Source organism: Nyctibius grandis, chromosome 9, assembly GCF_013368605.1.
Source record: "Nyctibius grandis isolate bNycGra1 chromosome 9, bNycGra1.pri, whole genome shotgun sequence".
NCBI classification, from domain to species: domain Eukaryota; kingdom Metazoa; phylum Chordata; class Aves; order Nyctibiiformes; family Nyctibiidae; genus Nyctibius; species Nyctibius grandis.
Genome location: NC_090666.1, coordinates 3828866 through 3959665, shown reverse-complemented (window position 1 = coordinate 3959665; position 130800 = coordinate 3828866). Strand labels below are relative to the sequence as shown.

General features: G+C 39.4%; 6 protein-coding genes across 8 annotated transcripts; 3 read left to right on the top strand and 3 right to left on the bottom strand.

Moving 5' to 3' along the window:
• The first annotated feature begins 1300 nt into the window (after positions 1 to 1300).
• On the top strand, positions 1301 to 8789 carry MSTN (myostatin). The gene is made up of 3 exons (XM_068407836.1): positions 1301 to 1787; positions 3961 to 4334; positions 6652 to 8789. Exons 1-3 carry the CDS (start codon positions 1415 to 1417, stop codon positions 7030 to 7032), a joined length of 1128 nt encoding a protein of 375 aa, XP_068263937.1. The 5' UTR covers positions 1301 to 1414; the 3' UTR covers positions 7033 to 8789.
• A 35901-nt stretch (positions 8790 to 44690) lies between these two features.
• On the bottom strand, positions 44691 to 95158 carry PMS1 (PMS1 homolog 1, mismatch repair system component). 2 transcript variants are annotated; one of them, XM_068408293.1, is made up of 13 exons: positions 95106 to 95158; positions 92025 to 92178; positions 86951 to 87133; positions 83795 to 83897; positions 81523 to 81686; positions 71136 to 71252; positions 67201 to 67323; positions 64932 to 65075; positions 62734 to 63632; positions 56993 to 57448; positions 56333 to 56463; positions 47772 to 47932; positions 44691 to 45071 (listed from the first exon to the last, which is right to left on the bottom strand). In XM_068408293.1, the coding sequence occupies exons 2-13, from the start codon at positions 92154 to 92156 to the stop codon at positions 44880 to 44882; spliced, it is 2805 nt and encodes a 934-aa protein (XP_068264394.1). In that variant the 5' UTR covers positions 92157 to 92178; positions 95106 to 95158; the 3' UTR covers positions 44691 to 44879. The 2 variants fall into 2 exon arrangements, with proteins under 2 accessions (XP_068264394.1, XP_068264395.1); XM_068408294.1 differs by lacking the exon at positions 64932 to 65075.
• On the top strand, positions 95145 to 102577 carry ORMDL1 (ORMDL sphingolipid biosynthesis regulator 1). Of its 2 annotated transcripts, none has more exons than XM_068408297.1 (4): positions 95145 to 95309; positions 96896 to 97076; positions 99486 to 99637; positions 101141 to 102577. In XM_068408297.1, the coding sequence occupies exons 2-4, from the start codon at positions 96903 to 96905 to the stop codon at positions 101274 to 101276; spliced, it is 462 nt and encodes a 153-aa protein (XP_068264398.1). In that variant the 5' UTR covers positions 95145 to 95309; positions 96896 to 96902; the 3' UTR covers positions 101277 to 102577. The 2 variants fall into 2 exon arrangements, with proteins under 2 accessions (XP_068264398.1, XP_068264397.1); XM_068408296.1 differs by having other exon boundaries at positions 95225 to 95309; positions 96883 to 97076.
• Positions 102578 to 103058: 481 nt separating this feature from the next.
• OSGEPL1 (O-sialoglycoprotein endopeptidase like 1) lies at positions 103059 to 108385 on the top strand. The gene is made up of 8 exons (XM_068408295.1): positions 103059 to 103351; positions 103702 to 103952; positions 104586 to 104973; positions 105661 to 105865; positions 105949 to 106097; positions 106594 to 106724; positions 106874 to 106945; positions 108040 to 108385. Exons 2-8 carry the CDS (start codon positions 103741 to 103743, stop codon positions 108131 to 108133), a joined length of 1251 nt encoding a protein of 416 aa, XP_068264396.1. The 5' UTR covers positions 103059 to 103351; positions 103702 to 103740; the 3' UTR covers positions 108134 to 108385.
• Positions 108386 to 116065: 7680 nt separating this feature from the next.
• ASNSD1 (asparagine synthetase domain containing 1) lies at positions 116066 to 120882 on the bottom strand. The gene is made up of 3 exons (XM_068407712.1): positions 119401 to 120882; positions 117538 to 117719; positions 116066 to 116394 (listed from the first exon to the last, which is right to left on the bottom strand). The coding sequence occupies exons 1-3, from the start codon at positions 120880 to 120882 to the stop codon at positions 116133 to 116135; spliced, it is 1926 nt and encodes a 641-aa protein (XP_068263813.1). The 3' UTR covers positions 116066 to 116132.
• Positions 120792 to 125304, bottom strand: ASDURF (ASNSD1 upstream open reading frame). Its single transcript, XM_068407713.1, has 4 exons — positions 125138 to 125304; positions 122495 to 122548; positions 121869 to 121944; positions 120792 to 120975 (listed from the first exon to the last, which is right to left on the bottom strand). The coding sequence occupies exons 1-4, from the start codon at positions 125213 to 125215 to the stop codon at positions 120905 to 120907; spliced, it is 279 nt and encodes a 92-aa protein (XP_068263814.1). The 5' UTR covers positions 125216 to 125304; the 3' UTR covers positions 120792 to 120904.
• Between the last annotated feature and the right edge of the window lie 5496 nt (positions 125305 to 130800).

Genomic DNA, 130800 nt, shown 5'->3' with positions numbered 1-130800 from the left:
AACTGACAGTTCAGTCCTAACTTAGATGGGCAAACTTTGGCATATTTCATGAAATTCCAGGATTTCCGTGTTCTGTGATACACAGCTTACACATATACACAACATATATAAACCCCCAGATTTCTGCTTGCTGCAATGTACAGCCTATGCTGAACAGTAACCCCCAGCCCCCCCACCTCAGCGTGGATTCCCTAATTCTTGCTAAGAGCACATCAAATGTGAACTACGTTGCCGTAAGATTTTTATAAGCCATAGCCTGTAAGTATCTCTCTCATGCAGAAAGCATATTAAAACTGTAATGTATATAAAGAACTTACAAATATTTGAGTAGAAAGCAAAGGAAAGCACAGAAAGGCATCACTTAAACTGGCATAATACAGAGATATTTTGAACAGAAATAAAAGATGACATGGAAAAAGAAGATATACTCACAGTAGAGATTTAAGTGTTTTAACACTTTCACTACTAATGGAAAAAGCAAGCCTTATTATTTCTGTATAAATACTAGAGTGAATAGCTGACGATATTCCTTAAAAATACTTTTGCTACTAAAAATCTCTCAATATTTAAGTTACTCCCCAGGATTCTGCTGACCTAGTGACAGCATGAAGAGAGGGAACAGACTCAGTTTTCATAACTGACTGTTAATTCAGTAAAGGATTTGTTCTGTTGCTTTTGACATATACTGAAGTGACAAACAGGTAAGATATGCATGTACATAGAGCCATATATGCACAAAATCTTTATTACTGCTTTAGCTAGTACCTAGCAGGAAAGCCCACTAAGGCTTTCTGAAACATGAGCCGCTCTATATATTTCAGTTGTTGAACAACGTAAGTCAGCACTGTTTGCAATGCATTTCTGAAGTGTTTTTTCCTGCCTGCTAACAGTAATCCCCTGGGATTTTCTTTTAAACAGCACAAACTTTCAAGTCAAAAAGCTGGTAGAAGCCTAAAGCAAGTTTAGAGAGAGGTCTGTCTTGATTCACAGTGCAAGTACACGGCTGGTATATATTTAAGAATGACAGTGCTGTCTTTCAGTACTGCTGCCCACAATACTTGGAAATATATCCTTTGAGTATGCGAAGACATATCCTCAACGAAGTGCCCAGATAAATCAGTTCACCCTTGGCTGTAACTAAACGCTGTCTAGTGACTTGTGATCGACAGGGCTTTACCCTCTGACAGCCAGATTCATTGTTGGGACAGCAACCAATCGTCGGGTTTGACGACATGAGCCTAATCAAAGTTGGAGTATAAAAAGCCCCCTTGGAATATATAAGGTACACCAGTGTGGCAAGCTGTCTCTCAGATTGCATTTGCTTTCACGGATCTGTTTAGTACTAAAAGGAACAGGGAAAGGGAAAGCGGGGGGAAAAAAAGAAAGAGAAAAAAGCTGCACTGGATGTGAGATCATGCAAAAGCTAGCGATCTATGTTTATATTTACCTGTTCATGCTGATTTCAGTTGATCCGGTGGCTCTTGATGACGGCAGTCAGCCCACAGAGAACGCCGAAAAAGATGGACCGTGCAATGCTTGTATGTGGAGACAGAATACAAAATCCTCCAGAATAGAAGCCATAAAAATTCAGATCCTCAGCAAACTGCGCCTGGAACAAGCTCCCAACATTAGCAGGGATGTTATTAAACAACTTTTACCCAAAGCTCCTCCGCTACAGGAACTGATTGATCAGTACGACGTCCAGAGAGACGACAGTAGCGATGGCTCTTTGGAAGACGATGACTATCATGCCACCACCGAAACGATCATCACAATGCCGACGGAGTGTAAGTAACCCTGCTGCTTTCGCCTCCCGCTGCTCCTCTGAGAGAGTTGTCTCCCTGCTGTAGAGCCACGCAACTCCTCCTCGGGCTCTCCCAACAGGCTGCTGGCTGAAGTCTGCTACAGGGAGGGAGAGGAGCGTTATTGCTAAAGAATTGCAGCCAGGTTCAGATGACCGTGTTGCGATCCTTTGTTTTACGGTTCGGTTTTCGGCTCCTTATAACGTGTATGCCCTGTAGCACTCAGGATTTGCCCATTGCCTTAGAAAGCAAAGGGAGATCTGCAGTTTAGTTGACTTCGTTATCTGCAGCACTCGGGGCATTTCCTATCACAAATATAAAGTACAAGTGCAGATAACGAGATAACTATATTTTTCTGAGGGAGGTTTCACTGGCCAGTATTTTTAGAAGCAATAGAAATCAGCAGAAATATAGCTTAGAGCACTAGACCTACCTAACTGCAACATGCTATAGCAAGTGCAAGTATAGAGTTAAATTCTTGCTTCTTTGCTGATCCCATAAACTAGCACCACCCACCTCTGAGTTAAAACTATATATTTAAAGCAAATATGTGTGTAACAGATTTAAATGTTAAAATGTCCATGCTACAGCAATCAGCTCTAGTAGTCGTGCCAAGGAAGAATGAAGGCATTTACTGAATGAGCAGATTCTGAGTTATCTTCTGAGTGCTAAACATCTGCTATAGCTCCTATCAAGTATCTTTTGCACAGCTAATACTATAGTATCTTATGTTCTTCATCAGCTAAAGTATTTGGCTATGGCAGCTGGTTTTTTAAATAACACTTACGAATATGATGTCAAAAAGGAAAAAATATGACAGGACACGTAAGGCATGTTAGCAGTTACACATATCATTACAATACACACACTAGAATAATACATCAGCTGCTCTAGGCAGCTAAAAATGTACACATCGATGAAAAAGTAACTTCATCTGTAAAATTTTTTAACTCATTAATTTATAAGTTGTGTACTTCATAGCAATATATTACCGCAGCCTTATCACAAAGTTGAGGTCTGCCAGCAGTTTTATTTCAGCCTATTATGTCCAAGGCTTTACAACTATTTTTAATTAAACTGTTACATAATTACAGTGACTGAAGAAAAGTCATTGTACTTCGTTGATCTGAATTAATTTCCTACTTTTTTGTAAAAAGCCCTTGAACTATTTTAAATGCACTAAAGAGACAGGCATCTTAAGTGGTGAGATTTATGAACGTCAAATCCCTGCACCATTTAAGATTAGTATTACCCATTTTATCCTGGCGTGGAAAGATATTGCCATGACTAGGTATGACAGCTGCATCGTAGGCTACAGGAAGGAGGAACACAGCACTGCACGTGACTTTCCTATAATACTGTTCAAATTAAAAGAAAACAAAATGATCCTTAGATTAACACTCTTTCAATTATTTTTTCCCGTTGAGAAAAGAAATCAAGTGTTTGTGTAGTTTGCCCATGGCTGCCTCTGTTTGTATGATGTGTAGCACACTAAGGCTATTTAGTAAATCAGAAAAAGCTACATCACCACACACATGTTGAGTCAGCCTCTGCAAAGTTGCTATTCTGCATGCTTTATGAAGGTCCTCAGGAGATGACTAGCAGAAGTGAGTTGGTAGTAGTCACTGTGAAGTGGAATAGGCTGTGCCCTCTCCCCAGGTAGGTTTTGTTTGGGAAAGAGGCTTTTTTGCAGCTATACAGGTCAGCCCACAGCACTGGTACCACTGGTCAGAGCCCCAGGCACGCTGAGGACCGCAAGGGTCCTCCACAGCATGCATCTTCCCATGACTGCCCATCATTTCCGAGTTTCAGCCTGAACACACCTCCGCTCTGCTTAGCCTACAGAGCACCAGGCACCAACTAGAGCTAGTTAGAAAACAATTAGCCAAACCTCATTTCAGCCTGTTTACAAAATGATCATCAGTTCCTTGTCACATGATGTTACTTTTAGGTGATAGCATGATTTTGTTGACATCCATTAAATTTGCTGTAGAGCGTAAACCACAGAAAATGAGTTAAGTTAAATGCACTTTGTTACTGGTACTTTTTAGAACATATTGTAAGACTTCCTACATGGTCTGGAAAAAAAAAAGGGTTTATATGTGCATATTTTTTTTTGTTCCCTGTTCAGTAATCTGTTCTTTCCATTCATTTATAGCTGATTTTCTTGTACAAATGGAGGGAAAACCAAAATGTTGCTTCTTCAAGTTTAGCTCTAAAATACAATATAACAAAGTAGTAAAGGCACAATTGTGGATATACTTGAGACAAGTCCAAAAACCTACAACAGTGTTTGTGCAGATCCTGAGACTTATTAAACCCATGAAAGACGGTACAAGATACACTGGAATTCGATCTTTGAAACTTGACATGAGCCCAGGCACTGGTATTTGGCAGAGTATCGATGTGAAGACAGTGTTGCAAAATTGGCTCAAACAGCCTGAATCCAATTTAGGCATCGAAATAAAAGCTTTTGATGAGAATGGACAAGACCTTGCTGTAACTTTCCCAGGACCGGGTGAAGATGGACTGGTAAGTTTATTTAGAAAAATCCCATTTAAATATCTTGCATTTTATTGGAAGGTATTTCAGTTGTGTTTTAAGGATAAAATCGAAGCATTGTTTAGGGAATGGAAGATAAAAGTTCTCTATATCCAGTTCTTTCGTTCTTTGCTCTGTGATCACGTCAAAGTCAATAGCAACCCTGTGCCTCCATTTCCCTATTTGAAAAATTAAGACAAATTGCAGTACTTCAGAGGGATGTTGAGAGGCATTAACTAGAAAATGTTTTGGTAATTACTGATGGATGGTACTATCAAAGTAATGTTGTTTTCAAATTTGAGAGCGAATACTGCTTAATAAGCAGTTATTTTACATAAAGCTAAAAGAATAGTCGTTAGATTCTTGCATTGATAGGAAAGTTGCCTCCGATATTGCTGACAAAGCAAAGGAGTTTCTCCCTGCTCTGTATGCATATGTTTTCTATTAACAACAGCAAGAATGATCTATGTTTATGAAGGTGAGAACAGATCTTCTTCATAATGTTAAGTTCTGTACCTTTCAGTATGTGATAGAGTGCATCATTCCACCTATTAGAAATGTTTGAATAGAGAAATTGTGCTTGATACAATAAATGAGTCATAATGATGAGAAAGACCTGGTTTCTTTTTGTAAGCATAGACGAACAGATTAAACCTGAAGTGTACCAGTTAAACTACAGCATTTTCCTTGTTATTTGTTTCTGCAAATCACTAATCATCTACAGCCTATAAAAATTCCTGAACCTATCACAACTGAAAAAATCACAACCAAGAAATCCCTCCTTTTGATTAAAGTATAAAAAACATTATTTTACCTTTACTTCTATGCAGTAGATCAATCTTTTTATCACAGAATCATAGAATCATTTAGGTTGGAAAAGACCTTTAAGATCATCAAGTCCAACCGTATTTATGTAGCTATGTAACGTTTAACTTCATAGCAGTATAATGCAGTTAAAAGAACTTAAAGGGAAAATGCTGTGATATCTTAACTGTGGATCCAGTACGGATGTGGATCTCCCATAGCTGAAACATGCCAGCTGGATATCATTATAAGGAACGTCCTCACCACCTCCATCCATTCAAATACCCAGCGCTGTGTTCTCACCCGTGGTTACCATAATCTGTAAAAACAAGCCCGGCAGGGTTAAATGCACGGCTGATAATGGAAGAGGAGTTTTCTCTTCCCCCTGGCTCCTCCCCGGTACAGGGATGCTCCTCTCACCAAGCCCCTCCCCATATCATATACCTTTGGGAGGAGCGTCTCCAGCAGCTGGACAACTTGCAGACGTAAAAGCAGGTATCTTGGAAGGGACAAACCTGCGTAACAAAGTTAGCTGGGCTCTTATTTACTCCTAGGGAGCTGTCTTCCTTCATGGGACAGCCCGGTCAGTGCCAAACCAACACACAGGGCTGAAATCAGTGCATAGAAGGGAGGAAACTTCAGGAACTTTTTTAAACTCGTGATCGAAAAGGTTGCAATTTCTTTCTATTCTCAGTTGGTGACCATGGAAACACACCTTGGGTAGGAAGCACGTGGCTCGGATATCTGCCAAAAGTACATTCCTGGCTGCAGGGCTCTTTCGGGAGTCAAAATATTAGCTGCCCCTCCAAATTCAGTAGGGTAAATTCAGCCCTCTGGCAGAGGGGAAAGCTGTGAAGTATAAGTAACCTGCACTAGCAGGTGAAACACTCATTTCTACTGCCATTGCAGTCATTGAAGAACAGTAGCAATGATGGAGTGATTTTTCTCCTCCTTGGTCTGGACAAGAAGCCTTCCTTGATATCCAGAAAGAACTGAATACGATTTTAACGGAGGGAATTTCAGAAGGACTCACAAAAGGAAGACCAACACCAGTCATCCTGCCCTTGAAAAGTATTTGGAGTTCTTTGTTTCCTTTTGGGAGTTCTTCTATAGAAAAAAAAGTAGCTCTTATTTTGGGGTTTAAAACAAAAAACCAAAACCCACAGCAAAAGTAAAAATCAAAATTTCTGAAATCTTTTAGCATTTAGTAGAAACGATGCTAGTACTGAGATGATGGTGATTTCAGGAAGAGATACTCAGAAATTAAAGCTCTTTATAGAGAAATAGCATGGAAATACTGGTCCTCAGCATGAAAAAGAGGAATAATCCTTGAGCAGAGATCAAACGTAGCAGAGATTTGCAGGAGGGCAAAGTCTCGATTGCAAACGTTATTTGAGGATATTAATTTGATACATCTATGTCTGAAATATTATATATTAGCATGTTTTTACTGAACTTAGGCTTACCTCAGTAATGCTTCCGATCCCTTCTCCTCTCCTCACAGAACCCATTTTTAGAGGTCAGAGTTACAGACACACCGAAACGGTCCCGCAGAGATTTTGGCCTCGACTGCGATGAGCACTCGACAGAATCCCGATGTTGTCGCTACCCACTGACAGTGGATTTTGAAGCTTTTGGATGGGACTGGATTATCGCACCTAAAAGATACAAAGCCAATTACTGCTCTGGAGAATGCGAATTTGTATTTTTACAAAAATACCCGCACACTCACCTCGTACACCAAGCAAACCCCAGAGGTTCAGCAGGCCCTTGCTGCACGCCCACCAAGATGTCCCCCATAAACATGCTGTACTTCAACGGGAAAGAACAAATAATATACGGCAAGATACCAGCCATGGTTGTAGATCGCTGCGGGTGCTCATGAGATCATCATCAGATCCACCACTTCATAAATTGTGGAAGCTACCAAAAGGAAAAAAAAAAAGTTATACCCCCTCACCAGTCTTTGAAACTGTGAAGTTACGTACACTAGGCATTGCCAACATCCCACGTGCTGCGTGATAGGCTATGGCACAGATTCAGTGCGGCACCAGCTACAGAACGTGAACTAAAGGACAATATAGTTACCTAACGGCTGGCTCGGAGCCAGCAAAAAAGAAAAGCTACAATCAAAATCACCGGATTTAACACATGAAGTTCTTACATTGAGAGGGAACCAATATTCAGTCATTCAGACGCAAATTTATATGCGGGTTTCAATACACGTTGGTAACCAAAAGCAAGCTCCTTCTCACCTGAAGACGGAAGGAGCGGGCTTTTAAGTCCATTTCTTCACAGCTTCACTTAATATCGTATTTACAGGAAAATATATACTGGTTAACATATACACCACTACACAATACCACCAGAATCATCCTTAAACACTTGAATATATAGTGCAGAATTGTGAAATGTATCAGATGAAATTCCATATTAATGGACAAATCCTGAAATTAGGGGTGGCGTAGTGTATTTAGCGTGTTTCCATTCCTTTTTCTCATTAGTATGTTAGTACTCAATGGCAATGGTGCTACGTAAGCAGGCTGAGTAAATAGATAGTTATCTAAGTGAAAGAATTTAGACTAATAATGAATTTGCCCTATCCTCAGGTACACTATTCAACATTCGCAAGAAATAGGTGTTTTTTAAATGAAAGGGAATAGTTTTCTAGATGTAGTAAAAACAAAAGGCAGCAGAGAAGTCTTAACGTTCAAATCGTAATCCCACATTATTACCTGCCTTTGCAACATTACCGTTTGCACTATGATAAACCAATGCAAATAGTTGGTTGCTACAGATACTGTTTAAAAAACCACTTTGATATAACTGACTTGTGTAATATGTATGCATCAATATTTTGTACATAAATGTTTATTTTTTAATCACTGTTGGTATATGTTCTTTGAAGAAAAGAATGACTTTAACCTGTACTTTAGTGTAATAAACAAAAACCAATATTCTCTTCATAATATAATTTCCTGGATTTTAACACAAATGATAGGTAGGAACAATGCAACAAAGTAAACCATATGTTGAGAATGATACTGCATTTTATATGTTTTTTACATTGGTATGAGCCATCTGTGATAAATGATGGGTGTTGACTTGTTTATAAGGTTCTTTGAGTTATTGTTTTTATGGTCATTTTGATCCACAACTGAATTTCCATACTTTGAATGTTATGTCCATAAGTAATGATGATACCACAAAAGATTGCTAGTAAATGCATTTTATTATATTTAAAAGTTTGCAGCAAAGTATTATCTTATTTGAGTAAATACATGGATTTCCACACAAATTCTGTACATTTTCTTATGATAAAAAATTAATTGAAATTAAAAAAATCTATTTACTATAAAGTCCATTTCATTTTACATGTGAAATACAACTGATAAAACAGGCATTTGTTAGGCCAATCCAATCGCTGTTAAAACATCTTCATGTTAGTATGATACACATTTTTGTTATATTCCAGAATTCAGTTTCCTTTGTTCCCTAAAACTGCAAAAATGCTTGATTTTCTTTTCCTTCTATACATTTCCTTCTCCTTTCATACATTTTCTGCCTAGGTGGTAGAGATTTTGTACTGAGTTTTCTACCTTTTTCTATTTGTACGTAAGGACATTAAAATTTAAAGTTTGAGCGATGAGGTTTGAAACTTAAAAGCAAACAGATTTTGTACGATTTCTTTTGAACTATTAGGAGTTCTGCTAAAGCTGCGTCCGAGCATCAAGCAGATGTTCAGCTTCTCCTGATGTAGTTCATCAGAGCAGGTCTCTGGGGCCCTTAAATACACTTTCAATTTAGTTTCCCACAAAACACAATCAGAGCGAATAGAAGATAATTTAAAAATGCTTAGAATAGGGAGTCCTGGTGAAACCGCAAGAAGTAAAAGCACAGCGCAACTCCTTCTCCAAAACCAAGCTGACAGAATTAAGGGAGAAGTCCTAGGTCTGTTGACATTAACAGCAAAACTTGTGCTGGCTTTAAGGGAGACCAACGTTTTGCCCTTTGACTTTTAACTCGTGACATTCAGGCACCAGACAGTCCCTGCTCATGTGAACTATCAATAGTATCTCTCTGCACAAGGCATACCAAAAGCCTCACAAACTGTTCAGAGACTTCAAATGAACTTCCGTACTACACCAGGTAGTTAGACCTTCACTAGCTTCAATTGGGTCAGTTCACATAGCAACAGCCACAGAGATGCAGCAGCATGGATTTTGGAGCTGACAGCAAACAGGATATATCCCCAAGTCCTGAGACAACACCTGCATGATTATTTTTCCTCACAATAGCTAAACTAAAGCAAATTCAGTCACCCACATATAGGTGACATCATTGGCTGCCTAGTAATAACTCTACCCTGCACAAATGCAGTGCACAAGGAATGGAATGTTTTTTGCTGGCATCAGCGAAAACAAAAACAAACCAAAACCAAGAAAAGAAATAATACAAATTTCTAAGAGCATCTACTCCAACCAGCATTCCATCTAGGCATTCAGATAAATTTTGTTCCATGGAAATTTTATGCAGTATGTGCGCTTCATATTTTGCCAAACTTGAAACTGTGGTCGAGCAGTCCTGGCTCCCATGTTTTTAATATTGACCTCACATACACATGGCTCCTCAAGGAACATGCACTGTGTTTTGATCTTGTTGATTTTAGCTGCTGAATGATTCATAATTAGTGTGTTTATTGACAATCAAATTGAGATGTCAATGATTCATTCAGCTCTTATGGTTACATTCTCATATTTCCAAGGCCCAGGTCCTAGAGACTTCATCAGTATCCACGAGTGCTTTGTGTGTCAAGATCTCAAATCTTGCACTTCTGTGTACCCAGAAAACCAGAAATATGCAACAAAGGATAATTTCTGAGAAATCAACAGCCTGATTTCCTTGCCTGGCTTGGCAAGGGGTTCTTAAGAACCCCATAGGAACGACACAGGTCTCCAGCTTTCCAAGGCAGTGTTCAAAGTGGCCCAAGATGCACGCGCACACCTGCAACAGAGCGGTCCCTCATCTCAGTTTTGCTTCAGCTCTTCCTCTTGGCTCTGTCGCCCAGCTCCTCCCCTCCCAACGCGAGCCAGGCTCTTTGCCAGTGCTATTTTACCCCTACCTCTTACCCAGTTCCAGTACACTGTGGTTCAAGTAGTGCTTCCCCTCCCATTTTTTGCAGCATCTACCATCCCACCCCAGTCCAGCCCAGCCCAGGTCCATCCCCAGCTCACAGCACACTCCACGCTCTGCCCCACGGCCTCTTTCACAGGGGGAACAGCCCCCTGCCCGTTAACCAGATCCAACACAACCTGCTTCTGCTGAATGCTGTTTTTTTTTTGGGGGGGCGGGGAGGAACCTACCAATACGCTCAAAGGGAGCCTTTGGGGAACTTAACAGCTGACACAGAAGTCATCACCACTAAGCATATGTGAACTGCAATTTTTCCCAGATGTACTGTTTTGCTAAATATGAGCAGATTTGAAAGGAACAACTAAAGGCCAAATCCATTCATAGCTTGAGGTAGCTTTTCCTCAATTCTGTAGGGTCTAGGTTTGGGTTTTGTGGTTGTTCATTGGTGTTTTGTGGGTTTTTTTGTAGGTTTTGTTGGGTAGTTTCTTTTTTAATCAGGAAGATTATTGAATTGACTCATTCTTGGATACAAATGAGCTCTTTTGGCTAAATATCTTAAAAAAGAAATCAGCCTGAGACTAGGCTTGGACTATTCAGTCCAGGCAGTTATGTTTTGTTAAAGTTATAATACCCTGCTTTGTCTTGCTGTAATGTGAAACACTGGATGGACAAACTTCATAACCAAATGATCCCACCTCCGCTTATAAAGTTAGTGAATAATAATTTAAAAAAAAAAGTTAGGAAACAGTAGGTTGCAGAAGGCACTACCTAGAAGCTTTACATGACAAGTTTATTTCAAAACAACACTGTTCTTATGTAATCCAGCAAAAACGTCATGAAGAACCTTAGTTATCTGTTTTAACTGACCCAAGTTAGCTGTGTGCTTGCATTTTAGCTTCATCCCAGCACTGTTATCTACAGCAAGTAGATGTCTACGCATTGATTTAATACCAGGAGACATGGCAAAGAACCACTCAGTAAATTACTGATGTGACTGCATCTGCTTCTCTATGCAGTCTTTCCCTGCAAGCAGTAAGACCATAACTCTCCCGTGAAATGCACATGTAGCATGTTTGACTCCATAAAACTAAGATGTTAACGAGCTCTGGAAACACTAAAGTGCCAATTCTCTCTCCTGTTTAGTTTATAAAAACCCTGATGAAAAGTTGGAGCTACAGGCCAACTTCTGAATTTGAAGAGGCAAGAAGTACAGCTCTGTTCACTCTTGGCTATTTCTAAATAATCACAAAATAAGTGATAGTGCCAGCATCTGCTGGAGCAGTCTTGTGGGGAAAAAAGCAATGGAGAAGTCAGATGTACTGTTCATTCAACAGTAAACTACTGCTACTAATTACTACGTGTATTGATAAATTAAGCAGAATCATTCTCTTTGGTGGCTGGACAGGGTGAACTTGAGGTATGAACTACTACAGTGGATATTCTACTGTCTGTTTTTCAGTACTCCAGAAGTATAGAAGACAACAAGCCTCGAACCTCTCTGTAGATGAGGTGTCAAGATCAGCAATGAGCTTTGCTGCATTTTGGGTGTAAATCTGGCTGACTTTCACCAGCTTTGACCGCTAGGGCTTTCTGAGGCTACAGGACAGACTGTTCCTTTTCTTCAGAAGTGGACAGAGTTCATACCAAGCATGCTTTCAAAATAGTTTCTGGAGAAAATAAAATAGCTTAGTGTCCACAAGACAACCTGTGATGTAGTTCTTAACCTAGAGGCTATTTGCACTCTAAAGCTAATTATGCATCCAAAGTAACCAGTGACCCTAAAAGCTATTACTTTTTCTCCTCATAGAAACGTCTTTCACTACAAGTCAAAAACCAAATTTAATTTCAAACCTGTAGCTTTTCCATTGTATTTACCATACTACCTTGAGTCCTTCATAGCACAGCCATTCCCTTTTCAAGAGCTGAAAGGATTCTGCTCGAATGAATCTTGCCTGTGGACAGGCAGAGGGACAAGCCCTGGCTCAGCACTGTCTTTTCTGTTACTTCTGATGAATGCCGTATGACCTTTGGGTGAGATCTGGTTAGGAACTCTGGTTCAGAAAGCATAATAATGCTTGGTTTTGGCAGGAAATGCACCTTATGTTCCATGTTGCACCGGTAAAATTAACAAGAGCCCTTAAAGATTATGGTGGTATGGGAAGAATATCCAGGAAAGCATTGTGGAGGCATTACTCGGTAGACAGCTTCCACAAAACTTTAAAAAGGCAGTTTGGGAGAGTTCATTGCAAAGCAGTCATGTGCAAAGGCTGGTCTCCTATGTATTTCAAGGAACTGAGCATAATAAAAAAACCCTGAAATTTAAAGGAGTTAAATAATTTGATGGGATGTAACCAAGACAGCGAGAAAGATTTTATCTTCCCACGTCCAGGATGATACTGAAGGCATTTGCTAAGCTTTGACTTCTTCTACCATAAGAATGCTTAAACTGAAAAGGTCTGTTCTTTGCCAAGATTAAAAGATGTTTTAAAGCAAATCTAATTTAATCATAATCTGTTGCCTCATAATCTTAATATGTAGCAATCCAAAATATAATTACTCATGACTTGGATAATAGCTTGCAGTTAAGATTATTCAGTTCATGAACTTCTTCCTGTAGAAATACAGTCAAAAGTCTTATTTTCCTCACTAGTTTTTCACCTAGCAGAGGAGGAATTGCCTTCCCAACCAAGCAATAGTATTAGAGAGATAGCACTGCAAATTCAATGCCATAAAGCACTCTGAACTAATACTCTTTCTTAAGCATCATACGCAATAGCACGCAAAGACTGTCTTTGTGCTTCAGCATCTGCACCTTTGAATTAGAGGTTTATTCTGATTTTAGTCAAACAGCACTCTGCTCTCCTACTAACATTTTTGCCATCATTTTTCGTGTTGTTATTCATCCAGTTTGGCAGCGCTGACATATAAAACAGCAAAACTGAACACCTGGCTGTCACGCTTATAGCGTCAGGTTGCAGCTTCGCCTTGCGCGTGGTGCCAGGTGGTCGCAGCAGCGGAGGAGCGGGAGGCACGTCAAACACATGCCTTCAGGCTGAGCTCAGCTGACTACGGTATGCTGCTGTCATGTGGCACGGTGCAGCCTAGGTGCTAGTCCAGGGGAGAAAACCCCTGCTGCTTCCCTGCTACAGGTGACATCTCCCACTGTACGCTGAAGCTTCACCTGACTAGTTGGCCAGAGGTTTCTCTCCAGTTGCTCTGCTCAGCCATCGCAGCGCGGGACAACAAATCCCATAGCATTCCAGTGATGATCATTGCATGCCCAGCGGTACCAAAGAGCACAGGTTACTCCAACTAACAGCAGCATAACTTCATCATAATTGAAGTACATTAAAACTGGGCTTTTCCCCGATGCAGCAGCATTCCTCTAAAATCACATCACAATATGCAGCCACAGCATCAGGATTTCGTTCACTCGCCTGCAGTCAGGTCTCACGGATCCGAGTCCTCACAAAGCTAAGGGTCAACAGTTGCCAACAAACTCGATAAATCAAACTAATAAAGTTTATTTAATCTGGTTTTGTTTGCTTGTTTTTTTCTCCAGGGGAAGTTGTTACCTGGCACGCATTCAGACAGAACATCCCATTTATAGTTATGTCATTTTCCTAGGGAGATAGAGGAGGCAGTTGCCCAAAATATTCTCTTTTGAGGCCACTGTGTTGTCTCTGAAACACTCTCAGGCTACTTGCCTCACCTTTTGTTTGTTAGCTTTTATAACTAGTGGCTTACTCATTTATTAATCTACTCTTTTGTACCGATGCCTTTTAATTTCACTTTTTCAGTATCTTATGAAAACTGGAAATACTGTTAAAGCATCCTCACAGATTTCTCTTCCAATTTCTATAAGCATCTTACCCTTCTTGTTCCCAAACAACTCCTTATCAACCAACTCAGATCTAGACTCAAGCTCTGGTTGCCACACAATGATGATAAGCCCAAAGCTAACTGTCATCTTAGGTTTCTTTGCTTGTCAAAATTTTTATCTGCTATTAAAATTATCCTTTTCCATATTTTCTTTTAAAGCTCCTTCTTCATTCATGAAAACATTAATAGTAAAGTTAAAAAAGCGCATAGTGATTTTCAGATTCCAAGGAAAAAGTATCCAGAAAAAAGGCCTAGATTTTTGCTACTTTATCCTCATTAAAAACTTCTGAAGGGATTAATTTACTTATTTATATTTTAAAACAGCAGTCTCAGGAACATTTTAAAAAATTTTTTAAAAAAAGCTGTTTTTCAGTAAAAGATCTTTTCCACCTTAACCATTAGTGAACAAGGTATTTACTGGTGACTTTTCTTACATATTCTTTCATCACATGCAATGAACAATAGTGAATTACTTTTTACGGGTTCTTATTTTGGAGCACAAATTTTAGGCAGCAAGGTATTGGTCTAGTAAGAGATCCTACACAGACCTGCACCTTTTACCACGTTTTTCTTCTGGCAACAGCGATACTCCTGTTGTCTTATTTTTATCTGTGCACTCATGTGAAGACCACTGGCCTCTACAAAATGCTTCAGAAACCTGTAGCTATCCATGACTGCCCACTTCTTTAAATCTCCCACCCCACTCGTACGTGATCTCATTTGACTAGATCTGTGTTGTTACTATCACATAATCATATACAACAGTCCTTTTTTTCTGTTGTTGAGTGGATCTCAAAACAAATTGCATCTACAGAAGGTACAATGCAATCCTCAGTATCTGTTGTTTGGATTAGATTTGGCTAAACTTCAGATCTTTAGCTGAAAAAGAACCAAAAATTGGTTCCACAAATTTCTTTCAACTGTGATTAAGAAGGAGCTTAGTTAGAACAAAACGTGATTACTCGGTTTTGGCCACGCAGCCTTCATGAGGCTTTTCCAGATCCGCTCCCACGGACCCTAATTCTGTTTCAGAAGCCAATTGTTCCTTGGCAGTGTTGCCACGGATCTCACTCAGAGATTTAGCAACACCTTCTCCACCAGCTCACAGCAAACACCAACGTCTCCAGTACACCCACAGCTTGCTTATACCACAATTTGCAAGTTATCCATATTAGGTCCTGCCCCTTACAATGACAGGAAGGGTGGGATGCTGTGTCAGTTGAGATTGAGCTCTTCTAACCGTACCTGATACTGTATTTTTACAATAAAAAGTTAAAGCTTCTTGTAAGTCGAATATGCAGTTACAGACTAGACATATCTGAGCTAGGCATAATCTACTTGATGCAAGAACAACAGCCAAGATGAGCTGCAAAGAGCTGGATGTATGCCTGCAAGTCAGCTGCCCAGGACTGAGCACTTGAGCTTCTCTTGCTAGAGCTGGTGAGGTTGAATCAGACTGGGCTGATCCAACACCTCTCCACAAGCATCACAGTTTGTTCTTTCTACTCATTCCCAGAGAGACAAAACTATCCCTCTTGTATAAGGCACACATCAGAGGCAAGACAACGTGGTTAGTACTTCAGCAGCAACGAAGCCAGGTCTCAAGAGCCACCTTCACTCCCAAATGTGCCACCACATGCAGACAAGGACTTGACTTCCCCATACATACTTGACCTACATAGTTTCTGTGCAGTTCTAGAAGTGACACCAACTCATACATGGTTTATTAAACAAAAGTATTCAAGTTTAATTTAAACAGTTAAAGACAATTGTATTTGTATGAGGCTTATACAGGTAGAACAAGGCTCTCTTCTGACAGGGAGAAGTAGCAAGAGTGCTGCTGTAAATGCCTCCTTTGCTATTGTGGAGGCTCAGCAGCTGGCTGCACGGCTGGTTGCAAGCAGGGCTTTGGTTTCTGTGATGACAGGACCCTCTTTGAGGGTGAGCACTGCTGGGGAGAGGTGGGATCTATCTGACAAAGTGGCCAAGAGCATCTTTGCCAGAAGACTCGCAAACTAGTGAGCAGAGTTTTAAACAGCGTATTTGAGGGGTGGAGTCCAAGCCCCTAGTGAGTGCGGGAATAAGAGAAGTACGCATGGACAGAGGGGTGCTACTGCCCCCAAGCAAGCTGCAAAACCATCAGGTCCACCTCCAGTGCCCCCACACAACATCATACATAGTAGGAAACAAGCAGGAGGAATTAGGATTCTTTGCAGAGCCATTGGAATCAAAGAGATGTCTCCCAAGAAGGGAGAGATCATGGTGTGTGTTTGTTATGGAACATGTAATCAAGAAATGAGGAAGCCTCCTTTAAAGAACTAGATGAAACTCCATGGTCACAGGTTAAAGTGGGGACTTTAACCACCCCAGCACCTGCTGAAAGGGCAACACAGCAGGGGACCAGCAATCCTAGAGATTTCTGGAGGATGTTGTAGATGGGTGTGGGAAGGGCTGCACGAGAGAGACTTTCTGCTGGCTCTGCTACTCACATCTGGATAGGAATGTGATGACTGGGGGTAACTGTTGTAGCGACTATGAGATGGTAGGGCAAGGGAAATGAGGGAGGCAAAATAACAGGACGGCAGCCCTGGGCCTATGGCTTGTTTCAACAGTCAGCAGGTGGGATCATGGTGGAAAGCAGCCCTGAAAGGCAAAGGGGCCCAGAAGAACTCGCTGATCCCTGAGGACAACCTCCACACAACCCAGGAACGGTCCCACCTGGTGGGCAGAAAGGGACATTTCTGTTAGATAAGAGATAATACTGTCAGTGCGGACAGCAAAAAAAGAAAATAACCACATAATTCACAAGTCAACTCAATATTTTGACAGCTGTTTCTTTAGCTGCAACATTTCTGGGTCCTTTTTGCAAACTCAAGGAGGCAGAACTGATGTTTCAAGTCAGTGAAATGATTTAAAACCTTTTCTTTCAGAGTATTGTTTTCTATGTGCTTCGCCTGTTCAAGAGTGCCAAACAATTTAAAAGAAGCATGAAACTGGAGAATTGAAGTAGAAACAGATAAGCTCAAAGGGAATCATTTCAAGAATGACCTTCTGTCCCTTTCTTGAGCCAAAGCATCAAGTTTTCAAGTCTCAAACAGGTCCCATCCATTCATCCATGCAAGTATGACGTGACGGTAACAGCAAGCCAACCAGACAGCTGTCATTCTGTGAAATCACCTCTCGCACTTCGCTGTATCGCCTCTGTAACCTTTACCACTACCAGACCTTTTATTTCACATTCGGTCTGTAACCACACTATCATTAGATACACATCACTTAACAGAATTTCAGTAAATGTTTCCAGAGTCACTGAAGGACCCCATAGCCAAGGCAAAATTTTCTTCTATAAAAGCTGAATACTTGCTGTAATAAAAAGAAAAAAAAACCCTAAACCCCACACCAAAGCAAAGCACAACTTCATCAACCCTTGCTTTCCTAAAAGCTTGTGAAACTTTGGCAAAAATCAAGGTTGTGTGGCATTAACATGGAAATAAGTCAGGCACCTTGACTTGCCCATGTTTTTGATTACTATTGAAATGATGACAGAAAAATAAGTGTTTACTGGATCTGAGAAGCCCCTATTCCACTGGTCCTCCTACTGCGCTGAGGCATCTGGCTTTAAACTTCTCATATTCAAGAGTTACACATTTTACATGTACACAAAATGTAAGTTTTCAAATATCCTACAGAGAATATCCAGAAGGTCATGTGAAAAAAGTATAATAAATTCCTGAGATAACCGATGTTCATTTTACCCCTAAAATGATTGTTTCTCTAAAATCAGGCAAGTACTATCTCAAACAGGATGATCTTTTGAAGAGTAAGTAACTTGGTAACTTTTCCTCTGGGACTTGAGAAGGTGACGTATTCATGGATCAGCATCTTCAAAAGTCTCCTGGCATTACTATTCTCTCTCTACTGTACATGACACGAGAGGAATACAGTGGATTAATAGTTTCCAAAAGACATCCCTGAAAATTGCCTTTTCAACCTAAACCTTGACAACCTGACCACATTTAAAGAGTAAATTCAAAACAGATATTTTAAATAGTTAAGTCTAACACATAGGTGCCACTCACAAACATCTACATTTCTGTCATGATCCACAACTGCCCAAGTCTCGTTATACCCCACACCAAATCTGTCCTACAAAGGTACAACTGCATAACACAAAATTCTTTTGGTCCTCCTTCCCTTTTACCTAACTGTGTTGTGCTGTTGGTTTTTGGTTTGTTTGTTTGGGGTTTTTTTTTTTGGGGGGGGGGGGGGGGGGGGGGGGTGGTTTTTTTTAGTGGTTTGGTTGTTTTTTTGAGGTTTTGTTTTTTTGTTCTGTGTGGGTATGTGTTTGTTTTTTTTAAACGTATGTGAAGCCTTCTAAATTCTGTGTTTTTTTTTCCTGGATGAATGCACTCTCAAGCTATGGGATAATTCTACTTAAGTACTACTACCTGATGTGGAATAAGCAATTATATATTATGTGTGGCAAGGAGAGAATGGTATAGACTTGTTCACCAGGTAGGAGGAGGAATAATATTTTCATCCTTTATTCCAGTTAATTTTTAAATCTTCTTTCACCACTCATTGGTGGTCCAGGTCATGAGACTTCCAAGAAGCTCCCCACTCTGTGAGCTGCATGGGCTTCAGACAGTGAAGAATGTTTTGTAATTTTTTTTTGAAAAAAAAAAATTTGAAACTCTTTAAGTGAAATTTTTAAAGTCTATGTTCTTTATATTATTTTTCAATTCTTTTTTTTTTTTTAAATATTTGACCTTTTCCAATAATGCTTGGCCAGCACGAATAATTGGAAGAGTTATTGGCATTATTATTAAAAAAAAGTCTCAGAAAGATTCTTTCTTCTGTCTGTCCAGATGGTCATATCTAAGCAAACAGTAAAACAATTAATAAAACCCTCTGGGACTCAATGACAAAATCACAGACTGGAATCTGAATTTCATGACCATTTCTTCATAAGTGAGATGAAAGTCTTCAATTCCAGATTTCAGTTGTGCTAAAATACTCAAGAAGTCTTTATTCTATACAAGTGTAAAGAATGTAAGAGAATATTGCCATTATGGTGGCTTGCTTTGGCACACTACAGAGATTACTATGAATAAATGTATTTCATCCCAGCAATTTAGTTGGGAATACCATGAAAGCTATATGGGCAATTGGGTTGAAATACACAAACATTTATTTGACCAGCTATTCAGAAACCAGGGGTCTAGATTTCTGGTTTGAGTTCTTTGTATAGCTGTTCTTACCCAGCTCACTCTCTCTGTCAGTAAGACAGTGGAATTTGGCCGTCCACAGTTGAAATTTCTAGTTGGATATTTTTAATGCTTTTTTAGATTTCACATATTTGGGATTAAAGGGAAGTCTGACTGCACATAAACCTCTGGGCAGGGAAGTGGCTTTAGCATGGAACTTCAGCGTTATTTCATAGTCTCATTCCTGCTTAAGAGTTCAACCCAGAGTAGGCTATAATTTATATCAAATTATTCTTAGAGTGCAAAATTCTGTCAGTTTTACTCTTGTGTTGTTCAGTGTGCTGTGACCCTATTCTGAGATCATTGACCAAGCACCCCTTGAGGACTACAGAAGATTTTTCTCAGCTGATGCACAGCCTCGCTCAGCGGTGCAGGGCTTGCTCTAAAAATGGAATAATAATGAACTCGTGTTCCCATTACCCTGAATAGTGTTACACAAATTAAAAAAAAATTAGAAAGACTAATCTTACAGTTGAAATAAGTATGGTAAGAAAATTATCATAATGTATGTTTGTCACTCACAACTCACATTTACACTAAAACTGTATATCATATGGTAGAATGATTACTCCTTAATCATAAACATAATTAGTTGCATATTTCAAGGATATATTTTTCATATCATCATGAGCATGAACGCCCATTGCCACAGACTGGGTTACACGTGCACTCTGACCCTGCCATCTTCTGTGCCACTGTTCAAAAACTCCTGACTATTGCCAGATGCTAAAAGCAGACTTCGTGCTTTGTACTAGTGATAGTAGAGCCACATGAAGCACTGTACAAAGAAACAGAGACATAATTTCAAATCATTCACAGATGACTTAACAGCATTATTCTCTTTACCAGCAATTAATCTAATAATTTCCCTGTTGAAAACTAAAACCACTGGATACCTAGATTTTGATTCATATATAGAATATTTGTACATTACTTATTTAGAAAGTCCATCCTTTCTAAATGTATCATGTAGATACAAATATGTATCGTCATCACAAGATAGCACTAATGAAAATAACCTCAATGAAAAAGTGAAGTGTAAAAGAGCTGCTCTTTCCAACTGAAGATTTCCCAGTGAAATTATGACAATCCTATAGCAACGGCACAGTCACTGAAATAGTCTTATTGAGTATTTTCTATTCCTCTTATGAGGACACCCTGCATGAAATGCTGAGGTCTGGAAACGTACCTCTGGTACAGTAGCTGTTCTTAACCCCATCAGTAGCATTAAGAAATCAGAAGCAGCATCCTTTGCATTACTCTAATTCACACTTTGATTCCCAGCTAACTTTTAAAACAAAACTACGCAGAAGTTTACCTTCAAGAGTAAATTGTATAAACACTTGAAACTATCATGACCACAGGATGGTGAAAGGTAGGTTAAAAGCTAATACATGCTCCAGACTTGATTTTTTGGGGGATGACATGATTTTTTTGGGTGACTGTGACACTCTTGGGGAACGCAGACAGCCTCATCTTCCTGCAGTTTCTGGCAATACATTCAATAGGTTTCCCAGGATAATTGTATCTCCTCTTGCCCTGCAACAGGCAGGTCAGAAATCACTTCTAAAACTAAAGTATTTGTGTATACAGAAGATTTTATCCTAATTAACTACATCCCCAAACATTCCCATTCCTGTTGGTACACAGTAAAATGAAGAAGCAATATAAAGGAAGAGTGAGAAAAGTTACTGTGAACAGATCTGAGAACCATTAAGCAGTGTCAGCAAAATCCCAATACTAGTTAGCTTTCTTACCTTGAAGAGAGTGGAGGACCGGCAACAAAAAAACCATTCTTCCAGAATGTATTAAAATATCGGTACTAAAAAAACCCCATCAAGAAGTGCATACAGCTCTTAAAGCCTGTATGACAGTAGATACATGCACATATGTGAAAATTTCAGAGCAAAGAAGTTGTAAAATACAGCACAGCAACTTAAACATCTTAGGAAGATATCTGCAATACCACATGATATGCAATATAACTTTATAATACCGCAAAATGATGAAAACTCTCAGGAAATAAAAATGAAATAAGTTTTCCACAGAAGTGCACTCTACAGCGTATTTAAGATGCGCTAGCTTTGACTAGTGCTATACTCGTTGACTAACTTTGGTTCCCTACTGAATGTACACAAGGATGTTAGGCCACTGGATGCCTTTGAGAAAAAAAGAAATTCCCTACTGTAGAACTGACTTCTCCTCCCTCCACATCACTATAGTTTACACTAGCGTACCTGTCCTGTAGGGACAACGTCTTGGTGTGCGATGGGGACTCCGTCTGCGGAAGTCCCATTTCAAATCAAGCAACGTGAACTAAGTCCTGACTGGGACAAGCCCAATACTTCATCTCGAAGCAATACATCTACTCTGAGCATACCAGTGCAAAGATTCCCCCAGGATTTTCAGTGTTTCCAAACACTCCTTTGCGATTCAGATAAACACCTGCCAGGGCGTTTTCTCCAAGACTTCACATCACCCCAAGGAATGCTGTAAACACCTAATCTCACAACATGGAGCACCAAACATTTTACTACCTGTCCCTCTTTCTGAAGCTGTTTGTCACCAAGGGATCGCTATCCTATATTCAATTGGAAATTTAATTTCCATCCCTACAGCTAAAAACTATCAAGTGATTAAAAAAACCCACTGCTCCAAGAACATTATCGCAAGAGGCATACTAATAGCAGAGATTTAGCGCTACTTGTCAAGACAGCAAATGGGAAACGCTCCTTCAGAACAAAACGTTACTGAAGGGCTATTCCAGAACGATCTCTGCAGGTGGACACTTGTTTTTAGGACAAAATGCACTTTAATTCCAGAAGAATTACTCCTCTCAAATGCAACATACAGAAGAAAGGGAAAAATATCTAGAAAATATGAATCATTCCTTGACAGGACAAGGATGGATAACACATCATAGTCATCGTCCCCATGACGTACACAAAGAGGAGCCACGCAACACAAGGTATTTTTTGTACTGTTGCCAGCTTCTTCACCTTCCCCCAGGACCTTAACATAGTGTTTGGTAATTCTTGCCTTTCCATAAAGACACCCACAATTTGTTTTATGTTGAGCTCTGATGGACTCTCAAAGTGGTCTGCTGCTTTTAGCTTTTCTTCATTTACTGTCTACCATGGTTGCTCTGGGAGAGCCACAAGCCAGGGAACTCCTCTGCTCTGGGCAGTGCAGGGTTGGGAAACTGAGAGACCCCTACAGCTTCCCTCACGAGGCCACCACCACTATGACACCTCCCAGCATTCATGGACTGGATGGATACAGACATTATTTAAATACAGTTAACTTAGAGGAAATTTGCATGGTTTTATCACTACACCCTGTGCATTAATGAAGAAGTGACAGTAAAAAACAACCAAACAAAACATGGATTTTTAAATTATCACCAAAAAAGCTGCAGTCTCCCAAAATAAAATTACTTGAAAGAGATTGCAGTTTTGCTATTTAAGTACAAAACCCGAGTAAACATGATTTTGCCTCATCTTGCCAAAAGGTTGTTGAAAAAGGATGTAGAGTAGCAGGAAGCAGAGATTTTTCGGATCCTGCAGGCATCCATGTGTTACTCTAAATCCTGTTCCTGTAATGGAAAGCCTTCCTAGTGAAAGGAGACACCTGCTTTTCCGTAGCACACAGTTCCCCTATGGGCCATGAATAATCTGATACACTTCAGCAGTGGTTTTCATCCTTCTGAATCCAGCAGTAATCCAATTTAAAATACAGAATGGATTTTCCAAGGTAATAAATTATATTTGTTATTAACATAAGATTCTTGGATAAATTTGTCTTTACAAAATTAACTAGAGTTTTATAAATACCTGGATAATTGGTCAGTACTGTCTATTTTGGCATCCCGCTTTCTCAATATTGACATTACACTATTCAAGCTGAAATACAACTCAGAAACATAATATACTGCACTAAAAAGACTATGTTTACATTTGATATTTAGAACATTTAGAAAGAGCTGAGAAACTAAAAACATGTTGATGAATAAAAATAGATGTTGTGAATGTAAGGCAGTGACAGCAAGAAGGTAAGTCAATGTTATGATCGCATTAAAATTGAACATGTTTCTGGACACCTGTAGCATGAACCTAGTGAATCCAAGAAATGCAGTTTGGAAACAAATTGCTGCTAATTTTCTAATTAGCATTAGTCCAGCAACTGTCACTAATTGTCCCAGATGAAGGATTACAGTTCTGCTGCAAGTTTATGCAGCATCTACAACACAGTCCTAGTGCTATAACAAAAATACTGGAAAACAATCACAAGCTGATACTGGACTGTCCCAGTGAGTGGTCCATTTTCAAAGGCCACCTGCCACATCAGAGAGCAGCAGTAGTGCCAAGTTCAGGGGTAAGGCCTTTTATAGCTGTAGCTCAGCACTTGGAAGTGATACAGGTTTAAAAAAATCACCTGAAAACTCAATCAGCAGCCCAGAGCTCTTTCGAAGGGTTTCCACAAATGAATACTCATTTATAAAAAAAAAAATTCTTTTTTTTGTAAAGCTTTTTGCAAAGTCTATTTGATGAGTTTATTTTAGCATCATTTCACATGGCTATGTTAATTTCAGCAGCACAGAATGGATAATGAAAATCATTCAATCTCATTGCCTTTCCAGCTGTAGTTCTAGCTGAAATATTAAGCTATCACATAACAGTGGCAGCTCTCCAGGCAGGGGAAAAAAAATGTTTTGCACCTGTTTGCAAATGTATTTAGTCATTATTCATCATTACCTTGACTCTACATCTCATTAAATACATTCATGCCACACTCGCTTTCCTTTACAACTGCTTCAACGCCCTCTTATAGTCAAGCTTAAATCTTTGGGGTTCCCTGTCATATAGAAAGTACAGGCACTTGCCATTTTATTTTCCTGCATCAGTCCAATCTTCTGTGATTTAAAGAAATCCTTATATGTGTTCATTCAACATTTCCTTTAAGATCTTTGAAGCCATCTGTCTGCCAACCTACATCAAACACACTTGGACAACCTTCTCTTAGATGCTCCTTCCCAACAGAAGGATCGTCATTTGCTACTGATCTTACTCCTCAGCTTCAGTGACTTGCACAAGCATCCTTCCAAGTACAACCATGGATGCGAACGGCATATTTATTTACACAAACACTGACCAGTCCCTCTTCCCATTTTTAGTATTACAGTTGCTCTGGGAGTTTGAATCAGGCTTGAATGATTTGGAAGGAGTTACACAACTTTGGAATTGAAATCAAAAGCACAAACCAAACTTGATGACAATATTTAGTTATTTTGAAGCCATAATATGATGTAAGGATCTACTGGGAAAATTTAAAACCTATATAGTTCCTTTGCTGAACTTTGTCCAAGATACTGACATCACTGCTAAAACCAAAAAATATGGGAGGTTATTTGAGGAGCAAACAGGACCATAAGGAAAACGTATGAACTTCACCACGCCAAGACTGATTAATTCCAGTCACCACTTACCAGCTATGGTCAATGTATTTGCCCTTAATTTGTCAGCCTGTCTCCTGTTCTTAAGGAATGTAATAAAAAAAAAAAATATACTTACAGAGAGGAATAGATCTTGAAAATGTTTTGCCCACACAGATCTGCATAAGCTGCATATTTGCTATATGCCTGCAATCATATTTTCTTGGAATAAGTGTTCCTTTAGGTGTGACTGTACTTTGTTTGCCCTCCTTATTGCTTTATAAGGGTAGCAGAGCCTTAACTGCACTTCAGCAGGGTTCGTTGACTGGGTTGGTTGGTTTGATTGGTTTTTTTTTAACCTAGACTTCAGAGTGGTGAATCTATATTTCTTCAGCTAATTGGGATGGGTGGGAGCAGGGTGTCAGAATGATGATCATTGCAACTATACACAAATTTACTTTGAAGGTACATACATGTATATTACATAGATATGTATATACATACCTGCATAAATGAAATTCATTCCCCAAGCAATTGCCCACACAGACTCTCATCTATGGGACTCAAAGGTATTCTACATTGAGCTTCAAGATAGAAAAGTGCTCTTATTTGAAGAGTGAGGAGAGCAGACTACCAATCCTTTCTACAACTCTGCATCAACAGGTAAGGAAATTAATGCATGAATCTAACTCTAAACAGCAATACCTGAAAAAAACAAGGAACTGCTGTAGTTTCTCAAGAAGCAGCAGGGACTGTCTGAGCCTGAGAGGAACAGGGCTTTAATATGTTCCTTTTTATTTGACAGCTAGTCTTAACATAGTTAGAAGAGTCTGAAACAGATGAAGGCTGGCTTTATCAAGACAGGATTGATAACATCTATTACTTTTATGGAGCAGGCACAAAGATATGGAGGGTCTGAAAAAGGTCTTGGAAATAATAAAAACAATTCATTTTTCTCTGCGTTGAGCCACAAAAACCTTTTCACATAGACAGCATGAAATTTAGCATGGTTCAGAATAAAACATGGGCTTGGAAAGGAAAAACAGAAGATAAATCATTTGGTTACATTGAAAGTCTAAAACTACCTTTTACAGAAACTTGAGAACATACCTAAATCTTCTTGCAACATAGGATATGAGAGATTTTCCACAAGATCCTTTCCATGTCATCTCTTCCAGCTGAAGCAATAGCCATACAGAAGACTATATTAATGTAAAAATCCCAGTATTGGGTAGGTGGTTTCTCAGTGTGGGTCCAACAACACAACAGACACGCGAGGCTCCTTACAAGTTCCCAGCCTTTGATGGAGCTGTGGCTTCCCAGAGGGCAGCCATCAGGAGCACAGGACGCTGCGCCATCGTAGCATCCACAAAGGACATGGACAACAGGGACTCTGTCCTACACCTACACTGATCAGAAGGAAAAAAACAAACAAAAAAAAACAACCCAGGCTGAGTGGAAGATGAGAAGCCGTTCAGGGAACATTTCCTTTAGATGCTCCTTGGGACAAAGCCAAGAGAGATAACAGCAGTGGTAAAAAGGGACTTGGTGCCAGGACCGCCCATGAAGGCAAGAACAGGACCATTGAGGAGATGATCAGACCTGAGGGCAAGGCAGCTCATAATATTCTGTGCAGTATTTCACGTTCCTTGCTGGAAAAGTGGGTTGGAGGAGGAGAAGATGATGTGGTTAAAGGTACTTATCTTTAGTTCTTCAGATGCAAAGGTGAAGAGGACACACACAGGGCAGGTGGCAGCAGCATTGTTTGAAATAATCAAACCCTGCACCTGTAGGACTCACTCACAAAATTATATTAGCACATAAACTAACACAAGAAATTTCATATTTCAAGAATGAAGTGCGCATTACTATACATTAATATACAGGTTATCTGCATTTTTTTACTTATTTCAAATTAAACTTTCAGCTCTTGGCGTCCAAGAGCATCACAACACACTCTTTGTTAGTCACACAGACTTCCCACGTCGTCTTGAAGACACACATAAGCTGGAAGCCCAAGCAGATGCAAGGAACAGGGTGGTATTATCCTTCAGATACACACCTCAACAACAAACCACTGTTGTGTTTCAGGAACAAACCAGAGAGCATACAGAGAACACTTCAGTAACCATGTGATTTACCACACATCTACAACCTAAGCTAAGGCAAAATGGACAATTGAGGCATCTGAGAGAAGCAAGTAGAGGATAAATTCCATTTTATTGATGCCTTTAACAAAAAAGATCATTGGGTCATCAGTCAAGGAAAAAAGACAGATACCCTAAAGGAGATAAAGTGCTAGAATAACTTTTGAACAAGATGATGAAACAGTAGGCAAACTTTACTTTATATCACTAAGTTTGTGATGAGTTCTGAAGAGCATGACTTCTCTCCAAGACAAGGCAAAAGATTGGGTTTCTAAGGGAACCAACAAAATTAATTTAAATATGAGAACATTTTGAGGCAGTCACATATGTAACTCATCATCTTTACAAACAATTAAAAGGAAGAAAAAAGAAAAAATAAACAAATCCAACAACACTTCATAGTGTGAGAAGTTAATAGGAAAACAGCATGAGATAACCCTGAATGGTAACATCTCCATATTAGCAATTCTCTTTAGGCAATTTTCTCAGTCCAGCAACTCTGCCAAGGCAAATGGGGAAGATGGTACAATATAAAACAGTTACAGGTGTCTAGTTTTGCTCCTGGGCACACGCAAGCCATACGGATGCAGCTGACACCCCTTCACCAGTCATATGCTTCATTCGATGTCACAGATTGACTCCAGGCTGGCAAAGGGGAGAAAAAAACCTCCCAAACTCGTGCTCCACTGTGCATCAATCAGCACAAGAGCCAGAAAAGCCTCAGAGGGGAGAGGGAGGCTATGGACTTGGCCACGCGAGGAGCCCTGGCCAAGCTGCTGCTCCCACTCCTGCCGTTAAGGGCTTGGCCTGTGGCCGCTGCTTGCCCTCACTGGGAAGTTAAAATGACAGAGTGGGAAGAAACAGGAAGGTTTTGCATTATGCTGTTATTTGCGGTGCCAGCAACAGCCAAAACAGATTAGTCGGTGTCCAAATTCATGAGCACGTGCTGCAGAGCCAGCTTCCCAGTTGTTCACCATTTATCTACCCCTCATCTCCTCCTAAGAGAGCATTAACTGTTTCAAAACTTGAGTAAGTCACCCTCAAATTATTTATCTCAATTTCAGTTAAAATGAGTATTCCCGGTATGGCTGGCTTCCCCAAGAGCACAACGAAATTTTTGTGCAAATATCCACCTGTCTCCACATCAAGTTAACAAAATAGTTGGAAAAAAATGGAATTTAGAGCAGTCATTAAAGACAACATCCCATAATGATGATGAATTTTTGGAGCATGTACAGATACTGCTAGTGTTTCACTCCAATGAATGGCAATAATAACCCACTCTTCTGGGTAGGCGACACAATCTCCTAAACACGAGGAGGTTGGAGCTCTGAGAAAAATTGCTTTAATGGGTTTTTTTGAAATTCCTAAAGTATGTTTCCCACATTGACTAGGATACTGGTACTGAAAATTATTTTTCCCAAAAAAGCTTAATGCAAATCCACTGAACTGAATTTTGTACATATTTTAGAATATTTAATTATCAGACTGTCTTTAACTACATGCAACCACAGAAGGGGATTTTTGAATCTGGAGTGTTAAAGAGACAGGTTGAGAAAGAAGAAAAATTGTATCAGTGAGGAAAAATAAAAGAAGAAATAGGTAGGAAACTGTGTGGAACAGAAAAAACATTTTCTTTCAACCTTAGATATGAAAGCTTCTCCTGGGTCCTATAAAATTGAATCTATAGTGCAACAAAAAGGCCTTTCTAATTAAATTAAAGTTGTTCATGAGAGCAGTGAGTGCTAGAGGGGAAAAAAGCTGTAGATGGAGAGTTTAAAAAAAACAGACAGTTGTGGGTAACCAAAAAGAGCGAGCAAGAGACAGTGAGAAAGCCATGCATGAATAGAAGAAAAGAACACACTCCTCCTTTCCAGAGGGAGGGGATGCAAGAAGCAGCAGCAAAAAACTAACGAAGGAAAGAATTTACTGGAGAAGAATAAAGTCTGACAGTTGGGGGGAACACAAACAGCAGAGACTATATGCTGAAAGAACAGAAAAATCAGAATTAAAAAGAATTCAAAATATAAATTGAATACACTGCTCTTTGATATTAATTTCTGAAAAATTAAATTTGTTACTTACATTAATGGAAAACTGATGCTTAAAAAGTTACACCACAGTTACAGAAAAAAAGATACAAACCAAGAAAAGCTAGAAAGATCATAGATGCACAAAATTACGGGGTATGCACCTTCAAGATATCTAGCTATGAATCATCTTCCATTTCAATAAATCCTTTGCTGCCTCATTCTATCAAATTACCTTTACCTAAAAATATTAGTCAATAAAAGAAATGTTCCTATAGTATTAAAATACATGGGGTTTTTTTTCTGCATAAAGGTTTCCAGGAATTTGCGTCTCATCTTGGAAACAGAAGCTAGTACAAAACACAAAAGGATGCTGATTTGCTAGAGCTCAAACAAATAAAATATATAAACACTTTAGGATGCTTAGAAGCCATGAGTGCATGTGAGAGTTGATGGCAAGAGAGAGTACATTTCTCTTGTGCCTGTTAGAAGACCATCAGTATGAATAAAGCTATTTATATTTACTTACACATAAACCAATTAAAAAGAACACATTTCCTTCTGTAATAGAATTACAAACTAAATGTATTTTTGAACTGTGTTGGTAATGTTAACTACAAATTATCATAATAGAAATGCTTCATAGCACAGCCATATTTTATGCAAATATTTACTATTTATATTGTAATTAAAAAAGCACATTATTAAAGGTTACAGTACTAAAACTATACAAATGGCTTATTTCAATTCTAAATGGCGCACTGTTTTTAAGTAAGAATATGTCTGAATTGATCATAGGCAAGAGAACTGCATTTTCTATTCCAAGTTAAAATCCATTAAAGCCACACTGAGTGGGATTATATAGGTGTAACTCACGTTAACATCTGGCCATGTAGTTACTACAGGCTCCTTTCTAAGCAACAAGCAGTAGAGCACATCGGGCTAAATTTGGTGTCAAATATTTAAGTAAATTTATTTCAGCTTTCATCACAGGTCAAAGAGAAAGACCTCTTCTGTTCATAGTAGTGCAGTTTTTCACTGAAACACAATGAAAGACCTTGCAAGGACATTTTAAGCTTCAAGCTTTCAAAGTTATTGTATCACAGTAGATATATTTTTTTAAACATAAAGAAGAGTTTTTTCAGTTTGTCGATTGGTTGTTTTTGCTTTTTAACCTTCCTCAGAAGCACCAGAGAGCGACTGGCTGACGCAGGGGTCAAGACACCTGGAGATCTGCACTGACTCAGAAAGTAACACTAAGAATCCTCTCAGGAGCTCAGGTCGTGCATCATATTCACTTGTGTAGGGTCATATATTGATTTTTGCCACCTGGGAATGGAAATACATTTCTTGTGCTACCAGACAAGTCACCTGCAAAATCTTCACCTTTCTCTGCAGCACGGTGAGTAGTTCACCTGCTTAGACCACCCTGAAAGATCTCCCTTAATTAGCGAGGACATTATGGCACAGATGAACAGTGATCTTTTGTTTCTGCCTATAGCCCATGTGCTGATGTTCTAGGAGAGAAATATCTGACCTAAAGAAATACTCAAGCTTGACACTAACACCAAGTGAAATGCAATGGCCTGTCATACACAACAGACCAGACTAAGTGATCTCACGAAATAAGAGTTCATTCAGGTTAGCATACAATCTGTACAAAGATTTCCTATCTAGTACAGTTAGGCTTAGTATGAGCCACTCCACGAGTGAAGAGAGAAACTAATGTTAAAATAAACACAAAGATGTCCCCCAGCACTGCTTTATCCTATTGGTATTGCAGATACATGATAGGCAAATCCCATATTTAGAGAACACTGTATTTGAAGTCTGTATATTTGGCACATACAGATATTCCCTTACTATCTTGTTAAACACTGAGTACTAACTCCATACCTGTCTGCTTATAGGCAACATTTGAATTGATACATAATTTGTCTACTTCCAATTAGTATACAATATCTTTAATAAAAATTATAGTGTTTTTATAATAAAAGGCATTTCTAGTATAAGAAGTGGTAGAAAAAGAGTAACTTTTTGAACACAAGTGTTCAGAAGCTGCTCTTAAGGTTACAACAGAATCCCTAAGCAGAAGGAACATTATATATGTGTGTGTAGATATATATACATACTTCAATATGTACTTAAATCGAGGCAAAAATCACACTAGCCTTACTACATAGTTCATATTCTTCCTATTTTGTAATGAACCCTTTAGAAAAGCCTTCCTATATTTTCAGTTTGGTCTGTTACTTCTTCTGTCTAAAAGCCCCTGGGAAGAAGTTCAACGAGAACAATTGTTGTTGCTGTCTCATTCCAGGTCCGTTGAACGCGGTTCACACGCATTCAGGGCTCAGATTAACCTAGCCCATTTTAAACAGCAGATAATTAAAAAAAAAATAAGCATCATCAATTACATTTCATCCAAAAGGCTCTTAAAATGCTTTATAGACTCTACGCAGATCTCTCCATCAGTCACCGAAAGCAAGTACCCCTGGGATGAAATGCAACAACTGTTCCCCGGGGCACGGCAGAGGAGAGGAAGTGAGGAATACCAGCACATCGAATTGCAATTGCAGGGGGAATTTAGGTGGGAAGAATGTAATTACCCTGTTTGGAGCCTGGCCAGACCATGGGGGTTAACATCTTATAAAGAGCCCTATGAGAATTTTAACAGCCCCGAGTGCTCAGGACCTTTAATTTATAGGAGCCCTCAGGAGCGAGGCCAACAGCTCTGCTCGACGGGTTTCCTACGCCGCTGCAGGAAGCAGGGGAAAATCAACTTCTGGTTGTTCCCTGCGGTTTCCACCCAACTACTAAGCAGATTAATACTACTTAGTCTGCAATATCTGATGAAAATGCAGCAGAAGGCAACATGATTGAAAGCTACACCGTCAGAGCAATTCTTACTGATCCTTCAAAAAGCCGTAGAGGAAGAAAATGTTTCCTGCTCCAGTGAGTCCTATGTCCTCATAAAGAAAGCATTCAAGATCATCTCAGCAGGTATAATAATAAATAAATACGATAAAGATACACTGATGGGAAGATAGCATCAGAAATGCCTATTCCCTCTCCAAGAGCAATCTCTGAGAAAGAGCAGGAAACTAAAGCATGATACAGATCAGTTTCTTTCAAATATGAAGTAAGCAATTGTCACCAATTATGTTTATTAATATATCTTATGTTAGCAGATATATGTGTGTGCATTTTAATTCTTTTTGCTTAAGTAAGACTGAAAGTTAAAGGTAACAATGAAAGTAAGAAAGATGAGCAGGTATGAAGAAATATAAGCATGCAGCTCATCTTACTTTTTTTCCACTGTCACCTTTAAGCAATTAAAAAAAAAAAAAAGCAGACTTGCTTCCAAGTTTCCTTCCTCCAAAGTAAAATATCAAGTGAGGCTATAACGAAGCATAGCTTTTCACTCCCATTGAATTGAAAGCATTTGGAGCAAATTCCAAGAGACGGCCAAATACTCTTTGAAATTGTTTATGTATCCATAAGAAGTATCTTATTTCTTCAACTAGGTTACACACAATTTAGAGCCATTTAACTTCTTCGCCATAGGTTAATGTAATACACTGCAGATATTTTTATTTCATTGTTTTTAAACTTCTGAATGCCCACAGGAGTGCATTCTATTTGCCTTTGGCTGATTTATTTTGTTCACGTCAGACATGCATAATAATAAAAGTGTCATGGTATTGTACATGATTTTCTCTTAAAGACCCTTATTTGTTCCATCTTATAACCAGAACTGCTCGTTAGGATGCAAGAAAACTGTGAAAGAAGAAACAACAAAAGGCTTCTCCAAATCAAGCAAAGCGGAGCATTTTGGGTTGTAAATATTCCTCGGCCACAGCAGAGATGCTGTATATCATACAGACAACGCTACTGCTGCAGGAGCTTTGTGATTTATGCTAATGAGAAAAGCCACCTTGACGAACAGAAAACAAAGGACAGAATAGTTCGGTGCTGATGCAGATTTCGAACATTAGGTTTAAGTTTCACAGGAAATACCAAAGGCCAGTGGTTACAGGAATCTCACAACGCTGGTACATATCTGGGAGTCTTCACTGGAGAGATGTCAGTCAGAGGCACAAATCACTTAGGAGTGATTTGTACTATGCAGCTTTATCCCAGGTCTTTCCCATGTGCTCTGGTGAAGAGTGGATGGTCCCTGCTTTTTAAAGAGGATTCACAGACCACTACTTTAACTACAAAAACACCCTTGATAAAGCACATCATTCAGTTTTTTATGCAAGACCGTGATGCAGGAGTGCTCCACATCATTGCAGTTGTAAGGGAGAACTTGTCTTGCTACAAGTTCATGTTTAAACAGGTCTCACCACTGGATCGGTGTGACTCTCTCCTCCTCCCCAAACAGTTTTGGTACCTTTTTCAAGGGCTAAGCAAGTGTTTAGGAGACTAATTTTTCCACTGACTTTCAAGATTAAATGAGCTTTTCTGACTTCCTAAGAACTAGATTTTGAAAAGCATTTAGGCACATACAAAGTTTTCACACGTGCTCATCCCTCATTGAATTATGAACATTTAGGAAAACCCCAGCGCTGGTTTAGAATCTGTGTCTCCTTACTACAGTCAGAGATGACCAAAACCAACAGTGAGAGGCCTTTGAAAGGCCATAAAAGGCAGAAATTCATACACCTTAGAACTTGTTACAGAAGAGATAGACTTGCTCCGCTTGAAAGTCGGAGTTCATCCCATGGAAACTGATCCAAATAGGTAGGTCACTTTTAGGGATAACGTGTGTCTCTCTGCCCATATAAAGAATGGGTCTAAGTTATAAACTCATTTCTTGTCCATATCTACTGCATGGAGATCACGTCAGCTTGTTGGCAAATAAGAGCCAACAGCAGTGACTTGGAAAGTGGATTTCTTCCTTTATAACAATCACACTGTGCGAATTATCGTGTCCATAAGTTAATCTCATGTTTTCACTTTTTACTTGACTAAATGGTGTCACAGGCCGTGGAGCAAATTTTGTCCTCGTGATTACTAGAAGTGCTCTCCCCCTCCAACACCTGTACGGAGGAGACCTGTGCTCATATGTATCGCTTTCAAGCTATTCATGCCTCACCTTGAATATAGAAAATGCTACACAGGTAAAGACAAAATATAAAACCCCCTATGCAGACAACTCCAGGTTGGATTTAGGAGGAGTTCCAATTAGGCTCTCCCGCAGAACACAGCTAGTAAGTGTTCCTATGATCATTAAATGGATCATTAAATAAAACCAATTAGAAAATGTAGCCAAACTCACTCTGACTGAAGAGGCTTAAACTGCAGAAATATCTATGCTATTGAAACATAAGTAAAATCTTTTCCAAAGAACAACAAAAAAAGAGCACTTTGTGATTTGCAGGGTCAGCACTCTTAATTTATAGCAAGACCACGGCACGCTGAGGACCCTTTTTGTATTTCTCTAAATACATACTATCATGCAGATGCAGTGCACTGTGTCACATATGCACAATAATTAAACAACATGGACAACTTCATCTAGTTGTTTGCTATGACATATTAAAACATAATAAAAACCAGCAGTTTTTAGGTTTAATACAAGGTGGGGAGAAACAAGGACTGTATTTTGCCCCATTGGTTAAGTGAACAAGTGGCCATGTATCTTAACACCTGGGAAAAGTCAGGGCATGCACAGCTGGCCGCGAGCTGGTCACACATTCCTGAGGTTACAATTACGACCAGTGTTCTCAAACCAGGCTCACTGACAAGCAGTTGCAGATGGCCAAAACGCTTATGTATGGAAATAGCTTTACTCAGCAAAATCTTAGAAAAATAACGTATCAATAGGAACACTTGTATATGTAGATATAGCAGTTTCTCAGTGATGTTTTCTTCAGCTAGCCCACAGGTCATGTCGTATAAACTGAAAACAGGAAAACTTTTGTGTTGCACATCATATATATCATTTGGTACCAGCATATCATTTTCCCCGAGAAGTTGACTTCCAATGTAGTTAAAGTGGGGAAACACTATCAGCATGTTAGGTTCTGTTCCCAGATCTGCCAACAGCCAGCTACACGGACAGCCTTCTTTTCAATACACCAGTTTAACAAGGGGACAAATGGGCATAACAGGACTCTCATTTGTGTATACAACTTCATGTTTCCGATGCTTGGATGAACAGCAATGAACACTGTGAAGTATCATTTTATAATCTCTGTAAGTAACACAAGAAAACGTACTCATGTTTTCTCTCTTCAGTAATGACATTTAAAAAAAAAAAATACACCTACATGAAAACTTCTCTGATGTTTACTGAAAAAAATCAAAATTCAAACATGGTAAAAACTGAAAATCCTGTTTAGATATGAGAGTACAAAATGAAGTTTTTAGTTATTTGCAAAACAATCCTTGCAACATACTTCTTTAGTAAGGTGATGGGGCGATCACATGATCAGGTGACATTTTTTGTTATGCTGAAAGCATGGACACTATACAGGAGAAAGGAAAATGCTTGTTAATGTGTTAAAATACAGGAGGAAAAAGACATTTAAGCACTACATATAATACACTTTCAATTCAATGTTTTCAAACTGCTTGGCAAAATCTATACTAAAATGACATAGCAAAAGTTATCAGACTTCACACCAACATTGCCAGAGCCAGCAGTAGGGGCAGAAATACCAACTGAAATTTAAATTAGGGCACTGATGGCTATTTGCACTACTAAATTGACCTTATTTTCATAGGAAAAGAACTACTATCTTTTCCAAATCAGAATATGCAAAAATTGCATCAAGGTCTGATTAAAAACATTTTCATGTCAAAATTTTCTCAATAAAAAGCACAGCAGAACAAATATACAAGAGTATTGCTCATGCCTGCTACCCCCTGAGCAAGAGCCCTGTTACTGTGATTAGTACAGACCAACACATGAACATCTTTATGCACATGATCAGCCAGACCAAAAGGTCACTATGGTTTTAATTTACTATTTGCTATAAAACTCGTATCTTTAAACAGACTTCACATACGTTTTTCAGATATTACGCATACCTTAAAGTCAATAAACCACAAGTTAGATTACAAATCACTCAATATAAACTCTTATTAATATTTTGACCCAAACCAGCCCAAAGTAGAGAATACCTCTCCAGAACTTCTGGCTTTTCATTGTATTGGGCCTGACACTGCACTCCTTGAGACAGAGAAATCCTCCTCAATGAAGATCAGGGAGTTTTGCCACGGTAAAGTGTGCAAGGTCAGACCTATTGTACAGCAATAATCATAAAACTCTCTTAAAACTATTAAAGTTTGCACACAACACTTCATTATTAAAAAGATTTGTAAATAAAGTAATAAACGTGATTCCCAATTTTGTAGGTCAGTATTAGTGAATATGCCAAAGCCTCTTGAAAGAGAGTTAGTTGCGAGGTAAATTTGAACGTGCATATCCCCTTCTGTATATTCAGCTTTTCAAAGATTATTTTATTCAGCTTGTAACTACCAGCACAAATGGTGATTCTAAATATATCTGCTGAACTCTAAATGACTTCTGTTTATAGAAATAGGACACAACAAGCTATTAAATCTTCCTTACAACAAACTGTGCTATGCCAAAATACTTGCTCCAGATTTTTGAGCTACAGTTAAAAGACTTAGACTGACAACCAGAAGAAAACTGGTAAGACAGTTATTATAGTAATATATTTTATCATTTAAGTCTTTCCTTACCTGGACTTGATTTTTGTCTTATTAATTCTGCATCCACCCACGTTTTTTTTAAAAAAAAAAAAAAAAAAAAATCTAGTGGTGCTTGAAACCTTCATTACTTTACATGATTTAAGAATTCAACACACCACTTTCTTGCTGTATAGCACCCAAATAAATTCAGAAGAAACAGGACACAATAATAATAACTGCATAAGTTTCAGCGACTCAAAGTAGCATAGTCAGAAATTACAGTCCTGAGGACTCCACAAAGAGTTCATAATTAGGCAAGGATTAACAGCACCCACCCGTTAACCATTAGGTTCATGCTCATTATAGTAAAAATGCAAAAGTGGGAGCTGAGTTGCAGAGTTTGGGGTTTTTTGCCCCCTATAATCTCTGCATACAACTCAAGGCTGATTGAGCTGTTTCTTCAGTTTCCATAATCTGCAAATGGTTGGTGCACTATAAAGTGTTTTCAGGTTCTACAGTAGAGCTCACTAATAGTGTAAAATATTACAATTCTAAAAGGCCAGTATCCATTTTATTGCTGTTATAGTTGATCCATAATCACATTTATTCATTTGCAAATGCAGCCCAAAATTGACATTTCAAATCCACACTTCCTAAAGGAGTTGGCAGCATTTTCAGTTGCCCAAAGGTCATCATAAATAAAGCATAGAAGTTATGGCTTTCCTAAATGGCAACGGGATCCCGGGCAAGCAGTTCTGAAGAAGAGGATCTTGAAGCTGAATGTGAAGCTTTAAGTGCAACAATTAAGGAAATTTTCTGTAATGGAGGTGGCTACTTTGTGGGAAAAGTACCATATGAATTCCTCTGATGAGGGAACATTTTTCTAGAACTGCACATATCTAGCTTCCTGTCTTAGTAACTATTAACAGGTTCTTGTTCTAAATCATATGCATCTAAGCTGTCAGGGAACATCAGGAATGTTCACTGACTAAATAATAGTCAAACACTGCCTGCTTTAAGTGAAGAACAACAGAAATCCACCAGCACGTTGCTTTGAAACAATCTAATTATTACAGGTCAGTTTTGGCCAAGTTTGACAAGAATCATACCTAGATCTGCTCCTCACAGCTGAAACCATCCACCTTTCAACAACTACTTTATATGAAATAAACTCAAAATTATCTCCGAAATAATTTTCTTTTCCATTCTCTTGAAGTGAGATGACAGGACTCTCTCAAAGCTACTTAAACACAAGAGGGTTCCTCCCTCCCCTTTTTTTTAAATTGAGAAAGTAAATTCTCTTACCTTTCACCAGGAACACTCACTCTCATTTATCTAACTTAAACAGTACCAGGCTAACAAGAACAAGGAAAGACATTACCTCTTTGTTATATCACCTTAGATAATTTTACCTGACTAAGCATCTTTAAAATCCTCCAAAAATAGGCTGTCCTGACATTAGAAATAAGGTAGAACCTTAGTTCTACCAATGCAATTTTACTACTGCAATGACCTGACAAGTGAATGCTCACATATAAACGTTTCATACAGCATTCCTCTGTCAAAATGCTTGCTCCTTGTGAAAATTTTAATTTAAATAGGCATTTTGAGTGCTGAAGCAAAAAATATCGGTGATCTAAAATATCTAAAAAATGTAATGATTCAATTAATGCTGAGTTACTCCATGCATGCATGAACAATTTGGCCTGGGCTTGAATACAGTATTTTAATAACGCAGCTGCCATATTCATTGGTCTCTACATTTCCTGAAAACTAATCTGCCAAACAAGTTTAATACTGTATTAATCTTATGCTCTTCCGTTCTTGGAGTGCTGAGTTAGTAATGCTCCACAATCGTATGTTATTTCATTGAAAAGCCACATTTTTTAGAACATTTACAGATACTATAATTCTAAAATTAAGACACATATATTTTCCAGATGAAGAACTACTGCTATCACCTTTGAGAATCTGAGTGGCAGGTACTGGTTTCTAGCAAACTTCAAGTCAGTTTAGACACTAATTTTTAAATATTTTTAAATACTCGGTGTTTTTTGTTTTTGTCTAGGTACACGTGGTATTGCACCTGCAGTTTTGAGGTATTTTTTTCTGTATTTCAAAACCTTAGTAGCACAACACATTTGTCATAAGACATACAGAAAATAAATGAACTAAGATTAAAATTATTTTCACATAAACCAAAAACTTCCATGCACTAAACAAGAACCTCTCCTGTACCACCTGATTGGTACTATCCCAACATGCAGTGCTGGACCTAACTGAGCATGCTCTGGCAAACTTCACCTATGATACCAACCAACTTCATATGGTGTTCATACGAAATATGCATTAGCCTGGGCCCTCAAGAGCAACTTTTTTCTGTCCTTATAAAAGGAGCTTGTTTCATTGCAGGGTGAAATTACAAATACAGAAATAACCTTTGAGCAAAATCGAAGTCAGGGTTGCTTTGGCTGAGTAATTCAGCCCAATGAAATAATCAATAGAATTACTGACGTGCAAGAAGACTTACGGTGGGTTGATGAAAGACTACAATAACTTTGGATAAACATTTCCAACTTCAGATACAAAAGTGATTAAAAAAATAAGTAAGAATTCTGTAGCTGCAGATGACAGCAGCATTACAGTTAATATTTAATCATGATACTGTGAGAATGTTCAGTAGTGGAAGACAGGATTAACATATTGCTTTAAAACATTCCATTACTTTCTGCATCTGTTTACTGATAATAAAAGAAACAGCTGTTCTAAATGTAACATTAACAGGTGTAAACCGTTCATCTGAGATTTTAAAACAATAATTCTCCTCCATTTCCTCCTTAGCTACTTTCAAATGACATTACGAACACCCCTCCTATTAGCTTACACAATTAACTCGTAATTGTTTAACCTCTCCGCATGTCCGCGAAACGTATACATGTGGAGTTAGCTTCCTTCTCATTCTGGGCAAAAGGCTCAGTTCTTCCGCGGTGCACATCCTGAACTAATGCACCAGATGTGTCCCATAAAACGGTTGGTCACACTATTCAGCAGCTTTCCTTTAGCAACTGTTCTATATCAAATTTACTGTAAAAAAGCATCGTAATGATGAAGTAACACTGTATCAAATTCACAGACCTAATATCTCACTATGTTTAGTTAAAGTATGAATGATAATTGAGCTTGAAATTGTATATTTACTTTAAATAAGTCCTCCAAATCATCTGCAACAATGTGTGCTTAATTCGAAGCCATTAACAAAAGATTTAACATTTCCACATTTATACTATCCATAATTTCAGATATGATACTCTATACTTGGAGAGAGAGAAAGACAGAGAGAGGAAAAAAAATAAAAGCTACTTCTGGTAGCTTCCCATTTGCAAAATTAAATGGATGTACCTTAAGTTTCGTATAATTGTTAACCCAGGCTGTTAAATGCTGGGTACAAAAGAAACAAAACATTCAAAATCCTTCAATATTGCTGTGGTGACCAAAAAATTTATTCAGTATTATAGGTTTAATTAAAAAATCCCCCAAAATCCTATCGAACCAAAACCAGACTTGCTTTATGCAAGATAAAACAAGCTCTGAACAAATGTTACAACCCTTTCAAAAACCTAAAAAGCTGGTCTTTGATATGTACTTTCATGAACGTAATACCAATATGTATGTAGGAAAAAAAAAACTGTAAGGAAACCAGTTGCACAAATTGAGACTGAGGCATGGGTGCTTGTACAACTAAATAGTGTGTTTCTTGGGAGTATTTATTCTATTGCTAGATATTTTAATTATTCCATATTAGAATATGGAAATACAGAAGAGCCCGTTTTAACAACTCACAAAACTCATCATACAGATTTTAATGTTGCCAATGATTTGCTAAGTGCTCCTGAAATAAGTTAAACGTTCCTCTGGTTTTGCTAGTACTCTCTGAACTGCTACTACTCATACTAAAGGAAGAAAAAAATCCACAAAATACTCCAAATCTCTTCACACACACTTCTTAATTGAGAGGAAAGAGAAACTTCATTATTAAGATCCCTAATACACTCAGAAAAGAAACACGTAAAAGACACTACCTCCATTTCATGCTTGTACCCATATTCATATGCACGGAAAAATAATTCTTTTTTCAATGAGATTTTCCTGTATTTAAAAAGAAAATTGAAATGGTTTCCTATTTAAAGAATAAGCAACTTTTCAAAATTTGGGCGAGGCAGACACTTGAGCTGCAAATACACCACCAGAACTGAACCTGCCCAAACCAACCATACAAATGATCCTCTGAAAAACTGAAAGCTATATTGTGAGATCATGCTTTAGCCTGGAAAGCTCCAGATTATCACACAGGGAACACTGCTACCTGCACTAGGCATATTTTGGTAAGGCAAATATGCACACCATGAGAAGCATCATAAGCAATAACACTTTGACCTGCTGGTGACCGAAAGAAGGAAGGAATGACGCTCTTTCATGGTCAACCTCAGACCTGCCTCCCATCATTTTAAGCGGTCAAAATTATACAAAAAAGCAACGCCAGCAGAGAGCGGCACAAATCCCAAAAGTCCCCCGAAATGCCCCAAACTGGCCACTCACAGTGGAAACAGCTGCGTGGGACAACGAGGTGGCAGCCTGGCCACTCGCTGCTGGGATGTGTGCCCACCAGGTCCTGCCCTGGTACTTCTTCCTTTAAGGTTAGGTGGTCAAACAAAGCAATAACCAAGTCCACTCATGGTTACATATTTTACGTTTTCTTCTTCCTTTCAAATGGCCCATGTGGCTAGGGACTGACTGACTGACTGCAGGGACAGGCAGCCTTTGCATGCTCTCCAGAGATGGCAATAAGTTGATGTGCCTTCCTTTTTGAGAACCATTACACTAGGCACACCCTTTGACTTCTTTTAAACTTGTAAATCTAAAACTGGGGTAACTTTTATTGTTTAAATAAGGAACACAAAATGGATGCATCACCACAGGCATCAGTAAGAGCATCTCTAGAAACAGAAAGTAACACTTCCTTCTGTCCACACTGGATAAAGCAAGGAGACACCCACCCTATCTAAACCCTTCTCCCACCAACACATTATCAGAGCAACTCACAATTTCAACGTGCACCCTCAACCATGAATACTGCAGTGGGGAGACACCCAGACTTACAGCTCTGAAGCTGTGCTACACCACTCACTGCCAGCACCCAGCCACATGACAATCCCCAATATCCCACAGAGACAGAAAACAAACTGTACATACGTGTACCTACGAAGAAATCCACAGCAGCCCGCTGAAGTAAAGGACAGCAAACCAGGAGAGAAGGGAGGGAAGGAAGGAAGGAAGGAAGACCCAGCTCCCAACTGCCTACCCTGGTACACCTGCACCAATGCCTGACACCAATTTGCTCCCATAGCAACTAAGCCCACCTTTGCACCTGTGGATGCCAATTTACCAACCACTTTTTATCCTCAACCTAGGCTCTGAATACCCATTAAACAACTTGTCCTCTATTAAACAACAATACTGTTACATGAAAGGACTTGTTGATGCTAGTCTTATCAGATACTAGCATTTGCTCCAGTACAATCAAGAAAAAGCTATTTTACCTTTTGGAAAAGAACTAGCAATTATTAAGCTCTTTATATTCCCAACTGAATAAAATTGGTGCATGTATTCATTTAAGTTCCAACAAACTTAGTCTGACTACAAATTTCTGTTCTCCAGCTTGCCTTTGGCTTTTCTCACTGTAATAGCTACTCTTCAAACTCTCACAGTTTGTATCCAAACAAGAATAAAAATAAACAAACTATAACCTTCTGCATCCACCGCAAGGCTGGGATCCTGTTTCCCCCTCGGAGCCAAGAGTCACGTCTCCTTCCTGTGTGTCCATCCACCTTCTCACTTCCATTCTAAAAATTCACATCTTCTGCACCGAGTGACATTTACAGCCAACAAGCATCCAGTTTTCCAGTGACATTCACATCTTGTGCCTCGCTCACTGGTTAAGTTTGGAAAGATAGCCTGCTTGTGCCCTCCCATCATCCCTGCTCTTTTCCCCCATCATCCCTGTGCTGCTCACCCTCCTTTGATGCCCACTACCAGAAAGTTATTTATTCATGTATGTCTTAAGACACCCTCAGTATAGCAGTAGATATCAAACTTTCTCTTCATCCAGAAAGAGACCTCTCCTTCCCAATTTACACTTCACTACCATCACCTGCCATTCACTTGATGCCCTTCAGCTGTTCCCATCTGACCTTGCACATGGGCATGGCAGAGGTGGGGAACTGCAACAGGGGAGGCTGCCCTTTCTCATGCTCCTACTCCTTTGCAGCTGTGAAAGACGCACATCCAAAGACAGCAACAGGAAGAGAGCACCTTGTTTGCTACCACATCTTATCTTAGCTCAGGCCTTTGCACCATTCTTCCACATATCAGAAAAAGCAATAAACAAAATTTTCCTATGCATTTGCATTCTTCGTCCCCTCAACCTTCCTCTACATGCCTCCTGGGCAAAAGTCAGCATGTGTTGTGAGCGGAGCAGAAGTCTACATGTGCTGATGGTCCAACCACCTGCTGCTGAACACAGCAGACTGCCGAGTTCAGCCTGCCTTTCACATACATGGAGGCACAAGGTACCCCCAGCTCGCTGTCAAGAGCATTCTCCTAAGCAGTTCACTCCAAATGGATATATATGAACTATACATAAGACTAACAGAGGTACTTTGAGGCAAACACGCTGTAGTTACTAGGGGTAGCTACTTAAAACGAGCACTGTGATTTAAAATAACTGCTACAGAGTGCAGTTAATGTTTTCTGTATTTGTTTTTCCTTTCTCCAGTTTGAAGTTTTAAAACTCTCTCCTGTATGAAAAGGATAACCTTACTTTAGCAGCATAAAACCAATCATTTTATGTTTCAGTTTAGAATTTATATGTTGTCCTGTATTGCTGTAATGTGATTTCTTAGATCACCAGTTCAGCATCGTTTGATACAGAGCAACAGATCAATAATTTACATTTTCAGATTGTACATTTGCTTCTCTGGTCCGATATGCCTGTCCACAAACTAGCTGGCACTCAGGTTTTTCAGCAACCATTTACCTAGGAGTCACAGAAACACTACAAAGGTAGGTCTTACCACATTTTCATAGTGCCAAGGTTTGCTAACAACAGAACAACTGAGGAGGGACAGGAATTTTCAGGTGATCTTTCCTGAAACTTTTAAAACATACTCTTCCAGACATGTTGCATCTGCTATGCACAGAAGGCATGATCGGGTAGCTTTAGGGAAGTAGGCTACTATTTGAAATAGAGGACTAAACAATACGTTCTGGTAGAAAGAAAATGAACAGAATCAGTAGCTACCAGAATCAGCAGCTCCCTATACAGCAGACTTTGCCCTAGTTATGCCACATCCTCCTTGAGTGAGGACTGTTTATGTTTCCCACCCCCAAACAGTTTGTGTATAGCATTGCAGCAACACACATGTATTGGCATCTGCTTTCAATGCTAACCTGTGCTCCTGTGACTCTGATCCTGCATCTTGCAAGTCACTGGCCAGTTTTTGTTGGTCTGAAGTTTTAAGAGTATACTATACTTTTGAGAATCACATTCTCGTAAGCTAAGGTTAAAAATACTCTGAATTATTTGCACAGTTTAAAGAAAAGCTTTTTGGAGACTGGACACTAGGACTTCAATACTTATTTATGCAAGCTAACGATTTCCAAAGAGAAATACAACAACATAAATGTGTAACTACAATAACTGCATATAGCAACACCACATTTAAATACTTACAGCTATCTGGCATTCCTTTGAAAATTAACATCTCATGTCCTTAGTACAATAAACTTTGCCAGGCTCTGTTGAAAGCAACTTCTAATCACTTCACATCTAAAAAATTCTGACATACTGATAAACCTGCAGCAATAAAAAAAAGCATGAGACCAGTTGAGAACATTTCTTTAATAAATTCTTTAAAAAAAATAGTGAGGAGTTGTTTCTCTATAGTATTTATTTCCAGTTTTCAAGTAGCATTTGAATTTGAATAAAAAAGTCTCTAGGAGGTGAACATATGATAATGAAAAGTCATTATACAAAAGCTTTGCACAAAACATACTGAAATTACAGAGTCATTTCAAAATTAAGCAAGAGGAATATGATCCCAAACAAAATGTTCCATTTACTGAATAATTTCCGTGGAGTTGTGCTTGTCAACTTCTGGAATATCTGTTAAGTGATGAAAAAAAGGACGACCATGAACACAGCCTTTATTTTGCTTTCCAAGCTGTTGCTTCATCCTGTAAATTGTGTTTTGTACATCTTCTTTTGACAAATGTAAGGGCAGCTGTCGAGCTAAACGTACTGCTTCTCCCTGCGGAAAGGAAAAACAAAAATAAAATCCCAATAGTTTTAAAGTACCACTTTTTAACACATTAACCTGGGGCTACCAGAAAGCAGGAATTAAGCACTCACTGTTTAAAGGTCACTCTTCTCTTTTCTGCTGATAAATATTCCAAATCCCAGAAACCCAAATGTAACTCTAAACATCTTATTGGTCATTTCATGACACTTCTACAATGGAGTCACACACAGTCAGTCTCCTGGTCATGTCTGCACTCTTTATCTTTTAGGGTCCACTTTGGCAAGATGCTTTGTGTTTCTGTATATCTTATTTCCTGTTGGCACCAGCATCAGCTGAAGATGTTTACCAGTTCACAAGACACATTCTAGACCACAAACTTTAGAACTAACATAAAAGAAGTTAAACAGCTAAACAAAATTATAAAAATACTATAGTGAAATTTTAGATTCATGTTGTATGAACTATTGTCTATTGCATCCAGTTACCTCACAATACTAGAAAGTAGAAGTGACTGCTAAATATAATTACTGAAGCACCCATCATCAAACACTCAAGCAACTTCAAAAAGATGTCAGGTTTTTTGTTTCCTCCTCCAAGATGGGCCTTCCTGCCTTTGCCTTCTCTTCTGTACTTTAGTAACGTTGCCTAGACAGAAATGGATGTGGCATACAACCTGCCTTGACATTGTACAAACCTGAAGCAGCATTCACAACATTTTAATTTGAATTGTCTCTTTTTGTTTGTCTGGGATTTTCTCCCACTATTCCAAGTGGAAAAAAGATCACCGTGGACTCTTCTCTCCCTAGGAAGGTTGCTTCTTTAACCATTACCCTATCCTTTCTTCTGGGTCTACCAAAAGACAGCAAAAGCTGCAGACATGCTGCCTGCTCAAACACTAAACTTATGATAAAAGTTTCAATTCTGAATGTGACAGTGAATGGTGTTTCCACTGTTTATCCCCCAGACTGGTGAAAAAACTCAGTGCTTATTTTTATATTTTTTTTTCATGTCGGCAAGCCATCTACTTCCTAGTTAATATCTATTTTCCAGCTACTGTTACTGCTGCACATGCATCTGCTAACAGTTCCTCACAGAATCAACATTGCTCTTAATAACCATTCCTTTGATAATCTCTTGATATATACCTTTATATGTAGGGGTGTGTGTGTATATCTACGTATATATCTGTATATAGATATGTACACAGACACACATATTTGTACATGTGTGTGTCTCTCTCTCTCTCAACCAACTCCATCCCACTCAATCTGACTAAGTAGAGGAAATAAAGCTTCTGCCTTCAAACCAAGTTACAAACCATTCCTGTCTCAACACTTAACTCATCCCTTCTTTAAGCTTCTTTCATGAGTACATGAGAATGGTTCAGTAGTACACAACAGCATCACTCGCTCCAAAGGCAGCTGTAAACTCACTGCCCCAAAAAGACAGGGAAACAATAAATGTTTAAAACATAAAACACGTATTCTGTGTAAATGCATAGGTCTCATTTTGAAATAGCCTGATTCAGGAAAGCATGTTAGCAAATGCTCAAGTAAGAAGAGACTTAACATGTTTTGGTAACCTTTTTGAACAAAGATCTTAAGAATTGGGATTAAAGATACCATTAGTGAAACATCTAGACAAGAAGTGATGGAAAACTACTATTATTAGTTACTCCAGCTTTAACTAGTACCACATATTATTAGTTGTCTCTGAAACTTCACGTCCATTATTGTTTCTGGATGGACGATTTTATCTATTTGCATATCAAATGTTAACAAAAGTCATTCCAGTTCCAACTGTTGCCTAATAACTTCTGCAAGAAAACAGATTAAAGATTCTTTTACTCAAGTGCTGTATTTCTGGCAACTAACAATGCTGTCTGCTTGTGAAGAACACAGTTTTCTCTCTGTCAGTGCACTGCAGAACTTAGTCACTATTGTATTGAATAGAGCGGACTCACAAGACTGTTGGTTGTCAGTATGTGCTTCCTTTAACTGCAGAAGTCACTGATGTTAACTAAATACAAGCATTTGCAGAGGCACATGGGGTACACCGTATGTGAGACTTGATTTTTTTACTTCAGTGTCTTAATTCCAGTGACAGCCTGTTTTTCTGGCAAAAAAAAGGTTTCCATTTGTCTCTCTCTACCCTTTCTTTGAATGAATCATAACAATTTTTCTTCTTTAAGTGGAAAGGGTGCATTTTCTGATTTTCATGAGGTACATCTCATTGAGGTTTACATGAGAATTAAGCTTCAATTAATGCCTACTTTTCACAAACTATTACCTTAAATCACTTTATAACTTATTCATAGATTTATTTATAAAGGACTTAAATCTTGATGACTGTTCTGGATTCAACTGCCTTTGTAAAGCAATTTTATGGTAGTTCTGTAATCTAACACGGAGAAATGCCTTTCTAGTCTGAAAACTGGCTATATAGAAACACTTTGTGAAAGTCAGCTTTCAGCATGTATTACATCACACTGGACGACTGGTTTTGGGTATGTCTGATGAAGTATTTTGGTAAGCAATGCAGAACCCACACAACTCAGAGAGGATATGGCATTCTCCTTTTCAAAAGGAACTTCTGTTTAGAACAGAACTACATCAATTAAAATACAAACCCGAAGAAAGATTTTCAAGCTGTTTAAGGATTTATTATAAGCTCAGCTGGCCAATACTTAAAAGCAAACTTCTGTCTTACCTCCAAGTAATTTATCACTTTGAGAGGCCTACATTCATATACTTCCTTTGCATTTCCATTAATTACTGCATTCAGAATTTCTTTCAAATCAGAAATACCATAATATGGCAGACAATTTGCCATCCCTTCTACTTCCAGGTGACTTTCTGTAGGTGAAGCACCTGAAAATACAAAAACAAACCAGTAATTTATACACTGCTTTGATTTCTATTCTGGAGCGATTCAGAGAAAAGTAAACTGATGTAAAATCACTTAGTAAATTAGTCTCACAAATTCAATACAATTAGGAAACTTTCTTCGCTCCTCCCTTGGAGTGAAAAGCGTGTATTTGTCCAATGTTTCATTATGATGATGTGTACCTATTCACATCACAAACGTCTCAGCTTATTTTAATCCAAATCCTGGCTGGCACTGTTTAAATGCTTAAACCATTTTGCAGCATTCCCCCCCAGTCTTGAGCAGAGCTTTAATTAAAGCTTCTATGGCTTTAATTAAACATATATGAAATTAAAGTAGAAGCTAGTAATAAAATACAATTTAGTCTGAAAAAAAAATAAAACAGTGTTGGCACTATTTCCTATGTAATTGCTTTAAACCTCTGTAGAGTTCAAATGTTATCATAACAAATTCAGCTTCTGCTGAAATAAAACGTAGGTTTTTTTTCTCCTACCACAGCAGAGGAAGGACTCAAAGCCATATAACTAAAGGCTCTGTGACAGACTTCATACTATCATTCACATGGTACCGCTGTTGCAGCAGGTACCACTCTGAATAGGAATGACGAATAAAACATTTAACCAACCTTCCCAACAAAATCTCTATTCAATCTTTGAGAGGTAAGAGATTTCACTTCTTATTCACGTTACTTGCAAAAAATTATAATGAAATTGCTACTGTACAGCTAACTTTTCCTCCACTCCCAGTCAGAAGCATGTTCTCTAGGGGTCAGGCTCACATATCCTCGTGCAGTCCTTCAGAGCTCCCCCTCTCATTCATGTTGGGTGCACAGAAATCTCAACCCAACTCGCATAGCTACCTTCCCTTTTCCTCCACTGCAAGTCTAAGAAGCAAAGAGCTTCACAGGGAAAGCATGGAAGAATATAATTCATAACGAAAATAAAACCACTCTTGCATAATGGCCCCAGGTAGGATAAATTACATTCAGCCTGGGCCACGAATGGTTTTTGGAAAGTCAAAAAAACTGGAGACAAATAGATTGATACAAAGTGGATTAAACTAGCAAACTGTTATAAGGGATCAGTCATGTTCCTAACCCAAACAACAACATAAAAGATTTCAGAAGTGAGAGAAAAGATATATGCAATGGAAGTCACCACAATGTACTTTCATTAGCTAGTAGAATGAGACTGTTACCCATGACCAGGCACTGTTTATTTGACAGTCATTAAATGAGATGAACACGAGGACTGTGCAGGTTGAAAATTTTTCTAAACATGGGTGCGTCATCAGGTAAACAATGCTGTTGAACCTTTTTAAGCTTCATGGCAAGAGATACTTTGACCAGAGTGGGAATTTGATATAGGGAACAAACCCTCCAGCCCCCAAAAAAATCACATAACTTCCTTCCAGCTACATATTTAACACTGCTTTAAATATGAAATTTTATTTCCCTTTTCACCCAGCATTGTCTTCCTTCTCTTTTTCAAGCTGTCTTTCCCTAATCGTGGTCTGCAAAACCAGACATATTTTTTATGTACCAATGTAAGCCTGTGATCAGATCCAGCTTAAAGCAAAATGTTAAACTATCAAAGCTCGCCAGTTATTAAAGGTGAGATACGATGAGGAACTATGCCAATATTTCCCCATGGGAAAGGCTGCCAGTAAGAGACAGGAGCAAAAGGTAAAGTCTGTTTTTAATCTCTTCAGCTCTTTTCTCTTCGTTTTTATCCCAATTTTGCTTCAATGAAAGACTATATTTGAGTAATTGTTCCAGACCATTTGATTACGCTGCTTTCTCTCTAAAATGAGAACTTAAGTCTATTTGACAACATTTCAATAATTACCTCTCTATATGCTACCAAAGACAGGACAGAAAATTTTGTTAAGTTTCAAGTGTTAAGATTTTCAGTTTAAAAATTTGTATTTCCAGTGCTTCCTCTTAAGATGTCATGACAGTGTGGATCTGGATTTGCAAAACATTTTTTTTTTTTCAAATCTAGTAAACCAATCATCCGTGCTTGCTAACGAGACTGCTAATGCTCAATACTCTTCAGTTTTACCAAGAGCAATTTTACTGTCTGCAAATTTTGACAGCCAGATTTGACTTCACCATACTGCTCATTAATTTGAAAGTCAAAGGGGGCTTTAAAGAGTCTAACATAAGAACAAACAATACAAACCCTGGCTAAGAGAAGTTTTCTTCTTTGGTATTTCTGTTTGTGTGTAATTCTCCTTTTCTGTTTACATTCTTTAGACTGGAAAGTAGCCCACTGCATGCTGATTAACATATCTTTATCTGCAAGTCTTTGCAGGAATTCCAATATTGGCAATATTTGATGATATAAACAGATGTCTGAGCCTCAGTGTACTTGTAAATTTTTGATAAAATATATGTTAAGATTTTTGAGTACTCAAACAGCAGTCTTCAAGCAGTCTCCATGGTAGTTCTTATGAAACACTTTGCAACTTCAAAGGAAAATATTTCCCTGAACAAATAAACTAGTTTTCAGTTGACTAAAAATGTGGATTCTCATTGCTACAAATTTCCCCTTCCTCCTTCCAAACAAAGCATTCACAATCATCTTTGGATAATTCCTTCTTGACAGCCAGGAAAAACTGTTCTCTTCCAGCTGCCACCTGCATTAGGTGACACTATACAGCTATCTGTCTTCCAGTCTATGGTCAAAACCAAACAAATTAAGTAGCAGCATGATTTTCCACTGGTTGGTTACAAGAGCTGAGGCAGCTTATATGACCAAGAAAGATGGGTTATTTACCTATTACTGCTCTTTGAGGCCTTGTAAGCATATTCTCTGTGTATACATATATTGGGTACACATATTCTATCAGGCAGACAATTCTACCCTAAAAGCCTGCCTTGGAGCATGGCCCAAGGCCCACCATTGTTACAAAACGAGCTAAGACGTGTTGCTTGCTCTCAGTTCCTTTCCAGCCAAGAATTCACATCTCTCTCTCTCAGACTTTCATAGAGGGAAACACACAGATGTGCTGTGAAGGTACATATAACAAACACATCTTAAGAAGAACTGGATGGAAAGTAATCCATCTTACTTCTTGTAATGCTTCTCTGTATGTAGGGGTCATTGCAAGCTATACCCAGCAAACAAATGCCTGGCAGATCCCAGAATACTGAGTTAAGTAAAAGCAAACACACTGCTCTCCCAAAGGTAGCATCACTTGAAGCCTCAGCAAGGCCAGAACATGAGGGGGTGGGAGAGCAGTGGAAGACGGACTGGAGCTCAGCGTCACAGCTTTGCAAATCACAACTGGCACGTTCCACAAAGAAACCATTGATTTTGCCTAACTGACATACTTACAGCAAGAAGCTTTTTCTGAGGTATTTCACAACATGTTTTTCACTGTCAGCTATCCAGAGAAAAATCTAGTTGAAAACCCTGTAGACTGCTGAGCAGTCAACATGAAGAGAAACAAAGAGACATTACAAAAGATCTTAGTCTACCCAAACAAGAAGACAGGGCACGTCCAAGATCCAGGATACCTGGAACCACTTTGGCTGCAATCATACAGTGTCTTTGAACAATATGGAACAAAGGTAAGTCACATTCCTGTCTTACAACAACAGAGCATTCAAAGGATAGGCTTATCCTCAAATGAAACAATAGTCAAGTAAGGCCTGAAACTCTTGCACTCTTGTAAAAATAGTTATTTTTACAAAATCCAAAGGCTGCATTTGTGAAAAAGGAAAATATTGCCAGAAGTTCAAACAGTTTTCCCACCAAAATGACAGAACAAGAACGAAACTCCATGTGGAACTGAGTCCTCGTTAGGAAGAAAAAGCCTAATTAGATCTTTCAAAAACCTACTAGGAGTAGTTCAGGAAAGACATCTTGGAAATATAAGGCTGACATAATTAAAAATTCAACCATTTAAGCAAATAAATCTAATAAATAAATAGTTGATAGCTTTCTGTTATTAAGAAAGATCAAAAGACCATTTCTGATTGAAAAATAACAGCCCAATTCTACCTCCAAGATCAGTTCAACAACCCAACTCTAAGATGGCAGGAGCTGCCCATGCGCAGTGGCAGAAGATCTGGTAACAAAGGCAGGACTCTGTGTTTCCAAACAGAAGACACAAAATTCTGAAATTAAAAGTGCCTTACCACTGATCGACTAACAGTATTGGCAATGCTCACGCTGAGGTCAAACGTATCAGTCTTGCTGTCGGTGGCATCAGAAATGCATCAGAATCAGCAGAATGGGCTCCTCAGTCAGAAAGAGAAGAGTTTGCAACTAAGCAAGTGGACCACAAGAGGGAGGAGAATGAGAAGGGGAACAAAATGGCATTACTATACAGATGCTGTTTGGCACCTGCCAAAACAAAGAGAACAGAAGACATTACTTAAGGCAGATATCGTAATTTCCAACTGAATACTGGGAAGACAGCCCAGTCTTCCAGAAACAGGTGAATTTCTGCCTGCGTGTGCATCTGGTGTCACGTGGTGCTGTGGGGTTCAGAGTGAGGCATGTCTATGCTATGCCTGTCAGAAAGACTCCTGGTAGGTTATAAGAGTAACTAAAGTTCAGAACCACCCCACTAGCTAAAAGGACTTGGCCATTAAAGAGCACAGTTATACTTCTGCGAATTCCAAGTACTGTGAGGGAATAAGATTCAATTTCTGAGTATTAATCCTAAGACCTGCCAAATTTAGTGCAAGACTAATGAATTATTTTTTATCCTATGAAAGAAGTAGTTCCTTACAGACAAGTCATCCAAATAAGGAAAACCCAATACTACGTGTTTTTTCATTTTCAAGTAAGAAACTATCAGAATCAAAATCCTTATAAAAAGTCCCTCAGTGCCAGAAGTTGCCATAAGGCAGGAATTTAAACTGCAAAGAAGCATCTTTAACAAAGACCAGTTGAGATGTAAGCCCAACGCAACAAGGGAATTACCGAGGTCACCTTCCAAATTAAGGTGGCTGTTCAGATTTTGTTATTAAATAGTCAGTCAGTCCTGTAAAACACCCCCTACACCAAGAGGAAATAAGGAGTGAATCTATGGTCCTATATTCAAGTCATTATACTCATGTAGGAAGCAGTCCTAGGGAGGTGCCCAATACCAGAGCAAGAGGTCTTGCGTTCCAAATTAATATCTGAGTATTATGAGTAGACTTAAGATAATGGGCAGCAATACTCAACGTCCTCCTCTCCTCCTTTAGCAGAAGATGTGTGGAGATTTGAACAAATAATGCAACCTACTAGACTGACAGTCCTCTTCAGAGATCACCATGGGTCAAGGAAAGCCTCTTCTTCTGTGGCCAAAACTGCCAAACATCGAATTGGAGCAGCTAAGTTTCCTTTGTTCTTGTTTTGGAAGGTATCTTAGAGCTACTGATGGCATCACAGACTTACCCACATGGATCAACAGAAAGGCTTGTTATTTTGCAAGAAGGAATTACCGGAAATACCACTTTCACATTCAAATTCAATGCTGAAGAAATGGAACATTTGCTTGTTACATAAAAGAGGATGTCTCTGTCAGAAAAAGTTGATCTTCTACCACAGAAAATAAAACTCTTAACCCAGGATGAAAAAGGAAGCCATGCACTAGTGGCTATTAATAAGAAATCAATCAGCAGTCAGAAAGGGACATCTAATATGACCATGTCAGGGCTGAAATCCCAGAGGAAAGTATAGACCTTCAACTATACTACAGTGGACCTTGACAGCAAGAAAGAGTTGATAGTTCAGTTGAGAAACAGCAAATACTAGGACTGATCCAATTCACCCAAAAAGTTGAGAAAAAAATGAGTTATAAAGGTACATGCACAGAGAATGGGGTTCAGGTGTGCTCCGATGGATGCTGCTAAGGTGAAACTCTCCAGCTACTGTGGGTTAAGTGCACATTTGCATTCTGGATACCTCTCTACAGGAAGCCGTGACTTCATCATCCACCTTACAAAGTGGCAATCCCTGTCCCAAAAAATTAACAACATATCCTGAAGAAACAAGACTTTTCTGAGGCAACTTCTAGTTGAACAACATCTGAATGCCCCCCTTTCAGGCTGTGTCTGAGTTTCAAAAATCTACAAAAATGGACACTGAATTCAGACAGTGAACAGAAAAAAAAATGCTTCTGTAAGGATATTGAAGAATTTTTATGAGACAAAGTTGTCCTCTCAGAGTTGAGAAATCCTATAGAATACTCAGGTATAAGTGGGACAAATCACTCCTGGTCTGCAGGTCACTTTCCATAAAGATTATACAACAAGAATACATAAATTAAAGAACCTCAGAATGCATAGTGAAATTCCCAGAGAAGGGCACGTAAGGAGTGTTAATAATTAATACCTGTGTTTCTAAAAATCAGCTTTAATAAGTACTTGTAGAAGATAGTAGCATATTTGTAGAAGACAGCATATTTCAGGGATGAGCTTAAGAAAAAAATAAAAAGGAGGGATTGATGAAGTATTAAGTAAAAATCCTTGGGTCAGTTGGAAAAAAGGCTGGAAGAAATTCCATTTGTTTGCTGGTATTTCTTCCTTCATCTGCAATGGTATGCTCTTTTAATAACCGAGGCTGTAACTGCTCTAATGTCATCAGTAGAAGCTTATAAACATGACTGACAAGCCTCAGATGTTATTAATGTTTCACTCAAGTAGCTAAAATATAAGACTGGGACAAAGAACTGAATTAGGTTGCCATTCTTCATATGGACTAGCTGTATGGTACTGATCAAGTCCATGACCATGGTGCATCGACCTGTACACTGCATAGAAGGCACTTTTACTTTCACTAACTGTAAACCAAATGAGAACAGTTTCCTCACAAGATTTCATTTCCTTAATTTTACGTACTTAGAAACACAGGATTGGAAGACGGTTACTACTTTCCAGTTATTGTGTCGAGTCCCTTGCTGTTATATTGTACAATTCTGCTCTTAAACTAATCAAGCTATCTTAAAACTCGCTTCCAATCTCCAGCACCACAAGACCAGTCAACTGCTCTCTTCCATTGTTGCCTAGAAACTGTCTTCAAATTTTCACATTCAATTTATTCACATCCAGTTTACATTAATTAGACTTTGAGCAAACTTAGGATATCAGGAGGTGGGAAAAAAAAAGGTATGTGAGCAAAAAGGCTAACAATCCCTTTCTCCCATATTTGTCTAGAGACATACCACAGATCTCCTCAGCTTTTGATTTGCTAGACTGAATAAACCTTTTAAGAGCTGCCTCTTACAATACACACTTTATTCCCCTAATCATTCAATCTAAGATTATCACCATGAACACCTCTTCTACAAAGTTTTTGCTATTCATCTAGGGATTTAGCCAGTCAGAAAGAAGTTTCCTTGTTTTTGCTGTGCATGATTCAGTAAAGAAAACAGCTTAGGCTCCGTTCTTCCCAAGAGCCAGCTTCTGAGTGAAGGAATTGCTCTACATCCCTTTTTTGTACCTACCCTTAAAAGATCCCATATGTTACAGTAGATCTGTCATCACTGTACATATGTGGGGATCTGTAACACATGAAGCTATAGCATTTCTAACAGCTCTTATAGGGAATCTTTTCTCTGAGCTGTCAGCTAGGTACTACGCCCAAAAACGTTTGCTTGTCGTGGAATTCTGCTAGAGAAATCCTGGTCTGCAGAACTGACCCTGGGTGGGTTGCCCCTAGGTTTCCAATGGCATCCCTATAAATCATTCTGCAGAAAAATGTATAAATATTTGATCTCTCTTGCTAATGTAAAAGGATCTTAAATGAAACATTTATTCTGTGATCAACACAGAGGCATTGAAAAGTAGGTTGTCTCAAAAAACAGTTCAGATTGAACTCTATTAAAAGGTGTGATGGTGATCCTGTCACCCTGTCTTTACTGGCCCCTTTGGGCCCTGTGTTACAACCTTGATGTGAAAGTAAGTCAATAACCAGATCCAGCTCCTTACTGGACCTCCCCAACGGCTCAACAGAAGAGGAGTAGCCAGCTAGAGCACGTACTCTCAGAAGCTTCTGCAAGTAAGTAACACCTTGGAGGAAGCTGCCAAGACTAAAGAAGTCTCATCAGTTTAATCTAAGTTCTGTCAGAATGGCAATTAAGGATATCGACATCCAGCATTTTGAGAAAAGAAGAAAAAATAAGTCAGGAAAACATGGATTTCAGAGCATTCTTTGAAATACTATTGAAGTTTTCTGTTCAATTTCCATTACTGAGTGTTCTATATAGAAGAATACTTTCTTTGCCAAGTAATAAAATCTCAGTGTTAAGGAAAACAGGATGTCAGTGCTTTAAATGATAAAGTGATGTAGAATAACATGATCTACGTTAACAATAATTTAAATTATTAAATCAGAAGAAACAAGATCAAATATGACTAAAAGATTTTAAAACCTTCATACCTTCTATCACTTTTATCTGGAATCCATTTGCTACAAGCCTTGGATCTGACAAATGACCTGATCCATTGAAACTCTGGTAATCCTTCTGCATTTTATAAAGAGCTGCCATATACTGAGATCCACCAAGAAGACTGTAAAAAAAAATATCCCCAAAGGGTTAAAAGCCAAAATCCTTAATTTGAAAATTAAAACTATGAGAAAAATACAGAAAAAAGTAGTTCAGTGATGAAAAGTGATCAAGATTTTTAAAAGTATTCTGAAAAGGTAATTTGGTTCAAGAAACAAAAGAGCAACTATTCATGTACCTTAAAGATGACCAAGTTTAGGCATATAATAATAAATACATAATCCAGTGGGGAGTTACCTAGAGCAAAACTGTGAAAATGTGGAGCATTTAATTTTCCCCTGGGGGAAGAAATTTGTCTTCACCGCATTACCAGTGAAACTGGTCAAAATTCATACTTACTTCAACTGGAATATGACCAGGCCTGCTCATTACTATAAGGTAAAAGCACACAAAATATAAAAATCTGCTCTTACAGATAAATGAATGTACAAATCATCACAGAATTAGCAAACAGGGCCTTACCAGAGTTTTCTGTAAATAATATCAAATAATACTTGAAATAACATACAAATTTTTTCTCAGTTGTATTATACCTGTCCGTTAACTCAACTGGCTTGTCCAGTTTCTCTACTGGAAGCTTATGATTCATCAGTAATCTTTTATGTAGCAGGGCTTCTTCCAATCTATATGGATTCAGCAACATTAGCTTTTTTTCAGTAGCAAATATCCAGACATCGGGAAAACTCTGACGACGGATCTGGAAAAGCTCATGTTCATCTGAATGATTTTTCTCATGTCTCTGAAGCCAACGTCTACAGGAACTCAGAGAAAAAGGTACTGTCACAATTTTCGTAGGCTGTTCAGATTTCCGCTTCTTTTCAATCTGAACATGAAATATCTTGTCAAGCTTCTGCTGGTCAGATGGGAAAGTCTTCAGCTTGGGTTTCTGTTTTTCCGAATCCTTTGTTGGTCGGTGCGCTGCCTGTCCCATAGCTTTCTTGACCTCTCTGTTGTACCGTTCCAGATCTTTAGCAGCTTTTATTTCGTAACTTAAAAGAGAAAACAAACCAATAGCATAATCAGATTAAAAAACCCAAACCCCAACTCCTAACATACTAAAATAAAAGGCAAGGGAACCATCCCAACAGACAAGAACATCTCCCATGGTTCATTCAAGTAGCCACATGAATATGCTTTTCACTACGACGGAGGTGGAAGGTGATCAGGGACTGTGCCCCTATTACATTACCCCGTGAAAATGCTAAGTTGGAAATTTTCCTTCATCGTGACAGCCAGCAAAACCTGAATTACTGCAAGGTAAGGAGTAGACTGCATCATACAAAGAGCTACAGCAGGTTGCTTATGACCTCAGTCCCAAAGACTATGTTTAACCCTAATTCACTATCAGGTACACAGTTTTGGAAGGAGTTTTGTGCCAGGCACATCCAGCCCCATTCACAAGGTCATTTAAGCTTCCAGAGCTCTAGAGGCTTCAAGGGGAGCCTATGCAGTTAGGTAAGAGTTTGGAGCCTAAATAACTTTATATTAAATAAAACCTGAGGGTTATGAAGAAGTACCTTTGACTTCAAATGGCCTAAAATTAACCACAAATAAAAAGCATGAGAATACAGCATAGATATGATCATGTGTGACATGATCATGTGTGACATGATCTAGGTAATCCTGCTCCGGCAGGGGATTGGACTAGATGATCTTTCGAGGTCCCTTCCAATCCCTAACATTCTGTGATTCTGTAAGATATGATTATCACAGAATTCTATAACTAATAAACTTACAGATTTTTCAAAAAGTACTCAATAACAAGCTACACCCAGATGCTGTCTAAATAGTTGAAACATTAGTACATACTAAAGCTCTACAACCTGAACGGATTCTTAATGAGTTTGCAAATGTCACAAAGATAGCTTTTATAGATGCCAGGATTATACTTGCCTACTACATACAAATCTTACTTTTTTGAAGGCCAAAGAAGTGATTTGCTGAATTCCTTCTTTTTGCCCTTATTTGATATTCTGAATTCTAGCAAGGAATTCAAACCAGTCCAATCTTCAATTAAAAAAGTAGTACTATCATATCTAAGTATTGGAAATAAGTATTTTAGCTGGTCATATTTATTTATTGCTACTTGCTGGAACAGTTTGATTCAATTATGTCTATGCATGCTGGAAAATTAAGGTCAACAAAAGGGTCACCATTTGCAATTAATTATGATGTGCTAGCATTCACATATGGTACCAATATTTAGTTAACTAAAAAAGTCAGCTTAAGTAGTTTCTTGCAATAAATCATGTCCTAGAAAATATGGAGTAAACGTTAAGATAAAAAACATCTGCTCCTTTTAAAATGAATGGATGAAATCACTTGAACAGAATTTTTTTTTATCCCATATACATTTATAGCTTTGACCAGATCAATAAATACTTTGTTTTGAATAGACCCAATTGTAATGCAGGAGAATATTTAACTGAAGAGAACTGAGCTTTCAGTGATACACTCATAATCCAAACCAAAAGCACTTCCAGAAGAAGTCCAACTTGCCTTTCACTGTAGGCTACCAGAAAAATTCTAGCCTTACAACCTTTATTGTGAGGGTTTTGCAAATTCATATGCATCACTATCAGTGATTTGTTCAGAATCAAAGAAAACAGCAGGTTTACAAACTGCGAGGGAACACCTTAGCCTTTTCAAAAACCCTTCCACAGAGGCAAGTTTAACCAACAGGCGCTACAAGAACAGTTTCTTCTCTGCTTTGTGAATTCAGGATCCCTTCCTCAAGCTACAAAACCTAAAGCCAAGGAAATTTGCGAAACTGGGTGAAAGGAGGGAGATGGAAGACTAGAATGAAGTCTAATTTCAAAGGCAGCTTTGGTTTAACTAGAAAAATGGATCCCATGACTTAGCACTTTCGCCTTGCTTCTTAAACCCAAATGAAATATTTAGCATATAACAAAAACCTTTTAATATTAAGGTCTCTCAGACCTTCTAAGACAAATATGACTATCTGAATTTGACTATTTGGAGTCAACTCTGACTGGAGATAGCCACTTGTGTAGATTCATATGTGTTCAGAAGAGAGAGGCATCCCATTCTGAATGTAATACCTCCCAGCATCAGCCTCTTCACATGATGAAACCCAATCAACTTGAACTATCACCATGAGTAAGTATCTACTTATGTGTTTCCTTCCTTTGTGAAGAGGAAAATAAAATTTTAAAGCTTTTAATTGCCCACATCAGCTTTTCACAGTTGTCTTCTGAAATGCATATGTTTCAGGCAGTAGCACTGTTTCCTAAGAGTGGAGAATATGGACCTACTGTTATGACTGAACAGACACTGGGGACAAACAACAGATACCAATTATTAATACCATTATTCACAATTAACATCTGGTAGTAGATGAAGGGAGTTGGCTAGAGATACGATGGATGGCCAATGACCAGATGGTACCACCAAATTACCCCCATCCAAAGGGAAGGTAACGTGTTAACTAAAAAGTTAAAATACCCTAAAAAAGAATTTTTATGGAATTGGTAAGCAAGCGTATTTGCCCCAATGTAGGAGTTTCAAATAACGCACACACACGCACACAAGTCATGAGATGCACGGAAAGTTTATCAGACAATAAAAAGCTACCACACATGAGCAAGTTACTACCAGCCACTAGTGACTGTCTGTGCACACTCTCACCTGTCAACAGACAGCAAAGGCCATGCTACCTGAAATGATGTTTCTCCCAAGGTACAAATATACTTATGAAGAATTACTGTAGAGCGGTGACAAGGTAATTTGTTAGCCCCATGATACTGCGTGTGTGGCTTTGAACCTTTCCTACACCTTCAGGGTAACTTCTGCTGCCACTATCATGGCACTTGGAGGGATTTCTCCCACTCCTACCTGGGCCTGCTACACAAGAAATATTAAGGCCAGAAACATAATGCAAGCTGTATTAAGAAAGAGCAGAGTGAGCACAAGAAATTAAATCCTGGCTTTGCAAAGCAGGAGGATATACAATGCTGCCAACATGGACATGCATGGAAGCTTTCCTCTTCTATTATAACATAAAGATGATAACATATGACATTCCGGTTGAGTAAAAAATGCTGGCTTGTTTTGAGAAGGCTACCCTATGTCACTACGAGACATCTGTTGGTTGTACTGCTCCCAAAAGGGATTTAAACGCATTTAGATCTGCTGGAGAAGCCACAGAGAGAAACAGAGATGCTGAAGCCAAGCACACCCATTGTAACACAAATGTGTGACTTGACCACAGAAGGATGGAGGACTAGAGCCCAGGAAAAGTTCTGTCTTGACAGAAAGGTCGCATGAAGTTGGAGGTATAGCATGCTCCGTAGAAATGAAGCACTTTGGCTGCCCTGTTGTATATACATTTGCTGTTACCTCTAGGTGGCCCAATTTATCCAGAGTATCTGATAGGCAAGACTTAACGTTCTCTGCCAGACATACAACAGTTCTTCTGGATTGTTGCCTTGGAGGAAAAGATGACTGCGTGTCTCTCCCTGTTTGCTATTTTCTGAGGCAAATTTAAAAGATTAAAAGCGGAAAAGAGGTACACCAAAGCTGAAATGTATGGATACAACTAGTGGTAAATTTTTAATTCACTTCAGCATCCACCGGACCATACTGCATTCATTCCTACATACAAGGAAAACTTATGCTACCAGAGAGGTCTCCTTCCTGAACTAATACAAAGCTCATCTGTAGGCAAACTCTTAAACATAACAGTTGTACCAGGAAAACAACCATGAAATCTCAAAAGCTAAAGCAGAGCAAATTAAAATTTCCTCAAACAGCTGGCAGAACCTTTTGATTTGTTTCATTAAGAGTATCAATATAATTGGATTATATTTCTACTATTACAATAATACTTCTGCTAATGCAGAGATGGACAAAACACTTTGTCACATGTATGGTTTTGTGATCATGGCATGTTGCTTGTTTAGTGAGCTTTAAATTAGGTAAACCAGAAGCTGGATAAAAAGGTTTTACTTAACTCTGATATAGCTGGTATTCAGAACAACGCAGATGTTTTCAAACAAAGTCAAGAAGTCAAGGAAAAACCAGATGTGTTAACAGGAATTCAACAGGTATAGCTTCTCTTTCTTACCATTCTCCTAACTGAACCTCTCACTAGTGTTAAAATTACCCTGCTTTGGCTAGTATCATTGCCTTTTCAGTGGTCTGTCTTAATTCCCTTTCCTTGCCTCCATAACATGAAGAAAACACGCTTTCAAAACACTTCCAATCAGTTTGGTTTTCAGAACCAAAATTTCATTTCCCAACCTTTCTGCTGCAAATCACAATATACATTCAAATCATTACATGTAAAACTATTAAAGAACTACTTCCATTTTCCTCATTTGTGTGATGCCCTACAGTGTTTTACATTTTATAAAATTACAAACAAAATGTGGAAGGTTTGTGTTTCTTTTTTTTTAAAGTGTCTTAGAATGTCTCAAAATCTGTTATTCTAATTCACCTTTTACCATAATATAAGTTCCACATAAAGGACAACATATACCTAATATTTTAAGTAATCCAACCCCTGCCCCAAATTAGGCTAAAATATTCCCTTGCAGATGGATTTCGAAAACTCGGTGACAATTCATTTTAGAAAAATACGGAATTTAGCTATTCAGACTGTAATCTAAAAAGAGATTTGGCTTTGATGGAAACATATTAAAATTCAAACTGTGCTATACTCTCTGAACCAGCACTAGAATAGCTGTTTAGGAGGAAAAGAAATTGCTGGTGTCATTCGATTGGGTTTTATAAATACAATTCTGAGGTAGCCTGAATTTAGAGGAAAGGAGTTTACGAAACGTTCGAGTACTAAAGATCCAATTCAGGAATTCTCACTTCGTAGCAATAAAAAAGAACTGTTGGTTGGAAAAAGCTCTGGAGGAACTATATGGTGCCTCGGCCGTCACGATGCTGGTTTTCACTTAGAGTGCATTGGGAGTGGCAATATACAGGCAGCCCTCAGAAAACAGAAGTTTGTAGGATTCAAACAGTACGTTGTCTTGCCTGTTATCTCTAAGTGACAATTCAGCAGAACCATCCCTACTGAACTGCAGCATGGCACAGGGGCAAAATGAGTAACTCAAATCAGCAGTGTATGTATACACAGCGAAAGATGACAACTCACAATATCGACGCCAAACTTGAAAAGCCAAAAATCATTTTCTGTTCTATTTTTTTCATAGATAACTGGGAAGTTACAATTTTTTAAATTCACTACAGGTGACTCATTGGTAACTACCAGACTTAGAAGCAAGACAGCTTGAAAACTTACTTCTTTTTTTCCTCCTCATTCAAATTCTTCCACTGCTCTTCAATTTTCAGCAGGATGTCCTCCATCCTGGTCCTTGGATTATCATCTATCAATTTTGGACGACACTCGTCAGTGAAAAATCCAATTGCAGACTTCGGTTTCCTTATTATTCTACTACTAATTAAGTCATAAGCCATCACTTGTCCAAATTTTTCACTTATCACATCTCTTTTCTTTATGCTTTGATTTGAGATTTGTGGATCATTGCTTTGTTCACCAGTATGTTCATTTTGCTTATTAATTGTTCCTCCAACTTCAGGAATCAAAATCTTAACAGGTTCCAGGTTGTCTCCTAGATGGTTTTTTAATCCACTTCCCATACTCCAATTATCAGCAGAGATTTCAGGTAAGTCTTTAGGGACTAAGGCTTCCTCACTTTTTTCTATTACTTCATCAATATTACCAGAACTCGAAAGATGCTCATCAGCTTTTTTAGACTTGGGGTCCACAGGAACAGTGTCACTTTGAATATCGGTCATATTCTGTCCATTATGTTCCTCCTCGCACAATAAATTTAAGGAACTGTCTGGAACGGCATCACTCTTAGAAACCTCTTTTTTGTCCAGGCAACTATGTACATTATCACCAGAAAACGTCTGATGATTTAAGCAGATCTCTGTGTTTTTTCCTGCTTGACAGTTTTGCACATCACTGCTGAATGAAAGGAATGAAGTATGAGCATGTAGATCATCGTTTCCAGATGGTCCCATTTCATTAACAACCACATCTGTTTGTTCTGTTCTATAAACAAACATGTCTTCTGAGGTAACATCTGTTTTATTACTTTCACCAGGGACTGTAGCAGGTAGTGGCCCATACAGTGATTTCAACACATTTTCAACAGCAAGTAAGACAGATTCCTGTGGAAAAAAAACAAAACCAAACCAAACCAGAAAAGCCACACACACAAGCACACCTGAAAATGTAACTGACAGATATTGAGAATATAGAACAATAAGCAAAGTGGTCTTATTCAGAATATTTTTCAGACAAATCTGGACATATTATTGCATTTCAGTTGTTCACACAGGTTCAAAAAGACTCTGACCTGGACACCTTTAGCCTCAAATATTTTGTGATAGGTACTCTGCTTCACTGGTATCACAAAACCAATTAACTGCTTCCTTTATAACAGGGTACTGACTGCTTAAACAACTATAACGTAAAGCTATTCCCACCTAATATGGAGTTGGAAGCTTATAGTCAGGGCAGATGCACCAACAACATCCCACTTCATGGAAGTGTGTTTGCGTAGGTGCTTTTATGGTACATGCTTCCAAGACAGCTTTGCACAAAATGATGGAAATGAAAAAGAAAGAAAGAAAAAAACCCACAAAATAAAACAACCCTTTTCCTAGCGCCAAAGGGAAGTTTTAAACTAGATCAAACATGAGAATGCTGTGTTAATTTTCATACAAGTGACACTTAACAGGCAGCACATTTGCAAGATTAACATAGATAAACACAAAAACTTTCAGTGAAGAGGAGGATTAACATACTCCTGAGTACCTACATTCACTTTGAATAACCACCTGACCTATGTAGCCTTCTTAATTTCTGTGGCACTATTTTTCATATGAAGTGCTAATAAGTGAAAGTGAGTTTATGGAAATTCATCACTACACAGCCTCTAAAACACAGGCATATATGGTCTAAATTTCAGGTCTTGATACTACGAACAGGATACCCTGAAATGTAAGTGATGTCAATAATAATCTATACACATAATGGCAAAATATTGCTTTGACCAGAAATCAACTTCCCCCGCCCCGCCAATGTATGTGGCATTTAAAAAGTGATTACTTAGTGTAATTATGAAGTTAAGCATGAGATTTACGTAGAGACACACATCGTAATTCCACTGAGCTTCTCGCACTATAAAGCCATCTGAAGTGATACACACATATCTGACAGCGTAAAAATGAGCTTTGAAATCAACTGGGAAATTAATTTTGAATAAGCCTCCACTTAGCCTGTTCAATACTTTTCAAACAAAACAGTCCTGTGATAAAGGCAAGCTATCATATAACTAAAAAAAAAAAAAAAAAAAAAATAAGTGGCATTGTTTACCTTCAAACACTTCAGTAGGCCCAGAAGCCCTTATTATGCTCACATAAGTAAAGGCTGATAACTCAAAACCAGATTAAAACCTTAGTTACCTTATAATGCAGTAAAACTTGAGTTTTATCAGGTGTTAAATTCACATCCACAGCAGAGGCAGGTACAGTAATATTCAAAAAGAAAATAGGATATAAACGGGTACAGTCCTTGTGCATCACCAGACTGTAGTACTGTCGAATTAACTACAGATTGATTTAATAAAGAGATGTCAGTAAAGGCAATAAAATAAACACAAAGGCACAGAAATAAAATTTGACATTACAAAAGCATAACTGGTCTGTTGGTGATTTTAGTCTTTTGTTTGGTTTGTTGGTTTGGGTTTTTTTTTTTTTTTTTTTTTTGTTGTTTTTTTGTTTTGTTTCGTTCTTTTTTTTAAGTTACAGGAACGTTAAAAAGGTCCTCATGGGTATACATTTATGCCAGAATAATCACTAAAAGGACAGTTATTGGTGGTTTCCACATCTTCACAGCCAAATTAAAATAAAGGAACCAATTCCAAGACACTAATGGTAGCTACTTTGACCTTCTGAATGAATGTATTGATCACACTTGGAAGAAAAGATATGATATGCCCAAACTGGACTGCAACTCCAATACTTACTTCCTCAATCATCACAAACACTATTAATTTGCCGTATAAAGAAAATCTTATAGCATGCAGCTACACTGCTGTCTCTTTCAGACAAACTAAAGTCTGTTTGAGAAAGTAGCACTTGCACCACAGACCTGCCCTTTTCCCAGAACAGGATTAATTTTTTTCTTTGATTAACTCAATTATAAATTTACAGCTTTTCTTAAACTCTGCTTGCCCTTACTATTTTCTCTATAATCCTCCCAAAAACTCCTCCAAAAGGCTACAAAATTATATAGTTGTTTCAGAACTTTGGTCTCGTTAACTAGAAGGATCAAATAAAGATCCCTGCATTTCCCTCTAGTATCAGGGATCCTTCGACAGACATACATATTAGAGAAAAGAATACATTAACAAGACAAAAAAACATGGGGAGTGTAAAAAATGAAGAGCTGCTGCAGATTAAATTTCAAATTTAAAATTAATTTTAAATTCTTACATATTGTTTAAATAACATTAAACTTACTTAAATATTTTCAAGTTATTTTAACCTTAATATTCTCACAGTCTGTCCTCAGCTAGCACTGAACTGCTGTAATAAGAGGTCCACCAGCACTTCTTTGCTATACACAGCATGGAGATACAAGTAAGTGACCTATAGCTTTTTTTCCAAAACGATCAAAACTTATTTTTACAGATGTATTGTTATACTCACCTGGCAAAAAAAAAAAAAAACAAACCAATTAAAAAACTGGACAAAAAACCCCCAACAGGTAGCGGAAGACTATCACTTCAACTACTAGAAGAACAGCGCTAAATGAAGGGCAACCTATTTTTACTTTGTATGCTAGTACCCTGAATCCCACCTTGAATCTAGGCCTCCATGCTCTGGTTAAAAAGCTGCCTGTGTCATGAGATTCAAGCTGAGCTTTGAACTCCCAGAAGGACCAGGCACATCAAATACTGCGTGGAGATGGATTAGCCTGATTTGTCACTTACTGTACTAACACAAGTTCAGGGTTTATATCTACAAAGCTTTGCTTGCCAACTGAAAACTACTTCATTGTCTCCACTTTAAAACGTACACACACTCTTTGGGATGACTGTGATTTTCTTTTCTGGGGAGGGCAAGGATTAGGACAGCCAGGCTGCTCCAAGTGAGGTGCTGCAAGGTTCAGTAGTGTGAGAAACCCAAGAGTATCAAATTCTGCCTACACAATGCCTAGCTGTAGCCAGTGCTGCTGCACTATCACTTTCATTTTTATCCAATGCACACACAAATTTAAAGGGAAAGCATGCGTATTTGCTCGATAAGCCCACGGCAAGAAGTGAACAAAAAAAAAAAAACCAAACAACTTAATTTTCATAAGAATTCTCCTACAAGAAACCACATAAAGTTCCCTCATGGAAAACTGCACAGGTGTTATTTCTGCAGGCTAATACAAAGAAAGAATCAGCTATTCTGGTCTCTTGCACAGAGTATCTGAAATTATATTTTTTTAAACAGCCATAAACATAACCTCCAGCTCTATGGTCCTGACTGCAGCAAACCGAACAGAACTGAGGCACCAGGAGCATCAGACTTAGGTAAGAGGTTTCTGTTGTAAATGGTAGTATCTTCACCTGTAATACTCTAGTTATTTTATGTGGGGAAAAAGGTTGTAGATTGCATAGGTGTCTCTGTCCTCAAAGAAGTCACTTTTCTGTTCCTCAAATAAAAAGCTAGAGGATGTTACCTTCAGTATTTCCTTCTGATGAACTGGACGATTATTTATAAAAACAAAACTCCTTTCTGCACTTGAAAGACTTGTCAAAGAACTGTCGGACTCAGCTTTTGGGAGAAATCCAGAAAGATTTATCTGCAATGATAAAACAAATACAGTACAAAAGTCTTTAAAAGAGAACCCCAAAAAGGTTTTTCTAGAGGCGACACATTAAAATGAAATTGTACAGGGGCCCAAGTCATTCAAACGCATGCATTGCTTCTTGAAAGTTATGATACAAAAAAATAAAAGCACTTAAAGAAAAAAAAGAAGCTGAGAAAGATGGGTTTGTATCTATTTTCCTTGATCAATTTATTGAGAAGTTTCCCATACGGACTGCCAGTTGCATCAGGCTGCTGTGTGCAGCTGAGGGCTGCAGAGAACAACGCCAGCCAGCTTCAGGCTTGCTGACTGTGGGGTTGCCAACTGAACCCCTGTACAAGCCAAAAGCATGCACTGCTGCCCAACCTGGTGAAGGCAGTAGTGAAGTACAATGGGGAAAGCCCAAAACACACAATCCCTCCCTTTCTACACGCAGGGCACCTTAAATAGCCTCTCATAGGGCATTTATTCAGGGCACCTAAATTTACCTACGCCACCTGTATCCAAATCAGCTGACTTGCAAGAGTGCTGAGCACCCACGATTCACAGACTGCAGCAGAACCTCTGAGCACACAGCACTGCCAAGGAGCCTCGGAAAATCACACGATTCGAGCACCTAACATTAACTCCCAAGTCTTAAGATTCTTCTGTTGAGATTCTTTAGCTTAGTTTTTTTAGGTCAAAATGAAGCTGATGACTTGGGCTGCCTATCCCATCACCTCCCCCTCTCCCCCACCAAGACACTTAGAAACTGTTGGATATATTTCAATTCAATGTGATGAAGAAGCAGAAATCCCAAAGATATTACATTTCCACAATTTCTGTGATAACTGACAGCTGTTTGGAGAGGAGAGCCTCCAGATAATGACCTTACTGAGGAAAAGGCAATTGTAACTTTTCAAAAGACAGGATCCATTAGCACGTAAACACTGACATGCCAACCAGCCCACATACTGCCCCACACATCGCCCCACTGCCACTTGCCCAAACTAATAGGTGAAGGAACACTGGGGCATTGTGAGGATAGAGATTTTGGAGATAAGGGAAAGTGTGGAGAATGTTCTGGTAGCAGGGTGGATCACAGAACACAGAAATCGGACCTCATTAGCTCTGCTTTTGGCAGAACCACTTGCATTTACTAAAATCCAAATTATCATGCATTTGAAACGGAATTTATAATCCCTGGGATTTGGCCTACCCTTCTCATTCATCTACGTCACTCCAGCTATCTGCTCATGTGCTCCCTTATTCCCTCTTGACCTTGTAACAAGCATTCTGTGCTAAAGCTGGAGTGTTCTGGTCAGCAACGTCCCACATAACCAAACACCACTGGTCAAGTTAAAGAGGTGTCAAATATCTGTTGGATGATTATCAGAAAACAACATGCAGCACTTCTAGATTTTATTCTGCAACTTTAGTACATCCTCCCTGAATGTTCCTCCTCCACGCTTCAAGCTCCTTTTCTAATTCCCAAATATTTGTACGAGTCTTTCACTTCAAACAATATTTTTATATACAGACAACATTAAAGCAAAACTGAAAGTCTCTACATAACTCATTTAAGAAGTTGCCAGATTTAGAAATGGCTGACTGCTGTTACTATTTAAAGCCACGTAGAATATCAGTATGCTCATTAAAAGTTAGCAACAATTTCCAAAACTAGTCTTAATTATTAGAATTTTCATATACGAAAGTATATGAAGTATAAAGAAAAAATTACAGAGACTGGAAAATATCACAGAATTTTGCCTTTCAATTAGATCAGCTGTTTTCAAAGCTAATACTTTAATAAAAACCAACTTATATACATATTAAAATATATCTGTGTTGAGTGGACAGCAGAATGTCTTTCTTCAGTACTTATCTTTTTCCCAGTGGCACGTGTATCTGCTGAACTTAACTTCCACAGAAAAAGAAGAGACTAGGAAAATTTCCTGTGTGAAAGTTTTCAGCCAAAATAGATCCATCCATTTACAAGACTGGGGATGTGCAAAGCAGATGCTGTTTTGTACATGCAAAAAGTTGTGTCATTTCTTTATTTTCTTAGTTTCCTTTTTACTTTACAAGTAGCTCCTATGTTTGCATGCTTTGGAGTCAACCTGAAATGTGTTCTTGTTTCATTCTGTGCTCATAATGGAGACATTTTGAAGAAGGCCAGTCTTTAAAGCCCCTGCATCGCTTGTTACATAAGTTTTAATTCTGCAGTTAGAAAGCTACAGCTCACAGAAAGTTGCTTATAGCAACATCAGTTTTGTCTTCAGAGTAGGCTTCACAGCAAAGGAGTATGAAGCTACACAATGAACAAGTAGGAAAAGAAAAGAATTAAAGAGCTGCCCTCTGGTCTGTGTACTGAATGAGGCACGGGCCTAATGGGAAGGAAAAAGGCAGCATATGCTTTGTCATTAAATACCTATCCCAATACTAGCACACAAGGGAGAAAGAAAGGGTCACACAGGCAACCTTAATCCTGCCATTTCGTAGTGTTTGGCTGCTTAATTTAGAAATGTCCGTGGTTTCTGAACGTAGATTTGTGCGTGAGCAATATGCATGGATCACTTATACACCTATTAACGAAGCACGTGGTATTTTACACACTATTTAGAGACAGAGAGAGATGGAATGTTCCCCAACTTCTATTCAAGGAATATGGATGCCTCATGATATAGCAGAGAGGTAATGTGAGAACCTGAGTGCATCCTTCAAGCTAGTCCCTTCTACATACCCCCATGTCTTCCCTCCAGAACCTCCTGCCCTTGCCCTGGGGGGTGCATCCAGCCTGCAATCAGGTAAGAATGACTCTCGATGTTCTGTTCAGACACAGGCAACTAGAACATTGTAAACTACAAGAAGCAGCTTTGCTTTTTTCCCCTCATTTCCCTGCACATGTACACTACATGCATTCTGACAAACTCAAGATTTAAGTCTGAATAATGCTATTATACTTTAATACAGATGTATTTTTTTTCAGACTTCAATAAAGGCTTCTGAATAATGCTATTAAACATCACTTACAATGCTGAACGCAGAATCATAAGTTGTGTTTAAAAGCCATTGTGACTTCACAGATGGTGATTCATCTCATCTATGTGACTGGTCAAGATTTACTACAAGATACAGGAAAACACAACTTTGAAGGATCAGCAGCAGCAAGACTCCCCTTTATAAGAATGTCTCCAATGTCTCCAACAAAAATGGAAGCAGAGTAGAAAATTTTTTGAAAAAACTGGACAAAGGAGAATATCATGGGGAGCTCCTCCATTTTCAACAGGGGCAAAGCAAGCCAAGTGCACTAAATTTTTTGAAAACTAACTAGTATTTCCGTGAAATATATCTTTAGTGGAAATTTTGCATAACTTGCCTTCTAAGTATGTGTTTCTTTTGCTGCTCAGGTGCCCTTCACTGAAATTGAGGGGATATTCTTTAGAGTATAAGGCTAAGAGGCCACAAGGATGACACCGATATAAATGCTTAGATATTAATCAGAGCACAACCTGCCTGTGGGCCAGGAATCCCAACTTAGACAGCTCTGAGCAATCAGCAATTCTGCATTTGTCATCACAACTGTTTTTACTGCCATTTGATCAGTGCCACATGAGTCCTGACTAGATGATTCTTGGAGTGGATTTTCAATCACCAAACTAATTAATTTTACAGAGAGGACAGTAATAGAATCAAATGCATTAATCAGATGTCAATCTGGAGATAATATTCTCTTTTTTTCAAAGTCTCCTTCTTTTTGAATATTGATTTAGCTCTCTTCATTGATAGGCTTTAAGTGGACTCAGGAGAAGGAAGTTTAAACTCACCTCAGGATCTTCACAGCAGTGTTGAAAAGGTACCATACTGCCCATAATGGCTGTTCCCAGAACTGACATACAGGCCATTTTGTGATCTGACACCCTGGTCTTCTGCCAAATAACTGCCTGAAACAAATGGCACAGAGTCAAATTTTTGACATTATATTTGCTGAACTCGAGTCATGTCTATGAACATGTATACGCAACTGCACACATACTGTATATGTAACATTCTGTACTTTGACCCTCCTACATTCACAACTTTCAGTGTTAACACACACGATATGGTACTTTTTTGGCATGTCTTCTCATATTGTATTACTTATTTAGACTCGTAGCAATTGGAAAATTAGGCAAAACTTGTATTTATGGATGTTACATGGCTAATGTGGACTTCTGCACCTGAAACAATTGTTAAAAACAAATCAACAAAAATACTACTTCCCCTCTTACACACATAGCAGTAGGATTTGTGTTTTAACCAAGCATATAAATTGAGGGTTTATGACATGTCTCTGGCACGGTGGTCACCATTTGAAGGTGGGCACTGCAATGCTGATGGTACTTGTACTCAAGAAATAGGCTGTTTTGGTAGAAATCAGGCTATTAGGTGTCCATTCATAGCTCTCATCTGGATACTCTAGGTCTGTGACAATACTGCTACTTAGAAAAGAAAGCAGTTTCTAAGGATGTATTTATAAGGAAAGCAGTTGTTTGTCTAATGAAAACTCTGTAGAAGTTAGAAGGATAAAAGGGTACCTGCTCTATTAGCTACACATCTTGCAATACTATTGCAAAGATTTAATAAATACAGTAAGGGAGTATGAACTGCAACTTGCATCAGAAGTTACCTGTCAAGTCCACTTACATATACAGAAAGTATTAGCTACTTTGGGAGGTGAAATTCTGTCTCTCACTAATGAGAAGTCCTGTACTAAACAGCCACAAATCCAACTCTGAACCTGCTGACTCTTATTGCTGTGTATCAACAACAACAAAAAAATTGCTTAGTTGGCTTTCTGCTTCTAGGCAACTGAGACTGCTAAATTCAGCTCCACTTTATAACTATTTCTGTCACTGTTAGCTGACTGAGTGTATTTCAGTGTGCAACGTCCAAACATAAAAGGAAAAAAAAAATGCAGCAAGTTGCACTTTAAATTTGACATTACAGTGCTGTTTAAAATTGATGTTTTAAATAGGTGCTAGGTGTCCAATAAATTCCAAATGAGTTCACGGTATTCTAGTACAGGATGTTATGCGAAAGCATGGTGAGTGAGCAAAGAATACACATGCACCCATCTCAAGAAATGCAATACATAGCCTTAAAATTCCACCTGTCCAGAGGGATATTGCCAGGCCTTGAGGGGTGAATTCCACGGAAGAACACGGTGCTCCTGTAAAATGATATTCCCTTCCTACAGGACAGGTGGAATTGTAAAGCTTTGAGACTGTTGAGCCTAAAACTATTCCCCAAATCTTTAATTTTCCATTTCCATGTACATTCTGCAGCATTTGTGAAGTAGGGCTTTTCAGTCCTGCCTGAATCTAACTCACCTCCCAGACATCAGCCTGACAGCCCTTTGCACATGCTGGATCACAGCTCAGTCATCCTACAGCGAGCGCAAACCCATCAAACACAGAGGAAAATTTACGTTGAGGAGGACAGTGAACACAAAAAGGCGAGAAGGAGAAACAACCAAGCAGAGCTCCAGGCCGGGTGTTCACAGCTCTGGCAAGGAGAGTCCCCGCCGTGCCTCGGCAGCAGGCAGTGGCAAAGGACAGCCCGGGGCTGCCCAAAGCATGCTGCCTCTCAGCCTCTCTCCTCTACACCTGCTGTAAATCTCCTCAAAGACATTTTGCAGTGATGAAAGAATTTGTCCTCTTCTTTACAGCTCCTCTTATAAAACATATCCTGTACTGCTTCTATTTTAGAACTGATGGAAATGGAAACACAAAGTGCCAAGCATTTTTTTCTTTACTGGATATATTTTAAATTAAATGCATGTGACCAAACTGAGAAAGACTTCTTACATGACTAATATCAACATCATGCTGTTTATTTTAGGTTATACTAGTGTGATGCCGCAGGTACAGATATAAATCTTAGCTGCTGATTAATGCAAGGTTATTAAACGGTTTGACCTGCTGAATGGCTGATACTCAGAACTGTGAAAAGATCACTTCAGTAAAGGTGGTTTTAAGAAAGCTGTGGAAAATGAGAATTTTTTAAATGCAAACTTGCTAAAAGTAGATACTGTTAATAAGTTCAGGGGGTATTTTTAACTAGTCATATATTTATCAGATATTAATGCTCAGAACTACAGACAAAATTTTAGGAAACTAGTTCCCACTGTCGGTTCAATTAAAGCCTACATACTAAAGAGGCCAGGCAACTCCTAAATTTCTATACTGTATAAACACAGAATAGATTGTGTGTTCATTTTTAGCCCTAACTGCACATTATGAAGCAACAACATAGGAACAGCCGGTAATTTGAAGAAAATTATTCTTCTAGACTCTCCAGATGTATCAACAGGCATTAAAAAAAATCCACAAAGAAACAATGCCTGTTCCCTTTCATTTATTTTAGAAAGTGCCTGTTTCCATTAGGCTCCTGCAATACCCTATTTTTTTAACCTTGCTTATACCCTTTAGTTTAGCTAAAAATACACACCCACACACACCCCCCATATTTTTTTTCTAGGTCATATAAAGCGGGTGTCCAGGATGAGCCAAGGAAGAATTTGACTCTAGTCAGTATGATGACACTGCAGAAACAGCCTACTCAAAGATATATTATTACATATGGCCCATCTTAGGTTTTGCTAGAGTTAGCCAAATATATCCCACCTCCCTCCTTGTTTCATTGAAGGGGATTACATGATCTAGATCTTACAAAATGTCATAACGTATATAAAACCTATTGCACATATACAGAAGATAAGTACGTGTGTGTGTCTGTGCGTATGTGTTTCTCCACCCCCGTCCAGCTCTAGGACATACGCATATGCATACTGTTGTGGAGGATGACAACGTACACGCACCCATGGAGCGGGCATCTCTGTTATTTCAGGATGCATGCACATAGCCCAGAAGGATTCCTTGAAAAATGTGTAAAGAGTGGAGAAAGAGTATGCAGCCTCTTCCCACTGCAGTCTCTGGTGTATGGTACTAAGGAGAATAAGAGCTGCTCATTATTTGTATCCTCAAAGACACCAAGGAAGGACAGAGGAAAAATGCAGCCACTCCTCATCGCTAACTATCCTTCATATTTTAGAACTTCTATCAGCAGCCACGATGATTTGCAACCACAGACAAAAGAAAAACCTTAATTAGAGCTGAGGACTGGATGCTGTTGCTGACTGTGGATACTTCAGTGCAACTATGATGCTACAAGTTAAACAGATTCATCTCATATACCTTATTACTACATAATGGCAGTAACTTAACAGAGTGGACTTCTATTACCCAGAAACCATCTATTTTCTTTATTTGTTTTGTGATAATCGTTGTGTTATTTATCCTGTAATAAAGTTTGAGGATGTAAAAATCTAGCAGAGCAAGCACTGTACATGAACTGCAGGTTGGTAATGTAACATGAGTTAGCTCTGTAAAAGAGAACTGTATTTCAGTCTCTCTAATTTTGTTTTAAAAGCTCAAAAATCCTGTCACCCTGGCATCAGAGATCTCACTGCAGATAGTTAACCCTTCAGGCCAGCACGTTCCTCAGCTTTCCTGACTTAAAACCTAATAGTTTACTAGGCTCCAACGTAACTGAAAACACCACTGCCTACCTGTTAAGAGAGCCAGGCAGCAATATCCAAAGTTTGAACTGAGCCCAAGGGAAACAAACAGACATCACCTTGTACAACGTGTATGATCTCTTTTGCTTATGATGCACAGACACCTAGCTGCAAGGGCTGGCACATTCTCTGCAGTGGAAGAAAGCCTAACAGCTAAGATCAAAATGAAGTCTTAAGCACATTCTTTAAAATCCCAGCCTTGAAAAGTTGATGTTGTTTATCAGCTCCATGCCATAACTGGTGTCTTGTTTTAAAACCAATAGTAAGTTATCTTACTCGAAGAGAGCTCTTGCATAATCTTTCCTTGAGCACAGAAATCACAGCAGATTTTCGATTCAGCTTAAAGAAAAATACTGCAACTCTACAGAAGCATAACTATTTTCCCCATACCTTTTATACTTGCCCCTGAGGAATCAGTTGTCCCATCCATTTCATAAGTGATGGTGGGACAACTACCAGTGGAGGTACACCATAAAGAAACCCAAGGCACCATTTTTCTCCTCATCAGATGCAGCTGACATACCTGTCTATCCCATGGGCATCAGACATTACAGCTCTCGAGGGTATTTGTTGAAAGACACTAATATTCCACAGCACAGTTCATCCTACAAATTCTGACATATTTCCTGCTCAGTCTTCCCTTTTGTGATACGAGAGCACCCTCTCAATGAAAAGGCTTTCTTCAGCATCATGCAGTGGAGAAATGCTGGGATTTGGGAGCTGGGAGGTACATTAGGAGAGGAGCTAACAGATATTACAAGGAGCAAAAGACCTTCATCGGGTAACACAAGAATTACAAAGACTATAGACAGTTATAATTTTTTTGGCTGCTTTAATGACACATGTTCAGCTGTGGGTGTTTAGAGATATTCCATAGCAGAAGTAAAAAAAATAAAACCTCCCAAACAATTAAATTACTGTCAAAAAAAGAGTTTCTAATCCTAAACTGTCATTTCTGAATTTCTTTTCAGAAAGGGTCATTAGACATTGGAATGGGCTGCCCAGGGAGGTGGTGGAGTCACCATCTCTGGATGTGTTTAAGAAAAGATCGGACAGGGCACTTAGTGCCATGGTCTAGTTGACAGGGTGGTGTCAGGGCAACGGTTGGGACTCGATGATCCCTGAGGTCTCTTCCAACCTGGTTGATTCTGTGATTTAGAGGATATACATCATCACAGGGAATACCATTTAAATAAAGAGAGGTTTAAAAGCCTTTTGTAAAATAGTGGTTAACAAAAATAACATACCCTCCTGTGACAAAGTACATTGGTAAGGAAGAAAGAAAACTCCCAGGCAGCTTTGCAAACATCCTTTTTCTGCTAACCTTTTTTAAGTGTACAGAGTGTGAAAGCCAGAGCTAAAGGCACATCTCAGATTCTGCAACACACACTGCATATGTGAAACAGTAATTGTTTTGAGATTTCAGACATATACTGTGCTGCCAGTTGAAAGAAGTGATGGATGAGAAACTGGAAACCCCAAGGAATTAGTAATAGGATATAAAGCATTTCACCTCTAGGTCACCAGTTCAAATTCACCCAGGTTGGTAGTGACCAAAAGTAGTTACCATCTGGCAGCTGTTCTCTCACTGATGTAAATTGAGTTGAGGGTCTCAGCGCATTTCCTAGTGGACAGGTGTCCTCAGCACAAAAAACACCATAATTAACTCTCTGTTTGGCTTTCTCAGCAAAGCCACTGAGCAACGAATGGAAGTAAAGACTGAGCTATATTCCAGGTCAGCATGAAAGCATGTTGGCTGCAGAGCACTGCAGATTCTTAATCATAATTACTCTTTATATTTTAAGACATACAGATCAGGGAGGGACTTAATTTATCATCATTACATTAAACGGAGCAGCCTTTCCAACTCAAGAAAGAGCTTATGTGCTCCTGTTTCTGCTCAATGCAGGTTTCTTTTCAACAGCTACAGTGGAGTTTGGAAGCACAAGAAATGAACGTGAATATCATTATTAAAAATGGTAAGTTTACCCTAATGCACTTACTCTGTCTCAAAAATCCCACACTTACTACAGAGCACTCGGACACAGAAAACAAACTGGTTTTCGACTATTGGGTACAGACTGTAGGTTGAGATTATCCAACTTTGGATATAAAAGGAGACTTACTGTAAAGAAAAAAAATGAAGATGGCATCCTTTAGGTCAACACCAACCACAACCACAAAGGGTATTTGGGGAAGAACACCATGCACAGTTATAATAATAGCTTTAAATGAACTTTTTGCATCCAGAAGTTCTGACCCACGTCTCTCTCAAGAAACAAACAAGACACAGTTCTAGGCAAAACCGTGTGTTACCAAGGCTTCGAAATATTATGCATGAAAAACAGTCGGAAAAAATATTCCCTTATGCGGATTTTTCCTCAAAAAGAACTGGAAAACATATTGAATCTACTTACGGTCCACCTGCACTTTGCATAAGACGTGGGACCAGTTGCATATGGTATGACCTGCTGATAGTCACCATCTAAACCACCTGTTGCCATAATTTGTTCAGCCCTATTATATCTGAAATTGTTAAAACAGGTATAGTCATTGGGTGTCCTCTCATTTCGGCGTTTGTGGAATAAAGGTGACTAGAACAGAATTAAAGTATTCCATATCATCAGCCGTTCAACATGCAAAGGCATTTCTTGAACATCAGTGGCTTGTAAGACTGAGTCGAGGGCTACTGGTGTTAAAAAGTGAAGAGTGTGAAAACTTGTTCCAGGGAAGAGCCCTGCACCACCTCGGATAAAATACAGCCAGAGCTCATAGGTGGCTAGAACATGGCATTTCGGGCTGAAGAGTTTGACGTGGTTTAAGTGGTAGCTGACTTCGGAATGTTCTTAGCATGCCTTCAGATAATGTTAACTTTAAATAAACTTGCTGAATACTCATGTAAATTATTTCCATTTGGCTGTCTCATTATTCACTATGCTTTCAAGGAACATGGTGATGAAAGAAGAAAAATACCTCTTTCTAACATAACCATACTGGCAAGAGGATCAACATTATCAGTATTCAAAGAATGTGTTGGCAGGATAAACTTTCATAAAAAGAAGGAGCACCAGCTAATCCAAGTTGTCAAAATAGCAATAGTACTTCAAGGGTTGATCTGCAAAGTGACTCATTATTTATTGCTAATGCAAACAAAACATTCGGAGCAGAAAAAGCAATTGAGTATTTCCTATCTCGGAAATCCACTGACAGAGAGTAGACAATAAACGACCCCTAGGATGACTGATAAAAAGATATCTATTTTCTTATTTAGCAGAAAGCAACCCAAAGGCAGGAAGAACATTGTGGTTCTTCACAAAAAAAAAAATCAGACACTTAATGCTAATATTTTTCTGAACTAACACAGACATGAAATGTGGCACAGTGGCAAGCAAAATTTCTCGAAATTTCATTCAGAAGAACAAGACATACAGCATTTAAAAAAAAACATGGTGGGAATAAAACATGCAACATATTGTGCATCCTAAAAACATATATAGATTCAATAGCTCAATAAGGTGCCTGACTTTCCAAAATAAGCTTCTGCTAGAACCAATTAGGCAACCATTTTCCAATGCCTAACCTCAGGCACTTTTATGAAATTATAAAATACAGGCCTTTAAAGAATGATTTTTTAAAAAAATACACTGGCTTGGTCACTTATTTTCAAGATTTCTGTGAAATACACTGGATTGCACTACCCTTTCTACTCTTTTGACCTATTTTTCTTCCTCTCCTTCTGTAATACCTCATCTCTGCTACCTTCTTGCTCTTTTAAGCCTCGGAACCTGATCTTACGCCTGACGTGTATCTTCTTCCATTGCAACAGAAAGCACTGGCTCAGCCTCAAGAATCTGGGATTCTAGGAGCCCCTCTGAATAAATGCATATAAATTTTTTAAAACTAATATATAATCTATGAGCTCCATGAAAAATAAAGCCATTTTAAGAAGCTGATTCTTTCTGCTAGTACATTTCAAACAGAAATACAACAGCCACCACAAAAAAATAAATCCATCACAGACAACCCTATCGAGTAGAGTATTATTCCAGCACAGATATACTGTAGTATCACTACAGGAAAAACACCTTCTGATCTGTATTAATAATTTTAATGACAATAATATTTAGCATCTGAAGGAAAAAGAACAAATGAATATTCACTTTTTGTGATGTTACGGTAAAACGGATGCATGTAGACCTGCTGAAAGTTGTTATGTATTGGAATTTAGAATTTCAAATGTCTTAAAAGGTATGATGCAATGTGTAGTTTTTATTTTGCCAGGAATGATAGCAGCAGTAGAAACAAAGGAATCTTCATTCAAAGTTTCTTTTAATGTTTTCAGACTATTTAAAAGCATTTACACATGCACAGAGACAGCCTATATTTAGTGCACATTTTCTTCAGCTTTTGATTTTCCCAGCTCAGCAACAGCTACTGAGCGACCTCTTGTGTTGAAACATCTCCGAGCAGTTCCTCACTTTTTTTTTTCTCTAAATAAATTAAATGAACATAAGGCCAGCACCGCAAAGTGAAGAGACCAGTTCCGTCATTACAATGAATATATGCTGCCTGCAGATAGCATTTGTACTGATTTATTTTACCTACTCAAATTGTGTATTAAGGAATTTACCTCTGAAGCTAATACGATGGGTAGCCAACACCAACGTGCTACTATTGTGCTGCTCTTCACGCCATTTTTGCAGTAAGTACTGTGAAAAACACACGTGATCAGCTTCTTGCACATTACTGCCATTGCATTAAAATAAACATGCAAAAAAAAAGGAAAAACCAAGATAGATGACAGTCTAATCAAAGGGGATGAAATCAAAATACCATTAAAAAAATAACTTATAACTTGTCAGCAGCAATCTCACTGCTGCTCTCCTTCTCCTCGTTGCTCTTTTCCCCCAAACCACTTCTGTCTTTACTTAGGAGTCACACTCCCATGCCTCTCTGCCAGCACCCAGGAATTTCCAGACTAGAAAGGCTCACGCAAACTCTGTAAGCAACCATGCAATAGATGTCTAGTTCAGAAAGGTCAACTGAGCAACCACTTTCCACAACAAATAAGATGTTTCCCAACACAGTACATCGAACTTAAGATCTGTAACAGAAGATAACAAGCTGCAGTTGCCACAGAGGGGGAAAAAAAAGGTCCACAGAACGTACTGGCAACAAACTGTACTAAGTCCTTGCAGTAGCCAAGAACGACAAATAAAAGCCCCAGCTTAACCGCAGAAAAATTATACCACACCCATCAGAGAGGGCACAAACAAACCGCCAATAAAAGATGAAATCAGATTTATTAACCCATATTTAAGACCGATACTGTGAAAGCACTGTCGGGTATGCCAGTGAGCTTAACACAAACTAAGAAGTGCACAACCCTGGTTTCAAACTTTCTGTAGTCCCAATGAAATAAGACTAAAAGTACCTATGCTTACTGAGCTTTAGAATGCTTACCCTGTAGCCACAAGGCAGGCTTTTGTTTTCCCACAAGATCTACGCTTTGATATTTAGAAATACATCCATAAATATAATCAGAGCATGCTATACAACTCCAGAAAAGGATGGGCAATCTGTTGCCTTTTCAAGCATCACTCATCGTTCCTAAAGGGAACTGAAGTGTGAATGTTTGGTTGATAGAGTATCTGATCAAAATTGCTCAATGAACAGGCCAAATAGCCAGATGAACAAACAAATGTATTTTCTAACAGGAAAAGAATCGCTGAAGGATCTGGCCAGGAGATGTCACTCTCTACTTTGTGGCAACCTGGAAATTCTTTAGCTTTCCTCTCAGAGGTGCCAAAACCAGGAGCACAGCCAATAAAATTAGCTATGTTGAATTGGGGTCGGGTAAAGAACTGCTCAATGCGTCATTTCTGTAGCTGTGTGTGCAATTTCTGTAGCTGTGTTGTAAAATCACTGTTCAGTATGCTGTGAAGTCAAAGTAGCCTCCAGGCAGCCTCCGAATCTGTTCCCCCGTCTAAACAAAGAACAATTAGCTCAACTAAAGCCTATTGTTACGTTACTTACACCAACGTAGCAAATTGTTCTGAATTTTTTAGCCTTTTTAAATAAAACCATCATTATGTATTGAGCTCTTAAGACTCAGCATACAGCAAGCTACCTGTATGTGCTATAGTGTCTATCCAGATAGACAGCCTAACCAAATAAGTTTTGAGAGTTTTTTTAGCTGGCTTAGGATAACACTAGATCACGCTCCATGGCCTAGTAAGGTCTCACTGCTTTGTTCTGCAGAACACCAACACCACCTTTACTAACCCCTAGCATGTAAAATCATTCTTATACCACTAGCCTGTAAAATAATTTTTATACATCGTATATCTAACCAGGCATCTCTCGGAGCAGACCAAAAGGCAGATCTGAGCTTGAGTTTTAGAAGTTTAGGATCAAAATCTGTAACCATTGTAAATACACATCTATGAATGGAATAAAGTAGTCCAAAACAAATCTACGATGAAAGAAAATTCCTAGGAATGAAAGATTTTACGTAAGTATTAGACAAACTGCATGAATTAATCAGAAACTGATCTTTAAGACAGCTGATAGGGGAAAACACGCATGATTACCTTATTGTGTGTTAATGTTATCCTCAGGTCTGGTTTTATGATACCATACGCTATCAGTAGATCTTGGACTTTTTTCAGTTCTTCCTTACATTTTTTATTTGTTGAGTAAAACTGCTTTCTTACAGGAAGATTCTTAAACAGCTTTAGGACTGTTACTGTAGTACCTGCAAGCAAGCGACAAAAAAACAAGTAGAAATTACACTAAAAGCATACCACTGAGTGGATATTGAGGAAACTTCATTTTTACTTGAAGAGACATGTCTGTATGCTGCTGCACACAAAATAAACCCTAGTAACACTAAATTAGATTATATTAGCATGAGAAGAAATATACCAAATAAGCAGTCATCCTCCCCCCAAAAGTACCTACAGACCTCAAGAGCTGTGATTCCCCTCCTTTATTTAGAGTTATGATTATAGCATTAAGCTTTCTTTCATACACACTGACAATAGTGAGAATCAGCACTAAATAAAGCTGAAGACTCTTTCAGTCCATATTAAGTTAACTTTCATTATGGTTAACAGACTAGAATCTAATCAGACATATCTAGAGGCAAAGGAACACTGAGCTCCCTTAAGGTCCTTCACAAGCATTTGCTTTAGGGTAGTACCTGAAGAGCCAGATACCTCTGTTCAAGGCACAGCACATAGTAAGAGGAAGAATATTCATTTACCAACACAATCACATAAATTCCTAGCCTGTAAGGATATTACAAAGTATTAAATATGTGTCAGAGAATTCAGTCAATCATTCAACAATTTTGACACAAGGCAACACAACCCACAGGTTTTCCGGCTATGTATAATACTACAGTCTAATTCTAAAAACAGTCCCTCGTTAAATTTAGGCAAAATTAGAGTTCTCAGCTTCAGCTCTTTCTTCAGTATTTGCCCATTGACCAGCCCTCAGCAGCTTCTGCCCTTAATGGCTCCCTGTGGCCTGTTAGTGCTGAGGAGGAAGGGAGCCGGGTCAGCAGTCAGCTCCTCCTCGGTGTACGAGAGCCAGCTCGGGGGCAGCTTGTGGGCACAATATTGACATGCAGCCACTGTGGCTCAGCTGGGAAAGCTGAACTTTACAGAAAAGCTGCAACTGCTTCCTCAGGAGCACAGCCTCGTCACAAGAAAGGAGCACACCACTTCTGAGAATAGACACCAGCTGGAGCGTGAATGTGAGCACACAGCGTGGTCTTAATGGTCCTTGCTGAGCAACAACTTGCTGAGCAGAGCACGAAGTAGAGCAGATGCTACCCCAAAACTACACCACGTCTGAACCACCAAGGCCCATCTCTGAAGTGGGGACAACCTTTAATCTCTCACACAACCATGCAGAAGAATTTCTAGTGAGACACTCTTCCTGCAGGTTAGAAAGAATTGTGGCTTAGTCTGGTCCTATAGCCATGCTGCTTCCAGCAACTCCTTCATATAGCAGCAAGGCAACTCACAGAATCACAGAATCAACCAGGTTGGAAGAGACCTCAGGGATCATCGAGTCCAACCATTGCCCTGACACCACCCTGTCAACTAGACCACGGCACTAAGTGCCATGTCCAGTCTTTTCTTAAACTCCTCCAGAGATGGTGACTCCACCACCTCCCTGGGCAGCCCCTTCCAATGTCTAATAACCCTTTCTGAGAAGAAATTCTTCCTAATGTCCAACCTGAACCTTCCCTGGCGAAGCTTGAGGCTGTGTCCTCTTGTCCTATCGCTAGTTGCCCGGGAGAAGAGGCCGACTCCCACTTCACTACAACCTCCCTTCAGGTAGTTGTAGACGGCAATAAGGTCACCTCTGAGCCTCCTCTTCTCCAGGCTAAACACCCCCAGCTCCCTCAGCCGTTCCTCATAGGTCAGACCCTCCAGACCCTTCACCAGCTTGGTCGCCCTCCTCTGAACTCTTCCTCCTTTGAGCAAGGATTTACATACAGAAACATTATTTTGGTCCTGAACAAATCATTCATAACTTATATAGTAAGTCTGCCTGGACCTGAGGCATTGAATTTTTACAGCTTTTATTTCCACTGCCAGCTCGAAAAAAGTGAGTCAGAGAAGGAGAAACTAGTTTATTATTACTACCTAAAGCAACTTCCAAGACTTATTATTTCTTATGATAACAACACATTCTCAGTTGACAGACATAAGGGAAGAAACGTTTACAGCTGCAAAGATTTCATACTCAGCCTCCCAGTACAGAACAGGTATTTCAACATCAAACACAGCCTCAGAGAAACATAAAATACTTCTGTCACAGCGCAACACCAGAACAATGATATCCTACCTTGCCCAAGATGGGAAGGCTTTTTAGAAGTTATATGCCCATTGCTATCCAAAGCATACTGAGTGCTGAAATCATCAGCAGCTGTCTTCGTTGTGATCAAAACCTGAAAACAGTGATTTTAAAAAAATTATGTTAATCGAGGATTCACAAATGAATCAGAATGAGCTTAGACAAGCTTTGCTACCACTCCTACCATCGTGTTATTTTAACCACCACATTTACATTTAATTAGTTTATAAAATTTTTCTTCTACAGGTGTTTCTTACAGTCACAGAAACATTCTGCATTATTACTCATTTTCCCATCCATTTATTTAAAAGCCACGCACTTCTATCACACTAAAACACAAAGCATAGCAATCCCTACTACCTACAAGACACTCCTGTATCTTCTGTTCTAACACAGGTTAAATAAACAACTAAATCAACTGATAATTTTGCATTTTCGTCCTTCGTGAGAGCAGCCATACTATGACAACTTCTTAAATTCATATGAGATTCCACAAACATAACTTACATTCTCTTTCCGCACCCAAACATACCTAGCAATCAGTAGTAGCGTGTTTGTAAGCTATTAAGGTAATACAGAGATCGGCTTTAGCAAGACCAGTCATACACCAGAAGTTCAATAAAACTACAGTTCCCTGAGTTCAGGTATCAAGGTTTCGAACAACAGAACCCTGCACTGTAACCACCTGAAAGGCAAAGGTTAGCACATATACAGAGCTTCAGGACATTTTAGGTTATTTTAGTCTCATATGAATCATTCAGAGTTTAGCCATGCCTCTAGGAAGGAAAAAAACAGTAATTGATTAATTGGAAATGACAATATTACAGACCTACTTAAGGGCCAGTAGTAAACCACCTCTTAACTGAAACTTCAGGGGGCAGTTTGGGTAGGCAGGATGCAATTAATGCCAGGAGTGTTTAATTAACATAATTACTGATCCAAGGATTTAAGTAATACCTATTAAAGTACTAATACACTCAGGCCACCTCCCATCTCTTATGAAACCTACCATAGAGCTGATAAAGAGCTCAGAACAGATGGCATCCTGCCTGACAACTCATTAGAAGGAACCAGTGATTGAGGTCTGTCATCATCCGTCAAAACACCAACACTTTTGAAAGCATCTTTGGAAATCTCCATCCAAACACACAACCCACTCCTGCTTAGTGCAATGTGAATGTAACCCAAGGAGTCAAGCTCTAACATCTCTCCTGACCTCGACAGCTGACAGTTCCAATCAAACACAGATATCAGCATCATCTTGCAGGATCTAATCCTTGGCAGACTTAGAAAGAAGCATCCAAAACTTGACCTTGGTGCAGCATGAACACAGAAAGGCAGAGCACCATGGAACAGGTAGATGCTGTGCCCTTAACAGGCTGAACACTTTTCAGATGGTTTTGAACCAACTTACTTTCAGTCAACAAGTTAAATTCTAAGTTCAGGACACTGTCAGTCCTCTTAACACAAACATATGGACCAGACTCAGGTCAGGGAGCAGGTTCCTGTTTACTCCTAGAGACAACAAAGTTTGAGCAATTGCAGTCATACACATGTCAAGGAGCAGTATGGAGCCCATGACTGCTGATCACCTAGATAACATCAAGGCAGAAATTGTTACTGGAATGGTAGCTATGTGGGCCATCCGTTCCCTGAAATTATCTCTCCTGGCCACCATCTGCTGTTCCTCATGTTGGAGGTCTGTGTCTAGCGGAGTCCCTCAAGGGTCGGTACTGGGACCAGTTCTATTCAATATATTCATTAATGACTTGGATGAGGGATTAGAGTGCGCTGTCAGCAAGTTCGCTGATGACACAAAACTGGGAGGAGTGGCTGAGATGCCGGAAGGCTGCGCAGCCATTCAGAGAGACCTGGACAGGCTGGAGAGTTGGGCGGGGAGAAATTTAATGAAATATAACAAGGGCAAGTGTAGAGTCCTGCATCTGGGCAAGAACAACCCCATGTACCAGTACAAGTTGGGGACAGAGCTGTTGGAGACCAGCGTAGGGGAAAGGGACCTGGGGGTCCTAGTGGACAACAGGATGACCATGAGCCAGCAGTGTGCCTTTGAGGCCAAGAAGGCCAATGGCATCCTGGGGTGTATTAGAAGGGGTGTGGTCAGCAGGTCGAGAGAGGTTCTCCTCCCCCTCTACTCTGCCCTGGTGAGGCCGCATCTGGAGTATTGTGTCCAGTTCTGGGCCCCTCAGTTCAAGAAGGACAGGGAACTGCTAGAGAGAGTCCAGCGCAGAGCCACGAAGATGATTAAGGGAGTGGAACATCTCCCTTATGAGGAGAGGCTGAGGGAGCTGGGTCTCTTTAGCTTAGAGAAGAGGAGACTGAGGGGTGACCTCATTAATGTTTATAAATATGTAAAGGGCAAGTGTCAAGAGGATGGAGCCAGGCTCTTCTCAGTGACATCCCTTGACAGGACAAGGGGCAATGGGCGCAAGCTGGAGCACAGGAGGTTCCACTTAAATTTGAGGAAAAACTTCTTTACGGTGAGGGTGACCGAACACTGGAACAGGCTGCCCAGAGAGGTTGTGGAGTCTCCTTCTCTGGAGACATTCAAAACCTGCCTGGACGCATTCCTGTGTGATATGGTCTAGGCAATCCTGCCCCGGCAGGGGGATTGGACTAGATGATCTTTCGAGGTCCCTTCCAATCCCTAACATTCTGTGATTCTGTGATTCTGTAATTCAAGTCGCAAACTCAGCCATACTTTTTGACATTATATTTGCTGGTAACACTAAGGAGGATAAGCCAGTATTCTAAGGAACCATGTATCTACATGTACGTATAAGAAACCATGTATCTATACCCCAATACAAAAGAAAAGGAAACACTAAGCAACCTGTCTCTGACCTATTCTCACTGAGGAAAAGAAATAGAGCACTGCTATGACCAGTATGACAGAAAGGCAGGACTGACACTAACCAGAAATCCATACTGCTTCCTAACCATAAGACATGACTTCTGGGCAGCAGGGGAAGGCAGCACACACAAGCCAAACTGTCTGGAAAACATAACCGTGGCAGGCTGCTGGAACAATTTAAAGCCTTTGCACTGGTATTCTATTAAAACTTTCACAAACACACACACACACACAAAAATCACAACACAAAAGACACAATTATGGCAGCTCCTCACCTCTGATATACAGCAAATTGATCCCAAAGCCTCCCCACGGAAACCGTATGTTGTCAACCTTTCAAGGTCCTCAGAAGAGCTTATTTTTGAGGTGTAGTGTTTAATTGCCATAACTGGAACATCATCAACCTTGATTCCATTGCCATTGTCTCTTACTTCTATTTTGTTAAACCCATAATCCTCCTAAAAAAGAACAAAACATAAAGGAGCACTAAAACAGTTGAATTAATCAAGACACAAGTTTGAAGCAGCTAAGATTACAGCTTCTAGCCATCCAGATAGAAGTGGGAGTTTTGCTTATTTGGAGAAACTGAGCAACCATTAAATGTCTGTTTAAAAAAAAAGAAGAAAAACACAACATGTTAGGACAGTAGTGATGGTTTCTCTAATTAAATAATGTAATTAATACCCTGTGGTTTGGAAATAGTACATAAATATAAATACAGTAAATCGAAACAGGAATTAAGCAATTTTTTTTAAACTATGATGAAATTTGAAAAACCTAAGCTCAGAAAAAGATCTATAGCTGGAAAGCTAAAGATTTTTCACCTGTTTTCACCTCTCATCTTTTTGGTATCAATTTTTTCAAATCACCACAAATGCAGCCCTGCACCTATTAAAGTCGGTGGGCTCTCCCTGAGAATTGTTTTGAATTTCACTCTTTATTTATGTGATTTCACTACTGCAGAGGTTTTCCAGTCTCTATATTGTCTCTCAATACACAGAAGCTGCAATTCTAATAGGAGCAGGGCATGAATGGGGAGAAGTCAGAAATAAGAAAGCTTGTAAAGAGGTACAATACTTTACAAAAAGAAGTAAAGGTTCTTACAGGCTCTTTTAAAAATAGCTTTCAAGGAAGCAAAGTTCAATCTTTGTGATTTACCTTTACAAATATGCAATACATATTCTACTGAATTCTGATTTAAATACATCATTTCAATAAACACCAGCATAAATAGGGTAAAACTCTGAAAACCCAGATAATTAGGTCAGCTAAATGAAACATGGAATTCAGGTTCTATAACATCGCAAACAGATGCAGCAAACAAATGCTTCCTTCCAGCCACATTACACTCTGCACATGTAAATCGCACCCAAAAAGAATCACAAGCCAGAAGAAAGTAATTAGAGCTGCAGGATCACTAATTAAACTTCTTTTACAGAAGCACGCCTGGCTTTTCGAAGAGATTATGATGCAACATACAGAAAAATGTGCTGTAGTGTGTAATACATCTAGGAGACCTTAAAAGTGGTTTTGCTTAGAAAGAATATCTTGAATGAGTGGCTACCACCACTGATGCAGTACAGAGCACGTGATGGTTGGTCACAGAAAGCTGATTGATTAAACAGGACTAACTTTGTTGTCCCCTCTGGGCATATACTGAAGACAGTTATAAAAAAATCCAGTGTACTCCCAGGGTTATTTCTCAAAGTAAAAAAATAATGCAATTAAAAACAAAAGGAAGGTTCCTAAAGATATTATCTGTTTTCACACATAATCTGCATTAGGAAAACTCAAAAACCTCTGAGGTAGGAACCTCTGAGGTAGAACTATATATATATTTAATTAACTGATACACAGTAGAAATGTGGGTACATTTCACCTTCCGTGTTAACGAATGGTGCTAAAGCTATCTTCAGGTGAAAAACAATGCTTTTGCTAATATTTGAGTCAACCTTCTACTGGGAAGCAAAACAGAACCTAAGCAATACACCTCAACTGAACATAAAAACACATAAGGAGATATAAAAGAGAAACCTTCTACCCCGCCGCTGTATGCACTAATGAAGGGTTTGAGCGTTTTCCAATGAACCCCTACATTCCATTCTAATTTTTACTTCCAGACCACTTAACTGCTTAGGAAAAGTGAGATTTATCTTCTTCAACTTGAATCAAAATGTTACACGAATGATTCTCTATTTCTTTTCTAATATTATTCATTTTCACTTGCACACATTTTACTTTACTAAAATATTACAGTGCTTAAACTTTGTATTCTGTAACACCTTCCACCATGCCACATGACCTAAATACTATTGAGGTATTTAATTTAGTATATAAATACTAAATACTATATGATCCCATGAGATGTTTAAGTTGCTCGACCAGATCACTGATGTCAAACCATATAGTTCAACTCCCTTCTCTTTTACTCATGACTGCATGGCCCCATCTTTGTTTCAGCTACAGCTCTGTTACTCATGAGAACTCTTGAGGTCAATTCAGCTTATTAAACTGGCACAAATAACCCACTTTTCTTGCTGGGTTACTTTTCTTTTGCATTAGCAAGATGAATGGATCATGAGAGGCAGAAATGTCTAGCAATGCCATGCAGACGGATGTAGAACTCTGCTTTTCAGGTGATGAGATGGATCAGGTGTACAGTGGAACATCATCCCGAGCTAAACTTCCTCTGAGAACGTTCTAAGGATTAAAGCTCCCACTTCATGCACTGGAAAAAAGGTGCAGAAACGAGTGGTTGCCTTTTACAACAGCCATTCTGTATAATAGTAGCAAACCTGTAGCTAAGATGTGTCCTTCTCAAATCCCAACTCTGCTCCAACTACTAACACAGGCTGTTGCTCCTCTTCTCTATTAATTAAAATATGCAGGTCTCAGTCACGCTGTGAAGATTATTCTCATAAATTCCTGTTGTTAGAGGTCAGTAGGGAAACTGACAGCCTGATGCCCGTGGAGTCTCTTTATCCATACACAAGGAATTATATTGCTGCATCAATGGTTTTCAGCATAGCTTGACCTGAAGCCAGGACACCATGTCAAGAATAAAACCGTCATTCTACATATGGTTAATGCACAGTCATGCTACAGAGGCAGCAGACCTCCCTGCTAACAAGGCAAGCTCCGTCACGTTCATATTTCTAAAAGGAACACAGCTGAGGTTCAAATTAATAAATAGATAACACTCAACACCTCATAGAAAGGCCACAGTTGAGTTTCTAATCAAATGACTAGCTTTTAATTGTAATTGAAGTAATATCACATTATCTAAAACTACAATATAAGCTGATGTTTTTCGCAGCGTGGTGTAAAAGCTAGTTGATACACAGTGCAAAAACGCTCAATAACATCACCCCTTGGAGTCTGGTCAACCAAGAAGTTAACAAGAATCAAACACTAGCCAAAGCTTCCCGCTACAACTGACTGCTGCCACAGTTTCTACCTGAGAACCATTCCACCTGCAAGTTAACTCCCTTCTGTCTCCAAAAAAGCTATTCCTGCCTTTGTTCAGGCAAATTGGGTAACAAGTCTGAATGAATCAACTGGCCTTCCTAATCCATCTGGAAAAGGTTAAAACAATGAAAATGCTGCAAGTTTCAGGCAAAAAGCATCAAGCTGTAAAATTAAATTTCCAAGTTTCTGTTCTCTATCATGCTTTTGAACCAATCCAGAGTTAACGTGGTCATTGAGCTCTATTATGTGGTTGACCTTATTTAAATGTCATGCAATAAAAAGTGTTCTGATATAAAAATACTCTTATCACAAAAAAATCCTGAAAAAGAATCCACTGTTTTGCAGTATTATTACGTACAGCTGTGCAAAGCGCAAGTTTTCTCTTCTCCCCCAGTACCCACAAAATAACAAGCAGCAAATCTTGTTTACTCACTGACAACCTGTGTAAAGCCAGGTTGGTTGGTTGGTTGGTTTTAGAAATGCAGCGATTTGGATTGAGCTGAACTGACAAAGAATGTAACAGTGGTGCAGATGACTCATGCACTGGAAATGGTTGAAAATGCTCTTTTTAATTGATTTGGGACCTCTCACTATGGAAACAGCTGGTTATTGCACTGTGAAACCCACGCTGATTATAGGGCTTTCTCCTCTGGCTATCTGCATGGCTCCGTATTGGCACTCCAGTAAAAGAGGCAAGGTTTGTTCTAACAATTTTTGAAGGCTCCAAAACCTTCTGTTGGCTTCTTGCAGTTATGGATTGGCTCACAGGATTGGATTCTGATGCCCTTACCCCCAGAACTGTGCACACACTACTCACTTCAGAGTGACTCATGAAGCAAGATACTATACAATCTAAATATTGAGAAGATAGAAGTCATCACAGACCATAGTGAAGACAGAGTATCTTCAGCTCACTTAAGGCAAATAACAAATAAGCATGTTCCTTGGCATCTGCAGGAAACCATACTCGGACGGAAAACACTTGAGACTCATTTAGAAAAGAAAGCAGTGACACAGACAAAGAAACAAGCAGAAATCAAACTGCCCTCCTAATTAATAGCATTTGTCTAACACTTAATTTGAGAATAGCTTATACATTCACTGTTATTTGCAGGAAAGGAAAATGGACGCAATTCTGGACTGTAACAACACACTTTCTTACTAAGCAGGAGATACTGCTACTATGGAGCTGTTGACAAAATACTGCAAAACTAGAAATACTCATGGAAGCAAGAGAAGCTGATCAATTAGCCATTTCACCCAAGTAGGGGGAAAAAAGCCTAAGTTTCTTATTATAAACAATATTTTTTTCTTTCAGAAACTATCCTTGAGTGATATGCCAACTTTTTTTAACATCTTATAAAAATAAAATGTTACAAGTAGCCAGAGCTCATCCTGATGATTAGGGACCATGTGGAATTTGTATTACCAAAACATCTACCATGGCTGTCAACGACCTCTTCCATTGTTTCCATTTTTACTTTCCTGACAATATTTTGCAATGAGAATTAAACATGCCAGTCTAGCAGTGAAACAGAAGTCCAACATCTTTTAAACCAAGCTATTAGTCGGAAAAAGTAGACTTTTAAGGAGGAAAAGAAGTATTAAAGAAGTTGACAGTATTTCCTCAAGATACACTCAGGAGTACAAATATGACTTACTGTTTCAGTGGGGCCTCAAAAACATTAAGGACCATTTTTGCGTTTTTTTTGAGATTTAACCATTTTTAGGTTAAAATATATATGTATAAGCACTATAAATACCTTTCCATTACCAAAACTGTGATAGCCTAAAAAAATACATTTGCAGTGAAACAACTTTTCTTGCATCTTATTTGACATCCAATTCTTTGTAAGAGTAAAGGAAAGAAAGAGGACTTACAAGTTTAATATCAATAATTGTGGCACTGGCATCCAAGGAATTTTCTATCAGCTCCTTCACCACACTGACAACTGATGTAATCACTTGAGAACTTGAAAGGAGACGAACAGTTTCTGCCGACAGCTGCTTCATAGTGGAGTAAGATTCAGAGAAGCTACATAGAAAGTTAACAGAAAAAGAATGTAATTACAAATACACATTTCTAAGTAATTGTTTCACAGTGACTTTTAAATGTAGGCGGAAAATAACATTGCAGCTACAGAGTAAAATTTTCGAGATACAGTAAGACCCAGCTTCCTCTGCAGTCAATGGGAGTTTGACTTGTGGAAGAAACAGAACACAGGTCCACACTCCAAAACATTATTTTAAGTAGATTAAACTTCTAACAAAGAACTTTTAAGAATTCTGAGATATACTAAGCAAAATATTGTATTATCTCACGTGTGTATAGTCATCTCCTCTAAATTACTGCATCACATGGCTGTGATCTTGCAATTACAACAGAGTAGACAGGCCACATGGTAACCCAGAGTGCTAAGTGCTAATCACAATTGTCTTCAGATAGGATATTTATCCAGCATCAGGTCTAATTCCAGCACTGATGCAAAAAAAACAGAATTTTTGAATCTTTTATTAATTTTTTAACAAGCTCCTTGCATCATTTTTTCCCCCTACATTTAAAATTTCTGAGCTCTGCACTGCTGTGTTGTGTGTATGATTCCCAGTATCTCAGAACTCATGGAAGAAATATGACTTGCAGGTAACTGTTTTGGAGTTTGGAAAGAAATGGGGAGGAAGCACAGTGGTGCTGAGGCAAAAGTCATATTCAATGGCAATGGGATCTACTGGCAATAACGAAAAACCAAACCAAACAACTTCTGAATTATAACCTTGCCTTTCTGACCTGACTTACTGTGTTCCCTCAGGCAGGTCACTTTAGGCCTATGTCTCTGCATCTTCCACTTGCAAATGAGATGCCTCATATTATAAGCCAAGGGAGATTTTTTTTTTTACTCACAGAAAACACAGACAGTTATAAAATTCCTGCAGCATTACAGAGACACTCTACATGAAGAGACTGTAAGCGGATCTGCAAATATTTGCATGCATTTCTGTTTAAGTACCCAAGCAGACACAATTAACCAAGCTCCAGGAAGAATATTTGTTGATTGTTGTAGCCTGACACAAAGAACTCAACCACAGTTTTTCATGCATGTGAGAAAGGGGGTAGAAAGAGCACTGCTAGAGAGCTCTTTGCACCTCAAGAGTGGTTCAGACTTGGGTTTCTCTCTGTCCTACAAGGAATGTTCCTTCCCTCCACAGCAGCACTCTTTACTGGGTTATGTTACACAATGTTATTTACATTGAAAGGCAAACAATCCCAGCAGTCCTGGCTTCCCCATCGATTCAGTCGCAGCTGTCTGCTGGAGAACACAGACTGCACTCTCAGCACCCATCCCAAGGATACGAGCACGTGTGGAGGAATGGAGCAAACCCAGATTTCCTCCTGACAGCCAGGACACAGTGAGGGACTGCGGCCAACACCCCAGGGCACCGCTGTCCTGCAGGCTATATGCAGCTGATACAACAATTACAGGACGCTTCTCTGCCTTGATAACCTTCTAAAGGGTGACACACTTTAAACATAAAAGACAAAAACATGGTTACTTAGGGGGGAAAAAAAAGTACAGTGTTTTGAAGAGGAAACATAATTAAAACTTTTCTAAGAACAGCTACAGAGAAGTTTTCTACTTGTTATTTACATTCCAAAGGGATTTTGCCTTTCAGATGTGGTAAAAAGATCTGACAAATCAGTTTTCCATCAAAGAAACTGGAAAAAGAAAAGGAACACAGGAAGACGGGTGATGTTGAAGACAGACCAGTATTAATCATGTACACGCATTCAGAGAGGCAGGTTTCCTCACGCATTCACGCGTTACACAGGACTCCCGTGTCAAGTGCTTCATGATTAACTAATGACAAGCACCAGATCAGAGCTGGGTATCTTTTATCAAAAGACACTGACTGAGCCATGGGAGTGTCTTAAAAACGCTGCACATCCCAAAGGCAAATTTTCTGTGAGGTGTGACTGATGCATGTAGTTTGGGATAAGAACAACCTCCGGGTGTGCCCTCCACTTCCCTGGCCCCAAACCCTCAGCGCAGGGCTGCAGCTGCCCGCTGGGCCGCAGGGCGGTCACACAGCCACAGGATGGTTGGAAACCCATCCAACCCCCCATTACTTTTAGCTAAATATACATATTTCAGCTCAAACCACATTACTACTGTTAGCTCTTTGCTGACTGGACATACTATAACCTGTGCTCAGCGGGAAGGAATAGTATTTTCTGTGTTGGAGCACCATCACTGATGCAATCCTTTTACCCCTCTAAACGAAGCCAGGCATGGCAGCAAGGGCTGCTCTCTCAACAGCTATTGTAGCACCGCACGCCATCAGGTAAACTGCCAACAAAAACTTCACAGCCGCGGCCTCACAGACTCCTAGAACAGCACCCACACTCCAACAGCCACTTTTCTTAGGAGCCCACCAGAACACGTACTCAGGGAACTCTTCAGTTCACGAGGAGAAAAAACAGAGGGAAGCTGCAGGCCAACCCTGCGGGCTGTCACCCTTGAGGTCACCCAAAACCACACGACCGGCCCCCAGGCCCCGGTTCGGCTTTTCGTTAAGCAAAGCACGGGGAGCGCCGCGGCACCTCTCGGCGATGTGAGGTGACGGAAGGGAGGGCAGCCACCGCCGCGAGGGACGCGCGGCTCCCGCCCCGGCCAGCGGGCCTCACTCCCCGCCAGGGCGCGGCCCGCTTCGGGGCCGCCGCCCCCCGCCAGGCCCAGGCCCGGGCCCGGGCCCAGGCCTAGGCCCGTCCCGCGCAGCCCCGGCGGCAGCGGTTCCCGCCGCGGTGCCACCAGCTGCCCGGGGGAAGCAGCGTCGCCGCCCCGGCCGGGGCCTCGCGGGAGGCAGCGGCGCTATTTCCCGCAGCGGGCGGGCAGCTGCCCCGCGCCGCCCCTCTGCCCTCCGCCCTTCCCGGGCGCCCGCCCCCGCAGGGCCCCGGGTCTGCGCTACCTGCGCGTCCGCGGCAGCCCCTCTCCCGCCGCCGCCACCGCTCCTGTGGGCGGTGCGGTCGGCCCGGCCCCTCCCCTCGGCGGCAGCCCTGCCCACGGGGCGGCCGGCGGGCTCTACCTGCGGCCCGGCGGCCCGCGCTCCGCTCCTGCTCCTCGGCGGCCGCAGCGCGGCCGGCGACGCTTGGACCGGCGGGTCTCTGGCAAGGTGAGGCCGCGCTCGGGAGGCGGAGGGGGGGAAGGCGGGCAGGGCCGCCGCTGCTGCCGGCTGCGCGCCGGTGCTTACCAGCAGGCCCCGGGGCGCCGGGCGGCTGCTGCCAGGCCCGGGCCTGAGGCGAGCGGCGGGGCCCGGCGGGCCGGGGCGGCGGGAGGGGGTCTGCCGGGCAGCCCGCACGGCGCGCGGCCGGGAAGGGAAGCGGCTCCTCGGGGAGGCCCCGGCTTCTGCGGGGGCGGGTGTGCGGACACTGCGTCCCGCTTCTTTCGTGCGGCTGGGCTGCTGGCCGCGAGAGAGAGCAGAGGGGCACGGCGAGCTGCGGGCAGGTGCCCGCCTGATCAGACCAGAAACGTGAGGAAAAGGCAGGAAGAGATGGTAGGTTATGCCAAGAGGGATGTCTAGGTAGTCGCTCACCTGCGGTGCCGCATCCCAGGCAAGGAGGAACAGGCTCACTTCACCCATCTCAGGTCATGCGTTCCCTGCACATGGACGTTTTGAAATGCTTTGCAACAAGGATTGATTAAAATCAGCATTGCCCCGGTTCAGTTTCAGGTTCACCACATCTATTTTTAGTCCACAGCCTACTGTTAATAGTGCAAAATACGTAACAGTGCGTTACAGCACTAATCAAGTATAAGAAACAAACTTCCTACCAAAAGCAAACTATTTTTGCTTGTTAAACAATGCTTTTGTAGACTGATTTAGAAGTTAAAAAAGTCTCCATCCCAGTCCCATAAATGAATATAAATAGTCTTACAAATCACGAGTATGAAGTATGCAGTGAGTTTTTTCTAATTATTGTTACAATTTTTAGTACAACAGGACGAGAGCGTCACCTCCAGTAAGTTCTGTCAATCTCCTGAAGAAATCAGCATTATGAAATTGTTCTGTGTATCTCTCTATATGTCTGTCACTTAGAAAACTTTGAACACGTTGGCTATTTTCAGCCAGGTTTGAAAGACAGAAATGTCTGTCAGAAAAAATAACGGATCAGGAGAGGAGGAAAATCTGAAATCTGTACACTGCTGCAAGAAAAGCTGGCACAAATTAGTCCTTATTCAACTCTTTGTAGCAGTAGGTGGCTGGGCAATTGGTATATGCAGAATTCTTCATTAGCCATTACATGAATTACATTACATGAATTACATGAACAAGAGGAAAATTGTCTGATATAGGAAGTGGAAAAGAACTGCAGAGATTGTCGTGGATGGAGAAAGGAATTTAGAGGACAAAAGTTACAAAGCTTGGTTTCTTACAGGTTTGCAACTTCAGCTTCTAACAGCACAGCTTACTGTTTTTTTAAAATGTCCCTTCTGTAGCAGGCTTGTGGGTTTTATTTGTTTGGACTTTTTTTAAAAAAAGACAATTCCCAATAGCCCCTTTGTACTGACTTCTCTGTAAACCATACTTTGCAGATCTTGAGGTACATCTTCGCTTACGCACTGTGTTCCTTCCAGACCTGCTTATTTAAAACAGCCTTTTCCCAAATTGAAAAAATTGTTAAGTAATTGCTAATTTGAAATATGTTAAGTACTTCCCTATAACAGTAGTCTCGATCTTCAAACAGCTCTGTTTTATAGGGTAAAAATGAACGTAGGAGTTGCCCACAGCGAGGTAAACCCAAACACGCGGGTGATGAGCAGTCGTGGAATGTGGCTGACGTATGCGCTCGGAGTCTGCATGCTGCACATTGTCTTGCTCAGCATTCCTTTCTTTAGTGTCCCTGTCGCCTGGACTTTAACAAATGTGATTCACAACCTGGTAAGTACTCTCTCTTGTAACAAAATTTGAAAAGTTATTCATACGTATTTATTTTCAGTAGCAGGAGAAGAGAAAAATAGCCAGGCTGCATGGATAATGACATCTCGCTAGCCAAAACCCCACCTCTACTTGGCTTATCCACTATTAAATGAGTTGGCTGTTTTGGGGAGGAGGAGTGATACATGATCACTTTGGGTTTAAGCACAAAAGACTTGAAATATGCCTTACATATTGTATGTATTCTTTTAAAAGGCATTTAATTAAGCTAGAGTCTTGCAAACATAAAATCAGCATGCCAAACGACTTTTACAGTGTTTTGTGTATTATTAGAGAGCTGTGCTGAATCCATAAAATATATTACATTTTTAATGCTTGGATATTATCTACTAATGTTTTTACATCTGTTAGTATCGCAAAATGTTTAATTTTAGCACTTTATGTGTTTCCTTGGACAGAAACATTTGTGTTCTTTTCTTCTTGCTTTGATTTCTGGTCGAGCTAGATAAATTTTAGCTCAGAATGACTCCAGCATACAGCTTTGTCACTATACATGACATAAGAGAAATCTTATTTGAAAGCAGTGGGAAAAATTGGACTGCCTTGACCCAGGCCCTGAAACCATTTGTTATTCAGTGGATTGTGATTTGCACGATGACTTTTGTATGAAAAAGGATTTGGAAGCTGAAGACCTTAAGAATCTTTCTGCTGCCTCTCCCCTGGATGCTATAATTTTGTTGCAAATCATTTACAGTACTGCAAGTATGTGTATTGGTCCTGCCATGCTTAGAGAAAAGAGGGCCATAATCCAGCAATTTACATCATGTTTGAGGTTTGCTAACTCAGCTTTCTAAGATTAACAGCAAAGAAGTCTTGACAAAAAGATAGCTTCTTCCTTATTTAGGAAAATGATAGTTCACTTTAAAGACTGAGGTTGGATAATATCCTCTAGAATCCTGTAAAAACAATTATTTTTTAATTTGAGCTTTTTATTTTTGTAGCTAGGTTTAAAACTAATAGTGGGGTTGTAAGCATCGTTAGAGCATTTTGTACGTTATCTTTGACAGCATCAGACATGCCTGACTTCAGAAGATGTTGGCAGAGACAAGTATTAGTAAACGTTTCCCAAATGCCTTACGGAATTCATTGCAAGTAGCTATAATGACAACAGGGATGAGAGCATGCACTGGCAAGCAGTTTTCTAGTGGAACACTATCAAATGAGTATAAACTGCACTTCTGGATATTTCAGCATTTAAATGGCACTTTTTTGGAAACAAACCCTTGAATTGTTGACGAACAAAAAAATCTTGGATTTCCACTAATGGAAAACTCTTAACCGACCTTGAAAGCATTTTTGGTGGTCTTTTCTGCACGTACCAGTGTGAAATAAAATGTGTAATAAGCATTTGGATTTGTCCTAGAAGTGCCTTTTTGGTTAAGTTATTAAAACTGAGATGCTGCAAACATCATGAATTGAAGAATTAATTAAGCAAATTAATACTCTCAGGTTAATAGGCCTCCGGTGAGGGGCTGTTCCAAAAAAAAGTGGAAGATGACATGAAGTGACTTGCGCAACTTTCACCTCCTTCATAAGAATCCAGAAGAAATGTGATTTTTCTAAGTAAAGCTTTCTATAACAATTTCTGTATGTGCATAAGAGATGAACGCACCTGAAAGAAAATGGAAGTGTCTGTTGTTTTCTGGTAGAGGCTCTTGCTTGGAGTTGGTGTGCTCTCTTTGGTAGAAAACAACTGTTCATTAAAACTGGAAGAGGGTAGACTCCCCTGTCTGGTTGATCTTTGGGCCCAAATTGGTCTTTCAGAACAGACCAGACATGGCATGCTCCCAGCAAACAGAAACAACAGCGAAGAACAGTCCGGTGTGGTTAAGGAGAAGCAGCGAAGAAACGGACAGATGGTATTCAACAGATTGCTGGTAGTCAGCTTCTCAGGATTTGAAGCTACTGGGGGGGCTGAGGAAGCTTTCAAAAGTTCTTGTAATATTGCCAGTATTCGCAGATAGATTTTTGCTCCATGAGACTCTACCTCATAACTCATTTAACACCGTCTTAGGAAAGCAGTAATATAAATTGGCAGCCCTAAACTTGTTACGGTGCTTGTTAAAATTCTGTTGATTTCATGCAATTGTTGCCATCTAACGTAGAAGGCAAGGCAGTGGATCGGATGTCACATAGACTTTGGCTTTAATTCTGACTGTGCCACTGACTGCTTAACCTTGGGCAAGTCACTTCTTGTCTCTTCCTTCCTCTTCTGTAATTTGTCATTACAGGCTCTCAGCTCTTCTGGGTGAGAATTCATTTACTCTTTCTTTTACAATGCATTGAACAATGTAACAATTATAAAACTATACAGCTAAGAGTGCCACTGTATTCACTTTTTGTTTTCCCCAGGGAATGTATGTGTTTTTGCATGCAGTGAAGGGAACTCCTTTTGAAACACCTGATCAGGGGAAGGCTAGGCTACTAACACACTGGGAACAACTGGATTATGGAGTACAATTTACATCTTCAAGAAAATTCTTCACAATCTCTCCTATAATTCTGTGAGTTCAAAACTGTATTATGGATTAATTGAATCGTAAACCCACAGTTTCAAAAGTTGCAACCAAGTGAGTTGCAATCTACATTCTAAAAGCATTTTCTCTCTTTTTTTTTTTTTTGCTTGTTTGTTTGTTTCTACATCACAGAGGTAGGGAGTACATCTTTACAGGCCGTGTAATCAACAATCTTTCTTCCTGCAGCTTTCAACACCCTCATTCACATACTGAAGTAGAAGTTTGTAAACAGTTATTAATGGGGCAGGTTTTAAAGATTAAAAACGTTATGAGGAAAACCTTACTGTTAACTCCTGAAGTTCTTTAAAAGATTGTGAGATCATAAATATTGCAAATCTAAACTAATTGCCTTTAGTGCATGCGCATGACAGCATTTATTAACCATTTTGCAACTTGTGAGTTCCGAGGAGCGTGGCAGTCCTCACTGGATGGGGTCCAGGGTTTTGCATGTTGGTGTCACTTTGTGCAGATTGTCCTCTGTTTACACTAGTTATGTAAATAGACAAGAAATTCTACACTGCCTGTCTCTGACAAGAGTATGGTTGTGTAACTAAAGGAAATCAGATACGTATTTAATATCTGATTCTAAAAAGTCTTTCTTTTTTTCCCTTAAGGAAGTTGTCCACTTGCATGGGGGGCGGGGGGAGATCCTGCATCGTGTTTAGAAAGTTGGTTCACGAAGGATCGAAACTGAAAAAAATACATATAACTCCTCAAAAAATCCTCTCTTTCTTCAAAGATAGCCTCCCGCTTTCAGTGGGAATTTTGTATTCGTATCACTTGCATATGGTTCTCTTCATGCACTAATAATGCATAAGTAGCTGAGTAAACATCTCTGCTGGGAAAAAAACAAAAATCTGATAGCCTCAATTCTGTGACTGCTTTTTGCAAAGAATGAGATTAAATTATTGGCTCAAAGCGTAAAGAAGTTGGTAGTGAATTGGATTTTCTGAGGCACATTTCCTTGTTCTTGCAGTTGAACAGGTTGTGGACTAGCTTAGAAGATAAATGTGCTGGGAACGTCTGCCAGACGGGAAGCATTTTAAAATCACACCGATCACAGATGTGCTCAGCATAAATGATTTTTGCACTGAAAAATGTCAAATGCTTTGTTACTGAGCTTGCTAGGGTAGCAGAACTGCAAGCGTTTTGGTAACAGATCTTAGACCATTTAAAAATCTGTATCACAAATCAGGCTTGTAGCTGCAGAAGTCAGAGGCTCCAACTTGAGGGGTGGGGAGAAATGCTGGAGGAAAATACTAGCTGAGAGTTGCTTTTTAGCACCTTGAGAAGTATGGGAAGAAGAGACTTAGTCCATAATTTTGCTGTAGATACTCTAGAACCTCAGGTGAGATATTTAATACAGGAATAGATTGGTTGTTAATCAGTAAAATATGACTGGTTAGTACAGCACTTTTTTCAAGTGTGTTTGTTTGTTTATTTTTGAGACAAGGGTGTTACCAGCTAAGCTTGCTTCCTTGTCTCCCACAGGTACTTCCTGGCGAGTTTCTACACAAAGTATGATCCAACACACTTTATCCTCAACACAGCCTCTCTCCTGACCGTGCTTATCCCCAAGCTGCCGCAGTTGCATGGCGTTCGAATCTTTGGCATCAATAAATATTAAGCAGAAGGTTTGACAGTGACCGCCCCTGACATGGCTACTGCTGCTCCCCAGGTGAAGGAAACAAGTAGTCTGCTGTGGTGTGTATCTAATCGTATGCAATGAGAGATGCTTTTACATCTGAGATACAATTCCTACTTTCTGCAGCATTGCCTGGGATGAAAGTTGAGTTTATAGGAAGATGCTTTCAAATACTTAAATATGAATTGGAAACCTCAAGAAGAAAGATTTCCACGAAGAACTGGGCAGGCCCAGCTCTAAAGCATAATCACCACTAAGACTGTATGTATGCCTGGCTGATGCAAGTGGCTTGTAAGGAAGGTGCAAGTAGCAGTTGAAATGGAGAGTAATGTTTCACAAATACCCAGTCAGCCATAATGCAAATGGTAACTTCACATACAAATTCAGGATCCCCAATGGCAAGGACTGGTGAGGCTGCGTTCTTAGAATAAGTGAAAGTAGCTAGTTCCTGCTCTACGGACTCTAGGTGGTTGTGCTTGTTATTGCATTGTAACGGTTTGTCTCACAGTAAATACTGTGACAGCATAAACTGATGGTGTAACTCATGCCTTATCTGTTCTTGTGATTTTTGTGTCACAAAGACTAAATAAAGTCCTTAACTGTCACCTCAGGGGATTTCTACATCAACTTGGTAGCTCAGTTTATGTCCGCTTTTACAAGTTGCTACAGTTGTGTTTATTTCATTTTGCTTACAGGGATACTGACTTCCCTATGTGTAAATGGGACATCCTGAAAATTGAAATTTCTTTTAAGGTGTGGATTTTTCACTGTTTTCTCTGATACTTGACTGATGGGTCATTTTTTAGTAGTTGAGAGGCCTATAATGGTGGGGGAAAGGGTTGCTGTTGTAGGAGAAGCAGCTTCATTATAGAGCAACGACATCAGAACACGTTAAAGAAACTCTGTGTTGGTCGTGAGTTGGAACAGAAGCTGAACTAGAAGTAGGTGAACAGGTGAATCACATTGACTAACTATGCTTTTGCAGAAAAAGGTAATTTGCATGTCTTGGAGGAATGCTGTGTTTTAGGGATACCGTGTAGTATGGAGTAATCTTGTATATAATCAACTCCGGAACTAGAGGGAAGGAGGTGCATCTACAGCTCTGAGCACTTATTTCTCTGTCTTGGAAAAAGGATGAATTTTGAAGTCTACCGTTATGTCTGCCAGCCAAAACCGGCTCTGATTTAACAGAAGATTCCATTTAAGACTTGTTTTATGTTTTGGTTGTAGTGACAGCCAGTGAGCTGGAAAAAAAGCATAAAAATAAAAATTAAAAAGAAAAACCCGTAGTGGCATACTTCTTCCTAAGAGAATTTTCTGGCTATTTATCGATCAAGATGGCGTTTAAAAATGAAAGAAATAAAAAGGTAATGAGTTATGAATTTCTTTTAGCAAGGGGCAGTAATGAATTATTTTTTTATTTGTACAGAAAGCAGCAACTGGCCAGTTTTTAACTAACGACCCTTACAAGGCCATGCTGGCCCTTTCAAAAATCACTGTTTTCTGTACAAGCGACAAGTGCTTTCAGACACGGCCCGAATTCACCGACTCGGGGCGGCGGCGATGCGCGGTGCTGGGCAGCGCCGGGACGCCGGTAACGGGGCCGGGGCGCTTGTACAAAGCTCTGCCTTGCGGAATTAAACCCCCTCGCTCTCGGCCGGCCGCCGTTTCTGGCCGCCCTCGACAGCAGGCAGCAGCGTACCGCCCACCGCAGCCGGCCCCGGCCGCAGCCCCGCCGCTCCGCGCCTGCGCGGCCCTGGGGGCACCCGGGCCCCGTGACCCGCCCGTGGGCGGGAGGCGGCGCTGCCTGACCCCCGGCGTCGGGCCCGGGCCGCGACTTCCGCCGTTACGGCCTGCGGAGGGGGGCGGTGAGCCTGTGGCGGCGGAACTGAGAAGAGGCTCCTTGGAGCTGTGCGCTGCGGGCCCCAGGGGCAGCCCCCGCGGCGGTTCTGCGGCGGTTACGGTTTTGCTTTGCGGTTTGTGTCCCTCCCTTAGGGCTGCGGGAAGCAACACCGGCGGCAAGCGCGGGGGCAGAACTCTCTTGAAGCATGATTAAGGTAAAACAAAGACATTAGCTCCCAACTCTTCAATTATTCTTTTTTCTTAGGGTCTTAAATATCATGTGAGGGTGGTGGGACACTGGCCCAGGTTGCCCAGAGAAGCTGTGGCTGCCCCCTCCCTGGCAGTGTTCAAGGCCAGGTTGGATGGGGCTTGGAGCAACCTGGTCTAGTGGAAGGTGTCACTGCCCATGGCAGGGGAGTTGGGACTAGATGAGCTTTAAGGTCCCTTCCAACCCAAACCAGCCTGTGATTCTATGTGTGGTCACTCGTAACTTCAATACCGCCTCTTCCGAAAATCAAACCAGAGCATATGCTTGAGAACCCTCCTGTAATAATAAACGGTACAGTTCTTTTCTAGACATAATTACCGGATGGATTTTTAAACAATGAACAGCATTGGCAAAAGCCTCTTGAAATCCGTTAAACACGGCCGAGCTGCGTGGCGGAGAAGCAGCTCTGCTCACTCTGGGAAACAGCATCCTCGGAGACTAGTCCTGGGCATAGAGACGAGCTGCGATGACACCGGCGCGGCGGTGGTGGACGATGCCGGCAGGGTTCTGGGAGAAGCGCTGCGCTCTCAGAAGGAAGTCCATTTACAGTAAGAATATACTTCTCTGGGGGCTTGCACCTTACTAATGATTTTATTGTTATTCTTACTTGTAGTATCATTCGTATAAAAGTCCTGCAGAAAACTCGGTAAGAAGCGGGTAGGTGTAAAGATCTATCTCTCGGGCTACACCACATTCTGCTTGAGATACTACCAAGGGTGAGGAAAGAAATGCTGTGCATTTAACAAGTTACCTCCAGTATTTTCTTTCAAAATAGACATTACTTATCTAGCTTGAATTAAAGATTAAATTATTATTACTGTTAAAACCACCAAATGTCTCTATTTTTTTAAGGGAAAATTAATCAAATATAGGCATTGGTGGCTAATTACATGAACTGACAAGTGAGGGTTGTGCATATTAAGTTACAGGTATTATTTTGGAACAGCGTTGACATACACATAAGAGGTATGTGTACCAAAAAAGGGCAAGTTACATCCTTTGTTGACCTTCCTGTGATAATTATGCTCTCTTCGGTGTATAGATGCCTTTTACACAGCATTTGAGAAAGTACTAAGGAAACAGGCAGGATACGGCAAGGTTAAGAAGTGTTTAAAATCTATTTTTATACTGTTCTGTCTGTTACGAAGTAAAAATGTATTGTAATTCTCTGTTTTTACTAGGTCAGGTGGAATAATTCCTGTGGTGGCACAGCAACTTCACAGAGAAAACATCGAGCAAGTAGTAGAAGAGGCGCTTAGTGTCAGTGGAGTTTCTGTACATGAACTTGCAGCTATTGCAACTACAGTAAAACCTGGCCTTGCGCTGAGCCTTGAAGTGGGGCTGCAGTACAGCTTGAACTTGGTGAAGAGGTACCAGACGCCGTTCATACCCATTCATCACATGGAGGCGCACGCACTGACCATCAGGCTGACGCAGCACGTGGAATTTCCCTTCTTAGTTCTTTTGGTCTCTGGAGGCCACTGCATCTTGGCAGTAGCACAAGGAGTTTCAGATTTCCTTCTGCTTGGACAGTCCATAGATATAGCACCGGGTGACATGCTGGATAAGGTAATATTTCATTACATAATGGAATCTAGTTTTGTTTTTTTTCTTTTTATTGCAGTTATACTATATAATGGTAGTATTATCGTCAGCCTGAGGACAGTAATACAGCCCAATATGAGCTCTACTTAACTTTTTTTTGGTCTATTTAGAAATACCTTGTATTTAAGACACAAGAGGCTGTAAAAAAATCTATGCATAGCATCTGTTGTAACATATGTAAATTAATTGTATCGTTAGCAAACGGACAACATAACCAAAACTGGTATTGAAAGTTTCATTGACACGCATTATACAAACGAGTTGTATGAACTGGAGAAGATAGATAGTGATATTTTAAAGGATGCTGTCAGGTTTAAAACAATACATATTAAAATATTTCTTACCAGTTTTTTTAATACAGTTTGAGAAGCCTGGTTTGGCTTTCAGAATCATCTTTGTTTTCTGGGTCACTGAGTACAATCTGTAAAATTGGTCACTTGCAGTTTTGTTTTCGAACACAAGCAGAGTTTTTACACAGTAATTGTGTGTATTAACTTAAAAAGTGGGGGTATTGTGCCCTGTTTGTAATTTCACATTGGATTGGATTTTGTGGTGTCTAATTTTACTCCACGGACTACAATACAGTGATGCAGTTACAGGGGGAATTAATTTAGCTCTCTATTCTGAGTCTGTTGTTTATCGTTTCCTTAGGTAGCAAGAAGGCTCTCTTTAAGAAAGCACCCAGAGTGCCACAGCATGGCTGGGGGGAAGGCGATAGAGCACTTGGCTCAAACTGGAAACCGGCAACTGCACACGTTCAGACTTCCCATGCAACGATATCGTAACTGTGATTTTTCTTTTTCTGGACTTCAGAACCTTGTCAATAAAGCCATTATACAAAAAGAAAAAGAAGAAGGTATTTTTAAACGAAGTGAGGTATAAACCATGTTTTTGGTGACCTGTACTCAGGAAAACCCATTCGATCCTACATTTCTATAGGTATTCAAGAAGGTGAGATCCTATCCTGTGTTAAGGATATTGCTGCTGCTGTACAGCATGCGGTGGCTGTTCATGTCATCCAGCGGACATATCGAGCCATGCTGTTCTGCATAAAAAATAGCATATTATCATCAAAAAATGCAACTTTGGTGGGTATACATTATTTTTTTCTTTTTTATATTTGATTGTTTAACATCATTTGAAGACGCAGATGCCTTCTTGTACTTTCTCCCTTGACAAGTGAGGAAGATATCAGTTTGTATTACGTTGTTAAGATAACAGGATTAATATAATAGTCATATAAATATTTACAATAAAGTCTTTCATAGAAAGAGATTTTCTTACCATCTAATCTGGCCTTCCATAACAATTTAGGCCACATAATTTGACCTAGTGCTCCCCAATACTTGACAGCTGTTCTAGTTATAACATGCTTTTATTCAGGAATCTCTTAATAAGGTCACTTATCATACTCTCTTTTGATAGGTTTTCATCTTCAAAGATATGTTGTAATCTTCAAATGTGTTATTTATTGCTGTCTTCAGAATTTCATGTGATAACCTTTTTGTAAATAGAATGTTAGTGGGGTGCAACCCATCAGTACTTTTGAGTTAATGCCTTTTTTCTTTTGGAAACTGCTGTCAGGTTGTATCAGGAGGAGTTGCAAGTAATCAGTATATCCGCAAAGGTCTACAGACTTTGGCAGATGCAAATGGTTTTGCTTTTCTGTGTCCTCCTCCAAGACTGTGCACTGATAACGGTGTTATGATTGCATGGTAAGAGCTGTTTCTCTTTACATGTGTTTCTATAATGTTCTTTAAAAGTTGACATCAGAGTCAAGAACTTCTGTTTATGGTGACTGAACCACATACCCATATCCAGGTAGTTATGACATACATTTTTACATAATTGCTTTCTTGCTTAGGAATGGCATTGAAAGGTTACGTGCAGGACTTGGTGTTTTACACAGTACTGATGGCATCCGCTATGAACCAAAGTAAGTGACTCAATTCATTCACAGTCTATTTCTTCACTTTCATTGACCATAGTGAGTAAGTGGAAGGAGCTGTAGACTAAAAAGAGCAGCAGAAGCTGATGAGGAGTGTCTTTGCAGCGCATACAAGCTTTAAAAGTTACCAGCACTTCCTTTTCAATGTAGCTGTGAAACACAAGTGATTGTGTCTGGCTTTTATGTTTGTTTTGGCTCAGAAACTGAGATTACCATACACCATAACATATTTATTACCATTGTGTTATGGGAAAACAGGAGCAAGTTAAGCTGTAATATACTCCCCCTAGCTTCTCAGTCACTGCAGACATAAATCAAAATGCTCCAAGTCAAACTGTGTATTTATAACGAGCAATCAATTTAAAAAGGGAATTTGACATACAACATCTGATAATACTTTTTTTTTTAAAACTGATAATACTGATTTTTTGATGACTCGTTAGGTAAGACTTACTCTATGGATTTAAGTAGATCCTAGTTCTAGTATTTCAAAAGTACCAGCTGGTCTTAAAACTTGAATTTTTTTCCAGGTTTTTCCCCTTTCCACTTCCAGGAAAAGAGACTTGGAAGGTCTCAGGACAAAAAAAAAAAAAGGTTTTATAATTTTCACGTGAAAAGTGATAAAATACTCTTCTTCAAAATAACTTGCTTTATATATCTCAGTAAATAAAATACTAAGTTTTATTTGCTGTAGACTATACATTCTTTAAGATTATCACATAAGGAGATACCTGTGAATCTCTAGTGTGTCTTGCATTCATCAGTGAGATGTAAAATGAATTATTAATTAATATCAGAATCTAAATAAAACAATGTCTCCAAAAGATGGCTTTGAAATCACAGCTGTATTTCCCCAGGTTTGGAATGGCTACAAATGCAAACATTTCCTCACTGTAAAGATGGTTTCTAGGTGCAGCTTCAGATGGACCATTTTAACATTCACACAGTCTTACAGTGCAGGGAATCTGCAAAAATACTCTGACTCCCATGCTCATTGTAAAAAAAGGTCTGTGAAACTGCACATCTGTGTGATACGGCAATAATGTTATTTTTAACAAAAACGTTATTTTATTATTTTCTAGAGCTCCTCTTGGAATTGATATTTCAAAAAGAGTCGAAGAAGATTCCATCAAGGTGCCCAAACTAAAAAAGAAGATACGATGGTTGGCATCTTAAAAAGTAACTTAGTACTAAGTAAATGCAACTACAAATTGTTCAATAAAAACTCTTTCAATGCTGTTACATTTACTGACAGTACTTGGTTTACAGGTGTTGGAAATCACCTGTCAGAGAACTAAATGCTGTGTGGTATCACCAGAATGCTTCCAGTTACTGTTCCACAACTGTCTAAGAGTTCTAGGTATTAAAACAATAACAAAAAAATTAAAAGTGCACTTTCTAATAAATACAAACTTACACAAGTGAAAATATCTCTCCATTGTTTACACATTATAACTTATAATAAGGTTTATATATTTATAATATATTCCATATTATAATTTAACAGTATAATATATAATTCATATAAGGTTTATAACTTACACTACATGTTAAAAAAAAATTCATGATGAAAAGTTACAGAAAGTGAACACAAGAGCACAGATTTTCAAGATCTCAATGTGTTACCTGTGCCAGTACAACTGAATTTCAACAAAACCTAATTTGCTGCTGCTGGTGTGCAAAGCCTGTTCTTACTTACACAAAATTAAATTTTTGGGGTATAGGGCTAGTGCCTTTCAATTTTCTTCTTTTTTTATAAACAGCTCAGTAAAGGTAATCACAGCATGAGCTGTTCCAATGCAAGTTCTGAGCTTTGATGTGAATAATGGGTTATTTGACCTTGCGTTTTGATAAATGTGCTTTTACATTATTATTCACTGCAATGGTATTTACTGGAATAAATACATCAAGTATTAAGCACCTCTTCATTTTGGATGACAAGAGTTTTATAATTCGTAATGCATATGTTTAAAATTGCCTCCCTTTAAATACAAACAAGTAATTGGGATTTGTGGGACAGTTATAAACAGACAAACAAGTTGCCTGTTTTTTTGTTTGTTTGTTTGTTTTTTTAACTCGAGGGCAAGTTGTAACAAATTAACAAGGCACCACCAATACTTAATTTTTGGAAGAAGGTTAAGATCCCTCATTAAACAAAAAGCATTGGAAGAGTACATAGTATTTATATTTTGTTATGTAGCATTTCTGAGTCTCATTTTCATGGGATTTCAACTGCAAGTAATTTATCTTCTTGGTAAAGTAATACATCATTTAATTTAACTATCACATTTCCTAGGCCCTATCCAGCAGTATGTTTATACGTCTGGCTCACTGATTTCAACATAGATGAAAGACTGGAATTTGTGAAACTAACAGTGAGCAAAACCTTTTTTCCTCTGTGTTACACTTAAATCTCTCAATTATCCCAGTTTTTAGTGCTGGTCATACTTTTCTTGGGATCAACAAGCCAGTCAGTCTTGCTGCTCAGAAGTCTCTCCCTGCTTCCAAACTTTCTGAACATTGAGGAGGAAGAAATCCCTAAATAGCTGTGTTTTGTGATAAATGCTGATAAAATCCAATACAGATTTCCCATCAGGGACCCAGCCTTATGCGCTGGAGGTGGAGTGGTTCCAGTATGTCCCAAGCCTCCCAAAACTGTTTGGACCAGAGAGTTTGATTCTAACACCACAGAAACTTCCTTGTGTGATACTACAAATACAATTACTGGATCACTATTATGTTTATCTCACCTCAATTAAGTGTTTGAGAGTTTACACAGCAAAAATTAATTTTTTTTTAATTAAAAAAGTACTTAAAAGCTCTTCCAAAACAAGTACATGGGAACAATGTCCCAAGTAATTATATTAAAGACTTTGAAATATTTAAGTGGAGATACCTTGTAACAAGGAATTAGAAATGCTATCATGACAATTTCCTGGCCTATCTCGGTAAATCGAGTAAAACAGATTACACAGTTGAAAAATCTGTGCTCAATGAGTAGTTATTGATGGCCTTTTGATGAACTGTGATTACAGAGCACACAAGGTCATGAAAGGTTTGCTTCATTGTCTTACTCGGTACATTTTTTTTTTATTTGTGGCTGAAAACTGAAAGCACAAAAGGAAGTGGTGAAATTGCAGCTTATACAGGTTTGAAAGCAGCTGCTAACACTTCCGAAAACCTACCTACAAATATGATGATCTTTGCTTTTTTTAAAAAAAAAATCCAACAAAATAAAATTCAGTAGACTCATACACTTAAAGACAAGCAAATACAAAATGCCAACTAGGAATAATGAGGTAGATTTGTAGGACTCTAATGGAATCAAAGCTGATATGGATCAATAACATAGTGCTAAAAGAGGCAAATATTTGGTCTTCATTATAGGAATAACACATAAGAGACAAACACAGGGTTGAGTTTTTTTACTGCAGTAAGGCTGACTAAAACAATGGAAGTGATACACTGAAGAACTAAATACTAAAGTATTTAGCTTAATTTGCAGAAAAAAACTTAAAAAACTGCTAGGAAAAGCTTTCTATTTTAAGGAAGGGATGTAATGGAGCATGTTACCTATTGAAACAGATTCGTCAATCACTGCATGTTATGTATTAACTGTTAGAATGCTCTGCAAATACTTCATTCTTCACTCAGAACAAGGCTGTAAACTAGGTGACCTCTGGAGATCCCTTGCAGCCCTACACTGCTATAATGTACAGAATATATACACCTTATCCTCATTGCGTTTAACCTTCTGGATACTGTTAAAACACACAGAATGTAATAATTTTATATCACCTTAGGAATCATTTTGGTTTTGAAGTATATTCAGTAACCATGAGAGTCAAACAACTGGTAAGATTTTCAACCTAAAAATAATTTCATCTTGAAATTCTATCTTCATGAAATGTGTTTGAATAAGTTTTACAGTAGTTAGTATAATCAAAAACATTTACTTGGAATTTAATATATCTATAGCAAGATGAGCAGTTTTCTTACATGAAATAATACAACCGCTGCCTCCTATAGGACACTTCAAAGTTTTACAGTGCTCAAATAAGGGAAGAAAATAAACCCCTCCAACCATAGTCTCTGCTTGTTTACAATTTAAACCTTAGTTTTATATTGCTTTTGTAAGAATATTTTCACATCCTGGAATTTAAAACATCGAAAAAAACAAGTTGTTATTTTGATGAACAATGCTGTATTTCATTTGTTTCTACAGAACTTTTGTTTCGCTGTTTCCAGAAAAAGTAACTGCATTATACAAAATAAAGTTGCACAATATTTAGCAAACAACCCTGTATGTTGCCAGCAACTGTACTACATGTACAGAGCTTTTAACTAGTATTTGATAGTGAATGTTGTTTAATCCATTAAAAAAAAAAAAAATCAAACTGGAACAAAATATTTTCTCTCTTAAGCTACGAAAATCTGTATTCCTTTCAATCTTTCATAGTATACTCAGCAATTTAAGTAAATGCCAATCTGAAATCAGAAAGGACGTCTATTATTTTAAAGACTATCCTATAGTATCTGTATTACTGTGCACATTCCTTACCTCTTAGTGTCAAATTCCAAGACTGGAATGGGGTATCGTTCTCTACCTGGCATATCCACGTCAAACAACTGAGCCTTATAGCCTGACGAATGACAGGCAGCCTGTGAGAAAACAGTTACTACATCAGCTGTAAGGATTGTTTACATCAATATGTAACTGCTTACATCAGTAAAATGACCGATAGAACTGCAGCTTCACAAGCCTTACCAATGCTCAGCAAACGTGGAAGCTGAAGTACAATTTTGATTTCATTTCATGTTTAAAAGTGCTTTGCCTCTTGATACAGATCATTTGCAGGTGAATGCGTTTTGATCATTCTTCAGACTGCTATTGTGCCATCCAGAAATGCCACCTAAAGGCTATGCTGCTTTTAGGGGAATGCTGTCCTTACGATTAAGGTATCTTGTGCCAGCTTGTACAGTTCAGTATTAGCAGCAAATATTCCTATAGCATACTGGAGAAATAAGTACTGAACTCTGTATTAGCCTGGTCTATAAGAACTACTTAGATAACCAAGCAACAACATGGTCTAGAAAAACCTATTAACTCCTGGAGCGACCACGTTTTTTCCTTATTTCTGATGCTAATTTTAACCAAATACAATATTCTCTCATACTTTATTAGCTGTAGAGACATACAGATGCATACACTACAAGACAGCAAACTAGAATTGTGATCTCTAATGAAATGTCCTTTACTGACGGAGTACCAACATCAAGCTCAGTTCCCCCATGGACATAAAAATACTCATTCTGTCCATCTTGAAAATGTTGACATTTGAGATTTGGTCCAAAAAAAACCCAAAACCAGTGGCAGGTCTCTTTCAGTTTTAACTCCACAAGATATAAAAAAAATGAGTTTTTTTCTTTTTTAGAAGTAGCAGTATGACAACAGCTTAAAACACTGAAGTTATTTTAGTATTTGATGTCTAAAAGATATATATATTAGCATTTAAACATATAAAAAATCTATGAGATATGGTATCTAGAAGATATAAAAATATCAATGTCAAATTTGAATTTAAAAAAATAGTAAATTTCCAGTTTTCTTACTAGAATATGGCTAAAGACATTTACTTAAATTTGGGATTTCCATCATCTTTTTAAACCCCAGTAAAAATGGAATCAGAGTTCACTAACTTGAGGTACTCTATACTCCTGCAGATACCTATGATTTTTTCCAATTGTTTCTTCAGAAGCTTTTGCTGAAGAGCTAACCTCTGCTGCAGTCTGATATGTTATTGTATCTTAATAGGCCTCTGTTGATCTTATCACATTGGTGAACCTATTTACTGCATCAAACCTAAATACATTTTAATCCAGCTCAACCTGTGTGGTGCCAAGTGTCAACTTAAATAGCATATTATCAGCATATTGCATAAAAGACCTTTTTTTTTCCCCCCCTGTACTGTTTGGGCTATAAGTTGGATCTTCATTCGTATTTTCATCACAGGTTCCCTCAAAATCATGTTAGTGAAGATATCAATTAGACCTCCAAATAAGGAATGAGTACAAAATTCTACAAGGTCAAATGAAACCTTTTAGAATACTATCGTTGCCTGCCATAAAAATATGTTTGTACCACTTAACTGTAAACATTATTCTTCAGTTTTAAAAATGTATTTGTAAGGTGCACTTTGCTGTTGCATATATAACCTGACAGGATTTTTATTAATACAGTGGGAATTATTAGTTATATGTTAATTAGAAAGTTAGAAGATGCTTTTGTCTCTAACACTACCTCATATATTATACAGCAAGGCAACTAATTTTAAATCTTAATTATACAGACATGGCAAATAATAAAACTATGTAAAATGTTAGGAAAAATATATGCATGTGTCTTTAGAGATGTATTTTGAAGAATTCAGAAGCCTGGAGCTCTTGTTATTCTTAGAGAGTGCTTCAGAGTACTGAGGACTTTTGAAAATCTGACCAATCACTTAAGATACCACAGTGGAAGCTGAGCTCTTTTGGAAATGTGTTAATTTACAGTATTTCATATCAGATCATAATTTTGCATGAGATCCAGTGATCTGTATTTTTTCGAGTAATAATCCCAGCTTTTAGGAATGCCATGTATAAACTACATGCAGTACTAGGCATTTTTTTTAATAGGAATGTTTTTGTACTCAACTCGTGAACAAAAAATATATTTCTGTCTGTTTGGGTTTTCCCATCAGTATCAATGTTCACTTCAGAGCACCAGAGCTCAAAGAACCTGATACATTTCTCTTTGGGTATATACATCTCAAACTTCTGCCATGTAATCAACACTAATCAAGATTTCTCCATTTTTTCTATCAGTGTAAGCTGGAGGAAGTTGACAAGAAGTGCTGTGATGAAAATTTGCATCTGAACCAATGGAAGGTTTAAACAGCAAATTCCAACAGCCAATTCTCTCAATCTGATGGACTTCATAATAATAATAATAATACAAGGGCATATCTGAATCCATCAGTGCTAGCAAAGTTGCTGTCTGGGTACATACATTTTTTAGCTGGCTCAGCAGTCCACTGGGAATCTCTACTGAGCACTATTGTCATCTTCTGAAGCCAGCCAACGAGAGGTCGTGGTAGTAATTCATTCTCACCACTTACTTTTGTCAGGCTTCACAAACAAGGCACTAGTATTTTTCTGTGCTACTAAGTTCGAAAAGCAGGTTGCCTCATCAGCTTCTTCAGCTCTAGGCAATGCTTTTATCAGGCCTGAGTATTCTTCAAGAATATTCTCCAGGTTCTAAAATACAGTGCTTGGAGAGGCTAACAAAAAAGAGAGAGCATATTACTTAATCATGAACTATACTAGTATTTGCAAGAAAACAATAAAGCTGTTAAGGACAAGATTAAAAGACAGTAACATTCCTGTAGGTTGCTCACATTATAGAATGTGATTTCAATACATCAGGTATTTTAAAATGTCTTCCCTCCCCGAACCAAACATTCGGTCAAGAAACTCTATAAATAATAATAAGTGTACCATAAATAATACTAACAATAAATTAGTTTCTTATTAATAACTGGATAAATGGAAAAGTTTGCCAACACGAAATTATATGGTTTCCTTCTAATATCTAAAACTATTTAGAAGCCTTCCAGAATTTTTTCTTATGTTTCTCTAAATATCAGAGGCCTCTTAGTTTGGAAAAGAAATTATTTGCCTGGGTACAAAAAGCACAACTTTTTTTCTTAGGGTCCCAGGTGATACTAACTTCTAGGAACACTCCAACACTAATACAGAGATAACAAATTCTGTGATTCTGTGAAATAGTGAACAATAGTCGCATTTCATCAGCCTAATGTTCCTCTTGGTCCAATCTCCACCTGCTTTAGAGGATGATGCAAGAACTCTTGCAAACATCCCAGGGTAAGGTATTAGGGAGGCACGGTTTCCTCAGAGCACCAGTAAGAAATCTGCCAGTGCTTTTGAAGCAGTCTGAAACTTAAGTTTTTTTAAGAAATATTTCTTTACAGACTTGACAAATTATTTTGAAAATCTGCTTACACCGTTAGAGATACTTTGTAGGAATAGATATATTATGCTTTGTATGAAAATGAATTTTTTTTTTTCTGGTGTGATTTTTCCTTTCTCTCCTTAACTGGACAAACATAAAAAGTAGAACTGTAAGGTAACATGCTGAGTGCTAAGCTCCGACCTTACCAAAACCACTGGAGAGCATGTATCTAGTTTTTCTTACATTAACTTCCTAATGCTTCCATACAATTAGAAAGACAAGCTAACTCAAGCTTCTCTTCAGAGCAAGTCCATTCATATTTCTATTTCAACCCCATGATTGCATCCACATACTCACCCAGAGTGCCCTTTTCTGTTTGTTTGTTTAAAATAGATCTTCCTTGAGGTACACAATGGACGCTGTGCAACTTTGAAGTAAAAGTAGCAGAGCTAAAGCTAAAAGGAGATGCAGCAAGCTAGGGGAGCCAAGGAGGGACAAAGAACAGCCTGGAGGGAGCTTCCCAGTTTCTCCAGGAGCAGAGGGAGCCCTAGGCTGGGGACCACCAACCAACCCAGCCCTGCAGAACTGGCCAAGGACTGGGAGGCTACACGGGATGGCTCCAAAATACCCAGGGTGTGTGTGGGGTGTCAGTTTCTCAAGTAATGAAAGGGCAAGCATGATGCTTGGAGGGCAGATCTCCAAGAGGCAACAAGGCCCGAGACTCTCAGCTCTTTTTGGCTCTGGCAACCCAGGCCAGCTCCTCACTGCGCCCTCCCTTCTAAAACCATAACCTGAACCCTCTCCTAAAGCACAGCTGCAATACCGGCCCTGTTCTACAACAGAGGAAAATCTACTGCACTGAATTCTACATACGTGACAGACTGGACAGATTCAATATGCTTTTTGCGACACTGACATCGTTGAGGAAGGGTGGGAAAGCCAACCTCTGGCTATCCTCTCTTCCCCAGAGCCCAGTATTCCCTTCCCCCCCCAGGGATGCATTCATAGTGAGTCTCTAGTAGAAGTACAGATGTACATATATTACTTTGAGGATTAATAATAATGTCCAAGTGTGCAAAAAACCAGACCAAACATTCTAAGAAAACTCCAAAGATTTACTGAATTTGCATATACAATAAATGCAACTCTCAAGATGTAGCTTTATAATTCATCTACTGAAAATAACGTCAGTCTACTGCATGTGTCAGATGCTTTTTCACTGTTGCCCTCTAGTTTTGCAATCCGAGATCCAAACTGTACAGCCCTTTTTGGCAAAATGGTCGAGGCTGTAAGGCCAAACTCCTTGGCTGCGAGGCGCAGAATCAATTTCTCACCAATTCCTCGAGGTAAAGCCAAGTCAGCTTTTTCTGAGATGGGCAGAGAATTCAGGAATGAAACAACATCTTCATCAAGAAAAGGAAACCTGAAGGAAACATACATGGGGAAACATCCTTTAAAAACTTCATACAAATAGTCTTGGTTTTCCCCTTTACCACATACAAAGACTTCAGAGCCTGTGTCGAATCCTAACTATAGATGTACCCTAAATGTTAGTATCACAGTACTGAGGCAAGTCTCCAAAGCACTTACACTGTCTTGAAGAAAGAAAACATACTATATCATGTCTAAACTCAGAAGCCTGGAAGTTTTCAAAACCCAAGCAAAGAAAAGAGTAAGAACAAGCATCAGAAATATTGTGTTTATACAAAACAAAAATTATGAAGAAAATCAGAAAGTACAATGGAAGAGCAAGATAAATTTTAAAGTAACACTTCTCAAGGAAACTTCTAAGTATTTAAAAACACTGTATGAAGCTACATTGTAACTTTGGAGAAAAAATATTTACACAACAAATTCTGACACCATTTTGAATTCCAGGCATTCCTATCTAATCACAAGCATGATCAACAGCATTGCCTGTCCACAACTGCAACTGCTAAACTGAAAATGTGCAACTAAGAACAGATTTGGAAAAACACTGGCACAAAGATCACCTGAAAAGACCTTTCATGCACCTGAGTGGCCTCTGCTACTGGACAACACCTAACGAATTTTTTGCAAGCTGGTGGTAGCATGGAGGAAGTAAACACAAAAATAAACTGATTAACTATTCTGACTTAACAACCAGGAAATGCAGTGGATATTGATCATGCCTCTGCTGCATGGACAGGAATATGTGGCTTCTATGTTATGTTGTCATTCTCCAAAGTCACTCCCCAAGTGACCACACCAGAATGCTTCAAAGTTGTGCAGAAGACACTGCCACTTAAAATGACAAAACCAACTTGATTTTGACTGTTCAACACCCATTGCTGCTTCTTAAAGCTTCCAGATGGAAATCCAATGTTCAAGTTGCTAAATTTCCTTAAGTAACTCTTCCACAGTACTACAGTTTTTAAAGAACAAAAACAATAAACTCCCACAACACAGTACACATTAATGAAACTTCAACAGATCTTAAGAGACAATAAAACGCATACAAGTTTCAATTAAGTTTTCTGTTGGAGTGTTAAAAGCAGAATCTAACTGGTAAAACCAGTTCTGCTTCATGTTAAAACAAAAATACCTGGCTTCTTTTCCATGATCACTGATAATCCTGTCATCTCTACCAAGATTTCTAGAAGAAATGCGATCTAACTCCATTTCAAGTTCTTTATTCAGACCCTCTAAGCCATATTTTTTGAAGCAAACACGATGTCGAGAATACCCAGCAAGCTGTTCATCTGCTCCAATTCCTGTGAGCACAACCTAAGAAAACAGAAGAAATCTTTCTTAGTATCTATGCAAGCTAATATTATGTAACAGATCTTAAATGTTTAACTACATCTTAAGGAGAATAACTTCACAGAATCACAGAATCACTTTAATACACATCTTCTAAATATATTACCTATCATGATGGGATGTGCCTTAGACATTTACAGAGCCTGAAACAGTTTCCAATAAAGTCACTGGAAACTTGAAGTAGGTTCATAATCAGACCTAGAAATACACACAAACATTTCTACTGAGGCAAGGAAAAAAGACACCAAAATAATGTTGTGGGCATCACAAATACACCAGTATCTTTGAAGAATGTCTTTGTTAGTTTCTATTTCAATAAAAAGCATTTGTTAAGCACCAGCCTTTATCAAAAAAATTGTTGCTGCAGATTATGCAGCGTGTTGTAGGTTCTAAATAGTCATCTGAATGTACACCCAGATTATTGTTAATTTACCAGCAACTGGGTTAGTAACAGCTGCATTACACGAAATAAAAACATGCCATATTGTTCTGTCTCCTCAATGATAAGTACATAAAATGTTATCAAGAGAAAAACACTACTACATCTGGGCCATTACCGTGCCTTCAACAGCAATTCACTATAGAAGTGGAAACACAGTCAAGTGTGTTTTACTAATCTGACACCAGCTAGTGGTCAACTACTATTTACCTGTGCACAGTAGTAACTGATGGGAGAATGACAATTTCACTTCATGTTTTATTAACTCATGACCCATTTCAACATATTGTGGACCTAAGATGAATTTGTATGTTTAGCAAACCTGAGATGCACATCCTTAAGTAGATCAGTCAACTACATCAACTGTGTTCCACAGCAGCAATTTTTACACGAACTATTGCGTTTGGTGGGGTTTTTGTTGTTGTTTTTTGTGTTTTCAAGATCTAGCAATCAGTAGAAAAGTAACAGAAGCCTCAAGAAACAAAGGCAGCAGTCAACTGTGAACTCCTGAAATTAAACAGTTGATTCTTCCCTACACAAACCATCAGGAATTGGGAAGTGAGAAATAAGAATCAAATTCCCAAGAAAATCATTTAGTTACTAAAAAGATTTTACTTAAAACTACATACATGAAGATTTTTGTAGTTCTGTCTTTCAATCAGACTCCAATTACAAAAGATTCCAAGTCGTCATCTGTTCTGCCATTATTAATTGCTACTTTGTCACATACTGTGCCTAAGTAACAAGCTAGTAATTTTACAGCTGTTGTTGCTTTATATACATACAATATAGCTATATATACATACTGTTGTTGCTATATATACATACAATACAGCTTTGTTGGCACAAAGCAGTATTACTTAGTACTTCATTAATGTTTATCTCTGAATTTGTTAACCAATTCAGTTTGGACTGAATAGCAGTTACCCACTACAGGAGTTGAAACACTGAAAGTGACAGATGATTGTTGTTATTTTTTTCCTAGTCACGGCTGTTGCTTATTCAAGCTCAATGAAAAACCACACACATTACATGACAGAAGAACGGAATGCAGTTTTTAACTCCAGAATGACACAAAGATTATAGTACAGAACTGTTCTATATTCTGCCACTGAATTTCAGAAGCCTTATGAATATTAAAGTTCTGAAACAACAGAACTGTTTCTACATTCACAGGTCAAGCATAAGGCAGAAAACAATCAGTACCTTTGCAGGACTTTTATATGGTTTCCATTCTCCTTGGTTACTAATAAAACCCTCTCCTCTGGAAGCAAACCAAATTGCACAGCCAATGCTGTCATCCAAGACTGTATCCAGTGGATAAATTAAGTGATTAATGCATTGTTGTCTCATTTTTTTCAATTCCTCTAGTGTAACATTAATTTCCACAAAGTTCCAGGTTCTTGAAGGGTTAATGGCTTCTAATTCTTTCAGTCCTGCCCTACCAGTGATTCTGTCCGGAACATTAAAGCAAGATAAATGAGCACCAGTTTTAGCATCAAGATCTTTACAGCTTTCTGGAGGACAAAGCAAATCAAGTGGTACTTCCTGGTTGGTATGGTTTTTAGTGGTACCCTTTTGCTTAGCTTGTTCTTTTATCATGAAAGCTACATTGAGAAGATCAATTGGTTCCCCTAAAGGCACATGTTTATCAGCCAGGGCTGCAATAACCATAGAATCAATGCCTCCAGAAAAGAGCACTGCAATGTGTGCTTTCCTATTAGACATGCTTGGAACTTCTCTTGTTTTCTGATCTCCATCTCTAAAGAGACATAAAACCCGTCTCTTCACCGCTTCATTTAAAACTTCAATAAACTGATACACTAATTTTTTCTTGTGTTCCTCTGCAAGAAATCCTTGAAGGGTTTCTACAGAAACCCTATGGATAATGTTGCTAACATTAGTGCCTGGACATTCACCTGAAGCTTCAGAAATTGTTTTGTTTAAGGGAATAACTGGTGCTCTGAGACACAGTTTTGATTCATTCATCATGAGAGGAATGTGGTTTGGTAAGTCTTTTGAAACTTGGTCCAGAACGTTAACAAATATTTCTTCTACTGCTTTCTCTGTGCAGCTGTACTTCCATGGAAACAATGTTAAAGACAAAGATTTGGTTGTTGCACAAGCTTTGAGATCAATTTTGAAAATTCCAGATGCTGGGACTTCTTGCCATTGGTTACCTGATCCAGAATAAACACTTACAGATGTGAGACAGAAAGCACCGCCAACCTCATTACTGAATTGCCAAAGCAAACTACGACGACCAAAATAATCTCTACCAAACCATAAACTGTGTCTAGATGCTTGATAATAAATAAAAGACCACGGACCCTGAAGCGATGAAAAGAGTGACAAAATGTCCGCTTCGCTACTGCATGATGCAAGATGATGAAACAATACTTCAGTGTCGTTCTCTAGATCTCCTACATGCACTCCATTGAAAATTTCTCCATTCCAAAGAAAAATATTGTTATCGGCATCTTCCAGAGGCTGAGGAGTCATCGGTCCCCTCAAGTGAAGTACATGGCCAGAAAACAGACACTCATAAGAGAGATCAGACACAGTTTTTATCAACTGTTGGCTACTGTCTGGTCCTCTTCTTCTAAGAAGGCAGAGCATGTCTTTATTAAAGAAATCATGAACAGCATGCTGGCTACACAAGGTAACAATGCAACAAATGCCACACATTGTGACTTTGAGTTCAGATGGACTATTTCTTGATTTTAGTCTTTTCTGAATTTTCCATCTCCTGATGTGCCTTCTTTAATTCATCTAATGTATCTGTGTAAGACAAAAACATACGATTCATCAGTTTCATAAACCGCTAAGTTTAGAAGTGAGTTTATGACTAGGTAAGTTTAAGAGTACATCTAAGAAATCAGTAACTCCAGCTACTTGTTCAATTAAAGAGAGAAACATGAAACACTAAGTAACAAAAGTGCTATAGTATTGATATAACACAAACATAGCTCACTGTAGCTTACTCCTCTTTAATTATACAAAGATTATAATCTTTTTTCTCTCCCAAAGAAAGCCACACTACAAGTATAAGAATCAGGGGAATGGCCAACTATTACTATATAATCACTATGATTTACACATTTGTAATAATATGAAAAGTGAACTGTCAATTAAAATGTTAACACTATTAACTCAAAGGAAAGGAGATGAAAGTAGCAATTGTTCATTCCAGAAAATAAATTTATACATTTCTAACATTTGTTCAATCCTCAACTCTCTTTATCATCCATTCTCCTATCTTAATAATCCCACAGATCCATTCTTTCACCTACCTAAAGATTTCTAGCTTACCTTCCAGTTTAACTTGTCATTATTTTCTTCCTACTCATCCCATGCAACTTTTAGACTTTTTTTTTAATTTTTAAGGACAAAGCACTACACAGCTTCCCAAAGGGCACTGAGAATAGTGACTCTTCTGTGGGGCAGATGCTCTCACTCTTCCTACATCTTCAGCACTTGCTCTTTTATCACACCCACATATCAACTTTCACATTTATCCAACTCAGAAAAACAAGCACGTGTCTGAAGTCTACCTTGAATCTGATATGCGGTTGCCAGTTTTTCATCTTAATATACCTTTGAAATCATTAACAGCTACAAATACAGCTTTTAAATAGTTAACTATTTGATCAACTTTTACACTGTAAACTTACTTTTGGATTGAGATAGCATTTCTGTTCGGTCTACAAGGAAGAATATGTTGCTATTGGGTTGCTGCCTATAAACTTTCTGTAAAACAAAAACAACGCTGCATTAAGTCAAAGGAACAAACTGCCAACCACACTGCAGCAGACGCTGGTGCAGGTCCACTGAGATACCCCTTCACTTTTATGCCAGAAGGGTAAGTTTTGCCCTGACAATACCAACATTCTAATGTTGTACCATCAAAAACATTTCATGACCAACCCATGACTATTCTGCATTCCTCTTTTCCTCATACATGAGGGATCACATTCTATTTCAAAACACATACACATGAAAAGTAAGGATCCCTCATGAAGTCTTCTGATCAACTCAAACATCTTAATCAAATAAGTCAGATAAAACATAAAAAGGCAAAAAAAACCCCAACAACGTACTGTGTTACACTACACAAGTGTACATAATCAAGTCATTTGGAGGACAAACTATTCCGAGAACAGAAGACCACATCAGCACTAAAATCTGTATTAAAACAAATTAAAAACAGTGTGCTGCAATTTTGTTTCCCCTCTTGTCTCTATGCTTATTTCTCTGATGCTAAAATGAAATAGTCAAAAGCAAATTTGTAAATACTTACCCGGTTCTTCTTCAAATTAGAGAGCTCATCAACTACAACCTTCTGCTCTTTAATCTGAAAGGCAAAAGATGCACTTCAATTTAATTATTAAAAATAAACCACTATATTATAATCCTGGTGGTGAACACGCTTACTGATATTTTAAGACAGCTACATGCATATATAGTTGCTGTTCTCTGAATAAACCACTGAAGACAAAGCGGAAGTAGAGATAAAAATGAAATACTAAATAACTGCTCAAGAAACAGGTTATCTTGCATGGATTGGTATTTCTCCTACCCTCGAAATCAATCACTACTGGGATACCAGAGTACCTCTAGCTATTTATAATCAGATACACACATTTTTCTCCCAAAAGAAAACATGCAAATCGCTAATAAAACATCAAATAACTTTAGAAAACAAAACAGCATAATATCTACAACACACTTTATAATCACAGGTATTCTCCGGATTCAAAGTGAAAACAATAAAAACCCAAAACCTCTAAAACTGTATTAAGAGCAACAGAAGCCTTTCTATTGCTCTGGAGTTTTGCACAAACTTCCTTAGTGGGATTTACCACTGGCAGAGGTGGCAGGTATTCCCATTTTCTTTCACGATGACAGCTGTCAATGCTAAAGAGCCATCAGGAGGATCATCATAAAAGCCAACAAATAGAAGAAAATCTGGTCAGCAGGCACTTAATGCTTTTTGTTAGACAAACAATATGGTTTTCTTTCTTCTTCCTTTGTGTCTCCTGGAATTGGTGCAACAGTAGAAAGCTGCCGCAGAGCTATGTTAGCCAAACTGAACGTGGCATACAGAAAAGACAACTTTTCCAGCAGCTACATCAATATCTTACATTTACAATTCCAACAGACAAAACAGCAGTGTCACCTACAGACTGGACCAGCCACTTACGCATAACAGAAATTACAACCTTCAATACTGTTAAGTCCTGGCTTTACAGCTTCCCAGGCAATCAAAATCCAGCATACAGCTGGATAAACACATAATGCAGTGGGTGAACAACCGGCTGATGGGTAGGGCTCAAAGAGTTATAGTAAATGGGGTTACATCAGACTGGTGACCAGTCACTAGTGGGGTTCCTCAGGGATCCATCTTGGGGCCAGTGCTCTTCAATATCTTCATTAATGATTTGGATACAGGACTTGAAGGACTACTATGCAAGTTTGCTGATGACACAAAATTGGGAGGAGCTGTTGACACTCCTGAGGGCAGAGAGGCCCTGCAGAGAGACCTAGATAAATTAGAAAGGTGGGCGATCACCAACCGCATGAAGTTTAACAAGGTAAAGTGCTGGATTTTGCACCTGGGACAGGGCAACCCTGGGTGAACGTACAGACTGGGGAACGAGAGGCTGGAGAGCAGCCCTGCGGAAAGGGATCTGGGGGTTCTGGTCGATGGCAAGTCGAACATGAGCCAACAGTGCACCCTGGCAGCCAAGAGGGCCAACCGTGTCCTGGGGTGCATCAAGCATAGTATTGCTAGCCGGTCGAGGGAGGTGATTGTCCCGCTCTACTCTGTACTGGTGCGGCCTCACCTTGAGTAGTGTGTGCAGTTTTGGGTGCCACAGTATAAAAAGGATATGAAGATACTAGAGAGTGTCCAGAGGAGAGCCACAAAGATGATGAAGGGTTTAGAGGGGACGCCGTACGAGGAGCGGCTGAAGTCACTAGGTCTGTACAGCCTAGAGAAGACTGAGGGCAGACCTCGTTGCGGTCTACAACTTCCTCACAAGGGGAAGTGGAGGAGCAGGCGCTGACCTCTTGTCCTGGTTTGGCCAGTGACAGAACTCGAAGGAATGGCAGGAAGATATGCCAGGGGAGGTTTAGGCTGGATATTAGGAAAAGGTTCTTCACCCAGAGGGTGGTGAGCACTGGAACAGGCTCCCCAGGGAAGCAGTCATGGCGCCAAGCCTGACAGCATTCAAGAAGCATTTGGACAATGTCCTCAGACACATGGTGTGAATTCTGGGGTTGTCCTGTGCTGGGACAGGAGTTGGACTCGATGATCCTTGTGGGTCCCTTCCAACTCAGGACGTTCTATAATTCTATGATTCAAAAATACCACTGACTTTATACAATCTGGCCGCGTGGAAAGGAATTCATTTTTTGAGGGAAAGCAGTTCCATAGGACTTGACGGATTTCATACTAAACAAAGCTATTTATGCAGATTTATGAGGAGTGCCAGCCTCTGTCACTGAAATCCCTTGGGACTTTTTGAGAAGATACAGCTGAAGTAGATACTACAGAGAAAAGCCTCCCTGCGACTCACCTGCCATTTCAAGCTCAACTGAGAGCAGTTAAGCACCAAAAAACCGATCTGACAAGAAAGCTAACGGCCGACAAGAGCTCGCCACACGACAGACGCTCTCCTCCGAGCCCTTCAGCGAACACCGCGACAGGAGACCCGGCTGCCTGACAGCAGCGGCCCTCCTCTTCTGCACGCTCATCACACCCGAGGTTCCAGGCTTCGCGGGGCCGCCGCCCCCCGGCAGCACGGCCCTGGGCGTGCCTCAGCGCGCCCCACGCAGCCAACAGCACCGCGGGGATACGCGGCGGGGGACGCGGCCTCAGGCGCCGCCGTTAGCCGCACCGCCGCCCCCTCCCTCCCGGCAGCAGGCCGCCTCAGCTCACCCTCCGGCTCAGCTCCTCCTTGTAGCGCAGCTTCGCGCTCTCCCCCTCCTCCTCCTGCCGCGGCGGGCGACCCGACATCCCCCCCCGGAGCGGGCCCCGCCGGGCACCAGGCGCACGAACCCACCGGCAGCGGCGGCGGCGCCAACGGCAGCTCCGCGCGCGGCACGTCCCGCGCGGCGCAGCCAGCCGCGGCAGAGCATGCGCGAACAGCCCGGCCGCGGCGTGCGCGCATGCGTGCGGCAGGGCCAGGCGGAGCACCAATCAGCAGCGCTTCCCGCTCTGGAGGCATAACTGGGCACGCGCGAGGCGTTGGGCGCGAGCTGGGGTGGTTGGCGCGGTGGGGCTGTTGCTGTCGTACGTGCCGTTGGCGGTTATGGTGTGAGGGGGCTCGCGCCCCACGGCCCCGGCCCTGTCCATGTCCTTGTCCCTGCCCTGTCCCTGCCGGCCGCGGCCTGGCCCCCTGAGAGAGTTCCCGTGAACTGAGCTGTCACCTTGTCTGTGAGGGTGTGGGAAGGCCCAGGTGAAAAAGCTGTTTGGAGCGACGTCTGGAAAAGGGAGGCCTTGTAGAGTGTGAGGGGAAGGGGGGGAAAAAAAAGAGGAAAAAATAAAAAAGAAAAAGGAAGTGCTTTGCCTTGGGACTGTTTGGTGTGGTGGTGACTCTGACCGGAGTCAGGCAGCTTGCTCTGAAATAAGCAAACTGCTTAAAGGTATGCCAGAGTAGATGTGAATTATATAATATTTACAGTTATTAAGATTATATGTTTTCCTCTTTGGTAGGATGGTCTTTATATTTCTCTGTCTCTGCCATTCTACTCTAGATATATCGCAGTGATGCATCTGTCTTCCTGTCTTTATAAATACGTTAGGGAAGAAGCTGTTTAAGTGGCAGGATGATGACAGCACAAGGACAAATAATATTATCATGATTTGCCATCATAAATTTAGACTGAGAAATGGTAAAAGGAGCCAGTTACTGTGACAAGATTTTGAAAATGCTTTTCAGTAGGACCAATGAGGAACAAAAAATTAAGACAGAGTTTGATTTACTTATGAAAGGAATTACACGCTCTGATCACTAGTTAATTGATGAATGAGCTGTGTATGTCAGGAAATTGGAAGTCTGCCGATTTTCATGGAAAATAGATCATATTTTTATTAACAAGTATTAGTGCATATCAGTGGGGACTTTGGGTAAGACTTTGGCAAGGTGGTTGATGTAGGAATGAACCAGTTATCTTTTGGTCTCATGTTATCCCTTTCCTCTCTTTTTAAATACTGTTTTGTAATTGTTCTAAAGACTCAAGAGCCATTCCAAATTTACAGGCTACTACCGATAGCTCAGTTGGGATAGCAATCTCGTAAAATCCTGCAAGTCCTTATGCTACTGACTGCAAATCATGGTGAATTACTTGAAATATTTGCTACTTTAGTAAGTGAGGTAGGAATGTTGAATTTTGCTGCTTCGTGATTTGTGGCTCACATAATCATACACGTTATGTATTTTGATAATACTTAGAGCTTGTGAGCAAGATTGCACCTTGCTTTGGTGGTATCTGTGAGCCTGGCTGGAATGTCCATGATGTTGATTGGAATTTTTGGCAGTGGTATAGGGAGAATAAGGATTTTGGCTCCTGTAGAAGCATGAAAATTGACAATTTGGCTATAAGAATATTTAACAATAGAGTAACTTGCAAATGTTATGCTAATTTGCTTTCAACAGAAAAAGAAACTGAGTTTACAGTTCTGTAAGAGGTCAGTCTTACTCTTCCCTCCACCTTCAGCCACACACTTGCGCCTCCACCCTTGCATCAACATGGCTGCTTGTGGGACTGTGTGGTGAGACAGGTTAGGTAGCTGATCCAGCTTTCTCTGCGGTGTACTAGTGCTTCTGTGATTCTGACAGTCCCAAAGCAGATTAACTGAAGCTGCTGGGAAATGTTGCCTAGGGAGTGGAGAGGTTCTGGGGCTTGTCCTTCAAATTCTAGAAGAAATAAGCATATCTGGGTCACATACAAGAGTTTTGATGCTATTGCTCAGTGTGCTTTGTAGTTTGTCACTCTGTTCTGTGGAGTAATTTGTTTAATCTGAGTACCTCCCAGCCCTCTGCTGCCTGAGTGTTTTATTTGCTGTTCATATGTTACAAAGGTTGATGATCGAGTAACCCAGCAGTCAGTATATAATTTCTGTACTGATGATCCTTTTCATGTTCAGTAATAAATACAGTTAATGTTTATGAATCAAAAATTCATCACTCTGTGCCTGAGAATGTTTCACTGGTTGGTTCATAAGAGTGACTATAATGGTCTTGGGGCATAATAGTGAATGTGGGATGTTTTCAACTTCTGGTCTTACCATGAACTGCTAATTCTTCTACTGATAAAGAATGTGCTTTTGATAAGTCCTTTTAAAAATGAATGGATTCCTGTGACATGATTACTCCTGAAATTACCCACATTCATACCCACAATATGAGCAGCTGTGTTTAAAACTCAACAAAAGAAAAGGTCAGCACCTTTTATCTCCCTGTGCAGAGCTCTGACATCTTAATTCAACCTTATTTTAGGGCTGCTGTAGTTACATTGTTTGCTATGTTCTTGTTCCTCATGAGAGGTGGTGAGGTGACTCAGGAGCTGATCTGGCTGGCAACTAAGTGGGCAATGTAGCTCAATGATACATCTCTGGTCAATGTGCTTGTGTCTGTGCACTTCCCTTGTGCCAGCTCAGGTGTTCTGAACTATATATAAAAGTATCTTTGGGTGGTAATAAGGTGATAATGCCTGACACAATGTTAATAAAGTATTAAGGAATATTTCTGAGTCTTTTGAAGTCCTCAGCTTTTCAGCAGCTGGGGTCTTTAAAAATGTACAAAATAACACAAATTACCCACCAAGCACTGTAAACAGTTACAACACAGGCAGTCCTTACTGATGCCAGAAAATGTTTGAAGTTGCGGTCGGGTGTTAGCAAACACATGACCAAAACAGTATCCTCAAATAACCAAGCTCAAGCTCTGACAGACTGTTGTTAAAAGCATGCTGAAAATGTTAGGCCATCCTACTGAAAACTGTTGTTGGTCTTGAAGACCTGTTTTCAAGATGTTGGCGGTACATTTGTGTCAGATGATTTTGCAGATGTGAGAGGTATGGAGTAGTATTGATAATGCCTTTGGGGCTTAGCAGTGCCAAGTTTCCATGCTTTGCCGTGGGCTAGAAATCTACAGGTACTCAGTTCTGTATCTAAGCTGGTGCTTGGTAACATGGTAAGCCATGATAACTTGATTGTGGGTTCAAACTTGAGTCATTTAGTAGGTTCAGCTGTAAGTGACTGTAATCTGAGGAAACCTGTCATGCTTTAGAAGAACCGCTCTCGAAGGTCCTTGGAACTGAACAGTACCAGGACTGTAGCTCTAATGTTGGCCACAAGAGAGCAAGCTGAAACTGTGCTGGCTGTTTGGTGAATCCAGAGATAGTCAAAGAGAGAATGCAGCCTGGGATATAAGACAGGTAGATGAGGTCTCTAGAAGGGGGAGAGCATGGTCAGAGGGTATTTGCATTTATGTGTTTTTGTCTTTTTTGGAATGTTTTAAATTCTGATCCTGGGTTGTTTTGTATTCAGACATTCTAACTTCAGAATCCATGTGAGTAAATTCTGAGATGTAACACTGATCTCTACATTAACTTCTCAGTTGAACCTACATTTTAATAACTTACTAACTCATACCAGTCTAAGAAAATTCAAATTGCTGAAACTAATTGGGTTTGCTTTATGGTAATGTTTCTGCTAATTTGATTGAGACCTGAGGATTCGAAGGGAGTTAGGTTAGTTTACACAGCCAGGGACCTGGATCTATGTACCAAATCTATGTAAAAGTAGTGGTTTGTTTCCTTGGGTTGACTATCTAGATTATCAATCACATAAGACACCTTGCAAACTCTAATCATTCTGCTTTAAAAGTCCTATTACTGCAAACAAAACAAGAAGTCTGAGCAGTTTTATGAGCTTGAAGTACAGTCAGTTCTTTCAGTATTTACTTCTGATACACTGTTAAAGCAATCTGAAAACTCCTTTGCACAAAAATTCTGCATAGGTCAGATGCATAAAATTCTTAATTTTCTAATTAAAGCAGAATTTCATTACTTTCACGTGGAAGATTTTTAAGGCTGTTGTGAAAATAGCTGAGAACTTGCATTGCATCAGTATATCATTAGTTTTTACAATCTGATTGCATTCTTTAAAGCTTCTAAAAGTGCTGGACCAGGCAGCTTGTTTGTAAAATACTCCCAGCGTAGTCTTTTGTCTGATGATTTAAATAAAAGAGGGTTTAAAAATAGACTTTTCCAAGTCCACTCTGTGTTCTTCAGTGTAAAACTGAAGTAACTCTAATGAATACTAGGGCATTTGTCCAGGTCTTATGTTGACCTTTAATTCTCATAATCTTTCCTTCCTTAGTGCAGAACACCTTGTTGTGCACTTTGCTAGAGTTTAAAAGAGAGTTGAGAAGTTCATGTGAGTGGTAGTTTGACTTAGGAAGGTAGAACTAAAAGATTTGGTTTTGTCTCTTGTTTATGAACTCTCTTTTTTTATAGAGTTCATAACTTGGCACGGCAGTCCCTCACATGCTTTGAATAATTGACAGACAGGTTTACTATAGTAACTATCTGCTTTGAACATGGGATCAGATTTCCAGATATACATTTTGACCAGTGAATGTTCAGGGATCTTAAAAAATCAAGTGCTCTGTCTTATAGCAACTAACATTTTGTTTGCAGTATGAAGCTGGAAGCCTGGCGGCTGGAAGCTGGAAGCCCTTCTGCTGATGCCACTAAGGAGCAGGGGTATGAGTGGCTTAGAACTGCTCGTAAACACCAGATGGACCTATGCCTCGTTTGCATTACCTTGGATTGGGGCACCTTGATGCAAAATCAGACCAGTGCTAATATTTCTGGCTAATGAGAAAAGGAAAAGGCAACTGCACCAAATACACTCTAAGTGGAGTCAGCCTGCCCAGCAGTCTGCTTTTTGCAAGCTGAGCTAGGAAGCCTGGAGAAGACTAGAGGGATAATTATGTGCTTGCTTCTATTTCCTGTTGGGAGTGGCTCCCTGACAGTAAGTACTGTGTTTAATACTAGGTACAACTGATACTTCATTGAAGATAAAACAGAGATTAGATTGCTTTGAAGGAGTAGGCAGGCCTGAGCAGGATGGGCTGAAGGTACAGAAGTAGCAGCCTGCTTGTGTTACTCTAATATGGGTCTCCTAGAATCAGAGACTTGGTCATTTCATCTGAGATGGGTTACAGTCCCATAAAGCATGTTCCCTCAGACACAAAATGGGCTTGCCTAAGTGTGGGCTTGGGCAGACCACAACATGTCTGAGTATGCTGGAGAGGGGGGGAAATGCCTAATGCCTTTGCAAGGCTCTCTGAGGCAAGAATGAAGGTAAGGCTGTTTGTTTTAAGACGCTCAGTTGTATGAGGATCTTACCTAGATTGATTTATTAAATGTGTTGCTCTCCAGTGCTTTTTGTCCCTTTGTTGTCATTGTTACAGGCATTTGGACTTACTGCTTGCTAGTGAGCCAATATAGCCACTTGGACACCAAGGACAGAAAACTTATTTTTTTTCAGGTTCGGAGAGGGGAGTTATTTGAAAGGAAACTCTTAGG

Bases quoted from the DNA above. Each gene is read 5' to 3' on its own strand.
- ORMDL1 (XM_068408297.1), top strand. From the start codon at position 96,903: ATGAACGTAGGAGTTGCCCACAGCGAGGTAAACCCAAACACGCGGGTG. The intron at 97,077-99,485 runs GTAAGTACTCTC...TGTTTTCCCCAG, and splicing joins CAAATGTGATTCACAACCTG to GGAATGTATGTGTTTTTGCA. The intron at 99,638-101,140 runs GTGAGTTCAAAA...TGTCTCCCACAG, and splicing joins ACAATCTCTCCTATAATTCT to GTACTTCCTGGCGAGTTTCT.
- PMS1 (XM_068408293.1), bottom strand. From the start codon at position 92,156: ATGAAGCAGCTGTCGGCAGAAACTGTTCGTCTCCTTTCAAGTTCTCAA. The intron at 87,134-92,024 runs GTAAGTCCTCTT...GTTCTTTTTTAG, and splicing joins CAATTATTGATATTAAACTT to GAGGATTATGGGTTTAACAA. The intron at 63,633-64,931 runs GTAACTAAGGTT...TTTTTTCCACAG, and splicing joins AAGTTTTACTGCATTATAAG to GAATCTGTCTTACTTGCTGT.
- ASNSD1 (XM_068407712.1), bottom strand. From the start codon at position 120,882: ATGTGTGGCATTTGTTGCATTGTTACCTTGTGTAGCCAGCATGCTGTT. The intron at 117,720-119,400 runs GTACTGATTGTT...CTGTTTTCTTAG, and splicing joins CATATAAAAGTCCTGCAAAG to GTTGTGCTCACAGGAATTGG. The intron at 116,395-117,537 runs GTATTTTTGTTT...TGTTTCCTTCAG, and splicing joins GATCATGGAAAAGAAGCCAG to GTTTCCTTTTCTTGATGAAG.
- ASDURF (XM_068407713.1), bottom strand. From the start codon at position 125,215: ATGTCGGGTCGCCCGCCGCGGCAGGAGGAGGAGGGGGAGAGCGCGAAG. The intron at 122,549-125,137 runs GTGAGCTGAGGC...TTTGCCTTTCAG, and splicing joins AGGAGGAGCTGAGCCGGAGG to ATTAAAGAGCAGAAGGTTGT. The intron at 120,976-121,868 runs GTAAGTTTACAG...TGTCTTACACAG, and splicing joins AATGCTATCTCAATCCAAAA to ATACATTAGATGAATTAAAG.
- MSTN (XM_068407836.1), top strand. From the start codon at position 1,415: ATGCAAAAGCTAGCGATCTATGTTTATATTTACCTGTTCATGCTGATT. The intron at 1,788-3,960 runs GTAAGTAACCCT...ATTCATTTATAG, and splicing joins CATCACAATGCCGACGGAGT to CTGATTTTCTTGTACAAATG. The intron at 4,335-6,651 runs GTAAGTTTATTT...CTCTCCTCACAG, and splicing joins GACCGGGTGAAGATGGACTG to AACCCATTTTTAGAGGTCAG.
- OSGEPL1 (XM_068408295.1), top strand. From the start codon at position 103,741: ATGAACAGCATTGGCAAAAGCCTCTTGAAATCCGTTAAACACGGCCGA. The intron at 104,974-105,660 runs GTAATATTTCAT...TCGTTTCCTTAG, and splicing joins CGGGTGACATGCTGGATAAG to GTAGCAAGAAGGCTCTCTTT. The intron at 106,725-106,873 runs GTAAGAGCTGTT...TTTCTTGCTTAG, and splicing joins AACGGTGTTATGATTGCATG to GAATGGCATTGAAAGGTTAC.